The sequence below is a fragment of the Grampus griseus genome, assembly GCF_964374135.1.
Source record: "Grampus griseus genome assembly, chromosome: 20".
NCBI classification, from domain to species: Eukaryota; Metazoa; Chordata; class Mammalia; order Artiodactyla; family Delphinidae; genus Grampus; species Grampus griseus.
The window spans coordinates 39,010,100-39,113,269 of NC_139014.1; the positions used below are offsets into that span (position 1 = coordinate 39,010,100).

At 59.3% G+C, this 103,170-nt stretch overlaps 3 protein-coding genes and 1 long non-coding RNA gene across 7 annotated transcripts; 2 read left to right on the forward strand and 2 right to left on the reverse strand.

Annotated features, from left to right (window-relative positions):
- Positions 1 to 4,672: 4,672 nt before the first annotated feature.
- SLC5A10 (solute carrier family 5 member 10) lies at positions 4,673 to 59,588 on the forward strand (the record flags this gene model as incomplete). 4 transcript variants are annotated; one of them, XM_082679320.1, is made up of 15 exons in its annotated part: positions 4,673 to 4,786; positions 5,731 to 5,802; positions 6,064 to 6,168; positions 6,499 to 6,558; positions 7,261 to 7,365; positions 13,149 to 13,254; positions 13,551 to 13,631; positions 15,054 to 15,259; positions 20,521 to 20,656; positions 52,446 to 52,604; positions 54,737 to 54,887; positions 58,491 to 58,659; positions 58,767 to 58,982; positions 59,172 to 59,229; positions 59,346 to 59,588. In XM_082679320.1, 15 exons carry the CDS (start codon positions 4,673 to 4,675, stop codon positions 59,450 to 59,452), a joined length of 1,845 nt encoding a protein of 614 aa, XP_082535446.1. In that variant the 3' UTR covers positions 59,453 to 59,588. The 4 variants fall into 4 exon arrangements, with proteins under 4 accessions (XP_082535446.1, XP_082535447.1, XP_082535449.1 ...); XM_082679321.1 differs by having other exon boundaries at positions 52,497 to 52,604; XM_082679323.1 differs by lacking the exon at positions 52,446 to 52,604.
- FAM83G (family with sequence similarity 83 member G) lies at positions 15,398 to 44,426 on the reverse strand (the record flags this gene model as incomplete). Its single annotated transcript, XM_082679319.1, has 5 exons — positions 15,398 to 15,790; positions 21,116 to 22,358; positions 23,019 to 23,143; positions 29,985 to 30,152; positions 43,905 to 44,426. 5 exons carry the CDS (start codon positions 44,424 to 44,426, stop codon positions 15,398 to 15,400), a joined length of 2,451 nt encoding a protein of 816 aa, XP_082535445.1.
- A 1,172-nt stretch (positions 59,589 to 60,760) lies between the features above and the next one.
- Positions 60,761 to 79,815, reverse strand: GRAP (GRB2 related adaptor protein). The gene is made up of 5 exons (XM_082679533.1): positions 79,674 to 79,815; positions 73,406 to 73,503; positions 69,129 to 69,251; positions 62,958 to 63,126; positions 60,761 to 60,998 (listed from the first exon to the last, which is right to left on the reverse strand). The coding sequence occupies exons 1-5, from the start codon at positions 79,749 to 79,751 to the stop codon at positions 60,813 to 60,815; spliced, it is 654 nt and encodes a 217-aa protein (XP_082535659.1). The 5' UTR covers positions 79,752 to 79,815; the 3' UTR covers positions 60,761 to 60,812.
- A 9,421-nt stretch (positions 79,816 to 89,236) lies between these two features.
- Positions 89,237 to 99,450, forward strand: LOC309837633. Its single transcript, XR_014298278.1, has 5 exons — positions 89,237 to 89,324; positions 91,052 to 91,150; positions 92,479 to 92,595; positions 96,625 to 96,927; positions 98,525 to 99,450. It is a non-coding gene; the product is annotated as an uncharacterized lncRNA (long non-coding RNA).
- The last annotated feature ends 3,720 nt before the right edge of the window (positions 99,451 to 103,170 follow it).

Here is a 103,170-nt window from a genome sequence, read left to right on the forward strand (position 1 = left end):
AATATAGCTTAAAATCAGGAAGTGTGATGCCTCCGGCTTTGTTCTTCTTTCTCAGGATTTGGCTATTTGGGGTCTTTTGTGTTTCCATGTAAATTTTAGGATTGTTTTTTTCTACTTCTCTAAAAGACACTATTGGAATCTTGATAGGAATTGCATTGACTCTGTAGATGGCTTTTAGCAGTATTGACATTTTAACAATATTAATTCTTCCAATCTGTGAACACAAGATACCTTTCCATTTATTTGCATCTTCTTCAATTTCATCAGTGTCTTACTGTTTTTAGAGTAGAGATCTTTCATCTCCTTGGTTAAGTTTATCCCCAAGTATTTTATTGGTTTTGAAGCTATTGTAAATGGGATCATTTTCCTTATTTCCTTTTCAGGTAATTTGTTGTTAGTGTCTAGTAATGCTACTGACTTTTGCATGTTAATTTTGTATTCTGCAACTTTACTGAATTTGTTGACTAGATTTAACAGGTTTTTTTTGTTTGTTTTTGTTTTGTTTTGTTTTGGTGGAGTCTTCAGGATTTTTTATACATATAATGTCATCTTCAGATAGAGACAGTTTTACTTCTTCCTTTCCAATTCTGAGGCCTGTTGTTTCTGTTTCTTGTCTGACTGCCCTGGCAAGGACTTCCAGTGCTGTGTTGGATAGGAGTGGGGAGAGGGAACACTCTAGTCTCGTTCCTGATCTTGGAGGAAAAGTTTTCAGCCTTTCACCACTGAGTATGATGTTAGCTGTGGGCTTTTCATACATGGCCTTTATTATGTTGAGGAACTTCCTTCTATACCTAATTTGTTAAGAGTTTTTATCATGAATGGATATTGAATTTTGTCAAATGCTTATTCTGCCTCTATTGAGGGATCATATGATTTTTTTTCATTCTTTCTATTAATGTGATTTATGACATTGATTTCCATATGTTGAACTATCCTTGCATCCCAGTATAAATCTCACCTAATCATGGTGAATGATCCTTTTAATGTGCTGCTGAGTTTGGTTTGCTAGTATTTTATTGAGAGTTTTTGCATCTGAATTCATCAGGGATATTGGTTCTTTACTTGTAGTGTCCTTTTCTGGCTTTGGCATCAGGGTAATGCTAGCCTTGTCATATGATCTTGAGAGTGTTCAAGCTCCTCTTTGATGTTTTTGGGAAGATTTTGAGAAGGATTGGCATTAATTCTCTAATGTTTGGCAGAATTCACCAGCGAAGCCATCTGGTCCTGGGCTTTTCTTCATTTGGAAATTTATGATTACTGACTCAATCTCATTACCAGTAATTGGTCTGTTCAGACTTTCTATCTCTTCCTGATTCAATCTTGGTAGTTCGTATGTTTCTAAGAATTTTTCCATTTATTGTAGGTTGTTCAGTTGGTTGGCATATAGTTGTTCATAGTAGCCTCTTGTCATCCTTTGTATTCCTGTTGTATCGGTTGTAATGTCTCCTTTTTCATTTAAAATTTTGTTGATATGTGTCCTCTCTTTTTTCCTGGGTTAATCTAACTAAAGTTTCGTCAATTTTTAAATTTTTTTAAAGAACCAGCTCTTAGTTTGGTTAATCTTTTTATTGTTTTCCTGTTCTCTATTTCATTTATTTCTACTCTAGTCTTTGTTATTCCCTTCCTTCTGCTAACTTTGGGCTCCATTTGTTTTTCTCCTAGTTCCTTGAGTCATAGTGTTAGGTTATTTGGGGGGGATCTTTCTTGCTTCTTAATTGAGGCATTTATTGCTATATAATTCCCTCTTGGAACTGCTTTTGCTGCAATCTATAGATTTTGGTATGTTGTGTTTCTATTTTTATCCATCTCAAGAAACTTTTTTATTTCCCCTATAATTTCTTCTTTGATCCATTGGTTGTTCAGGAGGGTGTTGCTTAATTTGCATGTATTTGTGAATTTTCCAGTTTTCTTCTTGTTATTGGTTTCTAGTTTCACACCTCTGTGGTCAGAGAAGATACTTGGTATGATTTCATTCTTCTTGAATTTGCTATGACCTCTTTTGTGGCCCAACATATAGTCTATTCTAGAAAATGTTCCATATGCACTTGAGAATATGTATTCTGCTGTCATTAGATAGAATGTTCTGCATATGTCTGTTAGGTCTATTGGTTTGTAGTGTTGTTCAAATCACCGTATCCTTATGCTTCTCTGTCTGGATGATCTATGCATTGTTAGAGTGAGGCATTAGAGTCCCCTACTGTTCTTGTATTGCTGTTTATTTGAAGAAAATCTTAATAGGTGCAGGGTCCTACCTTGGTTCAGTACATCTCTGCAGGAGGCCAAGACCTCTAAAGCCTTTTAAATTCCAGAAGCCTATTTATTTTATCCTCAAGGTAAAATGCACATAACATAAAATTCACCACTTAAACTATTTTAAAGTATACAGTCCAGTGGCCCCTAGAGAGCTTCAGGATGGGGCTGGACACCAGAAAGACCAAGGCATGATGAGAGGATTGAAACTTTCAGTCTTGAGCTAATTATTAGTGTCAGTGATCTAATCCATCATGCCTAGGTGATAACACCTCCATAAAAACCCCACACGATGAAGGGAACACACTGTCCCAGGTTGGTGAACACACTGGTGCTAGGACTCTTCTGGACTTCACTCAATGGACCTCTTCATCTGAATCCTGTAGAAATATCCTTTATAATAATCATAAGTAATCGAGTGTTTCCCTGAGTTCTGTGAGCCATCCTAGCAAATTATCAAACCTGAAGAAGGGGTATGGGAGCTCCCAATTTACAGACGCTCAGCAGAAGTACGGGAGACCCAGGACTTACACCTGGCATCTGAAGTGGGAGCAGTTTTGCCGGACTGAGCCCTTAGCCTGTGGGGTCTGCGCTAACTCGCAGATAATGTCAGAATTGAGTTGAGTCACAGGACACCCAGTTGGTGTCCAGAGGGATGGAGAATTGGTCGGAGTGGAGAAAACCCACACACATTTGGTGTCAGAAGTGGTGTTTGTAAACAGGACATAAAGGCTTCCTTCATTTCCTCCACTGCCGCCCTCTCGCTGTCCCCATCTATCAGCTCTTCTTGGCCTCCTTTACCCAGGCCTTTTGATCAGAAGGTGGAGTGGGTGGCAGTGTTGTCTCTAAGGGGTTTATTTCCTTCCGAGACCCAGGCTGCGGAGCGGGGACCAAATACTGTTCTTTCAGCTACTGCATCTTTAGGAGACCAGTTTCATAAATCTGGACGTTATCCCGTTGTGCCCTCTGACCAGTACAAAGTGATCTTTTTCTTTTTTTTTCTTTTTTTTTTTTTTTTAAGCGGTACGCAGGCCTCTCACTGTTGTGGCCTCTCCCGTTGTGGAGCACAGGCTCAGCGGCCATGGCTCACGGGCCCAGCCGCTCCGCGGCATGTGGGATCCTCCCAGACCGGGGCACAAACCCGTGTCCCCTGCATCGGCAGGCGGACTCTCAACCATTGTGCCACCAGGGAAGCCCCAAAGTGATCTTTTGATTCACGATACATTTCTAGCAATGGCTTGGGAAGTAAAACCACCTGAGAGGCTAGTTTGTTGAAGGTGAGGGTAGTTGGGGAGGGGCGGTCTGAGCCTGCCTGACTTTACGGTAAGCAGTGACTTACTTTTTCTTCCCCGTCTAGTCCCGCATGTGAGGGGATTAATCTTTAAACCCTCTGCCTCGGTTACCGAGTAACAGGCACAGTTGGTTTTGCAGGCCAGTGTGTTCCCAGTGGCAGCCGTTCACTCATTAACACTTCTGGAGGGGTTGCGTGTCCTGGTTAAACTCCAAATGTCACACACGGAGACCCACCCGGCTGTACACACTGATTTAATTAGTGAGCAATCTGAGCAGGAAGGACCCAGTGGGACCAGAGACATCATTGCCACCAACAGGGAGCATCTGGGGTCAGATGTGGAGCTGAAGCCCAGCTCTGGCCCTCAAGTGGTCGTGCAGGGACAGGTGGCCAGCCTCCTGCCTTCGTCCCTTGACTGTGACCCGTACCACCTACTCTGAGCGCAAAAGGGGACAGTGTGCAGAAGAGCTAAGCAGGGTGGCTCTCAGCCCCTGGCAGACGCTTGCTGGATACTAGGACCCAGTATCTGTGGTCCTGGGAGACCCTGGGGACCCAAGGGGATGGTCAGGATGGGACGGTTTGGCCTGATCACTGGTCTAGAAAAGGGAGCAGGAAATTTGGTGACAGGCCTTTATTGTCCAGCGAAGGGTGTTCTAGGACCAGGACTGCCGTGGCTGGAAGTGAACCATGTGACGCAAGTCTCTATCCCAGGACCCTCTCGGTCCACTCACGGCCTGCTGGGTGCAGAAGGATGTGGCTGCCATCATGGTAGTGTCCCCAGAAGTGGGGCATCTGTCCCCAACCCTCCGTGCTTCTTATCCGAATTACATACAGGTTCAGCCACCCATTCAGTAACGACCCCTTTCTGGGATGATTCTGGTTGCCTCTGGATCCACTAGGCTCCCTTTACTTTTCCCGAGCCTCCCCCGAGCGCTCCCCACTCCCTCGATCCCCACTGGGGGTGGAGGAGATGTAGCTGCACTTTGAAGCAGCTTCCCTGCACGCGGCCACACCGTGGGCAGGAGGTGGCACCGTCGGCTCGGTTTAATCATCAATTTATTTCCTGCCGGGAAGCCCTTTCTGCCCTGGCCTGGCCTCAGTCCCTCCCGCTCGAGCTGGCCCTGCTGCAGGATGGCTGCAGACAACTCTACCAGCGGCCCCCACGCCCCCGGGCCGCAGCTGAGCGTGGTCGACATCACCATCATAACCGTGTATTTTGCCCTGAACGTGGCCGTGGGCATATGGGTGAGAGGACGGTGGTGGTACCAGCTGGGGTGGGCAGTGGGGTGCGGGAACCGGCCGGCACGTCCCTAGGCGTTGCATCCTCTCCCTGGAGGCCTGGTGCCCGCGGGGTCCTCCTCCCAGCCCCGGGGGAGATTTGTCGGAGCCTTGACCGAGCCCCTTTCCCTCTCTGGCAGCAGCTTCTCAGTCTCTAAAGTGAGGAATAGGAAGTCTCTCTAAGGGCAGGCCGAGTGCGAGGCTTGGGGCCTTCTATGCGGCTGACATGCTGGGGGCCCGGGCACAGCACGCCGTCTTCCTGGCCTCGCCTCCGATGTCAGATGGACTCACTGGGCGAACATCGCCCTGAACGATAGAATCACAGGGGTTCTCGGCTGCACCAAACCAGCTGGGCCAGAATCCAGAGGCGGGGAGGGGCGCGCAGGACCTGGGGGTCTCTGTTTTGACAACTCCGTGTCCACCAGCCTAGCCTAGTTCATAAGCCAGTTTCTCCCGCCTTTGATAGGAGAGAAGCGATTTTGGTCATCACAGGCAGCAGCGGGGCCCCTTCTATGCAGGCACTGTGCACATCACCCTAACTCTCCCACAGCCCCGGGCCAAAGGCCAGCCCCGTTTACAGGTGAACCCCGGGGCTTCAGGGGACAGGGACTTGCGCAGTGAACCCCAGGACCCTGCACGGAGGGGAGGGCCTCCTCCTGTCTACTCCTAACGCCATCAGCTGATGAGCACTGGGGCCGTTTCCACCCTTTGGCGTTGTGAATAACAACGCTGTGAACATTCGAGTACAGGTTTTGCTCGAGCACCTGTTTCCAGTTCTCTGTATCCTGGGAGTGGATTTGCTGGGTCCCGGGATAATCTGTGTGTCTAAGTCTTTGGGGAGCCAGCGGACTGTTTCCGCAGCAGCGGCACGAGCCACGCGAGGGCTCCAGTTTCCACTTCTGTCCTTGCAGTCCTCGTGCCGGGCCAGCAGGAACACAGTGAGCGGCTACTTCCTGGCGGGCCGGGACATGACGTGGGGGCCGGTGAGTACACCCTGTCTCCTCCCGCCCCTCCTTCCAGTGGGGCCGCATCTGATCTCTAGGTCAGCCCTCATCTGCATCCCTGCGGTCACTGTGTGTCCTCCTCACCCAACGTCACCCCCCAGGCCAGCCCAAGCAGGCAGTGATGGGGCAGGCTGAGACTGACAGGGGGTCCCCAAGCTGGGGTGCTGGAAAACGTGGCAAGGGTGGGGCTCGGAGTCGGGGTGGGCCTCTTGCTAGATCCTTTTGCTCTCTCTCCTCCAGATGGGAGCCTCCCTCTTTGCCAGCAGCGAGGGCTCGGGCCTCTTCATCGGACTGGCGGGTTCGGGTGCAGCTGGAGGCCTGGCGGTGGCAGGCTTCGAGTGGCATGTGAGCTCCTGGAAGGCGGGCCCAGGCTGTGTGGGGCCGTGGGAGGAAGCACAGCAACCTTGAGAGATGCTGGATGGGGCTGCATCAGAGCCTACCCCTCTGTGGCCAGAGGGGCAGCTCCCAGCAACCGGCGTGGCCAGCGTCCAGGCAGGCGGCGCTCCTGGGGAAGCTGGGTCTTCAGAATGCTGAAGAGCCGCGGGAAGCAGTGAGCCTTTGCCTGGCCGTCTGTTTATAGGGCTGCGGGGGCGGGGCCGCCCCAGGTTCTCCTGGCAACTCAGGCCTCCAGACCCCTGGTGTCTGCTGTCCTTACTCTGCCTCTGTCCCCCTCAGGCCACGTACGCGCTGCTGGCCCTGGCGTGGGTGTTCGTGCCCATCTACATCTCTTCGGAGGTGAGTCTGCTCCTGGGGCCTCAGGACAGCCCCGCCTGCGTCCGGGTCTTGGTTGGAGTGGGTGGTGGTGATGGGCAGGACCCCTGGCTTCACTCACAAGGTGAGTGAACCCACAACTCTCAGTTCTGGGTTTGTTGTTAGTCCAACTAACATTCCCATCAGCCCACGAAGACAGGTCCCCTCGGACCTCAGCCCATGGGCCTCGTCTGTTGGTTTCTGCTGTACCTGCGTGTTGCATCTGGGGGATGATGCATCTACCCGAGCACACAGGCTGCACACCTGGGCTGTGCACTGGGCTACACACCTGGGTGAGACACCTGGGCTGCACACCTGGGTGGCACACCCAGGGGACACTGTCCTTGACTCCACCACTCCTTCAGCCCCAGCTGGGCTGTCACTAAGTCCAGGGGATCCCCTTTCCTGGTTGTCTCAGTCGGGCACAGCCGGCTTCCCCAACCAGCCGAAGCTCACTGGATTTGTCACCACAGCCTCCAAACTCATCCCTGTGCCCCCAGGCACAGTCCCCCGAATCCATTCCTCCTGTCTCAGCCTGCCACACCCAGGCCTGAGCCCCTCAGGATGTGATCAGAGCGCTTAGCCTGGAATTCCAGGCCTGGCGTTGGGAGTGTGAGAAGCTCCCGGTCCTGAACATGGGCTGTGGTCTCGCAGCACGCTTAACCCCTGCCCCCGTGCCCCCACCAGATTGTCACCATGCCTGAATACATCCAGAAGCGCTATGGAGGCCAACGGATACGCATGTACCTGTCTGTCCTGTCGCTGCTGCTGTCTGTCTTCACCAAGATATCGGTGAGCTGCCCCACCCCCAGTTTCTGGCTGGAACACCCTGCTCTGGGGTCCTCGAAGGGACCTGACATCCCTTGATCTGTCTCTGCCTTGTCTAACAGCTGGGGAAACTGAGGCCTAGAGAGTCACACTGACTTGCCTAGGGTCACACAGCTGGCCCAGCACCCTGGGGCTGGGCTCAGCAGCCGGCGAATTTGGGGTCAGAACGCAGGCCCCGTGACTCCTGCTTTGCCCAGGTTCTGGATGCGGGGTGTCAGGGGTTACGGTTAAGGGCCGGCACCGGGTGAGCCGGGACCGCCCACTAGGGGGCGCCCAGAGCCCGAGGTCTCTGGCCCGTGATGCCGTTTGGTTGTCAGTCCTCCGCTAGGCTGACCCCGCGGCGCCCCCTTTCCCTTGGGGGCCTGGCCTGGCCCCGCTGGAGGGCCAGCGTGGGGCGCGTCGTGTCCACACCCTGCGTTTCACAGGTAGGGAGACGGAGGCCGGGAGGGCGGGGAGCTGGTCCCCGGCGCGCGAGAACTCCGCGGCAGCACCAGGCCTCGGGTTCTCCCTCCCGAGTCCTCGGTGCCTGCCGGTCCCCTGAGGCCGTCCAGCCGCTCCAGCTCCGGCCCCTGCGAGGGCTCAGAGGTGGTCGGCCGGGCCTGGGCGGCCTGCTTCTGGCCGAGCGAGCCCGCGCAGCCCCGAGCCTGCTTCCTCCCGCGTGAGGCCTGGCGCTTCTGAGGGCGTGGCCGGGGCTTCCTCCTCCGCGGCCCCTGCGGCCCCGGGAGCCTCGGCCGGCCGGGCCTTCACCGGAGCTGCACGTCTGCACGTCTCCTTCTGGGTGGGTTTCGGGGTGTTTAGAGAGCAGGCGCCGCCTTCTTCCCTGGACAGATCCTAAGAGTTCTCCCCTGGGGCTTCCCTCTACCGACCAGGACGGCGCCGCTGCTCTCCAGGCCCAGTTCCCACGCGGGCTCCTCCCCTCCCGCCCCCCCCACCCCGTGCCGGCCGCCTCCCTGGCAGCAGGGCCTCAGTACAGGGGGACGCAGGTGTGTCACGGTGGGCGGGGGGGACAGTGCGGACCCAGAAGAGGGGTTGGCGGTGCCTGCTGGGGTTGCGTTGGTTGGGGTCTAGTGGAGAAGGGGGTACGCACGGCATGGGGGGTGCAAACGCCAAGGAGAGAGGTGCACGGCGTAGGGCGCGTCTGGGGTGGTCCCGTCCGGAGGCCCAGACTGCAGGGTTCAGGCGCCTCGGGAGCAGAGGAGGAGCTGGGAGGGAGGTGACCGGGAGCGGTGGCAGCTGAGGCAGACCTGAGGGCCGCAGCTGGCTCTTGGGTGGCAGTTCCCGCCCTGGCCCAGGGGGCTCCGTCGGAGATGAGTGAGGAGTGCCCCAGGGGCCCTGGAGGCTTTGAGCAGAGGTGACACGGTCAGGTCTGTGTTAGTGCCACCGGCACCCCCAGAGGATGGACTGGAGGGGACAGGGGCGAGAGGCGGGGGGCGGGGGGCAGTCTGGTGAGGCCAACCCCTGGTCGAAGGGGTTTCGTCTCCGCCCACCCCCCTGTTCGTCCTACTGGTGGCTCTGAGGCAGAGCTCACACGTCACACTCATAGCTTGGGCAGGACGTCCAGAATGTCGGGGTTGGGGGGCAAAGTGGGGGATCCTTCGAGGCCACCTCGTGTGCAGCCCTGTTTACAGACAAGACGATTGAGGCCTAGGGAGTGGCCACCACTTGCTGAATCAGGCAGGGACAACCGTTAGAGCCCAGTGGGCCCGAGCGCTGCCGTGTGGCGCTGAAGGAGCCAGGCGTGGTACTTCAGACTCCACTTTGTGATGGGATGACTCAGTTTGCCCACCTATAAAATGGGGAGCCTCAAGGCTGGGGCTGCCTGGATGAAGCGGACAGGGAAGCAGGAGGAATGCGGATTGCCGGGCTGGGTCTGGGAGGGACTGGGGCCCCCCAGCTAATGTTTGGGGCTGAAGCTGTTTGCAGTGTGTGTGCCCAGCCGGCCCCCAGAGGCCCTGACCTCACTGGGTGGAGCCCCAAGAACGCCCAGGACCCTCACCAGCTGCAGCCTGTCCAGAGACCACAGGGCCCGCCTGCCGCCAGCCCCCATGTGGGGACAGTGGTGTGCAGAGAGAGCAAGCCATGGGTGGCAGGGGGCCTCACACGGGCTTGGGGGGAACCGAGCTCCATCACCGTGTGCTCTGGGAAATAGAGAAACCCGGCCTGACACCCCAGGCCACTCAGGGTAAAGGCCAACCGTGGCCAGCAAGACCCTCACCTCTCCTGCTTCTCCCGACGCAGACATCACTCCAGCTACACTGAGCACACCCGAAGCATGACCCTGCCACAGGGCCTTTGCACCTGCTGTGTCCTCTGGCTGGAACCTCTTCTCCTGGATATCCATGTGGCTCACGCCCCTGCCTCTCAGGTCTTTCACAGCTCACCGTCTCAGCGAGGCCCTCGGCTGCCCCGCAGGTGCAGACCTGCGCCCCCTGTCTTTCACACACGTGCTACCTTCTTACGCTGAATGATTTCATTAGAATGGCCACAGTCTGCCTCCCCCATTTTTTCTCTGTTCATTGGTGTATCCCCAGTGGTACTAGGTGCCCGGCACACCTCATGGGACTGAATGGAATCATCTATGTCAGGCTCGGCTGGGTTTTCCGTGAGGGGCCAGATAGAAAGTATGCTCAGTTTTGCATGCCACTTACACACCACTGAAATTTGCTGTTGGCGTTTGAAAGACACACCAGTGCGCCTGATGGGATCAAGCCTGTGGGCTATAGTGTACCAGCCCCTGGTCTATGCAAACGTGCCTGTTTATTGAGCACCTACTGTGTGCCAGGCCCTGGGTGGGCACCCATGATGAACCCATTTCTCGTTCTCAAGGACTTTTCCTTCCAGGCAGATGAGATAAGTCAGCAGAGCAGTGCATCCACACTGAGTGGTACAAGGGTGATCAGTGCAGCAAATGCAGGGCTGAAATCTGGACGGAAGAGAAGGAGCAAGCGACAGGTTTGCTCTGCAGACAGTGGTCCAGCTGCTGAGGGAAGCCGATGGGGCTGGGGAGAGGGTGCGTGCAGGGCCTCTGGGCCGGGAGGTGGGTTTCATTCTGCGCGAGTGGAGATGCAGAGACCTCGGCGCTCCCTCTGAACAAGCCGAGTGCAGGAGGGACCAGCGAGGGGATTCCAAAGGGATGGGGCCCAGGGTGGGGAAAGTGGAGGCAGGCAGGAGTACTTTGGGAATCAACAGCCATGGCCGGTGGGTTGGGTGCAGGGAGTGTGGCAAAGGTGAGACGTGTCCAGAACACTGAAGGGACAGTGATGGCCTCTGTGGAGATGGGCGAGGTTGGGGGTTGGGGACACAGGCTGATTTGGGGTAAACTCGTGGTAAGTGTCAGTGCAGGGACCTGCCCAGCTTCTCTGCTATCCACAAAGGGAGGGGGCAGTAGGGTCTCATGCAGGAAGGTGGCCAGGACAGGGCCCAGCCAGGGGGCACGTGCCTGTGGGGCACTCGGGGTGCTGAGAAGCTGTGACGAGCCAGCGGAGCAGCCCTAGCCTGCAGGTCAGCTCAGCCCAGCTCCCTCCCATGTCCGGGGCTCATGGCCCCTGCAAGCCCGTGGGATGGTGCAGGAACGGGGGGTCAACCCTCTCAGGGGCCCCGAGGGTCAGCCCTAAAGCCCGCAGCCCTGCTCACAACTGTGCAGCTTTGGGCCAGTTGCTTCGTGCCTCTGCGCCCGTGCCCCGCTCTATGGAGTGGAGCGGCTCCCTCAGGGGTCCCGCCTGCGCCTCCGCGGCCTGCCCTGCGCAGGGCCTGCAGAGGCCAGCAGGGCCAGAGGGGGCCGAGCACAAGTGCCTGTGTTTCTCCACATCTGCACCCACACTTTACCCAGAGGCTCAGGAGGTAAGGCGACGTGCTCACCAGGGACGCAGACCCAGGTCCGAGCGGGGCTCTTAGCTTCTAGCAGGCTGCAGCTCAGCTGGGGCCCCAGGAGAGGGAGCTCCGTCGGCAGAAGGAGAGGTCAGAGCCGGCCGGGGGCCGTCTGAGGCTCCTCGCGGGGTCTCCTTTAGAGCCAGCAGGCAACCGCACATTTGCTGGCCTCCAGCGGCAGCTGCGTAGCGTCCCCAGGGGGTCGGCGGCTAAAGTCCCACCTCCACACCTGTGCCTGTGCTGTTCCCGCTGCCCACGCATCACTCTTCAGATCTGCTGCCCTGGAAAGAAGTCCCTGAGCAGTAGAGCAGTCGGGGAGCAGGGCGTCGGGGCGGGCTGAGTCCTGAGCGATGAGATGCAGAGATGGGAGGTCCCAAGGCAGAGGGACTTGGGCGGGCCAAGGCCTGGAGGCAGCAAAGTGCCTGGCGTGGAATGTCGGCGTGACCAGACTTACCTGGGCTTAAAGGGATGCGTGGCCAGAGCCTGGAGGCTGGGCGCACAGGCCAGGGCTGTCCTCTGAGGCAGATGGGGTCCAGAGCAGTGGCTGGAGGACAGCTAGGTGGGAGGAGGGGCTGCTACTTTCTAGAGCCCCCCTGCTCCGTCGCCAGTCCCCTCCATCTCTGATACCTGCCAGGTGGGAGGAGGGACTGCTACTTTCTAGAGCCCCCCTGCTCCGTCGCCGGTCCCCTCCATCTCTGATACCTGCCAGAGCCTCGCCTTGGGGAGGTCGCTTGCCCTCCATGGGCCTCCGTTTGTCCCTGGTCTGACGGGGCAGGGGGCTTGGAGAGTCCTTCCTGCTCTGATATCCAGCAGCTCTGGGCTTCTTAGCTTGGGCTGGAGGTGGACACACACACTCGCGGCCGGGGGCTGGGGGGGCCAGAGTGAGGGGCCGCCGACTCCCGAGAACACCTTGTCTGAGTGCCCACGCTGGCAGGTGAGGGGAGGGGAGGAGCCTGGGGGAAGCAGGGGTTCCACAAGCCTGACTCCGAGCGGGGCTGGTCAGCTCCTAGCTCGGCCGGTGCCCCAGGCCTCGGGCAGACTGTCCCCCACTCGGCAAGCTCAGCTAACCCGCGGGCTTGCCCAGCTCTCTGAGGAGGCTCTTGGCCCCAAAGGCTGTATTTTGGGTTATCTCCCTGCCATTAAGCAAGCCCAGAATGGCAGTTTCGGAAACTTGCGGCGGGGAGGGACCCTGGCCCAGCCCTAGGTCCCGCAGGATCGGGTCCTCCCTCCTTCCCTGGGCACCCACTGCGCAGTGGGGAGGGGCGGGCAGTTGTGGTCCGTAAGGCCCATTCCAGCGCTGAGGCTAGAAGACTCGCCCCAGGGCTTCAACTCTTGCCTCTGTGCTGCCCCAGGGCCTGGGATGGCAGGACTGTGTCCAGTTCAGCCCTAGGAAGCAGCCTCGGCCTGAGCCGTGGTCCTGGCTTCAGTGTCAACCCCATGGTGGGTCAATAAGCGAGACGGCCCCTCTGTTCCCCCAGCCCACCCCTGGCACACATCTGGTTTCTTCTTGGGGTGCCCTGCTTAACAGGGAGCAGAGAACAGGGACCCAGACAGACGTGGGTCTGGAGATGGAGGCTCACTCGTCTTCTTGGACCCCCCACCTCCAGGAAGCCCTCCCGGACTCCCTTTTCCATCCCCAGGCAGGGGCCAGACTGAACAGCAACACCGCTCCCTGGTGGGCAGAGGCCACTCAGGACTTTATTAACATCAGCAACGTCCCCTGCACACTGCTTGTCCACAGCCAGGACTTCCTCCCCTTCAGAACAGTCCCTGGAAGGTGGGGGGGGGGGGTCTCCCCTTCTTCCTCTACGTCGGGTGTGTGGCGCTCCGGGTCCTGCGGTTACCTCGGGCCCCTGCACACACCCCTTTCCCGTCCCCAGATTGACCTGTACGCGGGGGCCCTCTTCGTGCACATCTGCCTGGGCTGGAACTTCTACCTGTCCACCATCCTCATGCTCGCCGTCACGGCCCTGTACACCATCGCAGGTACGGCGCCTGCGGGTGGCAGGTGTGGCCTGTGGACATGCCCGGGAACCCAAGCGGTTGGTGGGGGGCAGGGGGCCACCCCCTCCCACAGCCTGGGACTGGGCCAGTTCGTGTCAGGCACCTGGGCTTCTGCAGCTGGCTCTGCTGGCCTGGCTGCTGCGTCCACAGCTCACCCACCCGTAGAAGGGCAGGGGACGTCGATGTGGAACAGCTGTCCCTCCCGGAGCTCTGCTCACCTCCCTGTCCCTCCCCCGTCGAGGCCAGGGCCCCTCCAGCTCTCTCGTCTCCACCTACAGGGGGCCTGGCCGCTGTGATCTACACAGACACCCTGCAAACGCTCATCATGGTGGTGGGAGCCGTGATCCTGACGGTCAAAGGTGAGAGGCCATGGGGACTGTCAGAGCAGCGAGCCCTTTGGGGTCTGGGTGCCGCCCTGTCAGGGCCCCGGTGTCCTCACTGGGGGTGGGTGGCCTCATGAGGTCAAGCCAAGGTCAAGCCACGAGGCAGTCAGCCCCCCACCGGCCTCCCCTGGGTGACGGAGGCCTGCTCCCCTCCCACCCCTGCTGCCCAGCGGCACTTCTGTCACCCGCTCCGGGCCGGCTGGCATCTGGCTGTGGACCTGACTCAGGAGGCAGGGCTGTCCGCACCCACGCGGGCTCGGGGCTCAGTGGGAGCAGGGCTGCGGGTGGGTGTGCAGACACACTTGGGAGACCACAGACCTGCCTGGACATCTGCCCCCATTGCTTCAAAGCATGTCCAAGATCTCAAGAAGCCAGCGGGACAAAGGCAAGGTGGAGAGAAGGGGGGTTTGGATCTCCTGGTCTGGGAACAGGGAGGAAGCTCGGGGTGGGGGCTGCCCCAGAGGTAGTGAGATCCCCATCCCGGGAAGTATGCAAGCAGAGCCAGGAGGATCCCACGGAGAGCAAACGGTCTCTTCCAGACTCAGACTCTAGGACCCTGTGGCTGGGCAGTTTCCAACCCGTGTCTGGTGTTCGTCCGTTCGCTCTGAGCACTCCCCCTGGCCTGGCCTGGGCTACAGGTGGCACTGGTGCCGGGAGCCCAGAGTCCGGGCAGCGGGCCGCCTGCTGGGGAAGGCGGGGGAGTGGGGCCTGTGGCTGCCCAGCCTCCTCACAGACCAGGGGCCTGTGTACCCGGAGCCCACTGCGGGAGAGGCACCCAAGCAGCCAGGTCTGGTCTGGATGGGGGCGGGGGAGTGACCACAGACAAAGCAAAAGCCACAGGTGGGCCCAGACCCCGAGGCAGACAGGAGCAGTGAGGGGGTGAACGTGGTTGGCTCGCGCCGGCCGCCTGGCGGTGTAGCCTTGGTGGTGCCCCTGCCCCTCTGGGGACTCTGTGTCCCTTCTCAGTGCCACATCCCCCAGCCATACTCAGCTCTGCCGAAGTCATGTCCTTTGGAAGCCCCTGGGTCAGGACGTTAGCCCTTCAGATTCCTCAGGAAGGTCCTCGAATGCCAAGAAAAGACACGTTTGCTTCCTTGGGTCGACAGCCTGGCAGAGAGCTCCTCACCTGAGGCTGGTGGGCGTCCAGAGGCCGGCGGGACACTGGGGTGCCCTCGTGTGGAATGCTCATTTAATATTATCATTTTAAATACAAATAAAATAGTCCTTTGAATTCACCTTTTTTAAAACCCTCTACGTCCATACCTTTCCAGACCCTGGAAAAGGTGAAGTGGGAAAAGTTGAGTTTGATGCAAGAAGTTACTCGTGAGCTGAGGGCAGTGGGGCTGGGAGTCACGGCCGCCAGCCACCAACCGTGCCTGTCCCGCCCACCCCCTCCAGCTTTTGAGCAGATCGGTGGGTATGATCAGCTGGCGCCAGCCTACGCCCGGGCCGTCCCATCCAGGATCATCTCCAACACCACCTGCCACGTGCCGCGGGCAGACGCCATGCACATGTTCCGAGACCCCTCAACGGGGGACCTCCCGTGGACCGGGATGACCTTCGGCCTGACCGTCATGGCCACCTGGTACTGGTGCACCGACCAGGTGAGGTCACCGCCCTCCCTCCCTTCCTTTCTTCCAGGGTGCCTCTGGAGGTCAGGGCGGCCAGGGAACACCTGCGCGGTGAGCCCGGGCTGGGGTGGAAGCCGTGGATGGCGTGGCTTCAGGCCCGGGCACGAGGTGTTAGGGGTCCTTGCAGTCCCGGGGGGCCTGGGCCTGCCGTTTAGAGTCGGATGAAGCCCACTGGCCACCCATCCTGGCCTTCAGGTGCTTCAACTGGGACAGTTTGGAGTACGGGATTCCGAAGGGGCTGGAATGCTCCTCGGCGGCCCTGACGTCGGCCTGGGGGCTGGCGTTTCGGGCCAGTCTTGGGGTCCCAGGACCCGGCAGCTCACAGGGCTCCGGGCCACCCTTGGCCTGCCAGTGCTGGGGAGCTGCCACAGCCGGGCCCGCTTTCCTGCCAGAGCTCTGGGCGCCATTGGCGGCGGGGCGGTACTGCGGGGGTCCCAGGGTCCTCGACGGCTGCGGGAAGGCATCTTTATCCCTAGGGACTCGGTAGTGGTGGAACCGCTGGCCCTGGGAGAGAGAGAGCAGAGTGAGTGAGACCCAGGGGCTGGGGCAGCTCTGCCCCTTCCTGAGGGGCCCTTGCCAGGCAGGCTGCAGCCGGCACACCTGGGTTTGCTTCCTGGCCTTGCCACTCACCAACGGGTGGTCCTAGACAAGTATCTTCCAGTCCTCCGTGCCTCGGTTTCCCCACGTGTCCCAGGGGAACGGTCCGCCTGCGAGGTCGCACTAAGGCCAGCGCCTACTCTTCCCCATGCCCCGCCCCCCTCCTCCACATTCTCCGTAAGAGGGACGGACGGGGATGCCAGAGACAGTGCCTCCCCCTGCGCCCGCGTGTGTGGTGAGTGTGGCGGCTAGGTCTTCCTCCGGAGTCTGACTCTAGGCCTTCCCAAGTTGGGCACGTACCAGGTGGCACCAGGCGGCCCTGCTCCCTCTCTGGGCAGAAGCAGACGATGCCCCCACCCTGCCTGCCTCGAGGGCCACGGGTAGCTCCAGGTGGCACTTGGGCGGGAAGGGGCCTCGTGAGCACCAGAGCCTCAGCGGGCACGGGCCTGATGACCGTCCTCGCCTCTGGACCCGTGGCCTCGAGGGCCCCACCCAGGAGCGAGGCAGCCAGCCCAAGAGTCGACCCAGCCAGTCACTGTGGGGTGAAGGGGGGCAGCTTCCCTGCGAGGCAGGCCTGGCGGCCCCATCCACAGGCCAGAACGCTGAGGCCCAGGGTGGAGTGCCTGCCCGGCGAGGAGCGCTCTGCAGCTCCCGAGCACAGGTGTTTTGTGTGCTCGCTGGGAGACCCTGCCTGGGCTGTGACGGCGGGAGGCAATCTATGTTGGGAGGGTCCAGGAACCCTGGGAGGCTGGGCCTCAGTTTTCCCATCTGTGACATGGTGCCGGAGAGTCCCTTGTAGGCTGCGCCCACCACAGGTGTCTGCCTAGCACCCCTGGGGGGCCTGGGGGCCGCCGGCCTGGGTGAGCGAGGGGCTGGTTGAAAGGCCGGCGGTGGAGGGCATGCGGGGAAGTGTCTAGACTGCCCTGTGGGCCAGCCGGGGCCCCTCTGCCCCAGGGCACCTCTCACTCCCTCCCCACCCAGCATGGCCTGGCATGGCATTGGCGTCTCTGGGTGGGGCAGCATTCAGGAGATTCTCCCATGAAGGCCAGGTGAGTGGCCTGGAGGTCAGGGCTGGACTGGGCTTGCCTCCTGGATAAGAAGGTCACACAAGGAGGCAGCTGACCCCAAGGTGGTCCAGAGTGCCTTCCCCCCCCGCATCGTCCTGCTCAGGCTGGGTCTGCCTGGGCGACTGCTGGGCCTTGGACCAGAACCCCCGCCTGCGTGGTACCGACCTCCTGGGCCCTGGGGGCTTGGCAGGACTCTCCTCAGCCCCCGGGACACCCACGGTGTGGCCAGCGGCAAGCGGCAGCTCTGTGTGCCGGGGCCACGGGCGCTTTTCGTTTTCTTTAGGCTTCTCAGTGTCTCCCAGCTCAGCCACAGTGCGTAGGCGACATCAGAGCCCAGCAAACCCAATAAACAGGAGGCAGAGGCCCGGTGGGCAGAGAGCTGCCACACCCCTCCCCGACCTCAGCCGCTCAGTCAGCACCCCCAGGAGGCGCACAGACCCGAGGGGCCTTGGGGCCTGCCCGTTCCCGTGGTGCCGGCGCTCCTCGCGTCACCTGCCGCTGCTGCAGTTTCAGACGGGCTGTCTTTCAGGCAGCAGCTGGGTCAGTCCTCGTGGCGGCCACCACTTTTCAGGCTCCCGCGCAGGTCAGGTGCAGTGTCAAGTGCATGGGCCCCGTTGCCTCGTTTCTCCCGGTGTTCCCGTGGGCTCTCTTGTCCCCATCTCACAGCCAAGGGGTCCAAATGCTCCTGGGCGGCACAGGGCCGTGGCTGACCCTGAGGTGGCCCTGATGAACGCCTAAACTTGGTGACTCGCAGCCGGCCACCCGGGCACGGGCTTGGCCGTCCACACGCGGCCTCATCCAGGATTTGCAGCAACCCTGCAGGTCGGGGGTCATGTCACATCTTGCAGGCGAGGACAGAGCGGTTCGGGGAGGTCCAGTGGCCGGGCCGGGAGAGGGAGCTGGCCTCCGGCAGGGCCTGTGCAGAGAGGCACTGGGAGGGTGCTGCCGGGGAGGCCCCGGCCTTGCCTGCTGGGGCACCGAGCCTCAGCTTCTCCAGCTGTACAATGGGGCGACCACGGCTGTCCCGCCCACCTCCCGGGGCTGGCCGCCAAGAGCACGGAGCAAAATAAGGGAAGACACGCAGGGATTTAGGGAAACTCTTCTCTCCCGCGGGGAGCGCGGCCCTGGGCTCTTGTAATCACAGGACATCACAGGGGAAGGGTCTCCAGAGAAGCTGTCTAGACGGGGAGACTGAGGCCCCAAGCGAGGAAAGGACTTACGGCACGTCACAGGAGCTGGCGGAGAGGCAGGACTGGAATCAGCTTGCCCTGCAGACCCCACGCCGCCAGCCCGGGCACCCTGTCATTTTTTTTTTTTTTTTTTTTTTTTTAATTAAGAAAAGCAAAGGCAGTTTATTTTGAGCTACAGCAAACGGGAGGCAGCTTCCGTCCCTCACATTTGGCAGAGGCTGAAAGGCAGGCAGATGAGCCAGAGAGTTCTGCAGAGGTCCTGATGGGAGGCCCTGATGGGAGGCCGCGGCCCGGGGACACGGGAGGTGGGGCGACCCTGTGATTGGTGCGGGTAGGAAGCGAGCAGGGGACAAAAGTTAGAGATGCTGTCAGTTACTGATTAGGTCCTGGCCACCTGGGGCTAACTGTTAGAGCAGTCATCGTGCAGCCTCCTCAGCGGTTACTGGAGATAACCGTCGGCCTTCCTGCGTGGCTCTGAGAGCTGTTTATTGTACGTAACGGGGTGGCTTCCCGGGCAGGTCAGAGTTCTTTTTTTTTTTTTTTTCCCCTGGGCTGCATCACGGGGCTTGTGGGATCTTAGTTCCCCGACCAGGGATTGAACCCACGCCCTCGGCAGGGAAAGCACAGAGTCCTAACCACTGGACTGCCAGGGAAGTCCCAGAGTTCTATTTTTAGACGCGGTCCAGCCAACATCCAAGTGCTATTCAGCCTCTGTGGGACTGCGCTCCACAGTAAGTGCGAGTGAGCACACCTCCAAGGGCATGCCTTCGCTTCTGGACCTTGAGGTGAATATGACAAACTGCTCAGAAGCCTAAATCTTGAGGGATAATCACCTCTGATCCAGAGCTCCATTACAGGAGTACGATTTTCATCTCATTTTCTCTGAGACACTTAGATGGGCCTCTGAAGAAACACACGACAGTTTCTCTTAAGGACCCTAAACACAAATGAGCACTAAGGGGCCTCTGAGATGGACACACGCAATTTTGGGCCTTTACAAAAACCACTTTTGTGAAAGTGGAGGGAGTTCGAGTACAGTGGTGGAAACAGGTTCCTCCTAAAACAAAGGCTGTTTCCACTCCTACGCCTGACATGATGAGTCTGCATTTGTTCCGTTGGATGTTAACTGTTCCCTAGGCGTCAGACATTAGATCGAGCATGGCCCACTAGGTCCACGACTATTAAGTACTGACTATCTTCAGCCAGGTAAGACCTTGGGAAAAGATGGAAAAGACCACATAGAGAAAGCATCTGGGGTCCTCTGATGGAGAACAGGCTACAAGCCACTATTTCCCAGAATGCCCTGGAGCCCCTTTGCTTTGATGTAAACCCAGGTTATTTTCTCCCGTTGATGAAAAGGTGCTGGAGGATGAGCCGGGGAGGGTGGAGTCTCCCAATGGACACCAAGGAATATTCTAGTGGATTCAGTGGGCTGCACCCTGAGAGCTTTGAAAATGACCCCATCCCTGCCTGATCTACCAGAGAAAAATCTGTTTTAGAGCTTGCCCTGCCCTGGCACCCTGTAATTAATGCTTCACCAAGAGCTGTGTCTAGAGGGAGATGCTAGGAGCTACCTGTCAAACCTGCGTGTTTGGAAAATAACTTAAAATCACAAAGAATTCCTACTTCTGGATTGCAGGAGGTGATTTAAACTGCAGAACACCGAAGGAAAAATACTTGTATTTCAAAGTTATAGACTGCACAACTCTGTGAACATACTAAAAACCATGGAGGTGTACACTTTATGTGGCTGAACTGTGTGTGAATCACGTCTCAGTAAAGCTGTTCTTTTTTTGGTGTCAGAACTGGGAGGGATCTCAGATGCCATCAGTTCCAACTACCCCCCTCCCATTCTGCAGATCTGGAAGCAGAGGCCCAGGCAGGAGCTGCCTGAGGCTACATGAAGAGTTGCCCTCATGCTGCAGCTTCTAGCTCCTTCCATTACTGAAACGCAAGCTTCCCCAAACCCAGGTCCTAAAGCCCCAGACCTCTGCCAGGGACACGACACAGTTGGAACCAGCGTCTGCTCTTGGCACGTGCATGAGCCTGCCAGCCTCTCGTGAGGGTGCAGGAGGTGGGGGGGTGTCCCTGATAACCTACCCACCCAGGGTCTTCTCCCGCCCTGACAACTGCCAGGGTGACGGGCTGCTCAGGACCAACACCTTCCCTCCTCGACAGCTAGGGAGACTGAGTCCCCGGAGAGAACCTTGGCCCCAGGTGCTCAGACAACTGGCAGGGATGCTGTTGGGTGTTAGGGTGGGCGCGGTTGTCTCAGGCTGGTCTCGGGCTAGTGGGACAGCACCTAACTCACACACTCCCTGAGGCCCACGGGCGAGAAATCCCGAGGAGGCTGGGGCTCACTGCCTCCCCCTGCCCCCAGGTCATCGTGCAGCGCTCACTGTCCGCCAGGGACCTGAACCACGCCAAGGGGGGCTCCATCCTGGCCAGCTACCTCAAGATGCTGCCCATGGGCCTGATCATCATGCCGGGCATGATCAGCCGTGTGCTGTTCCCAGGTAGGACGGGCCCTGGGGGCTGGGCTGGCTGCAGGGTGCAGAGGTCACCAGGAGGAGAGGTCAAGGACAGAGCCAAGGTGTTTCCCGGCCTGGGGGAGCGGGGAGGGGAGTGGTCCCCAGGGCCACAGTCAAAGGGATCGACATGGAGATGGCTTGACATAAGGTCCGGGCAAAGACTACCTACTGCTGTGTGATCTCAGGGTGTGAAGGAACATCTCTGTGCCGCCGCCATCTCCTCATCCACAAACTAGGGAGCAGACCACCCACATAACACCACACCCCTGAAACCTCTGGGTGTGTTGTGTGTTTCCTTTCGGATCCTGGTAGCTGGCTCAGGTTGCCTTTATGGGATGCTGGGTAATGACCTGGGGAGGCGGCTGCCCAGCAGACGGCACCTTTGGGTGCTCACGCGTGGGGGAGGGACTCCCAGGACCCCGGTGCGCAGGGGCCCCGACCCACCTGTGCCTCCTTGTCTGCCAGGTGTGGGGCCTGCATCCTCAGAGCGCCTGCCTCTTCTCTCTCCTGACCCTGGGCCCACGAGGAGCCACCCAGGGGTCCACCAAAGGTCCCACGGGTCATGTGGGGAGTGCTCAGATGTTGGCGGGGGGGCTGGGCTGACCCGTTGGCCACCTGCTCTGAGTGGCAGCTCCGGAGGGCGGCCGAGCGCTCCATCACCTCAGAACACTCATCTGACACAGATGAGGAGACCACCGAGGGCCGCTCGGGGCCAGGGCCACGGCCAGAGCTGCCTGAGAGGCTGTCCTGGTCACTGAGGGTCACGTAGTCGTCGTCGTCTTCCTCCTCCTCTCCCTCCAGCCCATTGGGGACCACCGGCCCCCCGCCGTCGGGGTCATCCTGGGTCATAGACAGCTGGTACTGAAGCGGGGCATGGCCTGGGCCTGCCGTCCTGGGGAGCCCGTGGTCCGTCCGGTTGTGGGCTGCCTGCCCCTCTGGGGTTGCCAGGGCCCAGCCAACACCGCCGCCCTCCTGGGCAAGCAGGTCTGCCACCGGGACTGTGCGGGGCTTGGCCACAGGAGGCCGTGGCTCGGTGTCCCCCTGGGGGCGGCTGTTCTCGGCTGGGACCGCGTCCTGGGGGGATCTGGGCTGGGGGGCGGGGCTGGAGTCCTGGCTCTGCCTCCACAGCTGGGTCCTGGCCTGGGATGTGTCCTGGATCTTGATGCGGTTCATCTGGCTGGGCTGGGGGTTCCAGATGTTGGGGTCGATGATGTTGATGTAGCCTAGGATGTCGCTGCCGGGTTCCGGGTCCGGCTCCACCCACGTGGGCAGGTATTCAAACATGTTGGCCCGTTCCAGGTTGAGCAGCCCCGGGTGGATGGGCAGGGGCGGCTCGGGGTGGTCTCCCGGCAGCTCGGCTAGGGCCGTGCCCCGCACCCCCAGGGTCCTGGAGGCCTCCCGCTGCTCGGAGGACAACTTGGCGATCTCGTCAGCACTCTTGGCCTTGACCAGCGCGTACTTGGGGTTGACAAGCTTCTTGGCCATGGTGCCCGAGGGCACCTGCGGGACCACAGAGTGCAGCACGACGGGCTCGGGCTCGGGCTCCTTCTCCATGGGGATGTCCTTGAGGCTGACGCCGTGTGATGTGAGGTACAGCTCCTGGAACTGCCGGTCGAATATCTCCACCACCTGGCCCGACAGCACGGAGATCACGTTCCTGTCCGTCCTTGCAGCCGACCACGTGAAGCTGCAACAAAGGGCGGCAGCCTGGTCAGGCGCAAGGCCCAGGGCCCGGGAAGAGGGAGCAGCCCCCAGCCCCCCACCCCCATGCACGCACAGGCCAGCGTCCATCAGACTGTGGCCACAGAAGGGATTAAAGAGAAGCGAGCAGGGGCAGAGAACGGGGCCCGACGGGGCCCGAGCCCCAGCGTCAGGCCCGGTGTGGGACCTCAGGCAGCGCCTGTGTGGCAAGCTCCTTGCGGGTGTGCAGCCTGGACAGTGACTTGTGCCCACCCCGTGTGGCCGTGGATGGCCCCTGCCTTGCTGCCCCCTGCGTGGCAGGGCTGGCAGAGCTAGACCGCACCGTCCTCATCCTGGCCCCTCCCTGAGAGCAGCTCTCCAAGTGACCGCCCTGTGGGCCTGGGAGGACGCAGCCGGCCTGGCCCACAGCCCACCTCTGGCTGCTGACACCTCGAGGCAGGAACAACAGTCTCACGGCTAAAAGCGTCGCTCTGCCTGCTTCCGAGACGGGTGGGCAGCGTGCAGGCATGCCCAGCCCCACTCACACCTCAGCAGTCTGGGGACCAGTGAACTGGAATAACCGGGGTGTCACAAGGCAGGATTAAGGGCAGAAACCAGCTGGGAACTGGAGCCGCCCCTCCCCTGGCCCCCAGAAAGCCAGAGTCACCTGTAGGAGCCGCAGATGGCCCGGTCTCCATCCACGAACATGAACTTCTGGGCCAGGGCACCCTTGAACTTGGTGGCCGACCGCGTGAAGAATTCGGTCCCTCCGCTGCTCCGCACCCTGAGATTCTGTGTTGGGAGACAGGGGGCAGAGTTACACGACCCAGCACTGACCACCCTGCCCGGGCTCAGGGAGGGATTCGGGGGATCGCCGACGGGCCTGGGGAAAGGGGCGGTGCGTGTGGGGACGCGCCGATGTGGGTAGGGGTGGGAGGAGGGCAGGGGCTGGAGATGAAGGGCTGCAGGATGGTCTCGGTGTGGCCTGAAGGGGTCCACAGGGCAGCCCAGCCGGACAGGCCCCGTGTGCGGGCCAGCCTGGAGAATGCTGCTGCAGGGTCCCGAGCAGGAGGGGGATGCAGACACATCAGGAAGGTCCCCCTGATGGCTGGGGGGCTGTGCAGCTCGGGAAGGGGAGGGGCTGCCCTGAGGGAATCTAGGTCTTGCACTTGGGCAGATCAGTGGCCTTGCCAGGACGGGTGACCAGCCGGGCCTCGCCCCCGGTCTCCCCCGCACCACTGTCTCTCTGTCCCCCTAAGCCCTGCGCACTGTGGGCAGGGATGCCGGCAAACTCCCCTACTTCCCCGTGGGCCAGACCCCTGCCTGGGACCCAGGGGCAGCTCAGGGAATGGCCACATCCCTCCTCCCTGTGCTGGCGCCGTCGGCTCAGGAGCAGGCTAGAAAGGCCCTGAGAAACCACGGCAGGGGAGCCGAGAGCCGGGGTGGGGGGGGTCTCCCAGGCGTCATACGCACACCCAGCATGGCCCGTGTCAAGGCTGGGCCCCTCCTGCCTTTCTCTGGGCATCAGGGCTCTCCCTCTGCGCAAGCCTGTGGGTGTGTGTGGGCCAGGGGCTGGCTCCCCTTTCATCAGGAGAGCTGCTCGTTCCAAGGGAGGGGCAGGTGGGAAAAGCCTGTGGTGGAGGGACCCCAGGATGGGCGGGGCAAGCCTGGCTGACCCCCAAGAGTCAAGGGGACGGCTGAGGGCACCCCAACGTAGACCTCAGGGCAGGAAGCAGACTTGGGCTCGGGGGTGCAAGCATCGCCCAGGCAGTGTGTTAGAAACGCAGGCTCGCAGCTGCCCCAGGTTCGACTCGGGGGGACTGGGGTCAGGAATTCCGTTTTTAACATAAGCCCCAGTGATCTGACGCATGCCCAGGACAGAAACCCCTTGTAGGCCCCGGTGACGGGAGCCTCAGTCCCTTCAGAGGGGTCTGTGCCTGCGGGGGGTGCTGGTCTGTTACATCTTCTGCGACATCCCCTAACCCTGACCCTCACCCACTCACCGGCCCCAGCTTATTAACTCGTTCACTGACCCCTGCCGAGGTCCCCAGCGCAGACACAGACATGACTGTGACACAGATCCCTCGTTGGAGGAGAGGGGGAAGCAGATAAGTAACGACCCCAGCTGTGGGGCGCCTCCCGGGAAGGCTGGCGTCTGGGCTGACGTGTGACAGACAAGGAAGAGCGGGCCGGGTGGGAAGAGGACGCAGCACCCCAGACCCAGGACTACAAAGGCCTGATTCAGACATGGGAGGATTTGGGGGGAGGGGGGCGGGCAAAGGAGCCAGCAGAGCGGGCCCAGACAGATGCCGAGGAAAGACCCTACGGCCGCTGAGGGGCCTGGTGGGGCCCGGGGGCAGTAGGGAGCCACAGAGGGCTTAGAGCAGGGAGTGAGGGGTCAGAGCCGTCCAGTCCCGGCGTCCAGCGGGGAATGTGCATGAAACACACAGGGAGCAGAGGAAGAGGACAGGAGGGGCTTCTGCACCTGAGGGATGTGAGTCTGGGCAGGGGCAGAGGGGAGAAAAGAGAGAACTGGAGGCCATCTCCGCTCCAGCCCACAGCCCTCGGTGCTCCTGCGCCCGTCCCGCCTGTGACAGGTCCCGGACCTTTCCGCCGGGGCAGCCTCAGGGCAGTACCCACAGAGGGTGAGGGGCAGGTCCCATGGATGCCCGCCTGGCCGTGGGGCCCGGCCCAGAAGGCAGATGCGCCTCTGCTCCCAGGCTGGCTCCCCTGCCCGCCCTTCCCCCGGCTGCCTGTCTGCACACAGCCTGCACAGCAGGAAGCTGGCTGCGGCCCAGGACAATTAGTGTCTGTGACTGTACTGAACGCGCAGCACGCTTGGGGGCCGGAAGCCTGAGCAGAGATCCTGGGAGGCCTTCCCCTGTCACCTGTGCCCAACGGCAGCCCAGCTCTGCAGCTTCTGTTTATTCCTGGGCGACACCGCCCCGTGGGGCCTGGCCCAGATGAGGTAACGTCTCAGGAGCCAGGGCTCGGGCGAGCAGAGTTGGAGGATCCCACAAAGCCGCATTGTCTCTGAGCCTGGAACGCCCCTAGCAGAGCACGTGGCAGGCAGGGGGAGGACGAGTGGGGTGCCCTGGGCGAGTCCCCAGACCCTCTGGAGCCTCATTTCCTCACATGTGAGGGCCACAGTGATCGCCCCTGAGGGGACGTCCGGGGAGGATGGCAGAGCTGCATCTGCCCCAAGCGTGTACAGGGCAGGCCGTGCTGGGCACGAGGGCGGGGTTAGCCTCAGCACCACACCCCACACCTCTACGGGGCCTCCTGTGCTCACACGGGGCTGGTGGGAGCCGGGGGGACAAGCCCAGGCTCCTACTGGAGCAGGTGGGTCGCTCTCGAGCTCTGGTCAAACAAGGCTCCAGTCCTGGCGCAAACGAACGCAACCTGGCCTCCTCACGCCTCGGGGTTCTCGTCTGTGAAATGGGCCTGCCCACCCCCGGCTTCAGGGCTGCTGTGAAGACTCAGTGCATCAGGGGAGGGGCCGGGAAGGGGCCCAGCACTCAGTGGCTGCTCCCCAAACTAGAGGGGACGAGGGGGCTGTGCCATGCAGTGGGACGGGAGTGTGATCCCTGCCTCTCGGGGGGCTGGTGGGGGACCAGTGAGGGACCGACACTGAGGACAGGAGAACATCTGGAATGGTGTGGACTCAGGCCCAGGGAGGCCAGGCTTGTCGGCCGTATGCAATGGCCAGGCGGCTCGGGGAGAGGAGTGACCTGCCCCAGGGCCTCCCAGTGGACAGGGTCCGGCCCCTTGGGACTGAGGACAACCCGCAGCTGCACCCTGGCGGCCCTTTCACCCTCCAGGGGTCTGCTCGCACCTTCTGGGCCGGAGGGGGAGTGGGGAGGCCCAGAGACCATCCTGAGCAGGCCTGAGCGGTGACAGCAAGATCAGGCCAGGTCAGGGACAGAGAGCCATGTCTCCGTGTGCCAGCCAACCTCTGCTCTCTTCTAAAGGGCCTGTTTCACTCTCTGACCAATACTCACCCTGGCCTCCCCCGGGCTGTTGTGAAGCTGAGATGGGAAGCAGCCTTGGGGGCAGGGGGTGGGGCAGGGCAGGGCTTGGGGGCTCCTGGCTCTCCCCCTGGGCCAGGCCGCTTGGCTCTGTGACGTTCTGGGCCAGGTGGTTCTCTGTTAGCGGCTGTCCTGTGCATTGTAGGCCGTCGAACAGCATCCCTGGCCGCCACCCACCAGATGCCACGGCCATTAAAAACACCTCTGGACGTTGCCAAACGTTGAGAGGCAGTGCCCTGAGTCCATTCCAGAGCCAGGCCAGGCTCAGAGAAGGCAGGTCGGGAGAGGAGGAGGCCCGGGCACCAGATCGGAGCCAGTGCTGGCCTGTCTAGCGTGAGCCGGAACCCTCACCCAGCGCCTTCCCGTGACCACACTGCCTGGGGATTCTTTGTTCATCAGAAATGGGTCCAGCCTTCGCCCAAGTGGCTGCTGGTTTTTCCAGTTCAGCTACACAAAGCAGACTAGCTTTTCGGATCAGCCAGGCATCTCACAGCTCCGGTCCCGTGCTAGGCTGTGAGCCTCGAGGCCTGCCTCCCACCGGCCCTGGGCATCACCCCCAGGTGTGGCCTGCCCCGGGCCCTGCGATGAGAGGGTTGGGTCGTCTTCTCAAGGCCCGTTCCCACGTGTAGTATGGGCACTCGTTCCCATGTTCCCTGCCTGGGGGAGTCGGGGCCCAGCTGAGCCGGCGGGTGGGGACGCTCGGGACAGCTGGGAACCTCGCGTCAGGGAGGTTCTGTCCTCCCGCCTCACCTGGAAACTGGGAGGGGACCCAAGCGATACTGCAGCTGTTTCCAGAATGTGTTGTGTGAGCTCAGGGGTTCAGGCTGGGGGGCTGCCCGGAGGGGGAGACTGGGGGGGGTCCCCAGCCAGACCACTGCTCAGAGAGGGAAGGGAAGCCCCCTGGCACTCAGACCAGAGCTGGGGGTTCACGGGAGGGGCCGCAGCTGCCCCACCCGCAGATAGGAAGGGAGTTCGTGACCGAGTGCCCTGCCCCCACGTAGCCTCCTTGACTCTTCACGGCAGCCCTGCCGAATAAATGACGATATTCCCATTTTTCAGACAAGAAGGCTGAGGCCCAGAACCTCAGTGTCTCTGCCTAAGGTTACAGTGCAGGGGCAGAGCTGGGGCCGAGGCCTGGCTCCTAGCGCCCAGCACCCCCTTGGTCACAAGTATGACCCCACCAGGCACAACCTACACCCTGGGCCCACATGACCTGAAGGCAGGTCGCTGCAGAGCTGGGCAGGGGCAGCGGACGCCGAGGGTGGGGCCAGGGATTACCAGCAAAGGAAGTGCTCCCGAGACAGGTCTGGGCCCAGCCTGCCTGCAGGCAGGGAGGCAGGCTCTAGACAAGGTGACACTTGGCCAGGACTGGGCCCACAGGAGCCTCTGGCCACCTGCCCAGGCTGGGAGTGGGCGGGCTCGGAGGCGAGAATGAGGTGGCCAGGGTCACACATTCCTTCCCATGAAGACGCCTGGCCGTCCCACAGCATCCGGCTCCTGGGCACGTCACCCTGCGGACCTGCCACCTTCCCCAGAGCAGGGAGGTGGCGAGAAGGGCAGGCTGGGCCAGAGACCCCCTCCGTGCCCCGAGCTGTGGCCTCATCTCAAGCCCTCCGCCCTCCGCCCTCCGCCCAGGGCCGGCGTTTATAACTCCTGCTACTGCTGCAACCGTGTGCCTCTCCTTAGCTCAGAGCACTTTTACAGCCACTGTCTCCTCTGCTTTCATCCTCAAACAACCTGGTGAGGCGTCCTTGTGGTCACAAAGCCCTGGAGGCTCAGAGAGGTAGGCCCGGCGTCGGGGTTGGCAGCCAGGAAGCCTGTGCGGGCAGCACCAGGGCGGCCCCGCTGTTAGATGCGGCCTCAGCCAGGGCACTGGGCACCAAGGGTGTGTGGCCGCGCCTGTGCCAGCTTCCCATCACTGGCCTTTAGGTTCAGCCCCGACTTGGTGGAATGCCTCAGGGCAAGGCACAGGCTCCCTCAGGCCTCGGTTTTCCTGGTCTGGAAACCTGGTCTGGATGGCCTGCCCCCCTTGCCCCCCTTCCCGGGAGCTCCAGACCCTCCCAGGAGCCTGGCATCTAGGGTTTCCCCACTAAGAAGAGGCTTCTGGGGCGGCCACGCAGGGTTTGGATCCCCGCTCAGCACAGACAAGCCCCCTCCCTGCCTCTTTGTCCACATGCGGGGGGATGCCTGAGGGCAGAGGGACGCGAGGTGTGCAGGGTCCCCACTGGGCGTGGGGCAGGGGCTCAGGGGGAGTGGGCCCGTCAGCCTCTTCCTGAGCACGGCAGAGGGCTGGAGGGAGAGCCCTGAGTTTCTGTGATCTGCTGCCCGCACGGCTGAGGCCCCTGCAGTCACCTTTGAAAAGACGCCTCTTCCACACTCCGGGCCTCCCGGCCTAAGCCGTCTCCCCCGGGAGCTGGCTCTCGGTGCTAGTTACACGGCAGGCAGGGCAGCACAGCGGGTGAGCACAGGGCTGGGGTCAACCCACCAGAGAGGCCACATAAACATGTCCCAACAGCCAGAGACTCGCAGCCCAGAGAGCTCACACCCACTGGAAGGGTCTCAGCTGGGCTGGGCATCACTTGACAACGCCGACAACTGACAGGCCCGGGAGCCCAGCCCCTTGTTAATCAACCAGCCTGGCGTTGCCCCGAGGAATTCTGACCTGTGCTCAGCCCGAGGGCTCGGTGCTGGCCCCCACCCCCCTTATCCTTCGCTTACTAACGTTAAGTGACACCTCTGATCTGTAAAGTGGGACAGCTGCCTCCTCCTACCGGCTGCCGTGAGGGTACCTAAGTTAACCATGTCACGTGCCTGGGACGGGAGCTGTGGAAGTATTAGCTGTCGTTACGCATACTGATCTGTGCTCCGGGGCGCGAGCTGCACACAGTAGGTAGCAAGCAATGGCTGGGCGGAAGGAGGGCTCCCTCCACTCCCAAGCAAGGCACCAGATGCCAGGGTGTCTGAGCAGAAGAGCCCAGTCACACGGGTCATCAGCCCCTCTGTTGGACCAGTGAGATCCCGGAGTCCAGAGAGGGGAGGTGACGTGCTCTAGGACACACAGCAAAGCAATGCTGAGAACCCAGGCCCGACCTGACAACTCCACCTCTGTCCCCAGTGTCCCTCCCTGGAAGGCCTTTTCTAGTCTGCTCACTCCTCAAGTCCATTTCAACTCTGCAGCCACCAAAGAAGCCCTCCCTGAACTCAGCCCAAGGGAGCTTCCTCTGTTGGAGCCGGATCCTAAAGCCCGTGCATGGACATTTTACAGAAACAGATTTTGGTTTAAAACCAAGAAAGGACTTCCTGGGAGTTGGAGCTGTCCAGCTGGGGCCTGCTGCCAGAGCCAGGGGGGTGAGCACCCTGTCACTGGAGGTGAGCAAAGACAGAACCACTGCGGCACGGGCTGCTCGGAAACACCTGTGAGGGAGCACCTCACGTGGGCTTCAGCACCTGGTCACAGGCAGTGTCCTGTCCCCTGATACTGAAGCAGAGGCCGCGTGACCACTCGGTGGGCGGCTCTAGGACACTGAACTCTAGGTTCCCGGATCCGGACCGACAAGGCAGTGCTCCAAGTGTTTGTGAACCGACTGAACGAGGAGCCGGCTCACCTTGAGGTGCCCCAGGTGCATGCGGGCCCGCTCACACATGTGCAGGAAGTACTTGACGTTACTCTCGTCCACGATGATGTACACGGCCACCTTCCTCTTGAAGCTGGCATCCAGCAGATCCTTGAAGATGTCCACATCGGTGAACATGTCCATGACCACAGCGATCACCTGTGAGCAGGAAGGGAGACCGGGGCCGTCAGGGCACGCGGCCGGGGAGACAGGTGCCTCGCCAGGACGCCTGGCCCTCCCGCGCCCACCACCCTCTTGGTGCCCACCCTGGCCCTGCTCCCTGCAGCCTCGGGACTGGGAAGCGCCGGCTCTCCTGGCCCTGAAGCTGCAGGCGTAGGATCGACGCTCAGGGTACGAGATGCCCAGTGGGTGGCGCAGGCTGCACTCTCCGGGGGCAGGGAATGGAGAGGGGCACGGTTCGCGGGCTGCTGTTTCCGTAACACAAGACCACAGAAAACAAAACCCAGGCGAGGAATGTGTAGGGGAAGCTGCAGCAGGAGCGCGGGAGGAGTGGGAAGGGTGCGCGTCCTGAGATTTGAGCGCCTGCCCCCACCCCCAGCCCCCGGGCGGCCCTCGCCTCTGCCGGAGCTCAGGGCTTGTCCAGGCGCCCTGTTTCTATTCCTGGGTTGCATTCCCGAGCCGGGCAGGCCGCACCATGCCCTCCGCCCGCTACCCCAGATGCTGAGATGGAGCAGATGTGTCCAGGGCAGGGAGGAAGGTAGAAGCTGGGGCCGCCCACCGAGGTCACCCTGGGTCCCTGGACAGGCTCCCTCGCTGCCACCTCTCCTTCTGGTTTGGACACACCCCAGACCACTACATGTGCTCTTCTTGTCATCTGACCACACCTGGGCCACAACGGCTGCCCTCAGCCTGTGGATTGGCTCAGGGTGGGGCCCCAGAGATCAGAGTACATCTACCCCAGCCCAGCCCAGCCACTGCCCAGCATGGGTGGTGATATGCCCAGGCCTGGCAGGCAAGGGCCCTGACCTGAGCCAAGGCACGAGGAGGGAAGGGGCACACGTAGCCCAAGGCCAGGGGGCGTGGTAGCCAGCGGGCTCAGTGGCCGGCAGGCCCTGGCCCTCAGTCTCGCTTCTCCCCTCCCCTCCCCGTCCCACTGGGCAGCAAAGGGGAACACAGCAGACCAGGGCCCAATGCTGCTGACCCGAACAGACGTCCAGCCCTCCCACCCGCCAGAGCCGGCGCCAGGGCCCCATCCTGGGTCTGAGAACCCCCTAGAGGAGCCCTACCCAGAGAGGCAGGTAGGGGTCATGCGCTGGGCCACAAAGCAAGCTGGGGACAGTCAGGCTAGAACCCACCCAGGCCCGCCAGGGGGCCAGGGTTACCCCCACCCCTGCTAGGAGTGTGACCTGGCGGGTGGCCTGGGGCTTGCCAGGGACGTGCCTACACACTCCCGTGAGCTCACCCAGCTGGCCCCTGCAGGCCCCTCTGGGCTCCCCCTGGCCCCCGGGCCCCTGCTGACGCTCGTCACACACCTGGCACCAAAGCCGGTACTTCTGGGGGCTCCTCCCTGCCCTGCCCTCCACGGACGGGGTCTCTGTGTGACCCTGAGCGACACCTAGCTTTTCCAGGCCCAACTTTCTCACGTGGGACCAGCCAGGACTCCCCGGTGCTGAGGCCCAGGGTCTTCTCTGACCCCTGGGGAAAAACAGCTCGCTGTCTGAGTCTCTGAGGGATGTTTCAGGCAGGGCAGGGGGAGCAGGTATAGTCTGTGCAGGGCCTGCAGTGGCACAGGGACCGCAGGGAGGTGGACGGCAGCACCGGCGGCGGGGGGCGGTATGCTTTCTGACCCCAAATCGGCCGGGTCTTGAGAGGAAGTGAGCTCCATGTCCCAGGACGTGTGCAAAGGCCAGAGCTTGCTTGAGGGGGTGGACGAGAGGACAGATGAGACACGGTATCAGAGCTGGTGGGCTCACAACGCCCTTGGGCTCCACCGGTCGAGGGTGACGGGACCCCGAGGTGGGGGAGGGGTGACAGCAGGGACTCTCTTGTCTGGACCTCACAGGCCTACAGCCACTCCAGCCCTCCCGCAGGCCACAGCCTCACGTGCCAGCCTGGAGATGGCTCGGCCGACACAATTCTCCTGGGAGCAGGCCCGGTTCCAGGCTCTGCCCACCGTGGCAGACGGGGACTTGCCCTGGGCCCGGGCTGGGGGACGTGCCCCAGCGAGACCCGCCCCATGTGAGCCTTCCCTGCAGCGCCCAGGCAGGCAGGGTGCCCAGCCCAGGCCGCCTGCAGTCGGGCTGGGACTGCCGGGGCCTGCCCCCCACAGTGGAGCCCCACAGGGTCGCAGGCATTGGGCTCGGTGCTGAGGGTCAAAGGAGGGCTTGTACAGGTGCCAGCTGAGCTGGGGCAGGAGGGGGCTTGGTGCTCCCAGGGGGGCCCCCGCGGCTTGTCCACGGGGGCCACAGGGTCTCTCAGAGGCCTCGAGCCCTGCGTGCCCGTCCCCAGGGCCAGAGACTCCAGACTAGAACCCAGGCCCTGCGCCCTGCCCACAGAGCTTCCGCCTGACAACCGCTACCGCGTCCAGTCCAGACTAGAACCCAGGGCCCTGCGCCCGGCCCGCAGAGCCTTGCGCCTGACAACCGCTACCGCGTCCAGTCCAGACTAGAACCCAGGGCCCTGCGCCCGGCCCGCAGAGCCTTGCGCCTGACAACCGCTACCGCGTCCAGTCCAGACTAGAACCCAGGCCCTGCGCCCTGCCCACAGAGCTTTGCGCCTGACAACCGCTACCGCGTCCAGTCCCAGGGCCCTGCGCCCGGCCCACAGAGCCTTGCGCCTGACAACCGCTACCGCGTCCAGTCCCAGGGCCCTGCGCCCTGCCCACAGAGCCTTGCGCCTGACAACCGCTACTGCGTCGAGTCCTAAAAACGCCGCGAGGCACCGGTTATTACTCCCATTTTACAGACGAGGAAACTGAGGCACGGAGGGATTCACTCCCTTGCCTAATTACCTGTTTGGGTGGCCCGGCTCACCCGTGGCTCCGCAAGGTCCTCAAAGACAGTGCCCCACCCTGGCCCGGCACGCGGCCCGGCCTAAGGCGGCCTCGGGAGTGCTTGTCAACTCAGAATGTGCCAGATGGCTGGGCCTGGGGGAAGCCACAGCCCCTCCTAGACCCTCACTTTCCCCATCTGCCAAATGGGGTGTCCGCCTGGCCCACTCCTGTGTTCTGTCCAGCTCACACATCCGCGGCTTGAGCACAGACACTAGTCCCGCCCGGAGGACAACGCCAGCCCACACGTATCCCGCGGAGGCCCCGGGCAAGGCCAGGGCCAAGACTGCGGGAAAGACGGCAGGGAGGCTGGCATCTGGGGATGTCCCCACTCCACGTGGGTCAGGAGACCGCAGCAGGCACGAGGCGGGCAGCCCGAGGCTCGCCCGTGTGAGCGCCCGGACCATGTGCCCGCTTCCCAGGGGCGGGACGGCAGGCAGGTGTGTGTCCCGAACTCCAGGCCCGGCGTCGCGGCACCAGCCCCCCAGCCCGGTTCCCAAGGGAAGGAGGGAGTCCAGTGGTCCCTGTGCGTGCCTGACGTGAAAGCCCTCTCAGAGGTGCAGCCACAGAACCAGGAGGGGCCACACAGCCACGACAACCCTCCTGGTTCTAACCGCACAGAGCAGCAGGGTGGTGGGGCTGTGGGAGGGCGGCCGTGCCGGGAGGGGCCGACAGCGCGGGGCCGGGTGGCGCCAGAGCAGAGGGGCCCAGGCAGGGACTGGCATCGGCACTGGGCTCTACGTGCCTCAGACCCGAGGCCCTCCCCGTGTGTCTCTTGGGGGCGTGCTCAAAACGTGACCCTCCAGCGGCGCCCACGCCTCCCTTTCCCTTCCCCACCCCCCCACCAACAGCTCCGCGGCCTCTCCACCCTGCCTCCCGCGTGGGTCCCGAACCCCCGCCTCGCTCTGTGCAGCCGGGGCTGCTCTGCGGCCTCCTTGCGTCCTCCCACCGATCCTCCCACTGACGGTTCCAGAATCCCCCAAATCTCCTTGGGATGGTGGACACCCCACCCCGTGAGAGACGCAGACGCTGGCCAGAGGGGGGAGGGGCCGGCCCCAGGTGACGGACTCATGGTGATGCCCCGCCACGAGCACCTCCATCGCCCAGGTGCTTCCTGGGGGCTCCAGCGCACGGGGCAGCAACCCCCCACCTGTGGCTGCTGCCCCAGCAGACACAGCCTGAAGCCCTGTAACCCCCGCTGCTGGTGCTGGTGGAGGGGTCAGGGCGCCCCCATCCTCCCCGGGGCCCAGGCAAGGACGGAGCTGGAGCTCCGGGGTCCAGGCTGGGGTCTAGCTTTGGGTGAGCTGCATCCTCTCTGGGTCTCAGTTTCCTCATCTGTGAAATGGGGAGGAAGGTGGATGTGATACCCAAGGCTGTCCCTGCCAAGGAAGCCCTGAGTCCGTGTGTCCTGCCCGGGTGCCCCGCACAGCCTGTCTGGGCCGGCTGGAGCACCTGGCTGTGTCTAGGGGTCTGGGAGAGGCAGTTCTGACCACCACGCCCCACCTCCCTCTGCACCACCAACCCGGGGCTCCCGCCTCGCCAGGCTGACACTCAGCCTGAGGCTCCCGGCGCCCCTACAGCCGCCTTAGAGGCACCGCTCCCCCATGACCACAGAATCCGTCTTGGAGCAGAGACATGCTCACAGGACTAGTGGGTAGAGCAGGGCTGGAGGACGAGGCGCAGGGGTGAGGTGGCCAGGGGTCTGCACGCAGCTGGAAGACCACTGGCCACGGGCCCAGCATCTGCAGCAGCATCTCTCCCCGGTGGCTCTGACCCCACAGGGGCTCTGACCCTACGGGCCCTCCCTACACACCCCACACCCCGCCGCAGCCGCACACACAGTCCTCCTGGCCGGGCGCCTCCCTCTCCTCCTCCAAGCCAGTAACTCCTTCCCGTCCTCCAAGCCCTGACTCAAATGCTGCCATGAGCAAGTGCCACGTCTGTGTTTCTGGAGAAACGGCAGCGACCCACCGAGTGGCACGCCGCCTCCCTGAGGCCCGGACCCTGAGACCCAGGTCGGCGCGGGCAGTTTCCCTCTGTACCTGTCCTGCCTGCCCCACCCTCCAAGGCCATGGAGATGCCTGCAGGAGGCCCAGAGGGAGCCGCAGACACACTGCACAGCAGGCAAGTCCCTGGCACTCACTGGGCCACTTTCACCACCTGGAAAAGCAGGAAGTGGGTCCGCATCTCTGGGTCTGTCTGACCCTAAGGCTCAGATGGACGCAGGACGGTGGCACCATGGGCTCCAGACTGTCCTCCTGGGAAGCCGCTCGGGCCCGGGAGCCGCGCTCAGCAGACGGCAGCGGTGGCTCTCCTGCCTCCTCACTGACCCACGGTGCCCTCGGGGTGGACAGGCCGGGGGTCATGACCTCAGCGTCTCCTGCTTCCCTCTGTGCCAGCTGGAGGGCAGTGACGCACATGAACACATAGGGCGTGCTGCACACTGTCCTCAGGTGGGGACAGTGCCTTCAAGACCTGGGATTCCACTTCCAGCCACGACGGAATAACGGAGCCTACACTTACCCACCTGCCGTAGCAATAAACACCAGGCAGAGCCTATGAAGCCACGGCCGACAGGCAGCACAGCAAGTGCAACGACCCCCGGCAGAAGGGAGACGAGCGAGGTCAGCTGTAGGACCGCCCCAGTCACCTCCAGGCCACGGCCGAGTCCAGTGGGCTCCCTGAGTTGAGGAGACGAAGTCTGCTCAGAGCCTGGCAGCCAGAATTTTCAGGACAGAGGAGAGGAAAGGGCTGCACAGAGCGAAGGCCAGAGACCTGCAGGGAGCTGCCTCTTGAGGCTTCAGCTGGAGACCGAGGAGCACACGAACAGGAAGAAGCCACCGAGGCTGGGACAGGCCCGCTGGAAGGGAGCAGCTGGAACAACGGCCGGTGCTCACACAGGACCAGGAGTCATTTACGTCCCCACAGCCAGAGCGCAGGCCCCTCTGACACGCAGGGCACACAGGAGGATTCTCAGAAGGATACGACCTACCTGGTGGGCAAACAGCCCTGGACCAGGGGCCAGTGAGCTTTTTCTATAAAGACCATATAGCAAATGTCTCAGGCTTTGCAGGCCACGTGTCTCTGACACACCTCTCAACTCTGAAAACAGCCACAGACAGCTAATAAACAAATGTATACATCTCCGTTCCATTATTTACAAAAGCAGGCATAGGCCATTTGGTCTATAGGCCATTTGGTCTATAGTTTGCCAACACCTTCCCTGGACCAAATATGCTTTGGTCCCACCTAATAAAGCTTAACAGGGCTTCCCCGGTGGCACAGTGGTTGAGAGTCCGCCTGCCAATGCAGGGGACACGGGTTCGTGACCCGGTCCGGGAAGATCCCACATGCCGTGGAGTGGCTGGGCCCGTGAGCCATGGCCACTGAGCCTGTGCATCCGGAGCCTGTGCTCCGCAACGGGAGAGGCCACAACAGTGAGAGGCCCGCGTACCACACACACACACAAAAAAGCTTAACAGCAAGCCTCAAAAGTGTTACATTGTTGCCAAGAACCGCATCCCAGAACAAAGCTCCAAAACGTTTAAAGGAAGAAACAAAACTCCCACAACATAAAATTTTCATCACGTCGGGTATCCAATCAAAAATTACCAGACACACAAAGAAACAGAAAAACAATGATCCACATGAGGAAAAAAGTCTACCAAAGTGGACCCAGAATGGATACAGATGTTAGAACTGGCAGACAAAGATGGGTAAACAGTTACAACTGTATTCTGTATGTTCAAAAAGTTACTTAGAGACATGGAAGGTTTTTTAAAACAAACACCAAATTGAAACTCAAGAAGTGAAACAATTCAGCATTTAAGATGACAAATACATTGGATGGGATTAATAGCAGATTAGACACTACAGAAGAAAAGATTAATGAACCTGAAGACCTATCAGTAGAACACAGAGAAAAAAAGACTGAACAACTGAGACCAGAGCATCAGTGAACCTGGGTCAACTTCACAGGTCTAGAGTATGTGTAACTGGAGTCTCAGAAGGTCCCGAGGCAGAGGGTGGGGGAGAGGGGACAGAAAAGCATTTGAAACAAATGACCATAACATTTCCACATTTGATGGAAACTATTCATCCCCAAGCCCAGGACGTTCGATGAATTCCAAGCAGAGGAGACGTGAAGAAACAGACCACGGCACATCATAATCACATCACTTAAAATCAGTGGCAAAGAGAAAATCTTAAAAGCAGCCAGAAGGGGAAAGATCATCGAATACTGAGGACCAAAGATAAGCAGATGTCTGAGTCAACACAAGCCAGAGGACACCGGAGCAACTAAACGGAGAAACAACCCAGAATTCCCTACCCAGTCCCAGAATTCCCTACCCAGTCCCAGAATTCCCTACCCAGCGAAAACAGCTTTCAAAACCAAAGACGGAAATAAGGACTTCCTCAGGGACACGAATGCTGAGAGAATTTACACAGGCCGACCTGCACAGACAGAGGGGCTGAGGCCCCAGGGGCTGCACGTGCCCCCAGGGTGCAGCGAGGCTCAGGCTGCCCCTCGCCCACTGGGGTGTGCAGCGGAGACGGGGAGAGCACCCCTCCTGCCCCCAGCCCCCTCCTCCAGCAGCAGGGCTGGGCAGACCTGGCTGCTGTGCCTCAGTTTCCCACACTGAGACATGGCCCCACTCCCCACCCCACCCTGGTGCTCGCAGGACCTGAACGGCCTGGGGAGGAGGCCTCCTGGGTAGATGGGGAGGGAGTCTGTGTACGTGGTAACAATGCCGACCCAAGCCAGGACCAGCTTGCTAACGCTGGTACAGCTGTCCCTTCTCCCGGGGCGGGGGCAGTCACCGTCCCAGAGCCACACAGTCCGCTGGTGGCAGAGGCTTCCTGTTCCTGGGCTCCTCTCTTGGAGGGGGTTCTAGCTGTGACTCCACCCACCACCTCCCAGAGGCCATCCTGGTTCCTGAAACTAAGCCCTGGCCATTAGCACTGCCCGGAGAATCAGTGCCCGGGGCTCTGCCCCACCTTACGGGCGGGTGGGGTCTGTGGCAAAGCACCTCCCTTCTCCTCAGTCGGGGGAGTTAGATGGGAAGACCTGTAGTCCCACCCCTCTGATGGTTATCAGCTCTGGCACCTTCCCTCTGCACTAAGACAGGAGCCTCATTGAGGCCAGTTAAAGGAGCTGCAGCGGCAAGGGGTCAAGAAGCGCAAGCGCGTCCCACCCAGCCCAGGGGCGAGTCTCTGGCCTTCCCCAGACACGTCAGCCTCCTCACCACAGCTCAGGAATGCTGCGGAGACCAGAGGCTGCGGAGCATGGGGTCAGCTGACCAGGGCTGTGCCCGGCGGAGGAGCCCAGAGGAGAAGCCCCTCCCGCTCCCTGCCAGCCCCCGGGGGCCTCGGAGTCCTCCAAGCTTCCGGGGCGCAGGATCCAGCCCAGCCCACAGTCTCAGAGGATGGCGCGAGCCAAGGATTTTCAAACTGGAAAATCGTAGCCACAAATTCGAAGATGTTTAAAAGCTCAGCTTCTCCAGGATCCAAGAGCAGCGGATGCTGTGGGGTCGCGGAGCACCCTACAGCCCCAGGGACCGGCCTGGAGAGGACTTGCCTGAGGTCACAGAGCCAGCCCGGCAGGGCAGAGGCTCCTGGGTGCTCTCCGCTGCGTTCTCCTGAGCCCCTGCTTGAACCCTCCAGGATGGGGGGCTCACCACTTCTCCAGCCAGACCACTCCCAGAGGGGCCATGGATGGGGACAGAGGGAAGAGAACTGAATCCGTGTCAGACACCACGCTTTTTTTCCATGTCAGTCTCGCCGCAACTTTGGGGCAGGTGTTGGCATCACGTGGCACTGAGGAGGACAGGACGGAAGGTCAGAGAGGCGGAGTGGCTAACTTGGGCAACGTGGCCGGGGTCCTGTGATACGAGAAAGACTGTCTTCCCACCACCGCCCCACGTGGCAATTAATCTGGGAAGGGCGTGAGCCTGGGGATCACCGGGGCCTCAAGAAGAAGGCTGGTGCGGCCCACCGGCTGGGCCTGCCTGGACGTGGGGCGTGGTCCCAATAGGGCGCAGTCCTGCCCCCGCGCTGAGCATTCTCGTGACTGTTACTGCCTTAATTAAGACAAGTGCCCGATCCCCATTTTACAAATGAAGAATGTGAGGCCCAAGGTCATGCGGCTAGGGGCCGGGTGAACCAGGGGCCTCTGAGAGGACTGCCCGCCTCTGCTGGTCCAGGGGGAGGACCCTCGGCTGCAGGGCGAGCCTGCCGGACCAAGGAGACCAGGAGCTCAGTCTAGACCTGCCACCCAAGACTCTGGTGTGACCTTCAGCAGGCCCTGGCGCACTTTGAACCTTGGTATCATCATCTGTGATGTGAGTGTGACGACAGGCCCTGCCTCCCGGGGTCTTGGGAGGGAGGGCAGTGCCGGCCGGGGTGGGGCTACCACCCCAGGAGCCTGGCGTGCACCCAGCCCAGAGGTGCCAGCCCTCCTTGCTGGCAGAGCCGCTTCTGACTCCCCAGACTCAATTAAGACGCAAACACCGCTGGTAGGAAGCCTTTGGAGAGGACGGGAGGCCGACCCCTGGGATTATGTTATCAGATGGTTCGCCACCTGGCAGGTGGGGCCCCCGGCTGGGAAGTGCTCCCCAGACCCACTGCATGAGGCTGCGCGGGCGCTGCCCCTCTAGGCTCCAGTGTGTCCCAGGGAACAGTCCACTGGGCCGCCCCTGGGGCCTCTCAGGGCGTCGAGGCTGTGCTGGTACCGCCTGCTTGGGGACAGCAAGAGCCCCCCTCCTGGTCCCAGGGGCCTTGGCCCCCCATGACCCTGTGCTCACCAGGCCTTGGTGTGGTCAGACTTCTGCCCCTGCCGGAGCCCAGAGTCTAGGAGCCTCGTGAAAATGCTTTTACTGCCCTGAGTCAAGCTGGGGGCCCGCAGCAAGGCTCCACGGCTCCCAAGAGGGGCAGGGCTCAGAAAGAACATCCAAGACGCTGCTTCTCCAGAGAAACGGGCTCATTGACCTCAGAGCTGGGCTCTGGGCCAGCTCCTCCAGGGATCGGCTCGGCGACAAGTTACCTGCCCTCTGTGAGCCCCTCTAAGCCTCAGTTTCCTCATCTGCACGGAAGGGACGCTACCTGACACCATGGAGCTGGGAGGATCCAGGCAGGTAAAGTACCTGCTCAGCACCTGATGTACAGCTGGGATTTCATAAGTGCCTCATTAAGTGCTTTTCTTCTCCTGGGGCCAAGCCGTGAGCCAGGACTGCAGTGTGGGAAGGCAGGGGCCTGACAGGAGAGACGTGGGGTCACGCGGGCATTGTGGAGCCTGCTTCCAGTCCCTTCCTGCTGTGTGGCCCTGGGCAAGAAACTTAATGCCCCTGGCCTGGCAGGCACGAGCTCCGGGTTCTGGTCCAGCCTCCACCACTCACTCTCCTTCGTGCTCCCCCAGGTTCCTCACGTGCGCACGATCCACCCCTGCCCCTGGGGTCCCTGGTGAAGGGGTCCTGGAGGGGGTGGAGCGGTGCCTAGCATCTCCTGGATGAACAGCTTGCTAGAGCATCTACCCCCTTTTTTGGCCGAGGCAGGCCCTCCCCAGTCCCAGCCCAACCCAGTCCAGCCTCACCCCTCTCTTGCAGAGGCTGCAGCAGCCTAGGCGTGATGCTACAGGCCCGGCCTCTGGTATGCAGCTGGAACCCCACGGCAGGTTTTTCCCTGGATAAATCACTGGCTCCCGGGGGCTGGGGGAGGGGCAAGCAGATGACCTTCCATCTCTGGGGCCTGCTCAGGGCCACCCAGCCGGTGGAGTCAGACCCTGGGCCCACTGGTCTTCGTCCCAGAGGAGTCCAAGAAGGACAGGGCAGCAGGGTGTCAGAGCTGAAGGGATCCTTAAGAGGCGTCAATGCCTATACCCATTTTACAGATGGGATGACTGGGGCTCGTGCCAGGTCACACAGCGGTGGAGGCAGAGCAGGGACCTGACCCCAGCACCCCTGGCTCCTGGCACTGTGGCCCATTAGTTCCAGTCTAATCTCCTGGGAAATGGGGGGACTCAGCGTTAGCCTTGATGGGAACACAGCCGCTCCCGGCGGGGACGGGCTGAATGTATGCTGTGTCACTTCCCTGCCCCAGGGTCGGCCCGCTGTGCTGACGACAGGCCAGGCTGAGGAGGCAGTGGGCTGGGCCGCCCTGACTCAGCACCACCAGTTCCAGCCCAGGCGCCCTGGTGGGCAGGGGGCCAGCATCTTGTCCAGGCAGCTGGACAGCGGGATCCCCCATCCCAGTGGGGGAGAGAGGCCACTGTCCCTGCATTGGTACTGGGGGTGAGAGGAGGATGCGGGGGCGAGGGGAAAAGAGGTGATTCACGGGGAGAGATAAGGTAGGGAGAGCTCCTGGCAGACAGGCGGGCAGCCCAGGCAAAACACCCTGTCAGCATCCATCAGCGTCACAGCCCGGCCCCTGGGAGCCTGGGAAGCAGCAGAGCAGGGGAGGTGGGAGGGTTGCAGGTAGCTTGGATGAGCTGCCCCTCCCTGCCCTGCCTCTCACTGCATCCTGCCAAGGCCAGGGCAGGACAGGCAGGGGACCTGTCCTGGAGTCTGAGGACAACACAGGTCTGGTCCCTCCCTACTCCTCCACCCAAGAGCTAACCAGGTGACCTTGGCAGGGGTTAACCAGTGCGGCCTCAGTTACTACATCTTAAAAATGGAACAGATGGCGCTACACGAGATTATATAGTGCCCGGCACTCAATAAACAGCACCTCTGGTTATCAGGGCAGCCCGTACACACACACCCACCCCACACTGGCCATGGGCCCCAGGGTGGACATGGCAGGGAAGATGCAGGCTGGAAAGCAGGGGACAGATGTGAACAAATCCCCGTCCTCCGCCCTTGGTGTCCCCGTCTGAGAGGAGGCACTTGGCCTCTGAGGCCCCTCCTGTTGGGCCTGTGGCTCCCTGCTGTCTGAGCGTGGGGGCAGGGGTGGCATCAGTGAGCCTCCCTCTAGGAGCGATGAAAGCAGGGGGCAATGCCCACCCGTCCCACCTGTTGGGGGCTGCAGGACAGCACCAACTGGGACCACACAGACCGGGGTTCAGACCTGGGATGGACTTCCTCCTGGCTGTCACCTTACACAGGTGATGCCGATAATCTTGGGGGGCTTTTGTGGGGAGCATATTAAGTTACGGGGGGGGCATGGGACTGCATGGGGTGGCTGGGTCTCAGCTCCGGCCATAGAGACGAGAGACGTAGGGAGGAGGCCCCGGTGCCCAGCATGGCCCCAGGCTCCCCTATCTGGCCCCATCACTGGGCCAGGCCGTCTGTCTTTCTGTCTGGGGGAGATTAGACTCTCCAGCTGTTCCTGTGCCGTCTGGGATCTGGGATCTGCCTCTGTCCTACTCCTGGTGGGGAGCAGGGCCATGGGGGGCGGGGAGGAGCCGGGGCACCGCAGGTCAAGTCCCCACCCAGGGCCTCAACTTGTCCAGTTTTAAAAAGGGAGAGGAGGCTGGGTAATGGGATCCCAACAGGCCCTCCCGGGGGACTGGGTCCCATGACCTCCAGCCAGGCGCCCACGTCAGCAGCGCCCTCCTACCCCACAGCAGGAGTGGTGTGGGTTATTCAGCCTGAAAACGGTGAAGGCCCCTCCCCCCCCATCTCTTTCTCACTCAGTCACCGGACTCCATCCTCACAGCTTTCATCCTCGCCACCTCCATTTCACAGACCAGAAACCCAAAGCCCCAGAGCTGCCTGGGACCAGGCCAAGGGCCAGGCTCCCCAGCACAGGCTCTCCGACCCGGCCAGGCCCTTCGGGGGACAGGGACTCCACCCTTCTGGAAACTTAAGCCATGGCCGCCTTGGCAGCTCCTACCCACTTCTGTTCTCTGTGCCCAAGAGCTCCCCTGGCCCCTGTCTGTCCTCCAGGACGGTCCCCAAAGCCACCGTTTGGGTCTCGAGCAGACCCAGAAGACTGAAAGTGTTAAACTCTGCTAGAAATACCTCGTCCCACAAGCCAAGGCCAGGACAGAACGGCTGAGCACTCGCTGCTCTCTCCTGAGCCCAGACCCGGCCTCAGAAGCGTCCTCAGCACAGCTCACGAGGCAGGCCTTATCAGTCATCTCAGAACGTGCTCTGAAACCACGGAAGCGTGAAGAAGCACCGGCTCACCAGCCGAGGCCTGGGTGGCTGCCAGGGGCGAGACCCCTTCTCAGAACGCGTGTCAGTGTGCTGGCACACTGCACAGCTCGGCAGGGGTCGCTCCCGGGGAGGTCCGGACAACGCTTGAGGTTCCTCCAGTCCAGGCAAACGACCCTCATCTGGACTCGCTCCGCTCCCACCCCTGAGGTCCGCACCATCGCCATCCCTCACATCCCAGCCTGGAAAGGTTCTGCCATTGCAAAGCTCACCGAGAGGCTCAGGGAGGGTCACCCAGCGTGGCCAGGAAGCAGGCACGCTTGAACTTGGATCTCCAAGCCAGCCCCAGACGGACTCAGGCTACCTCTTAGTCTCCATGCCTACCTCCCGCCCCAGCCTCTCTCCGCCACCCCACAAAAGCATCGCCAGAAATCTCCCGGCATGTAGGCGCGTGGGCCTGGGAGCCTCCTGCTTCTCAGGTGTGAATCAGAGCCATCCCGAGGGGCAGTGAGAGAAAGCCGCGTGATCTTCCCTGCCCCACCCCATCGCAGCACCTTCGTCTGGGGAACCTGCTCGCCAGGTCTGGGGAAGTCAGCAACAGCCCCCAACAATGCACAAAGGCCCTTTGAGCTGGGGCGGCCGCTGTCACCTTTCAGAGGACCCAGGGGCCCTACCCCTCTGCAAAGAAACCAAGGAGCCCCGTGAAGGCAGGAGGGGAGGCAGCCAACAGACCAGGCTGGGCTCTGAGTGAGAGTGTGCTCGGCGCCGGCGAGGCTGCCGCGTCCTCTCCGGGGACTCGCACTGGCTCACCTTCTGGGCCTGGCTGACCATCTTGCGCACCACCTCCTTGATGTGGGCCTGCCCGTCGATGGGGGGCTGCATGTAGACGCTGGCCCGGGTCACACCCCGGTAGGCGATGGTGTCCGGCCAGCCCAGGTCCAGCTTTGGGATGGAGCGGTCAGACTTCTGGGGCCAGTACTCCAGCGAGGGCAGCGTCTCGGCCTCGATGCGGGCCCCCTCCTCCCCGCCGCCCTCTTCGCCGTCACCGAGCTCGCCGTCCTCGGGCCCCCGGGGCTGGCCGCTGGCCCGGGGGTCCTCGGAGCCGGGGTCATACACCTCAATGGTCTCCACGATGCGCCTGAGCTCCAGCTCCGAGAGGAAGTCGCGGATGTTCTCCCGCTCCAGCACCTCATAGAAGGCGTCGGGGCCGCGGGCCACCAGGGCCTCCAGCGCCAGCCGCTGCCCCTCGCTATAGAAGAACTCGGGTTTGGCCTCGCTGGAGCGCCAGTTGACGTGGCTGTCGTCCAAGCACTGCACCTGGGAGAAGGCCATGGCGGAGCCTCTGCCGCGGGCTGGGCGCACGTTCAGCAGGTCTGGGGCCCGGTCGCCGGCCTGGCGCAGCGCGTCAGGGGCCTCTCGCCGCCGCCGCCGCCGCCGCCGCCGCCGCCGCCGCCGCTCCTCTGCCCCCGGGAGCCTGCGGGAGGGGCGGGCCGCAGGGTCGGGTCAGAGTGCAGGCGGGGCCGCGGAGGGGCGGCCGCGCGGAGGAGGGGCCGGCGGGGGGTGTGTGTGGGCGGCACGCCTCCCGCCCCGGGTGCCGGAACCTGCCGGGGACGGGGGCCGGCGTCCCAGAGGATTTCTGGAGCTGCCAGAGGTCCAGGGCGACCTCTGGGGGGGACTAGGCCAGGAAGGGGACTTCCCAGAAGTTTCCTAGAGGGGCAGGAGGTCGTCCGCTCTCCGACGACCTCTGGCCCTGCTCGGCGGCGCCCCGCATCCCGAGGGCTTCCGGAATGGGATGGGGTCTCGAAAGCCCCCGGGCCCGCGATCGGCAGCCCGAGGGGCCTGTGCGGAGGAGGCTCGGGGCAGCGCGCCGGCGGGCGGGTCGCCGGGGGGCCCGGGGTCGGGGGCGCGGCCCAGGTCTCGCTTACCGGGCGGCGCGGGCGGAGCGGGTGCACAGGCGGCCTGTGACTCAGTGCCGCCTCGCCCACCCCGCTGCCGCCACCTGCGGTGACGTGAGACCGGGGGCGGAGCCGGAAACCGATTCACCCCTACCCGCGACGGACACAGACGTTGGGCGGTGTGTGTCTGTCTCCTCCGCTGCCACCAGCCCCAGGTAGCCGAATTCTGAACAGCTCAGGGACCCAAGTCCAAGAGCTCCTGGAACATTGCAGCCCAGACAGGGGCAGTGTTCTTCCTGAGGACACACAGCAGTCAACGGCCTTAGCACACCCAGCCCCCAGCCTGTTGGTAACCCTGGTCCCACCCTGTGTCCAGTTTCCCAGGTGGGACGGAAGTCCATGCAGATGCTCAGCTGTCCAGTTGCGGAAGTAGGGTCGGGACCGGGCTGGGAGCCACCAAGGCAGAGGTGGGGCAGGTCTGACCCGACCTCAGGAGCCTGCAAAGAGCCTGGTGTGGATAGAGCAGGTACCCAGTTCTAGGTCCCAGCCCCGCTCCCTTCTGGGAGCTCCGCCCACCCAGGACTGGTCCCGCATGATGAACCCGGGGGCAGGGAGGGCCTCAGAGGGCGGCTGTGGGCTGGGGTCAGGTCCAGCCCTCTGCCCTGCGTCCTGGGGCTTGGGACCCCGGTTCTGGGGGCGTATGGGGACCACATCTGAAAGCAGGCTGCCAGGGTGGGGACAGCAAAGCCCACGAAACCTGGCCTGACAACGGCCCACATCCCGCTGCATGCCGCGGGCAGCCAGCCAGGCACCTGGCCCAGTCCTGCCACCACCATCACCTCGCCTGCCCTGCAAGGAGCTGCTTCGTGCTCACCTGGGATTGGGGCCCCGAGGACACTGCTCTTGCTGCCGAGGGCCAGCTGTTGATGTCACTGGGCCTGGGCCCATGAACCCCCCTCCCCCAGGACCCTCACCACCACCCATCTGCCTGTCAGCCTCTTCCCTGGGTCTGCTGCCTCGAGCAGTGATGCGGTGTCCCAGCCCCAGCATGCCTGTCGTCCCCATCGCTGACCCCTCTAGTCCTGCACTCCACCCTGGCCCGGGGGCTTCACAATGTGTCTGAACATAGTGCCCCCAGCCCCTCCCAGGTACATGCACACACGCCTGCATCCCCCCGCCCCTGCACATGGTTAGAAGGGGGAGGAAGGTGGTCCCAGGGCCAAGCACTGCCCTGGGAGTCCTGAAGCCTGACTTACAGCCTCTGCCACTGGGGATCTAGACAAGACCTTCTCTGGCCTCAGCTTCTCCTTTTTTTCTTCCCCTGCACGGAGGCCCTGGGGCTCATGAAGGGAGTCCTGGCTCTCAGGGCTGAAGGGCCTGCAGCCCTCCAGCTGCCTGCCCAAAATTATAGATTCACAGGAAGCTGTTAAAAAAAACCAACAGAGAGCTTGCATGCACCCTTCACCCAGTTTCCCCCAATGGTGTCATCTTGCATAACCATAGCGTAGTAATACCACAGCCAGAAATCTCGTTCAGATTTCCCCAGTTTACGTGTGCTTGTTTCTGTGCGTGTGTGTAGATGTGTGCAACCTTATCACATGTGTACGTTTATGTAACCACTATCACAATCAAGACGCAGAGCTGTCCCTCTACAGCCAAACCCACACCTCCATCCCTAACCCTGGGCGCCACCGATCTGTTCTCTGGTGATTCATCCAGGTTGGTGTGTATGGCTGTGTTCCTTTCTGTTGCTGCCTGGTACTCCATGGTATTCTAGTCTCTGTTTCTACAAGTTTGGCATTTTTAGCTTCCACATATAAGGGATATCATACAGTATTTATCTTTCTCTGACTTATTTCACTTAGCATAACACCCTCGAGGTCCATCCACGTTGTTGCAAATGGCGGGATGTCTTTCCTTCTCATGGCTGAATGATATTTTCTTATATATGTAAACGTCACAGTTTCTTTATCTGTGTATTATAAGTACTGAAGGACATTTCGATTGTTTCCATATCTTGGCTATAGTGAATAATGCTGCAGTGAACAGGAGTGCAGATATCTCTTTGAGGTGGTGATTTCATTTCCTTAAAATATGTAACCTAGATTGCTGGATCATATGGTAGTTCTATTTATAATTTTTTAAGGAACCTCCATGCTGTTTCCATAGTAGCTGCACCCATTTACACTCCCACCAACCATGTACAAGTGTTTCCTTTTCTGCACATCCTGGCCAACTCTTGTTATCTCTTGTCTTTTTGATAGTAGCCATTCTTGCAGGTGTGATGATTTCCCTGATGATTAGTGATGTTGTACAAGTATTTTTCATGTACCTGTTGGCCATTTGTACGTCTCCTTTGGAAAAAATGTCTGTTCAGTTCCTCTGCCCATCTTTAAATCAGATTTCTGGGGTCTGTTTGTGGGTTTTTGTTTTTCCTATTGAGTTGTATGAGTTCTTTACATATTCTGGATATTAACCTTTTATCAGACACACAATTCGCAAATATTTTCTCCCATTCTGTATGTTGCCTTTTCATTTTGTTGATTGTTTCGTTTGATGTGCAGAAACTTTTCAGTTTGATGAAGTCCCACTTGTTTTTTACTTGTTTGTTTTGGGGGTTTTTTGTTTGCTTTTGGCTTTCTTTGCATTTGCTTTTAGTGTCAAATCCAAAAGAATCATTGCCAAGACTGATGTCAAGGAGCTACCACCTATATTTTCTTCTAGGTGTTTCACAGTTCCTGGCCTTTTTTCAAATCTTTAAGCCATTTTGAGTTGATTTCTGCATGTGGTGTGAGATAGGGGTCCAGTTTCATTCTTTTGCCTGTGGCTGTCCAGTTTTCCCAACACCCATTTGTTGCAGAGACTGTCCTTTCCGCATTGTATATTCTTGGCTCCTTTGTCGTAAACCAGTTGACCATATATGTGAGGGGTTTATTTCTGTTCTGTTCCATTGATCTGTGTGTCTGTTTTTGTGCCAATACCACACTATTTTGATTACTATAGCTTTGTGATTTGGTTTGAAATCAGGGAGTATGATGCCTCCAGCTTTGTTTTTCTTTCTTAAGGTCCCGGATCTTTTATGGCTACTCAGGATCTCTTATGGCTCCATACAAATATTTTAGGATGGTTTTTGCTACCTCTGTGAAAAATACCATTGGGGTTTTTTTGGTTTTTTTGTTTTTTTGCGGTACGCGGGCCTCTCACTGCTGTGGCCTCTCCCATTGCGGAGCACAGGCTCCGGACGCGCAGGCTCAGCGGCCATGGCTCACGGGCCCAGCCACTCTGTGGCATGCGGGATCCTCCCGGACCGCGGCACGAACCCGTTTTCCCCTGCATCGGCAGGCGGACTCTCAACCACTGCGCCACCAGGGAAGCCCTCATTGGTATTTTGATAGCGATTGCACTGAATCTGTAGGTCACTTTGGACGTTTTAACAATATTAATTCTGCTAATCCATGAGCATGGAATACCTTTCCATTTTTTTGTGTCTTCTTCAATTTCTTTCAGCATCTTACAGTTTTCAGCGTACAAACCTTTCACCTCCTTGGGTTAAGTTTTTTCCTAGGTATTTTATTCTTTTTTATGCTACTGTAAATGGGCTTGTTTTCGTAATTCCTTTTTCTGATAGTTCATGGTTAGTGTACAGAAACACAGCCGGTTTTATGTATGGATCTTGTTTGCTGCGACTTTACTGAATTTGTTTCTGCAGCTTTTCTTTTCATCCTTCCCACAGGTGTTTTATGCAGAGCAAAAGCTTTAGTTGTTGTTTTTTTAAATAAGTATGTATTTATATTTTGGCTGTGCTGGGTCTTAGTTGCGGCACATGGGATCTTTTAGTTTAAGCATGCAGACTTCTCAGTTGCAGCATGTGAACTCTTAGTTGCGGCATGCATGGGGGATCTAGGTCCCCGACCAGGGATTGAACCTGGGCTCCCTGCCTTGGGGGTGTGGAGTCTTACCCACTGGACCACCAGGGAAGTCCCAAAGCTTTAGTTTTGATGAGCTCTATTTTATCAAGTTCCCATTTAAGGGATTACGCTTTTGACGTTAAGTCTAAAAACTCTTCACCTTGCCCTAGGTTCTGAAGATATCCTCCTACTTTTTTCCTAGAAGTCTGATAGTTTTACATTTAAATCTGTGATCTATTTTGAGTTAATTTTTTTGTGTAAGGTATGAAATTTAGATTGAAGTTGACTTGTTGGCCTATGGATGTCCCCAGAAGGGTTTTACAGCGAAAGATATAGCCCCAGAGAATAAATACCCAGGATCACATCGTAAGGGATTGGGAGAACTGGACTCAGAGCCAGGTCTGTGTGCTCCCTCCTGTGATATCAGCATCTGAACTGGCTCCCAGGGATAAGCCAGGCTTGCTTGGGAGTGGGGAGCACCTTGATTACCCCTCGGGGTGGTGTGTCCAATGACCAGCTTGGAAGAGGGTCATTTAGTCAGTCAACAAACACAGGTAGAACCTGCCACCCATTGGCTTGTGCTGTGCGCTGTTGGAGTCCGGGCTTCTCCATGGGGCTCATGGTCACAGTCTATCAAGAGGCAGGAAGGACACAAGTCACAGAGTTATTGGTGCCGTGGAGGGTGTTTCCTCAAAGCCTGTAGAGCCCAGACATCCGCAACGAGCTGGGAGGAATCAGTATGAGCTCCCTGGGTTTGAGAAGGGTGTTCCAGGGAGAGGGTACAGAGGCCCAGAGTTGAGGGTGAAATTTTGGCAGTGGTCCAGGTGGCCAAGTGGGCAGAGGCTGTAGTGCACAGTTAGAGTCCCCTGATCCCTCCTGCAGGGGATGGAGGCCACAGGAGGCTGTGAGCAGGGAGGATAGTGGGCAGAGTCACGGTTTTAGGGGAGGTGGGTTAGAGGGGGGAGGTGGTGCAGCTCCCCTGGTCCCCAAGCCCAGTGGCTGGACTTGGCATTGGCCGCAGGGAGGGAGGACGTGGGGGGCAAGGAGAGAGGCAGCCCTCAGGCTTCTGGCGTGGGCCCCGGCTGGGTAGGGGTGCTGATGTCAAGGTGGAGCCCAGCGGGGAGCTCCCAGGCCCATGGAATCCGGTACTCAGGCAAGGCCAGGCCCCTGGCCTGGGGCTGCTCACTCCTGAGTTGGCACAAATGGGGGACTTTGTGTAGGTGGCAGCACCTCTGCTGCTGTCACAAAGGAGAGGTGGTTCTTACTTGCTGCTTAGGCAGGCAAGCCCGAGGCGCCCGGAGGCAAGGCCCCGTCCTGGCAGCCTGGAATGGGCTGAAACCGGCCGAATAAACCAGGCAGAATCTCCTGACTTGGCCTTTCTGAGCCATCATGTGGCCGTGACGCATCACCCGTCCCTCCCAGGAGGGCTGGGTCCTCCCGGTGCCAGAGCCAGCCAGTCCAAGCCCAGAACCTGTCACGAGGGACCTGTCACCTGCCCCCACCTGAACCCCAGTGGCTCCAGAGTCCCACCGTGGGACCCCAGGCTCTGTCCCGGGTCTGACTACGTGTCCTAGGAAAGCTATGCCCTTTCTGCTCCTGAGTTCTCTCATATGCATAGCTGTGGGTGGGAGGTGGTAGGGTAGGGCAGCTGGATCAAACAGTGCCTGAACTCCTCCATAGCTCTTTGTGGGGTCCTTTCTCCCTTTCCTCCTCTCCTTCTGTGCCTTTCCCCTTGTTCCCAACCATTCACTTGTTTACTCTTTCATTCATTTACAACTGTTCACAGAGCATCTCCTTTGGGCCCAGCCCTGGACAGGGAGATACCTGGGAGAGGAGATGATTCAAAGCCAGTGTCCACCCTTGCGGAGCTCCCAGTCTGGTGGAGGGCGTAAAATATGCAAACAAACAATTGTGATTCAACCCTGGGCTTTAAGAGCCCTTGGGAGGAAGCTACTCTGCCTTAGTGGGTGGGGACGAGCTGTGGAAGGCTTCGGAGAGCAAGCCCTTCGCAGCAGGCCATGAAGAGGGAGGTGAGCGAGGGTAGGGACAGAGCAGCAGGAGGAGACTGCGTCTGCAAAGGCACAGAGGCATCAGCATGCTGGGCGTGTGTGAAGAGCTGCAAGCAGGTCGGGGTGGCCAGTGCGCGGTGCTGGGATGACAGGACCTGGGACCAGTTGTCCAGGGCCTCGAATGTCATGGCGGGGAGGGGGTTCCTGAGAAGTAAGTGATGTGAGCAAAGCGGTGACTTTGGAAGGATGGAGAGGATGGAAGGGAGGCCGTGAGGAGCTGGTGCCCACCTTGTGGCAGGAGGGAGGACAGTGGGACACACTGAGCCGGAGGTGCCAGGGGTGGGGGCCTGGCGGGGCAGATGCCCTGGAAGCCTGGCGCTCGGGGACGCGGGTCATGGGGGAGGGGATGATGCCGCTCCAGCCCCTCTGGCCCTGGGGAGGGGGCCTGAGACCCTCGACGGTGGGTTGGGCATCTAAGGAGCGGCGTTAACCCAGGAGTGCCCGGTCCGCGCAGGGGCTCCAAGTCACGGAAGCATCAATGCCCACGCGTGGGAACGTTACCCCCCAAACAGGCCCCTGTGGCCGCGCGGCTGAGCGGCGGCCGCTGTTTCTGAACCTTCCCTGTAATCGCATCTCTGTGTCTCCGTGTTTGCTTGCTCTGCGCATTCCTCTGCGCGCCCTGCTGAGAACCCAGGGGGCAGGGGCCAAAGGTGTTTAAGGAGTGCTTCCCAGAGGAACAACAGCACGTGGGTCGACCCTGTCTGTTACTTCCGCCCGCTCTCGGGGGCCAGGCCCCCCTCCGGCAGGCCCTGAACAGGGTCAGGCTCCAGCGGCTGGTGGGGAGTCTGGGATTTCGGATCCAGGCCAGGTCTGGGCCATCCACTCAATCCTTGTTCACTCAGAGGGCGAGCAGTGGGCGCTGCCCCCGCCACGGGGGAGGGTCTGCAGCAGAACCACCTCCCGTGCCGACAGCCCCAGTTGTCCAGGGGAGGTGAAGTGCTGAAAACGAGCGATGGGGGGGAGGGGGTCATGGGGGAGGGGGGTTATTTCAGATGGAGGCAATGACTTCTGAGCCGCCCCTGGGAAGCCCTGAGAGAGCAGCACCCAGCACAAAGGCTCGGGTGGGAGGAGGCTGGGGTGCAGGGAGAGGGGCAGGGTGGGAGACCGGCCCGAGGAGCTGGGAGTCTGGAGGGTCTTGTGCGGAGCTCTGGGCTCCCTTCTTGTTTGAGGGGGTCAGCCCGGGTGGGGGGCCTCCACCTGCCCCTCTGGAGGTGGGGGGAAGGAGACCGGACGCCTCACCTGGGCGGGGCTGCCCTGCAGGGGAGCCGGCCTGGTGTGGGCCAGGGAGCTGGGGTCATGGGATGGGCAGCAGGCCGGAGGAGAGGGTGTCAAGGGCCAGAGGAGTCTCTGAGGCCGGCCCCCACCTCGTCACCCAGGCTGGGAAACTGAGGCCCAGGGCCGAGCAGCCGCTGGTGGCAGATGGTGACAGAGCGGGTGCGGCCAGGCTCCTGTCCTCAGCCCGGGGCTCGCCCACCCCAGGGAGGGCGGGCGAGGGGCGGGCGGGGGACACTAGGCATCCCTCTCGCGCAGATGACGTGGGCTGTGTGGTGCCCTCTGAGTGCCTGCGGGCCTGCGGGGCCGAGATCGGCTGCTCCAACATCGCCTACCCCAAGCTGGTCATGGAGCTGATGCCCACAGGTGAGGCTCCAGCTGGGTCCGGGGAGGAGCCCTGGGGGCGATGGAGCCCACTCTGGATCCAGCGTGACTCTGTGTGACATCCAGGTGGGATGAGCATAGCGTGAGGAAAGTAGCAATAATAAAAGACGCACAGGGCACCCACCGCGCGCCAGGTGCCACGCCCGGGGCCTCACATGCGGCTAACTCACGTCCTCTTCTCAGGAGCCCTGGGCGCTGTGATCTTCATTCCCACTTTAATTTCTTCTTTTTGTCACACTGCACGGCATGTGGCGTCTTAGCTCCCCGGCCAAGGTTCAGACCCGCGCGTGCCTCCTGCAGTGGAAGCGTGGAGTTTTAACCACTGGACCACCGGGGAAGTCCCTCATCATCCCCACTTTAGAGATGGGGACACTGAGACCCAGGGTGCCCTGGCCAAGGTCACGTGGCAAGTGAGCTGCAAAGCTGGGTTCTGAACTCAGGCGGTCTGCCCCTAAGGCTCATCCTCTTAGCCAGTGCTGGCCCGTCCCTCCAGAAAGGCTGCCACTGTCTCCTCTTTCAGGCCTGCTGGGTGTTAGGCCCTTTCACAAACTGCTGCTTTTTTTTTTTTTTTTTTTGTGGTACGCGGGCCTCTCAACTGTTGTGGCCTCTCCCGTTGCAGAGCACAGGCTCCAACAGGCAGGCTCAGCGGCCGTGGCTCACGGGCCCAGCTGCTCCGCGGCACGTGGGATCTTCCCGGACCGGGGCACAAACCCGTGTCCCCTGCATCGGCAGGTGGACTCTCAACCACTGCGCCACCAGGGAAGCCCACAAACTGCTTCTTATGTAAGGTTATGAGGCAGAGTTCTTAGCTGCGTTTTACAGATGGGGAAACTGAGGCACAGAGAGAGGAAAGTGACTTGTCCCGGGCCACCCCTCAGCATGGTTGCTGGGATTAAACGCAGCCGCACAGGGAAACTGACCGGCACGGGGCTTGGCCGCACTGTGGCTTCCCACCCCGATGCCTCGTCTGCCCCTTCTGTTCTGGGGGCTCGCTGACACCCAGCCGTGTGAGCCATAACCCCTCTCCAGGCGTTGAGCTCCCTGTGAGAAATGGGAGGAGAATAAGCCCCAAGTTAATCCACCTCCCTGAGCAAGGGAAGGAGGTTGGAGACATGTCTGCAGGAAAACCATGATTTAACTCACTTTCCTCTGGGCCCCATCTCAGTCAGCCTAAGTGAACAGAGAGGGCCATGGGATGCCTGGAAGTCACACAGCAGGTCAGACGCAGAACCAGGGCCAGGCAAGCAATGGCACCTGCAAGTCTGAGCCCTCAGGGGAGGTGGCTTATCCTGGGGTGGGGGAAAGGGGTGCGGAGGACAGAGAATCTGCAGAGGTGGAGGAGGTGCTTAGACACTTGAAGAAAAAGCACAGGAAGCCTTGGAGACAGACTCGAACTGAAGCCCAGAGAGGGGAGGCGACCAGCCTGAAGCCACACATCACTGAGTCCTCTGCACACTCAGCCCCTCTCAAGCCCACGACCCCCGTCAGGCTTTGCACAGCAGGGCCTCTCCCACCTCGGTGGGGGCCCCTTATTCGTTTTCAGCCCATGACTGAGGCGGCTTTTGTCTCCTCTTTGGGCAACCACATCTCCTCTCTCACAGAGCCAACAAGACAGTGTGGCCACACACAGGAAGTAGCAGGAAACCCCAGGCCCTGGGTCCCTGGGCCCTGCCCAGGGCGGGGCCTCCAGGCTGAGGGTCCCGTCCAGGCTGTCCTCACTCCCCCGCCCCACCCCTAAGTTCTGCCGCTGGCCTGCTGTGCATCCCTGGGCAACTCTCTTCCCCTCTCTGAGTTTCCACCTCCTCACCGTCCAATGAAGTCTGGGTGTGAAAGTGCTCTGTCAGCTGGAAGCTCTGTAGAAGCGAGAGGCTGAGAACAGATCCCCGTTGCCAGCAGCCCGCAGGCTCAGGCAGCAGACGCGGGAGCCCCGCCGTTGTCCCCAGCCTCCCACGTCAGGGTCTCTCTCCCACCACCTCCAACCCCCCCACCTCCTCCCTCCTGGGCCTCTACTTGCAGGGACTTGGAGGGGCGTCAGACGGCGGGGCCTGGGCAGGAGGGCTCCCGGGGGCGGGGGCGCGGCCCGGGCAGGGTCACAGCGGCCCCTGTCCCCCCAGGCCTGCGGGGGCTGATGATCGCTGTGATGATGGCCGCTCTCATGTCATCGCTGACCTCCATCTTCAATAGCAGCAGCACGCTCTTCACCATGGACATCTGGAAGTGGCTGCGGCCCCGCGCCAGGGAGCGGGAGCTGCTGCTGGTGGGACGGTATGGGGGAGGGGCTGAGAGGAGGGATTCCCTGGCCACACCACCAACCCATGAGGCCCCAGCAGAGTTGGGCTTTGAGGGATGAGTAGGAGTTTGCCAGTTGGAGAAAGGATGACACCAGGAAGGAGAGGAGAGAAGAGACCAGAACATTCTACCCCTCCCACCTTCCACATCGCTCTCCTGGCCACCCCTTCACGGCCACAACCCCCATCTTGGAGGCATCTCTTACCCCAAGCGGAATCTCTGAGGGAATCTGCCAGGGAGAGCCCCCTTCCCTAACCACGCAGAGATCTGCCTTCCCCAGGTCTGAGCCCCTAGCCCCCATGACCGTTCCCAGCTGCCCCAGAGAGGGCCAGAGCCAGCACTCAGGTGTAGCCACACCCACACCATAGCGGTCCCTCTGGCGCCTGTGCCCCTGGCCCCACTGAGCTTCTGCCCACTTCCTCCGAGCCCCACTTGTCCCCTCCTTATTACCTTGATGACTCACCTGATCTTTCTAGACTCTGCTCAAGTGCCCCTCCTCCAGGCAGCCCTCCCTGATACCTGAGACCAAGGAATGAGCCCTCTCCCCTCAAAGCCTCCCACAGGAACTATAGCCTCGCTCCCATAGCACATGTAGGCCTTGTCGGTCCCACTGGTGTCCCGATACCCCTCCACATGGGGGGAGGGGGGTTGTGCCTGGCACAGCCCTCCATCCCCAAGCTTGGCCGAGTATCCGGGAGTCCTTTAGGGGTGAAACTCAGTGATGGATGAAGAGGAGTCGATGCCCTCTCAGGAGTCCCACCCTGCCTGTCTCCCTCCAAGCCATGCAGCCCCCACTGTGCCGGTCGAGGGGGACCCGGCCCTCTGGTGCTGGGCTTGGCAGCAGTGCCCCCTCCAGCCGGGAGCCTGTGGCGCCCATCCTCAGGGTGGGGTCTCCTGGAGCTCCAGGCAGTCAGCCCGTGATGCAAAGCTGCCGGCCTCTGTCGGGACACGCCGGCTGGGAGGTGTGAGCTCAGGTGCAGCTCAGACCTCGTCCAGAACAGGGAGCCTCTCCCTCGGCTCCCCGGCGGCTTCTGTGTCAGCACCTGGACCACCCCTCCCAGCCCCTGCTGGACCAGCTCCTCCCTGAGCCCCTCCAGCCCCGGCTTCCCGGGAACTGGGGCCCGGACGTCCTCCTGCCGCCCAGGGTGTGCCTCGGCCCCCTGGCCTGGACACTGGTAGCCTCAGTCCCCCCTTGGCGGCTCCACGTCCCCTGCCTGCTACTTCCCAGCCTCCCGCTCCCACCTGAAGCCAGAGTCCAGAGCCGGTCTTCCCTCTATGCCAGCTCAGCCCCCCACAGGGCACCCTTGACCCTCCTTCTCACCCATCCACCCAGGTAAGCCCGCCCCGGGCCCTGCCAGCCTGCCTGTGGGCACCCGGCTGTGTGATGTGGGCTGGGCTGCTCACCTTCTCTGGGACCCAGTTATCTCAGCTGCCAGGTCGGTGGGGTGGAAAGGGCCCAGTGCTGGATGTGCGGCCAGGGCTTAGCCCTGCCACGCCTCCGTCTTGAAGCACCAGGGCAGCCCCCAGCGCCTCCAGCCTGCTCCCTGCCCAACAGCGCTGTTCAGGCTGTGTTTCCAGCCGTGTGGGCTCTGGATCCTTGGAGCTCAGTCCAAGGAGAGATGGGACTCCCAGAGCGCAGGGCAGCAGAGGGCACCCTGAGCCTGGGATGCGGCCATCACGGGGATGCTGGGGAACCCCCACCCAGGTCTCCTCAGGTTTGGGGGGCCAGAGGAGCTGTCATAAGCCTGGGGCCGTGACCACCTCATGCCTGGGGCCCTGATCTTTGCCAGCCCCCAGCCCCACTCCCCGGTCCTCCCCTGCAGCCCCTTCTGTCCACCCTTCTCTGTTATTCAATCCACTACTGCTGGCCCTCCCTGGGACCCTGCATCAAACTGGGCAACATAGGGGACCCAGAGAGGTCTCAGAACCCCCCCAGCCCTTGAGGGGCTCCCCTGCGACCATGGCTGCGGCCCAGGGGCAATGGAGGGGGCCAGTCGTCCTGACGGCAGAGTGGGGGGGGCAGGGTGTCAGGAAGACTTCCTGGAGGAGGAGCGTCTTGAGCTGGGCCTCGGTGGACAAGGGGGTTTTGCTGGGGAAGGAGTTGAGAAGGGCATTCCAGGCAGAAGGAACAGCCTCTGGGTTTGGGGTCCCTCTGACAGCCTGGTGGTGGCTGAGTCATCAGACCAAACCCAAGAGGGCAGTAAGAGGGCCAGGGCCCCAGTCTAGGCCGGGCTGGAGAGGACCAGCCCCACAAGAGATGCTGAGTCTGGTGTTGGACGCGGGGCCTGTTGGAGGAGGGCAGGGTGGAGCCTGCCGGTGCCTCTGAAGCGGGCAGCGCTGGCTGCCTGCCAGGCGGAGGGTTAATTAGCCCTAATCAAGGGGTGCCTCCTTCCTCCACCCTCTCCTTCTGGCGTGGAAGGGAAGGGAAGGACAGGAGGCAGGAGGGCCCGCCCCAGCCGCACACACGGCCTCTGTCATTCCTATTGTGCTGTCCGGGGTTCCAGGGGGTCTCACGCATCACCCACCTCTGAGGGTAAGGGGCGTCCAGCTGACCCAGGACACAGCCGAGGGGCTCTCAGCCAGGGAGAGGCATACGGACACCTCGCCCCAGCTCTGTCCCCTTAGCCAGGTTCCACACCCCTTCAAAGCTGCAGGGTCGCCTCCTCCTGGAAGCCTTCCTGGTTGGATGCTTCCTCTGGGCTCCTTCAGCACAGCCCTTAGCACAGGAGAACAGCCTCATCTGTTTTCTTTGCTCCACTCTGGGTGCTGGGCAGGGACCAGGCCTGCTCGGCACCAAGTCTGGGTCCCTAAGCCACGCCCTGCTCTCCGGTGGGCTCCTCGTGAATGCCTCGTGGAGGAACGAGTGAAGGGTGTCCCTGCTGCGGGGGCGGGGGGGGGCACGCCCAGCGGGAGGCAGGCAGGAGCTGAGAGGAGGATTCCACGCAGGGTGGGCCGGGGAAGGGGCTTCGCAGCTGAGACCTCTGGGCTCCAAACCTTGCACTCCGGCTGGAGGTCGCCCAGTAGTGGATGTGAGTCCACAGCCTAGGGCTGTAGGGGGTGGGGGGGTGCCAACCAGAGGCCACGGCTCCTTCAAAGGCCCACCAGGGTTAGAGGAACGCTGGGAGATCAGTCTGGCCTGAATGTGAGGGCAGGGGGTCATTCGTGCAGTCAAGGATGTGCATTGAGCACCTACTGTGTGCCGGGAGATGCAGCAGTGAACTAGCAGGATGAGGCTGCTGCCGCCGCGAGTGGGAGATGGACAGCAAGCACAGAGAGGTTGGGACGGTGCCTTGAAGGTGGGCAGGAGAACCGGGGGGCCACGGGGGCCACTGTGAGACCCCAGGGACGAGCGTGAGAACACAGGCTGAGTCAGGGGCGGTTCCTGCCAGCAGCAGGGAGCCATGGAAGGGTCTGGAGGGGGCAAGATCGGCCAGGTCCCTGGAGGAGTGGACAGGGGCCAGGGAGGAGGCTGGAGCTGAGCAGCGGGGGACAGATGGAGAGCAAGCCTTAGGGACCGGTGGGAGGCGAGGCAGGGCTGAGGAGAGGTCTCGAGGGACGGCCTGCCGCTGCCGCCCGCAGGCTGGCCACTGTGGTGCTCATCGGCGTGAGTGTGGCCTGGATCCCGGTCCTGCAGGGCTCCAACAGTGGGCAGCTCTTCATGTACATGCAGTCGGTGACCAGCTCCCTGGCCCCCCCGGCGACCGCGGTCTTCGTCTTGGGCATCTTCTGGCGGCGGGCCAACGAGCAGGTGGGGTGGGGCTGGGCGCACATCTCCCCCTGCCGCCTGTGTGCCTGGGTCGGGGGGAAGCCTGGCCTTCCTCCCGAGGCCCCAGCTGCCCTGCCTCCTCCCCCCAGGGGGCCTTCTGGGGCCTGATGGCGGGGCTGGCGGTGGGTGCCACCAGGCTGGTGCTGGAGTTCCTGCACCCGGCCCCGCCCTGCGGCCGCCCCGAGGACCGGCCTGCCGTCCTGCACAGCATCCACTACCTGCACTTCGCCGTGGCGCTCTTCGTGCTCAGCGGGGCCGTGGTGGTGGCTGGGAGCCTGCTGACGCCAGCCCCCCAGGGCATCCAGGTGAGCCTGGCCTGACCCCTGACCCTCTCCGTCTCAGGAATTTTCTAGCTCTTGACCCGTAACCCCATCCGGCCCTGGTTCCTGGCCCTTTTTGAACTTGGCTGCCCTCTCGCCATCACTGACCCCGGATCCCGTCTGGGCCCACCCCTGTCCCGCCACCCTCGCCCTCACCCTCACCCTTCCCTGCAGATCGAGAACCTTACCTGGTGGACCCTGGCTCAGGACCTGCCCTCGGGAGCCAAAACAGGTGTGTGTGTGACCCTAAGGCGCTCCCTCTCACTCCCACCCACGGCGGGGCTGGAGGCAAGGGCCCCGGGTGGGAGCCTGTGGCCCTCATCTGTCCCCGCCTCCCACCCCCTCCAGGTGACCCCCGAGCATCCCAGAAACATGCTTTCTGGGCCCGCGTCTGTGGCTTCAGCGCCATCCTCCTCGTGTGTGTCAACGTCTTCTTCTATGCCTACTTCGCCTGACACCGTCCCCGGACGCCCCCCTTCCCCACCAAGGACACGGAGGCCCAGAGGAGGGTGGCGCCCCTCGTGGCCACAGGGCAGGTCAGTGCCCAGGGGCTGGCTGAGCCCGCAAAGCAGGAGCTCTGAAAAATTAGGAAGGAACTGGGAAAAAAGAACGTGTGGTGCTTCAAAAACAGTGGTCGTAATTGGAAAGAAGACGAGATTTCTGATGAGCATTCCTCCACTCTTCCACTGTTTTTATTTTGAGTTCACGGGCCCAGGTCGTGAGCAGCGAATCTGCCAGAGCTCAGGGCTCCAGGGTCTCGGGCCAGCGCTGGGCAGAGGGAGCCCCTCTCCGCCCCTCCCTGGGCTCCGGCCCCATCCCACCTGCTGCCCTCTCCCTGCTCACCGCCCCTCCACCACCGGCCTGGCATTCAGAGCCCTTTCCGAGCTCCCTCGGTCTGCCTGCACCCCGAGGGCCCCAGGCTCCCCTGCTTGGGACCGCGCTGATGGCCCCTTCCCCGTGGACACCCTGCCCTTCCTCAAGCCGGGGCTCCACCGAGGCTGCCCGCCCCGTTCTGGGTGCCGCTGGCCCTCAGAGCCCAGCTCTGGCCACAACTCCCCACCTGGGCTGTAGTCCCCCACGCTTCCCGAGGCCCCGGTCTGGGTAGAACCTGGGCCTGCACAAGTAAGAGCAGGTGCAGCTATGTCTCCCAGGTGGCCACGTCCAGGGCCGGCCCCTCAGAGCTTGTCCGTCCCGCGGGGCCAGCGGAGGAGTAGCAGCCTCCGTTTCTTTCACCCTTGCCCACCCTTCCTCAGGGCTCTAGCCCCCCGCCGAAGTGTCTGTGGTGGGCAGGGGCGTTGGATCCCAGGTGGAGCCCAAAGTCTCCGAGTCTGTCCAGCAAGTCCAGGCACAGGTGTGCGGGGCCCTGGCCGCCTCCCCAGTAGCCGGCCTGTGGGGCTTTTGGATGGACGGGATGGCAGGCCCAGCGGGTGCTCACCCACCCAGCCCGTGGTTCCTTGGCTTGAGCCCCCAGCGGGTGGAACCCAGGAGTCCTCAGCCCTCCCTGGAGGTGGTGCCATTGGTGTTTGGAGTGGGCGGGCCCTGCCGGCCACCCTGTGACATCACACAGCTGATGGCCAATGGGAAGAGGCCGGCGGAGGCCCCGGAGCTCCCCTAGCCCAGGGGCCCTGAATGAGGCGGTCTTTCCGGGGCGCTGGGCCCGTCCCAGTTGACATGAAGCACAGGAGGCCGGCCGGACTGTCAGGAGGCCTATGTTGCAGTCCAAGGCCCTGGGCTGGGAGTGCCCGTGTCCTCTCTCTGGGCCTCAGTGCCTGGTGGATGGCCGGTCCACTGGCTCTGCCCCTGGGCCCACTTGGGTCACAGGTGCACCGGCTGGACATAGCTCCGCGGGAAGAAGCCGATGCGCCCGCAGAGACGGCCTCGCCACCAGCAGGGGTCAAGGCGCTCCAGGACCTCAATGATGTCACCACGGCGGAAGCTGAGCTGGGAGGGGTCCTGGGCTGAGAAGTCAAACTGGGCCTGGGCAAAGCAGGCCCGGGGCGGCTGCAAGGAGAGGAAGCCGTCAGTGGGGCCCCTCAGGAGCCCCCGCTGGGCTGTCCCCACGGAGGCCCCAAGATAAGCGATTTCCCACAGGTGGAGAGGGGTCTTTCGGGCAGAACTGGGGTCGAACTCAGCTCTGTATCCAGGTCCAGACGATGGCCACCCTGCCCGTGGGCCTCCCGCTGCCCACCCCCTGCATGTCTGCGGCACAGACCCTGTGTCTACGCAGGGCACAGCCAGTGTCCTGGCGGCCCAGTAGGGACCACAGGGCCAGTGGTCAAAGGACCTGAGTCCTGGGCCTCAGCGTGGGACTTCGGTTAGGACCCTGCCCGTCTCGGGGTCTCTCTCCACGCTCTGCAGCAGCCGTGATAACTTTTGACCCCAGGCCCTAGAACCACAGGAACAGGCCTTATAAACTATAAAGTGCTGTGTAGCTACGAGCAGTTCACTGCTGTTGCCCGTGGCCAGGCTTCGAGGGCAAGGATGTCACTTTACACTGCTTTCCTCTCTCAGGCCTGGTTCCAGTCCCATCTATGCCCCAAGGTGACCTTGGGTGAGTCCCTGCCCTCTGGGGGCCTTGCTTCCCTGCCCCCCCTTCAGATGGCAGCTAGACGAGGGCCCCCTGCTGGCATCACCATGAGGATCACAGCCAGTGCCCCGGCCCGGCCTGCCCACCAGGCTCTCTGCCCCAAGCCTGCGGAATCTTATCCGGCACAGGCCATAGCGTCACAGACAGGCTAATTAGCGGTTCTCTGCCCAGGAAGGAAGAGGGGGCGTGGGTCCCAGGGGACTGAGCCAGCTCTGGAGTCGCCCTGCAGGGCCGGTGACCCCAGGGCCAGGCCAGAGCAAGGTGGTGGGTGTTGGGGAGCCCTCCGGCGGCCCCCAGCTCCATCCTGGCCCCCTCACACTTGCCAAGGGCAGAGCTGGCCCAGGCAGCGACGGGAGGGGATGGAGGTCTGAGAGGCAGGCCCAGCGGGGACTGGAGCGAAGAGTCCCTGAGACTGAGCTTAGAGCTGGCCCGGCCCCCAGGGGCAGGCTGGGCAGAGCAGGCCGAGTGCGCTGATGGGACGGAGGGTGAGTGGCAGGGGCAGGGGTTCCTCCTGAGACACTGTTTACTCCCCGACATATCAGATCCCAGGGTTCACCCTACCGGACCGAGAGGAAACTGAGGCCCAGGTGAGGGATGAACTGGCCCTAAGGTCACACGTGGCGAGGCGGTGGAGTCTAGGAACAGGCAGGACCAGAGCCGCGACCCGGCAGCCCCTCCCCAGGCCTTGGCCACGGCCGTGCCCACCGTCCTCTGCAGAGTTCGAGTTCACTGGGCTGTCCAGGGTCCCGAGCTCCAGCCCCAGGCCTTGCCGACACCCCCTCCCAAGTAAAAGTGCACGTCGGGGCTAGTAAGCCCACTGGCTGGTGTCATCATCCTAATGAGCGTGACAGCTGGTCCCTGGGGCCCCTGGACGAAAGAGCTGGCTGGCAAATGGCTGTTATTATGAGGACTGGGGCGGCCGGACCCCGCTGCACCCGGCAGGACCTTGCCCACGAGCGCTCACACTGCCCCGCGCCCCACAGAGCAGAAGCCAGCAGGACCCCACCCGGCAGGTGGCCTTGGGTGATCACATCACTCCCTGAACCTCAGTGTCCTACCTGTAGGTGGGGCCAGGAGGCTCCCAGGAGGCTCAGCTGGTGTCAGTACCTTCACTCAGTCAACAGACAACCACTGAGCACCGACTGGGTGCCACGCACTGCTCCTGGCTGAGAGCCAGCAGGCTCAGTTTACCCGGGGAGTTTCCACCTGCCCCTTCCCTGCCTTCCCCGCCTCCCCTTTCCCAGCCCTGCTTGTCTCCCTGCAGTGCCCGGGCGGAATCTTAGAAGCAGGGCTGGACCCACCTCCTGCCACGTGGGAAGGGGGGTCGGGGCCCTGCGGAGAGGCCCCCTCGCCCGCCCGCCGCACTCGCCCACCTTGGCCAGGGGCTCCTCGTCCCGCAGGAAGACCTGCCGCTTCTTGGCGATGGTTCTGGTCCGGTAGAAGGCGACCAGCTCATTCAGAGAGTTGAACTTCTCCTCCCACAGGTAGTACTTCCCCGAGGCCTCACGCAGCACCTTGAAATGCTGCACCTGGTCCCCGTAGCTAGGGGAGAGGACACAGACCGCCTCAGAGGGGCCCACGGCGGCTGGGGCCCGCCCCCCGTCCCTGCCCCCCGCAACCAGGCCTTTTTCTCTCCAGGTGAGGCTTGGAGTCAGGAGGAGAGGAGCGGGGGGAGGGGGTCCCAGGCCCCATTGACCGGCTCCGTGAAAGACACGGTGAGTCCCCACCGGGGAGTGGAGTGTGGAGTAAAGGATGTGGGCCTTGGACCAGGCCACTTTCTTGCTATGTGACCTAAAGCAAATCACTTAACTTCTCTGAACCTCGGTTTCCTCATAATACCTTCCTTCTGGGGAAGTGCTCGTGTACTGGCAACATTAAATGGTTCTCTGAGAGAGGTGGTCAGCCAGCATCTCTTCTCTCCAACGTCCCCCAGCCTCAACACTCCTCTCCCTCCCCCACCTTGTCCCCTCCCAGCCCTTACTGTCCCTTGAGGGGTGAGTCCTAAGACCATCCTGCCACCGGTGTGAGAGGAGCTCAGGCCTGTGGGATGCTTCCTGTCCTTCCCTGCCCCACATTCTCTCCCCACCTCAAGAACCTTCTATGGCTCCCCATTGCCCTCAGGGCAAAATCTTAACACCTCAGTCTCAAGTTCTGCCTCTGATGACACGTCCAGCCTCGTTTCCTTCAAATACTCTCTGATGCCTCCTCTCCCAGCCTTTGCCCAGCCTTGCACCCCACCACCACCAAGTGCCTTCCAGCCCAACAGAGGGGATAGCCTGTGTCTCCCAGACTGGCCAGCAGGGCAGAGGGACCTGCCTGGAACACGCAGCACGTTCTAGGCCAGGACGGGCTGTGCAGGCTTGGGGCAGCCTGAGTTCCTGCAGGCCCACAGTCCAAGTGTTTCTAGGGCGTGGACAGGAGTATGGTGTCCATCCCCCCAGTTGCCCATCCCTGCCTGTGGCTTACTCCCTCCACCTATCAGCCCTGGGGCTGGTGTGCTGCCTTGTTAAAGGTTAAGATGCAAGATTTAAGATAGAGATTTATTCCAGGTAAATACCTTCTGTTCTGTGTGTGTGTCTGGGGTGGGAGGAGCGGGGAATCCTCCCACCCTGCCCAAGTCAAGGATCCAAACCACACAGAACCTCTCTCTCCACTTTCAAGCATGCCTCCAGGCTTGAAAAATACACTATTTCTTCCAAACTTGAATCAAACTCCTACTCATGCTTCAAGGCCCGCATAAAATGGCCCAACCTCTGCAAGCTGCCTCAGGTGCCCTCAGTCAGAGTCCGGGGACTCCTTGGCTTCCTCGGCCCCTTGTACAGCCTGCCTGTAACCCGCTGCTCACAGACACCCAGAGGCAGGGAGGCAGGAGGCGGCCCAACTCTAGCCCAGTCTGGAGAGGCTGGGCTCAGGGGCGAAGCAGCATGGCCCGAGGGGTCAGTGCTCATGGGCTGCACTGTTCCTGGACCCTCCCTTCCCGACTCTGAGCTGCGGTCCCAGCCCCTCTAACACGTGTCCACTCTCAGGGCAGCAAGCTCTCTGCACAGAACTGAGGCCAGAGAAGGCCTGAGACTCTGTGACCAGACACAGCCATCACCCCCGGCCCGAGACAAAGCTGCTCGTGTGCCGTCAGCAAGCATTGTTCCCAGATGGCTAAGCCGCCACTGTGTCGGCTGTGGGATGCGCGTGTCCACGTCCCGGGATGGGAGGAGGATGGCCAGGCAGGCAGGTGCCTCCCGCCCCATCTGGCCTGCTGCAGCCTCGGCCCTGGGGGCCGCCCCCGAGCCTGGGACTCCCTAGTGCCCTGTTCCGGCGGGCTCAGGGTTCTTCCGGTCCCTGGACCGTATTCTGGGAGGCAGAAGGCCCTGACTCCGTGCCGGCCCCGAGAAGGAGCCCGGGGTGCGGGCGGCCCCCGTCCTCTGGGTAAGAGGCGGACGAGAGTGTGGGAGGTTTGAAAAGATCTCAGCCCCAAATGAGCACAACCCTGAACACTTTGGTGTTTGAAGTTTATCTTCAAAAGCTTATCTTACCCAGAAGGTCACCCAGAACGGAGCATTCCCTGATCACACCCAGGTCAGGGGGCGAGACCTGGGAAGGGGGCAAGGGACCCAGGAGTTCTAGAACCTTGCAACCTGACAATCGGCAGGTTCTCAAACCTGGGGTGCTCTTGTGGTCCAGCCCCCCAGCCTGTGCGTGGCTCGTGGTGGGAGAGCGGGGCCCAGCTGGGCTGCCGCATCTGTGAGCGGGGGTGGCCGTCCTGCTGCGCCAGCCCCTGGCCTGACCAGTGACCCGCCTCCATGTGACAGGCCCGAGGACCCAGCACTTGGGCAGTCTCTCCCTCTCCCGGCTAGCCTGTCTCCCGCCTCCCCAGGCCCGAGTCTGAGTCCAGATGGCCCCTGAGCAAGGAGGATGGCCCTGCGGGGTGAACCCTCCTGAGCTGGAGGGAAGGGCAGACCCGGGTCATGGGGCGGTGGGCTGGCCCGGGCGCGGCCAGAAGAGGGGGCACCTGGAGCTGGTGCACCACAGTGGGCAGAGCCTGGGGTGTGTGCATGTGTCTCTCCCTGCTCTGTGGGAGGGACCGGACGTGTACATCCCTGTCTGAGCCGCCATGGGTGTGTTTGTCTCTATCTGTGACCCCCATGCCCACCTACCCAGGGGGCTGAGGGCTGGGCCTGGCCCCTGGGCTGTCGGAAGACCCCAAGGATGAACTCAGGCCTGATGCTAGCAGCCACCGGTCCTGCCCAGCAGGTTCTTCCGGCTTGGTGGCGGCAGCAGCAGAGGTGAGAGTGGCAGCGGCAGCCCAGGGAGGATAAACAAGGCTGGGGTAAGGTCAGGAGCCCCAGCACCGCACCCCCACCCCCAATCAGGGCCTGTGGATCCCCGGGGTGGAGGCCAGGGTGCTAACTGCCCGCTAGGTGATCTCCGTTAGGCGTGGCCCTTCTCTAGACTCAGTTTTCCCGTCTGTGAAAAGGGAGGGGGTGGATTCCCTCTCCAGCAGCCAACGTGAGATGGAATCAAACTGACCTTGGGACTGCCGGTGGAGACAGACTCCCCCTGGGTCTTTAGGCCTCAGGGAAGAAGAGTGGAACGGTAGACCTGGTCTTTCAGGTCACAGAGGGTCGGTGGGCTCTAGCTCCACTGTTTTCTGGCTGTGTGACCTTGGGCAAGTTACTGCACGTCTCTGAGCTTTTGTTTCCTTACCTGCACACTGGGCTTCCAGGGTCACTTCCTCCCTGTCTTTGAGGGCATGAAATTGTGCCCCCCCCATTCTTTCCTGCTTCATTTTCCCAAGAGCCTTTATCATCTTCAAAGATTTTATATATTTTACTAATCATTTAGAAAATTATATATATGTACATATATGCATACATACATACATACATGTATAAAATCGTCTGTCACCCCAGTGGAACGTGAGTGCCTAAAGCACAGGGAGCTTCGTCCGATTTGCTGGTGGTTGAATCCCCAGCGCCAGGCACAGGGCCTGGCGCACAGTAGGGCCTCAGCGACCAGGGCAGCAGAGCAAACACATCATTGACTCCAGGGCACCCCTGGCCTGAAAAGAAGTAAAACATCTTACTTGGGAGCAAACCATCATTTCTGACACAGAAGCCCACGGCAGCCTGGATCAGAGTGTGGGGCAAAAGTAACACAGCCCAGGCAGTGCGCCCCTGCCCCGGCCCACTGGCCACCAGCTCAGACGTGCTCCCAGAGGTGCAGGGGGCAGCCCCCTGGAAACTCGTAAAGGGCAGCCAGCCGTGGCCACCATCACTCCGTGAGGCAGAACAAGGCCCGTGAACCCCACCTCCGACGGCTTTATGAGCGTGCAGGAGACGCCACGCCTACGCGGTCAGAGTCCCCAGGAGCGCAGCCAGCGAGGGCGGAAATGCTCTCACACGCGGATCTGCGTGACCGTCACCCAGAAGGGTGGCCATCGGGTCACTGGTCTTCATGATGTCCAGGGCTACTATCTCCACGTTGCAGATGAGGACGTTACAGCTGACGGGGACAGGATCTGCTGAGGTTACGCAGCAGGTCCAGGGCAAGGCCAGGGCGAGAAACGGGCTCCCCGCCCCCATGTGGCCACTGGCCCTTTGCTAAGAGCCCGGGACCCTGGGGCGTGGGCCAGGAGGCGCGGTGTGGCCCTGGGAGGGTCAACATGATGATGATTACATAGCTGGCATTTGGGGAGGACTCACCGTGTGCCAGCGTCACACTAAGCACCTTACATAGATGTTCATTTTACAGAGGAGGAAGCAGGCTGGGGTACCTTGCCCAGGGTTATACAGGAGAAGTACCAGAGCTGAGATTCTTGCTCAGAAGCCCCCCTCCTAGCTGCCCTGAGTCTGTTTCCTGCTCTGATCCCTGCCCAGTGGCCCTCCAAGGGCCCTGAAAGGCCCCTCGTAAGAGACGATGGACCAGAGTCGGGGCGGGACCCGGTCCTGGCCCCGGGGGACGAAACCGAGGCTGGAGGGCGCCACCTGGTGGTCCTGTGAGCACACCACAGCCCTGGGGCCCAAGGTTCCGGTTCTGAGCTGGGGGAGGGGCTTGGCCAGGATGCCTGGGGTGTGGCGGGGAGGGGGCATGTGCTGGGATTTCTCAGAGGGACACTCCCACACCCCTTCCCAAGGTAGCATTGGTGCTGGCTCCGCAGAACTGCCTGTCTCCCCTCCTGGTCAGACAAATGCTTTGCTGTCCAAGCCCACCTCTCTCTGCCCCACCTCTGGGTCTTTGCACATGCAGTTCCCTGGGCCTGGCATCCCCTCTCCCCTCTTTGTGCACCAAACTCCTACTCATGCTTCGGGGCCCAGCTCAGATGTCACCTCCTCCACCCTGTGGAGTGTTTGCTGCCACTGAACTTCCCTCAGTCGGGCGTCATGGAGACCCCGGGCCCCTGCTCCCTCGGGGACTCCTCCCCTGTCCTGCACACACACACCCCCAAAGGTTGAGCCATCTGGGCTGACCCTCTGCAGGGCCCTGTTGCCCTGGGGTTTCCCATCGGGACCTGTCAGGCCCATCTCTCTGGCTGTGACCCCCCGTTGCTGGCTCTGCCCCACTCACCCCAGGCGCATTCCCACCCCAGGGTCTTTGCAATTTCTGTTCCCTCTGCCTGGAAGCCTCTCCTTCCGAATCCTCACTCCTGGGCCCCAGGCGGCCTCCACCGCCAGGTTCAGATCCCTGCCCACTGGCTCCTGCTATATTCATTTGTCTCCTTTTTTCATGTGTTCAGTCTGCCTCCCCCACTAAGACATAAACCTCAAAGGGCAGCAACTTTGTTTTTTTTCACTGTCATTTCCCAAGTCCCTAGAACAGCCTGGCACATGGCATGTAGCTCAGTGACAATTCCTTGAATTGCTGCACCTAGATCCTACTGTTCCAGGCGCTGGGAGTAGGAAGGACAGAGACCAGCTGGGGCCCTGACCCCTTTACCCCCGACCCTGGTTCCTGCCCCTTCCTTCCAGCCTGGATTCCTCCATTGCCCGATTGTGACCTTTGGGATTGGGTCCTGAGCTGCCCAGAGGCTGCCACCCTGCTTCCGTGCCAGCCACTACTCTAATGGCTCTAAATGACTCATATATTCTTTGCAAGAACCCATTTTACATGTGAGGAAACAGGCGCAGAGAAGTTAAGGGACTTGCCCAAAGTCACACAGTCAGGAAATGGCAGAGCCAGAATCTGAACCCCAGCAGCCTGGCCCCAGGGTCCATCCTGTCCACTATGTAGCACACAGGGGAACCCTGTCTGGAGCACATCCTGGACACCTGCCCCGGGTGCCCTGCTGCTCTCCCACCCCCAGCCCCACCACATCAATCTCCCCTGGTGACTTGCTGCTGTAGAACAACGGCCGAGCCTTCAGCCCGGCGCTCGAGGCCTCACAGCCAGCCCAAGCCGCGTGGAGCCCTCCTGCTCCGGGCCACACCCTGGGGTCTGCGTCATCCCCGACCCCCAGAGGGTCGCCTGCTTCCAGGCATTTGTCGTTCCCTCCACACCCTGCAGGCCTGTCCCTGGCCACCCTCCTCCACACACCCTGGGTCAGAACTCACTTCACAGAGACAGAGAACTCCCCTGGGGAGCTCTCACTCTCCCGGATCAGGAAGGCTCCCGGGTGGTTCCGCTTCATCAGAATTTCTTCTGCCAGCTGCCGGGAAATCCTGCCCGAGTACCACCTGCAGAGAGGGGGCAGGTGAGGGGGTGGGGGAGGCCAGGTTACCCTGCCCCTATGCCAGCCACCCAACACTGCCAGGTCCTCACAGCAGTCCCGAGACACAGGAAATACAACGGCACCCACTTTACCCAGGGAGGCCAAGGTCATGTGCTGTGAAAGGCAGGAGTTGGGCCCAGTCCCAGCATTCTGGCTCCTGAGCCCAAGCATTTCCCACCACACCAGGTAAACACACACCTTGGTGAACCCCAACCCAGCCAACCCCAGCTGGGCTTTTCCATTTCAGATTCTTAAAAGTAAAAAAATATTTTAAAAGATGACCCCCCCCAAAAAAAACATAGCAGCTTTGATCTGGTGAGGAAGGGTCTCTCCCTGTACCCGTTTCACAGATGCACAGCCTGAGGCCACCTGGACTTTTTCTCACAGGTTCAAGTCCCTTTACTTTCTGACCAAACAGAACTGGGTATACAGAAGGTGCCTTGTAAATGCCGAGGGTCTGGCAGGGCCTGGGGGTGAGAGGCCGGGATCCAGCTTCTCTTCCAGCCCTGCCCACTGTGCTCTTTGGGGCTCGCCCACCCTCGGAGGGTCCAGGTGGTCTCTGGCTGGCTTCTTGGCCCCCGGATTTGAGCCCAGTCCCTTACTGGGGCAACCGAGGCCCAGAGCAGGTGGAGTCTCCTGGTGGGACCTTGGTGCCCTGAGGGCCACCGGAGCCTCCCTTCCCTGCACAATTTCCCTTCCCTCCTTCAACTGAGCTTCCTGAGTCTGAGCGTGGCCCTGGGCGGATGTGAGGCAGAACTTTTCCTGTTGTATCAGGATGTTGACAGCGAGCCCTCCAGGCCCAGCACAGAGGCTCAGGTGCACACAGACCGGGTCCTGCCGGGAACCCCACCCGCCAGCCACGTGTGAGCCCTTGCAGTTCCCCCGAGGGCTTCTTACTAACGTGACTGGCCTGTGTGCGGGGCAGGTTGGGCCCCTGGATGTTCTCAGGTGATGACAGGGGGGCAGGAGGACAAACACGCAGCTCGGGTGCCGGCTCCCCGGTTCTGGCCACAGGGAGAGCCCGTTGCCCGGGGCCGCCAGTAGTGGCAGTGCCACCGGCTCCCTCTCTGCCCGCTTTCCAGTCTGAAATAAAGTCCTGGTCCTTACATGGTGTCTCAGAGCCCCCCACCCAGAAGTGAGGTTCTAGCCCATCGCTGGCCCCCAAAATGGGGGGACCCTGCGCCCATCTCTGGGCGGGTGGAGGGGAGGCAGTGGAGGTGGGGGCTGAAGGCGGGGCTCCAGGGAACCTCCAAGAGCTCGGCCTGGGTCTCTGGAGTCTGGGAGTCCCGGATGAGGCCTCCAAGCCGGAGGCTGAGCTCAGGGGGCCCCGGAAGGGCGTTCCTCCAGGGAGCCCCCAGCAGGCCCCAGGTGCAGGGCTGCCACAGGAGCAGGGGTCCAACAGGGCCCTGCGTGGGAGTTTCCAAAGAACCCACAGAACCCCACAGGAGGCATCAGCGTGTGGGCGGCTGTCACCCTCAAAGGATTTTGCAACCGCAGCCTCGAGGAGGCCCGCCCTGCCCCGACCAGGTCCTCGGTGGCCCGGGGACAGGGTGCCGGAAAAGCAGCACTCCCGACGCCCCAGAGCACAGCTGGCTCCGCGCGTGGACACCTCGCTTGGTCCCCACTTTAATGATGTGGAAATTGAGGCCCAGGGAAGGGCAGGGATCCCCAAAGTTGCTCCACAATTCTCTGGCCTCCGACTCTCCCCCAGCCCACCCCCTCCCCCAGCTGCTCTTACAGTTCCCCCATCCCCTCCCAGCGAGCACAGCCGGGGCCCACAGCACTGGCGGCAGATCTCACTCTGCCTCTTGCCAGCTGTGTGACCCCGGACAAGCCACTCAACCTCTCTGTGCCGCTACCTCCTTGCCCACTAGACCTTGACGAGAGCACCCAGCTCGCAGGGCCCTTGGGAGGAGGAGGGCGCTGCCGCCTGCAGGTGTTCACCGCTGCTGCTGTGAACTCCTCCCACGTGTCACCCATTAGCCTGTCTGCGGCCCTCCCAGCAAACTTCTACTCTACTTTCCAGGCCCAGCAGACCACACCCTCCTCCAGGAAGCCGTCCTCCAGGAAGCCGGCCTCCAGGAAGCCATCCTCCAGGAAGCCCTCCTCAACGCCCACCGGCCACGCGGCTGCGTCAGGTGCCTCGGTGACCCCTGCCCGTGAGGCTCACGGCCCCCCTCCGTGGGCTCCCTGGGCAGGCGGAGGTGATGGTGGAGCTCAGGGAAGGAGAGGCCTGGTGTAGACACGAGGCCCCCTGGGACCCCTGCCCTGCCCCCGCCCCACACCCTGGAGCCCAACGGGCTGAGTCAGGCACAGAGCTGGACTTTCCCCACTGCTATTTCGGGGCCAGGGCAGGGGATGAGGTTAGCTAAGGATGCATCTGGGCACGGCCTCAGGCAGGTGAGCATGCGGCCTGACCCCCATCCCTACTCTGTCCCAGACTCATGTGGCCAGAGCCAGCCCCAGGGAGCCCCGGGCCATCGGACACTGGAACCCTCCATGGCTCCCAGCTGCCCTGGTGGAGGCTTGCCTGAACCACCAGCATTGCCCCGACAGGCGTGGCCCTAAAATCTATCAGCTTTTCTTTCCTCCTGAGCAAACAGAAGCCTCTGCTTAGGCTTCTCAGCGGCCTCCTACCTCCCAACCTCCTGGCCATCACCGGGGCACAGCCTCCACCTGGAGGCTCCCGCTCCCCCCCGTGTCCTCCGCTGGCCTGGCCCTGGCCGGGTTCTTGCTGTCTCTCTCCCTTTATGACAGAAAGTCTTTAAGGCTGGAGGGCAGGCCCCTGCCCAAGGTCACACAGCCCAGAGGGACCCTGCGGGCCTGGAGCCGAGGCAGGGGACCTGGGTGGGTCGGGCCCTTGCCCAACACAGGAAGTCCGAGGTGGTGGCAGCTTTGGAAGTAACTCGAAGACAGGTAAAGAGGAAATGACCTCCAGGCCCCATCCTGGCCCTGCACCTCCCTCCCGTCCACCCCACAGCCACACACGGGCCCTGACCTGCCTTCACCTCTGCAGCAGTTCTACTCCCCACCCGGCTCAAATGCCTCCATGGCTCCCACCACCCTCCGCCGGGCGTTTGAGGCCCTCCTGCTGGTCCCACTGCCAGAGGTTCTTGTTGTTCCCGCTCCCAGGAATGCCCTTCTCTTTTTCTCATTAGCTAACTCCTACACACATGCTTCAAAATCTCACTTGTTGCCACCTCTTCTGAGAAGCCCTCCCTGGTTAATTATCTCGATGCTGACCGCCTTCCCTTGTCATAGTTTCTTTATGTCCTGTCTCTCCCACAGGACACAACTGCTCTGACCCCAGCATCTCATCACGTGTCCCCAGCATCTCATCACGTGTCCCCAGCATCGCCCAGGTGAGTCCCCTCGGGCAGTGGCCGATGTTGGGCGAATGACCGAGCGAGCGACTGTGACTTGGGGCTACTTCAGCCACCGCTCTGTGAATATCCATTTGGTTTCTCCCAGATTCTTGGCCACTTAGGCCTGTTCTGGGGCTGAGAACAGGGCTTTCAGCACTGGAAGCCTGACGGGGGCTTCCCTGGGACAGCCGGTCCCCAGCCCAAGGATACCTGGGCTCCTCGTGACTCCCTCTCCGCCGTGTCCCAGACTCTGCTCAGCCCATGTCAGCTCCCCTGCCCACAGGTCTGCCGCCTTCCTGCCCCTCCACGGCCCCTCACTCCCCACCCCGGCACAGGGCTGAGTCGGCCTCTTAGAGGAGCCTTGGCCCTCCTTGTGTTGCAGGTAGGGAAACTGAGGAACAGAGAGAACAGGGGTCTGCCTGAGGCCACACAGCAGCCAGGGGCCCCACTGGCTGAGCGCCCAGGGTCCTGTCCTATCCAGGGCCCCTACCGGGATGCGCTCCGGCATCCCAGGTCCTAGTGTCGTGGCCTGGGCTGGCCCCGACTGCCACCACTTGGGACAAGTCCTAACATCTCTGTCCTCCACCTCTGCTTGGGGAAGAGACGGGGGTCCCCAGACAGAGGGCGGGAGGCCCGGCTGCGGACTTGCAGGCAGCTCAGCTCAGCCTGGGCCAGGCTGGGTGTGGACGTTTGGCTTCAGGGCCGGGGGTGAGGGGGTCCCTGCGGACATACGGGGGTGGGGCCTGCCACTCACGGGTGGGGCTTGACGTGGATGTAGTTCTTGGGGACGAACCCCTCTGCACCCCGGAGCTCGGCCTTGTACCAGTTCTGGTCGTCTTCCATGTTCAAAATCTGCGGGCGGGAGAGACACGGTCACCTGGTCACCTGTGAGGGACAGCTGTCCCCTGCTGAAGGCCCACACCAGCCCTGGGGCCCAGTTCCCAGGGGAGAGCGAGGTCGCAGGGTGACTCCACGGTCCGGGGGTCACAGAGGAGAATTTGGTCGGTGGCTTGAGCTTACGGGGGGAGCTGGAGCGTGACTCTCAGGTCGTGCCACCCAGACCCCCGGGTGCTGGGGGACAGATCCGGGGCCCCTCAGTCCCTGAGCTGTGGCCCTGAGCATGGGGGGCCCACAGCAGTTGATACGAGGCACAGAGCCGGGGGTCGGGGGTAGGTCTGCGGAGGTCCCGCCGAGCGGTGGTCACGGGGGTCATTTGCATCTACAAGCTTCACGTCTGAGCTCAGGGCTGATGGTCAGACGGGGGCTTCAGACACCGGGGAGCGAACGAGAGGCCTCTGCGCTGCGGCGGGGCCGAGGCCTGGCTGCTCGGGTCGCAGACACCCCCTCGCCTCGCAGGTGGGCCGAGGGGAACCGAAACCTGAGCGGGGTGGGGGGGCCGCTACGGGCGGGCGAGTGGGACGCTTGGGCTCCCTCCCCACTCCTTGGGCAGGCTCGCCATGTGTCACCCCTTCTCACACCAGCCCCCGAGGCCGCCTACTTCACAGAGGAGGACACAGGCCCAGACGGGAGGGGAGCAGGGCCACACGGCAGGGGTCTTAGGACCGGGCCCCCCCTGCCCCGGTCTTTACCCTGTGCCTCCTCCCACATTGTCTCTGGACCCCAACCCGGGGGTCATCTCTCCCCTAAGTCCCAGAACAGGTCCCCACGTCAGGTCAACCCCAGTGGGGATATTGGTTGAGACAAAAAGTCAGACGCAGATCCGCAGCCCAAGCAGGGAGCACCGTGGGAGCAAAGGCTGGGACAGCAACTCAGGTGGTTTGGTTTTACCCAGAGGAGCTGAGATTTGCCCCCTGGGCCCAGGCCTGGCCCCTCCCTTGTCTGTCTGCCAGGTCCCTTGAGCCCCTCCTTCCTGCCCCCCCCCCCCCCCCCGCAGTCTGGGCCAGACCCGCGTCCCCAGGGAAAGCCGGAAGCAGGTGGCTGACTCAGGATAACTTTTGCTGAAAACTAAACAAAACAAAAAACTCCCCCAACTTAATGAGAAAATTAGGGCCTGCGGGTCACAGACTCAGTGAAGATTCTTGGGGGCCTCGGGCTCTAGACCACTCTGCCTGCCGCTGACTCTCTCCACAGCCCTGGCATCAGTTTCCACATCTGTAAAATGGGCACATCTACGGCCTACATGGCACATGGCAGTGTTTTGTGACCTGCAAAATCCTGTGTGGACATGTGGATGTGACGTATCTAATCTATCCCAGTTTTGTGTTGGTTTTGTGTTCCTGTCACCTCCACTCCAGGGAAAGACCCAGAAATGTTCTGATTGGTTGTATTAGCTGAATTCTTGTTGTTGACATTGTTCAAAGCCCCCAGACCCTCTGAGACATGGGAATTCCCGACCTTCCCTAGTGAAGCTCACACCTCGGCCTGCCCCTGCTTTGCCCCTGCAGTGCCCTTCTCCAGGGTGCTGTCTTGTGCCACCGTCCCCTGGCCAGTGCGGCCACGGAGCACCTCCTGCGTGCCAGGCTCTGTGCCCAGCCCAGTGATATAGCAGGAAGCAGGAGGTCACATTTTAGTGGGCAGAGGCAGACAAGAAACAGGAAGGACACAAGTAAACAAGGTAATTTAATGTTCTGCTCTGTGGTCTGAAAATATACGTCAGGATGACATAGAAGGAAGATGCCTGGTTGGGGGCAGGGGGACTGTCAACAGGGGACAGATGGGGGTGGGCAAGAAAGGCCTCTCTGAGGAGGTGGCACATGAGCTGAGGCCCAAATTACAGGAAGGAATGAGACATGAGAAGATGTGGGAAACCGTGTCCAAGGCAGGGGGAACAGCCAGTGCCAAGGCCCTAAGGTGGGAGCAAGCTCTGTCCTGGAACGGAAAGGAGGCCCGTGTCTGCGGGTGGGAGGGCAGTGCTGTGAGTTGAATGGGGAGGGTGAGAGCTTGAAGGTCTTGTGCTCCGGGACAGGGGGGGACAAGGGGTCTGTGAAGAGCAGGCCCAGGTGAGCGGTGAACGGGGCCTGGACTGGGGCTGCTGAGACGTGGTCAGATCCGGGGTAGGTTTTGGCAGAGCGGCTGACAGGCGAGATACACAAGACAGAGAGGAAGCAGCTGAGACAACCCCAGGCTCTGGGCCTGAGCGCGGGCAGGCGGTCGTGACCGTCAGCTGCTGTGCAACAGGTGCGAGAGGAGGTGGGGAAGCTCAGGGTGGCTGGGTCGGGCCTGAGGTGCACCGGCCACCACCGGGGAAATGCCAAGAGGCCGTGGGCTCCCCGAGTCTGGGTCCTGGGGGCCAGGCTGTGCGTGAAGGGGTGGAGGTGAAGCCACCACCCACATCTCTCCTCCAGTGGGGAGCAGCGGGGTCCTGTGCACCCAGAAACGCCTGCCTGTCGGCGAGGGGGGCTTTGTTCCAGGGAAGTGACATTTGGGGCCCCTTGTCCAGAGTGGGTCCACGTGCCACCGGGCTTTCGTCTAAGAGCAGAGTTCAGACTGGAAGAGTAGCATCGTTGCCGGCTCCCAGAGGCTGGGATCTGCGTGTCCGCCGGTCACTGCTGGGCTGGGACAGGCCTGGCCCACAGCCAGCGCGCAGGAAACATGCTCACGAAGGGACAGGTCGTGGAGCTCAGCCACCAGCCCCACCCGCTGTCCCCGGCCCGGGGGAGGGCGAGGGGACACAGGGTGACATAGCAGCCACGTTTTTATGGTTACAGAAATGAGACCCTGGACTAGCGTGGGATGGGTGAGGCACTTTGGGTACAAACTTTAAGAGAGCTCCAAAAAAGTCAGGAATCAAGATAAAGAATATTTTAAAGGAATATGTTAAAAAATCAAAATTTCTGAATATGGTCATTAGTTAATAATAATGTATCCATATTGCTCCATTAATGTAACAAATGTACCAGGTTAATAATATAAAATGTTACCAAGGGTGTGCGAGTGAGTGTGTGTGGGCGGTGGGAAGGGGCGGCAGGGTGTCAGATTGGAATTCGTCTGTACCATCTTCTCGATTTTTCTGTACGTTTCAAACTGTTTTAAAAAGTCTATTTAGGGACTTCCCTGGTGGCTCAGTGGTTAAGAATACGCCTACCAATGCAGGGGACACGGGTTTGAGCCCTGGTCCGGGAAGATCCCACATGCCGTAGAACAACTAAGCCCGTGCACCACAACTACTGAGCCTGCGCTGTAGAGCCCGCGAGCCACAACTACTGAGCCCACGTGCCACAACTACTGAAGCCCGCGCATCTACAGCCCGTCCTCCGCAACAAGAGAAGCCACCGCAATGAGAAGCCCGCGCACTGCAATGAAGAGTAGCCCCCGCTCGCCGCAACTAGAGAAAGCCTGCGTGCAGCAACGAAGACCCAATGGAACCAAAAATTAATTAATTAATTTTTAAAAATAGTCTATTTAAAATTTAGTGCAAAAAACTCCATGAAACTCTTAAATCAGGGACTTCCCGCGGGGTCCAGTGGTTAGGACTCCAAGCTTCCACTGCAGAGGGCATGGGTTCAATACCTGGCCGGGGAACTGAGATCCTGCATGCCGTGCAGCATGGCCAAACATTTTTAATATTTTTCTAAATTAAAAGAAAAATCTTAAATCAAGACACGCTTTGACCCGGCACCTGTACAGCTGTGAGAGGAAGGACCCTAACTCCACGTCTGGGCCTGGAAGGATCACTTGCTCATCTCTGTCCTGTGAGGAGAGGCAGACGTGTGAACAAGGAAGCGTGATCTGCTCACACATGCCTCCCAGGAGTGACCGCCAGCTCCTCAAGACATTCTTTCTGGTGTTTTTTTCTAGGCGCAAAGCCAACGCATGAATGTCAGTTTCCCATCCCTAAAACTAATATCTATCGGTTATTATTGATTATCTCTGTGCACGTTCCTTTGCATTCTGCTTTTTTGCCACTTAACGTTGCTTCTCGAGCATTTTTACGTCGTTAAACGCCCCCCTCCCCAAAGAGCATTCTTAGAGGGTGTGTGATATTTTGTGCCACCCCTGGGCAGGTAGCTAGGGTGAGTCCACACTGCAAACTCACCCACTCCCCACAGCCCCACCTGCTGCATTCTCTCCATCCACTCTCCTCCCCCAGCTCTTTGCATGGCTGGGTCCTTCCACTCTCAGCTCAGGTGTCATCTCTTTTGAGAGACTGCCCTGACCACCACCCCTGCCCCCGCCATCTAAAGCTGTCCCTCTGCCCCTCCCTCCCACCCACCCTCTCCATTCCATCTCCCCAGGTGATTTCTTCCACCCATTTGTCACCTCCTGACAGCACGCACCCTCTGGAAGGTCCGCTCCGGGAGGGCAGGGACTGGGCTTCGTCCACTGCTGTGTCCTCAGCACTTAGGACAATGTCTGATGCTGAGCAGGTGCTTGAGGCCTTGACAAGGGTTTGTTGAATGAAGGAAGGAAAAAGCAGCCCCTCTGGTGGCCTGTCATTCCTTGAAAGGTCCCCTCCTGGGTCTCCACGGACACTAGGAGCAGATCCCATTGGGGTCTTAGCCAGGGTCTCGGCTAACATCTCCTTCCTCCCTTCCTTCATTCCTTCGACACCCCCGTGTCTTGCTGAGGGCCTGCCCTGTGCCAGGCACTGTTGTATGTCCCTGCCCTCAGGAGTCTCGGTTAGAAGCAAACACAGCAGGAGTCAGCCAACGCTCTATCAAAGCTCAGTGGGAAACGTGGCCCATCTTGGGTGGGCAGGGGTGAGCACAGGCATCGAGGAGGGAACGGGGGTGTCACTGTCTTTACAACACTTGCCTTGGGGGACCCCACGGATCTACTCCCTCCACCCTGGTTCATCCCTCTGAACCTCAGGTAGAACCCACCGGTCATCCCATTCCAAGCTCCCCACCGTTCCACGGCCTCTCAACCCCGAAGTCTGGAACTAGAGACTCCAAGCTGCTGTCGGATCGGCAAACGGGGCCTCGGAAACAGACCTGGATCTCAAGAGTCTCGTGCCCTAGCCGGTGGTGCCGGTGTCAAGCCTGCCCCATCCCCAGCTGGCTACACGTCCCCAGGTCCCCCCACCAGCCACTCAGGGGGGCCCAGGGCTGGCATCCCAGCACAGAGAAAGGGGGACACCCTCAAAAAGATGCGGTTCTTCTAGGAACCGTCCACCTCCTGACCTAGCCCAGCTGTTCAGTGTCACGGGGTTCCGATGCAGGTGCCAGGGTCAAAGGACAGGGGTTCACCTCTGACCCCACACCAGGCAAGCTGTGGCGCCTGCCTGTGCCTCATTTAATCACCTGTGAAATGGGGCCTCAGCAGCTTAGATGCGCACCGCTGAGCTCGGGCCCGGGGCTCTGTCCCTTCCTGGGCCCTGGCTCAGACTGGAAGCCTCACGCCCACCGTGCCGGTGCAGAGACCGAGGCCCAGGGCGGGGCAGGGGCTTCCTGAGCGTGACTCGGTGGCAGCTTCAGCGCCCGACCTGTGGCACGGCCCCTCCCAAGTCAGGGCCCTGAGCTCTGCTTCCAGACGCAGCCTTGAAAGCAGGGACATTTCCTGAGAGACAGAGCCCGGGAGCCCATCTGCCTGGGTCGCCCTGGAAGGCGTGTGTTCCTCCAGAGGCCACACAAGGGACCTGAGCCGTGTTGAGGCTTATCTTCCCCTTTCTCCCTTGCAGGGAAGCTCGTCTGGACCCCTAATCATAGTTGTTTTAGCCCCGATAGGTTAGTGTGTGTACGTCATTCCCAAGACCCTCTCTCTGTCCCTCTGCATCCGTCTCTGCCTCTTCCTCTCTCTCTCTGTCCCCAGCTGTTTTTTCAAATTCTTTCCTGGAAAACGGTGTTGACTCAACCCCTGCCAGGCTCTAGGCTGATGTCTCCTTGAACCCTCACAACGGCCCCCAAAGGAGGGATCACTAACTATCTCCCCGTTTCTCAGATGGGGAAACTGAGGCTCAGAGGGTGGAGGTGGATTGTCCGGAGTCACAGACTTGATAACTGGAGAAGCCGGGCCCGTCTTCCTCCAGAGACTGGACTCTGTTTGAGGGGCTGTCCGGGCCCTGGTTTTAAGCACCCCTCCATCCCATGCGAGGCCAGCTGAGCCGGCTCTGGCCACCCTACCTTGAGTGTGTCCCCCTTGTTGAAGGCCAGCTCATCGCTCTCTGTGGCCTGGAAGCTGTACAGAGCCACGGACTCCATGCCGCCGTCCCCGAGCCCCGGCAGCCGGGCTCTGAGCAGGGCCAGTAGCTTCCTGCTTCCTCTGCAGTCGAGGACCGTCTTCCTTTGTTTTGAGAGCGTGTTTGTGCTTTTGAAGCTGAGACCGAGACTTCCCCTGACAGGAGAAACAGGAAGCAGAGATGTCCCAGAACAGGGCGTGTGAGCCGCAGGCCCACCTCAGACCCCAGGGAGTCCCCGGGCAGCCCTGGGAGTGGGTCCTCCTCCTGCACCCACATTACAGATGATAAAAACTGAGGACCCTGAGCAGAAACGCTGCAAAGCCATCCCCAGCTCAGACACTGTGTCTTGCGGTCCCAGCCACGCCCCCTCATTTGCCGATGTCCCCTCCACCATTTCTAAGCTCTGATGCCTCCTGTGACTTCCCACTGCCTGCTGCATCGACCCCACGCTCCTTGCCTGACAACCAGGGCCCTTCCAAGCCGCTACCCCCACCCCCAGTTCTCCAGACTCATCCTTTGTTACTCCCCTACTGTCTGAACAAACACGGGCTCCAGCCACGGCCGAGGGACACCCCACATGTCCATTTCGTCCTCCAGCCTTTCCACATGCGAGGCCCTCTGCCTGGTGCTCTCTTCCCCTTTCACTTCCCAGGAGACTCCTATTCATCCATCAAAGCCCAGTTCAGAAGATGCCTCTTCTGATTTAAACACCGGGCACCTTCAGCGGGATGGCAATCCTAAGGTCAACAAGGACGGAAAATAATCTTGACCTTTGCTAAGGTTTGCTATGGGCAGTGGAATCAGTGTGGCAATTCTGGGACAGGTGTGTGAGTATCGTGGGAAACACCATAAACGACTAAATACAGCAAAGCTGTTTGGAACCAGGGTTCTCTCCAGGGAAGGAGGGAGACCTGTACCTGGAAGAGGAAGGCGAGGAAGAGCCCTGTGTTGTTGGACGGGAATTGGATGAATCAGCGTGAAGTCAGACTGGGTTTTTTCTGTAAAAAAAAAAGAGTTTTTCTTCTTCATTTATATCAATAGGGTTACATCATGCTTTCAGATTTTAGTCAATGGATTATGCTCTATTACTATTATTATTTAATCTTGATGCTTACATTGTCCCAGATTTGGCCAGTCGGACCCCCCTTCGAGATGTCCCCTTGTCCTTTTGACACATCCCCACCATTCTCTGAGCTCTTCCCATCTCTCTGACGGTAGGTTCATGCTCTTCCAGGACTTCTGCCCCAGCGCTGGAACCAGGCATCTCTGAGGGGTGGAAGATGGTATTTTTAGTGGAGGACGGTGTTTAGAACCCAGGATTCAGCTGGTGTTGGGTGTGCTCATCAGTACGGAGGTGTCACTGTTTCCAGACCCTCTCCGCAGACAGAGGCAGGAAAAAAATAAATAAAATAAAATTTTATATATATATATATATGTACATATTCATTATATATATATATACACAAATTCATTTTATATATATATCACAAATTCATTATATATATATATACACCCAAATTTATTATATATATACACACAAGTTCATTATATATGTATAAACTCATTATATATATATGTGTTTGTATTTTTAGAAATATATTTCCTGTATACTCGGCCATAAACAGGAACGAAATTGGGTCATTTGTAGAGACATGGATGGACCTAGAGACTGTCATACAGAGTGAAGTCAGTCAGAAAGAGGAAAACAAATATCATATATTAACGCATATATGTGGAATCTGAAAAAGTTGGTACAGATGATCTTATCTACAAAGCAGAAATAGAGACACAGACGTAGAGAACAAACGTATGGATACCAAGGGGGAAAGGGATGGGTGTGATGAACTGGGAGTTGGGATGGATGTATATATACTATTGATGTTATGTATAAAATAGATAACTAATGAGAACCTCCTGTATAGCAAAGGAAACTCTACTCAATGCTCTAAATGAGAAGGAAATCCAAAAAAGAGGGGCTATATGTATACGTGTAGCTGACTCACTTTGCTGTACGGTAGAAAGTAACACAATATTGTAAAGCAACTATACTCCAATTAAAAATAATACTAATAAATATATCTCCTATCTCCTAGCGGACAGAGTGAGTCCATATTTCTGTGTCTATCTCTATGTGTATCTATATAGCTATGGATAATAGTAGATTAGATCAGTAGATTAAAAACCATGAACTCCATCAGATAGGAATCGGTGAGTGCAGGTGAGGGGTATGTGGATGTCATGCCGTTCTCACAGCTTTTCTTAGGGTTTGAAAGTTTTCCATGTACAAAGTTGGTATGATAGATGTGACCCTACAGAGATCTCAAAATTAAAGGTTTAGTTAAAACAAACAAAAAGAAAGTTGAGGGAAAATAAGAGGAAGACTGCAGAAGCCGTCACCTTCCTGGAGCCCCCCGAAAGGCCGGGGGCGGGGGCGGTAGCAGCCCAGGCTCAGCCCAGGGCCCGTCCTCGCCTCTCCCCCAGCACCCCCTGCTCCGTCAGCCCAGACCCCAAGACGACAGGATGTTAGCAGGTGCTTCTTTCCGGCTCCGTTTCAGCTGAGGTTTCAAAGCCTCAGAATGGTGCAGTGAGATTGCGGGTGAATCCACCCCACCCCAAGTCTGAGGTGCCTGGAGGCAAGAGCGGGGAGGGCTCCCCTTCTGAAGCTGAGTGTGTGTCCTCTGGGGCCTGAGGGCCTGGGGACTGGCTTATTTTCTGTTTTCCAAAGTACTTATTCTGTGCCGAGTCAGGTACAAGAAGGTGAGTAGGTCTCCCTAGGTCTCCGGCTAGTAGGCGGCAGCGCCGGAAGCCCCGTGCAACGTGGCCCAGAGCCGCTGCAGGGCGTCAGGAGAGCCGCGGGGCCAGGGTGGGCGGGAAGCAGCACATCTTGCTAGGAGGGCACGTGCGCCCAACCCCCAACACCACCCAGGACCCTGCAAGTGGGGCTTGACTGGGAGGACCCCTGGTGGGACCCGACTGAGGGTGGATGCTGGGGCCTGGAATGAGGGGGGGGGTGGGCAGAGCTGGCAGGGCATCGAGCCCCATCACGGGCTGCAGCTGGCTCTCCATGGGAGGCCCGTCAAAAGCCGCCCCCAGGAGGAGAAGTCATTGTCAGCCACTGGCCATGCCAGGCCATGGTGGAACCGGCCACATAAGCCTATCTCAGTCCTTAGGCCCAAAGGCCTGCAGGGCCGGCCCCCTGAGCCTGCGAGCGTTCCCGCAGATGACAAAGGCGCTTCGCAGACGCGATTACACTGAGGATCCCGAGACGGGGAGGTGGGCCTGGGATACCCAGGTGGGCCCGAAATGTGATCTCCAGTGTCCCGTGAGAGGCAGGCAGAAGCAGCAGGTTCCGTGGCCGAAGCAGGATGCCCGGCTGCTGGCTGGGAGACGCCCGACGGGCCGAGGGCTGCGAGGAGTGCAGCTCAGGAGGCTGAAAAGGCAGGGAAGGGTCTCTGCCCGGGGGGCTCCAGGAGGAGCCAGCCCTGCCCACGCCTTCTCCTGGGCCCAGGGGTGCGGGGCCGGGCTTCTGGCCTCCAGAAACGTGGAGAATGATCTCATGTTGGGAAGCCACTGGAGCTCGTGGTGACCCGTCACAGCAGCCGCAGCAAACACTCCCCCCTCCTTCGCGCTGGTCCCGGGTGAGTCAGAAATGGAAGCCTGAGACCAGGCCATGAGCACAGAGAGCAGGAATTGACCGCCCCCTCCCATCGCAGGCCCAGAGCTGGGGGGGGCGGCTCGGGGGACCGCGGTGCAGTGAAGTTGGGGCTCAGTAGTTATGAGACTGGACCAGACCCTCGGATGCTCTAGGGAGGCTCGGTGGGAGCTTTTGTTATCAGACACTGACTGAAACACCCGAGGCACCTCCCTGGGCTCCATCCTGTTGGGGGGAGGGGTGGCTACCAGGAGAACGGAGAGAAAACCCGTTCATTGGAGAACTGCTGCTAAGCCTTTTCCCGCACCCAGCTCCAGCTTGGACTTGTGCGTGCACCCGTGCCAGGACCTCTGCCTGCAGAGACCAACGCTGACAGCACAAGCTCCAGAGGTCCACCAACTTGCTCCCCATGAAACTGGTGAAAAGTAGGAAAACAACAAAAAACATATTCAAAGTTTCTGGAAATGGCCCACAGGGTAAACAGAAATGAAGAAACATCTGTTCAAGAACAGGTAACGAAAATTTGATAAGAAAGGTGAGAGTCTGTGATATTTGAACCAAAACCACTGCCTCCCTTCAGTCTCCTCTCAGCTCTGTGAGCTAACTCTCTGCTCCAGACTGTCCTGCCCAGAACTTAGAGCTCTTCCCCCCAGACCCAGAACGCAGGGCCCCTCCCCAGACCTAGAACACAGGGTCCCTCCCCCAGACCCACAACAAAGGGCCCCTCCCCAGACCTAGAACACAGGGCCCCTCCCCCAGACCCACAACAAAGGGCCCCTCCCCCAGACCCAGAACACAGGGCCCCTCCCCCCAGACCCAGAACACAGGGCCCCTCCCCCAGCTCCCAGTAGGCCTTTCTTCCTGGAAGGAGCAGGGTGTCAGCTTTTCTAAAGCTACTCTTGGCCGAGGCTAAGACTGGGTGGGGGGGCAGGTGCCCCTCTCGTGGAACAGGGCTCCACCCTGAGTGCAGTGCGCTGGGCCTCCTGGCACCCTGACCACCCTGGTGGTCCCTCATGGCTCCTCGGGCTGCTGCCCCCCCCTCCCCTCTGACCTCAGGTCCTGAAGCAGGGGTGTTACTCAGAGAGCAGCCTGCCATTGTGCCCTGGGTTCTGCCTGGGGATAGAAACCGGCCATAAAATGGATAGCTCCTACTCTCTTCCTGAAGGGACTGACCTCATTTGCAACAGAGAGCGAAGAAATTCAAGCCTAAAGGTCTCTCAAGGACAGTGTCGGTTCTGCGGGGAGGTAACGCATAGAGGGGAAGAGTCAAGGCACAGGTGAAACTGTAGACAGGCTAGTTTTCAGGAGGCAATTGGGGAATGATCCCAGTAGCAGGAGCCTGTCTGGAGTCAGAACAAATAATGGATCACCCACTATTCCTTCAAAAAAGCCAGAATTTGACGGGGTTCGTTGGTAGAGTGATTTATGACCCAGGGTGTTTGAAAGTTGCTAAGAGAATAGATCTTACAAGTCTTCATCACAAGAATAAAAAAAAAAAAAGTTTTTTAATTAAAGAGAGAACCCTCTTGTCAGCCCAGCAGCTCAGCCTGGCTAAACCAGAAATTCTGTTATCCAGTGGTCAGACCACACTTTCCCCAGGAGGTCTGAACCCCTTCTAAGTCTGTCCTTCCTGGGGTACCCTCCCTCAGCACTAGGGTATCATACAGGCTCCCCTTATATGACTCTTTGATCATAGTTAATAATTCATTCTCCAGACTTCTGTTTAAACTGTGGTGTCCAGTCTCCTGATTGGACCCTGACTGCTACTCTCAGCAGATCCTGCACCATGTGGACCTTCTTGAAAAAACTACTCAGTAATGAAATCTGACCAACCTATGAGGAATTGAAATAAAGAACTCAGAAACAGAAAAGCCATGAGAAAAGGACTGAAGGTGAGTACTGAATCTCTTGTAACACAGAACGAGAACAAAATGGGGAGATTCAGGGCTGCAGAACAGAACGTGAATATGTTATAAATGTTAACAGAGTGAAAGCAACAGAAGTTGCCAGGGTTCAGTGTAAAAAAAAAAAATCCAGTCACCTTATCTTTTGTTGCAGAGGGACACTCATATTTAAAATTTAAATATATGGTTAAAAAAAAAGCACTACAATGTGTTAATGACTTTCATAAACTCTATCTTAACCATACAGGGATTCTTTTAAAGGAACTCACTTTTTTTCTCTTTCCTTTCTCCTCTCCTCCCCTCCCTCCCCCTTCTCATTTTATTTTCATTTTGGAAGTCACATTTCTTATGGTTAAAAAAATTGATCGCAAATCCAGAATTTATTCAGTTTCACTGTTCTTCTTCATATTCTAAATTGCAATAAAATTAATTTTAAGGCTTTTATTTTTTAAGAGCAGCATAGGCTGATATCATAGGAGAAAATCTAAATGATTGTATGGTTCCAATTATATGACATTACAGAAAAGGTATCAGAAAAAGGCCAGTTGTTGACGGGTTCAAGGGAGGGAGGGATGAGTACATGGAACACAGGGGTTTTGGGGGCAGTGAAGCTAATCCACATGGTATTATAATGGTGAATACATGTCATTAGACATTTGTCAAAATCCACAGAAAGTACAACACAAAAAGTGAACCCTAATGTAAACTATGAACTTTATTTAATAATTACATATCAATATCGGCTCATCAATTGCAACAGATGCACCACGCTATAATGCAAAATTTTAATAGGAAAATGGGGGAGGGGAGTGTGAGGGGATATATGAGAATTCCTGTACTTTCTGTTAAATTTTTCTATAAACCTAAAACCGCCACCCCCAATCTATCAATTAATTTACAACTACACACACAGGACTTCCCTGGCGGTCCAGTGGTTACGACTGTGCGCTTCCACTGCCTGGGGCACGGGCTGGATCCCCGGTGGGGGAACTTCCACATACGGTGGTGCGCCCCCCCCCCCCAAAAAAAAAACATGGATCACGACCACCCCTGTCTTAATAGTCACATCTGTCCGTCTATTCGTTCATCCTGTAGAAGTGAGTGAAGCTGGGTAGGGAGAGTTCTATAACATACTCATGAAATATACAGTCCCACTTGTGATGATTTCCTACTGCTTATTTTCTTTGTACTTTCTAAATTGCTTGGATTTCTTTCTGTTGAGCGTGTATTACTTTTATAAAAACAAGTCATTAGTTAAAGTAAAGAAAAAATTTTAATGAACTAACGTGACATTTCTTGCACCCCTGAGTCTGTGGGCAAATATTCATATATTTATATTTGTATATGTGTGTTTGCAGTTTAAAAAATTTAAAAGACCACAAAACTTTATACCAATACCCTTATGCTTATTGATGAGAAATAGGATTACAGGTAGCTTTCTTTAAGTGCAGTTTCTTCTTTTTTTCTTTTTCTTTCTCTCTTTTCTTTTTTCTGCATTGTTTAATCACGTCGTTTCTCTGCTCCCACGCTCTCCGTAACACACACCAGCTAAATAAAAATTCCTTAAATTATTCCAGCTCATTAAATGGCCTCCCCCAGCTCTTGCGGGAGGTCCGCAGTTCCGATCTGAGATGAAGTTGGGGGGAAAACGGGTTCAGAAACTATATGTTATAGTCACGGTATTTAACCTTTACAGGAACCCGTTTTACCGGGGGAGGGATTAAAGAGCAGCCTGGGTAGTGGAGGATCCGGGGATCGAACCACGGTCTCCGGGCGCCGCAGCTTCTCTGCCCGCATCCCTCGGTCGGCGGCCGCGTCTGCCCTCCCGCGGCGTCTCTCGGAACTGCAGGCCGCCTTCCTGTCTGAGAAGTGAGGCGGGGTCTGGGGTCCCACGGGGGCCGAGCCACCGGGGCGGGGCCCGGCCAGGGCCGGCGGCCTTTCCCTCAAGTCGTTCGCGCAACTCTCGGACTTGCACCCCACCTCCCTGAATTAATACTACTTAATAAAACTGAAAACGGTTCCACGAACAGATGACTTTTTTTTTGAAGACGTCTTTTAAAATGTCAGTAAATGTATTGAAAGGGGGAACTTGCACATCGATACTCTTAAGTGGAAAATTGGTGTTGCTTTACACATAATAACAAGGAAACTACGATAAAACCAAGACAGTTATGAAATACTGCTGGATACTGTTTCTCACAAACAGTATGAGGTGAGGGAGCCACAGGAAGACCTGGGGGAGGAGCATTCCGGGCAAAGGGAAGAGCAGGTGCAAAAGCCCTGCGGTGGGAGTGTGCCGGGGGTTTGAGGAGCAGCGAGGAGGCTGCTGGGTGAGGGGTGGGGGATGAAGCCAGGAGGCGACAGGCAGGGGGATGGGAGCACATTCACCGAGAAGCTGACAAGGCTTAACCTGCAGTCCCTCAGCTGCCCAGGTGTCCAAGGCCCTGGCAGGGACCTTGCAATGAGCTCACGCAGTCACAGCTTTTGTAAAACGTGCAAGTGCCTTTCCAGGAGCTCCATTAAAAAAGGCAATTTAAACATTTTGCAAGAAACCCAGGTTGGAGATGTAATATGTTTCCTTTGATAATATTTCATGAATTTCCTGTATTTAATTCATTTTATCCTCTTAGGAAACGTTTCTACGGAAGTAGCATATGCTTACGGGAAAGGGCCCACGTCAGAAACGAGGGGCTCGAGGAGTGTCCACAGAGGCCCAGCTCCCTGCCCGCCTCCTGCTTCTGCCAGCATGTCCCCGGGGTGACCACCCTCCTCAGTGCTCACAATGCAGATTCTGCTTTCCGAAGAGCCTGTACCAGACAAGCAAGCTATCTTCATCACAACTGGTTAAGACCACTCTCTGCCACTCTGACTCCCCCTTCCTCCCAGGTTCCCTCGTTTTGTATTTGTAAGGTTGTATTATTTTTCATAGAGAAGGCCTCCTATATTACAGAAGTTTCAGGCCCCACAAAACCTGGCCCTGCTCTGAGGGTGGTTCACAGACCACAGTAAGACTCCAAGCGAGCTGGGAGCTCAGACAGGGTCCTGAGAGGCGGAGGGATGAGGTCCGACTTAGGGGTGAGGATCAGACTGGGGACACAGGTGGAGGACAGGAGGCAGGTGAGGAGGGCACTGCATAGTCCAGGTGACCGGCATTGGGGGCGGGGAGGGGGCCAGGGTCAGGTTCCAGGTACCCTCTGCTGGTAGCCAATGGGATTCGCTGGTGGACCCAACGCAGGGAATGAGAGAGAGAGAGTTCTTGCCCTGAGCGATGGGCAGGACAGAGGTCTTAGAGATGGAGCAGCTGGTGGGTGGAAAGACGGGGAGCTTGTTTCCAGATGCGGGGGTGTTGGATGCATGAGCCTGGAGTCCAGGGTAGAGGCCAGGTCCGAGGATGATATTTTAGGAAATGTCAGGGCATAGCTGGTGCTTAGAGACTCTGGACTGAGGTCACCCCGGGGAGTTAGGGTAGACAGAGAAAAGGCCCAGGGTGCGCCAGGGGCGCCCCGACATGAACAGACCAGCAAGGGGAGGAGGAACCAGCCGAGGAGCCCGGAGAACTGCAGGCAGTGAGGGACGCGTGTGCTACAGACTGCCGTCCACGACAGCCCGAGGCGGGGACACCACTGTCCTCCCCTCCCTCTGAGGCCGCCCCCGGCATGCCCCATCCGAAGCACCTCCTCGGCCACGCTCTGTCCCCCTCCTTTCTTTATAGCGCACCCTATGCGGCTTGACTGTCGTTAGGCCCTGTCTGCGTCCTGAGGCGGTGACTTTGCGCATCCTCGGATCTGCCGAATCCCAGGGCCCAGCTCAGCACCGGCACCCCGAGGTGCCGAGGCTGCGTCCCCGGCGGGCGGAGGGCACTGCGATCTGAGAGTCGCCGCCAGAGGGCGCCCGGAGCTGGAGGGCTGACCCCGCGGGAGAGGGCCCGAGCGTCCGCACCGGGGGGGGCGGGGAGATCCGGCCGGAGCGGGCTTCCCGGAACAGGAAGACCTTTACCAGCCTGAGGAGGGAAGCAGGATGAGGGCAGGCTTCCCAGGAGGTGACTTTTTAACTGTCCTGCAAAATGAGTGGGTGGCGGGCTGGAGCAGGGCCGGGGGTGCCGGTGGAGCCGGTGGAGGGGCGGGAAGGCCCGGGAGGCCCCCCCAGACTGGGGAAGCGCGCAAATGGCGGAGCGTGGCGATCTGGGCGGACGGCAGGAGTGGCCCCCGGAGCTGATGCGTGCTCAGGCCCCAAGGGGTGGAGGCACGGGGGTAGGCGCAGCGCTTAGCCTTTCCGGTGCTCGTGGACATGGGGACATGGGTGCTCCCACGGGGGCGTCCCCCTGCTGGCACCCCCCAGGCCCCAGCTCCCCCTCCCGGGGAAGGTCTGGACAATGGGGTCCACCTCCTGCCAGGGAGCGTCCCCAGGGCCTACACAGCGCCCTCTCCCCTGCTCCGCATGGAGGGGTGATGAGGGCAGAACCGTTGCTCAGTCACAGCCCGAGGTCAGAGCCTGGAGTCCGTGCAGGTCAGAGGTCAAGGGGCTGCCTGCACGGCTGGAAGGTCTGTGGTCACTGGGGGAGAAGCTGAGGTGACCTCATCCTGAGAGCCTGGAGAGATGGGGGAGGGGTGGCAGGGGGCCCGGCAGGGGGGCGCCTACAGTACCGGTACCGGTACCGGGCCTGCCTCACCGAGGCTGCCTCTCCCCAGGCCTGAGTCTGATCCCCTTAGAACGGGGTGTCGGGGGGTGGCCTGAAGCCCCTTCCAGGTCCTGGGTCCAAGGCCAGCAGGAAGGATTGGCTCCTTGGGTGACCCTCCCACTTTCTGCTGCAAGAGCTTCCAGGGACAGTGTTGTCAATGATAATAATAATAATAAGCTTTTTTTTTTGATGTTTCTATATTCCAGGAACTTTCCTAAGTGATGAATATATTTATTAGATAAGTTATCCCCCAACAATGCCATGACTGAAGAGCAATTTTTGGTCCCCTTCTACAGATGAAAAAACTGAGACTCTGAGAGGGAAGTGACTTGTCCAAAGCCACGCAGCTGGGATGGAGCAGTCTGGCTCCAGAGCCTCTGGGTTCCTAAGGTCACTTGAGTGACCCAGCCCCATACCACGGATAAAGAGACCCTGAACCTCGCCTGCTCTGAGCACAGAGACAAATGTGGCCCCGGATGTCTCCCCCCAGGCAGAGTGACCTGGAGGGCCCCCTTCAGCCTGGGCACTGCTCATCTGGATGTGGGCGGTCAGCCCTGGGTCAGGGGATGGTGCCCAGCTGCCTGGGTGCTGGCACTGGAAGGGCAGCTGTGGGTTAAAATCCTAACTGTACCACTCTCTGCTGTGTGATTCCAGGCAAGTCACCTAGCTGCTCTGTGCCTCAGTTTCCCCTTCTGTAGAATGGAGATGATCATAGCACCTCCTTTAGAAGATTGCTGTGAGGATTAGATAAAACAGTACACGTAAAGCACCTGACTGCTGGTTTTCCATGGGCTCCCATTGGGTGCCCCTGACTCTCCTGGTTCTGGAAACTCTCACCTCACATTCAGCAGGGTGTGCAATAAACCTGGTCTCCCAGACGCAGAGACATCATAAACCAATGTTTCTGAATTCTCCCACTGGTCCTCTGGGTTTGGTATTATTTATCAGACCCCCTCTATGAAGGAAGAAACAGAGGCACTTGCTCTGCAGCCAGAAAAAGGAATGAAGAGGGTGGCTGTGTGTAGATAGGAAGTGATCTCTCTCTCTTTTTTTTTTTTTTTTTTTTGGCCCTGATGCTTGGCATGTAGGATCTTAGTTCCCCGACCAGGGATCAAACCTGTGCCCCCTGCAGTGGAAGCACAGGGTCTTAACCACTGGACCACCAGGGAAGTCCCAGGAAGTGATCTGTAAGTGATATTGTTAGATATTGTAAATTGGGGGGAAACCAAGCACAGAACAATGTGGAGTATATGCTCATATTTGAGTGAAAAAGGGGTTGGGGGATGGGAAATACAGGTAGATTTGCCTGTATGTGTATAAAATATCTCTAAAGTTTTAAACAAGGTATTGATTATTTATCCCTAAGCAGAGGAACTGGGTGCCTGGGGTCTGTGGTGGAAAGGAAACTTCTTGCTGCACACCTACGAAATACCTAAAAGGATGTTTTTGTGTGTTATTTCCCTGAAATAAGGTCAGGGAGGGGAAAATGAATACATTAATTCAGGGGTGCAAATTCCAACACCAACAAGAGCTAGACAAGAAATATGAATACATGTGAGACATTAGGGAGTGGTGGAGACTGAGGTGAACAGTCGTATCCTACCTAAAGGGGCAGCCCTGCTCAACATCAGCAGATTGCTGCCCTGCAGAAGTGCAGGCAGACCCAGAGTTGTCAGAGCTTCCAGTTTCCAAAGAGAAATGGAAATGGGGTGGCCACTGGATGAGGAAGACGGTCAGGGCGACTAGGAGAGCACGGCCTAGGGAGTGGCCGAGCTAGGGGGAGATGGAGGGAAAGTGTGGCAGCCACATCAGCTGACTGACCTATCTGCCATCCCCAACACCCCCTCCCCTGCTGCCTTCCACTTAAGAGACTGGAGAGGAGAAATGACTCACCTTCCCAGTCTCCCTTGCAGTTAGGAGTGGTCATGTGACACAGTTCTGGCTGATTAGATCTAAGGAGTCGGTGGGGTGGGGGGGGTAGGGGTAGGTTCTGGAAAATTATTTCTCTTCATGATAAAAGGGACAAATGCTTTCAGTTCACCCTAAACTTAACCATTCCTCTTCCTTCCTGTCTTAAATGTGAATGCAGATGCAACACCAGGTGCACTAGCAGCTGTGTTGCAAACAAGAGGGAAAAGCCAAGAAATTGCAGAGTTATGAACCCTGACATCACTGGCCTGGTAAAGCAATGCCAGCCATAGCTGATCTCCAAGCTCATTGGGATGGGGGAAAATGCACTCCTATTTGTCTGAGCCACTCTGATCTGTTTTCTATTTTTTGTAGTCAAACACATGCTTAACTTTATAGAAGATGTGTATTTGATAGAACTCAGAAGACATGGGAGAAGGAGAGGCTAGGCAGGAGTCTGTGGAGGGTAAAGGTCAAGGGGAGAGGCTTTTTGTTTGGAGGTGGGGGAGGCCTGATCATGTTTCTGTGGTAATAACTGGCATTTACTGAAAACACACTATGTGCCCTGCACAGCGATTTACACAGATCAACTTATTTCTCACTGCAGTCCTCGGAGCCAGGCCCGGCTATATCTCCACCATAGGGGAAGGAACAGCGGCTCAGAGAAGCAAAGCAGCTTGTCCAGCCGTACGGCTACAGGAGATGAAACAGGATTTGAACTCAGGTAGAAGCTGTCCGGCCCAGGATGGACTCTGACTCCTCCACCTGCCCCTCTTGGGGCCTCAGTCTCCGTGTGAAATGGGGCGCGCCGGGAGCCTGCCATTCTGTGGTCCCGGTGGGGGCGGAGATGTACCAGCGCGAGGAGCTGGCCTCTGCTGGCCCAGCAGGCCAGGGCTCAGCCACGCAACCACGAACCTTTCCACCTCCGTGTCTGGTCCCTCCCCGCTGGGGGGATGAAGGGGCTGGGGCTGGCGCAGCCCTGACGGGGCGCGGGGCGGGGGCGGGGGCGGCGGTGCCGGTGCCTGGAGGGCGCAGCCTGGGCCTCTGGGCTTCAGTTTCCTCTTGTCTGTGACGGGCACCGAACAACACGCCCGCAACATGCCTGCGGCTGCTTGGAAGGCTCGCAGTGACCTAAGCCTGGCTGGCGTGGAGGAAGGGTGTGGACCTCCCCGGCCACCCCCCTCTTGGGGCCCCAGGTCGGCCCCAGGCATTTCCGGGCAGCCTCAGGAAATACCAGCACACACACACACACCCCCAACGCCCTCCGCGAGGCTGACGCCACCACCGACCTCCCCGCCCCTCCCCCACCGGCCGCGGGCCTTGCTCACTTCTCCACTCTGGGCAGTGCCTGGTCACCCGCGCCACCTCCTACACAGTCTGCGCCTCCTCCCTCCTCCCCCTCCAGCTCTCTCTTCGTCGCTTGGAGAAGGGGGGATGGGGGGCAGGCTGGGGTCCCGGTAACTGGGTGGCAACGCCTGACAGGCTAGGCAACTGTGATTTGGAAAAATTTCGGGGGGATTCTGAAAACCTAGAAAAGGAATCACGGAAGCAATCAGGGAAGGCTGCCTGGAGAAGGTGACATTTAAGTCTGATCCTGGGAGACCAAGCCATTGACCAAGGACAGGTGTTTCAGACAGTAATTCATTTATTTGATGAGCATTTATTGAGCACTTGCTGTATGCCAGTCCCTGTGCTAGGCCCTGAGGTCTGGCAGGAGGCAAGATAAGTTTGTGCTCTCATGGGCTTTGCAGTGGGGGAGTCAGAGGCTGCGAAGGGGTAAGCACTACCTCACAATCTGGGCTCAGAGCTACTGAGGGAGGGTAGGTGAGGGGAGGCGAAAGGCGCCGAGCTAGTCTGAGGAGGGTGGCCAGTGGGGGCTTACCCCCCCCCCCCCGCCCCTCAAGGACATTGCACGACTGACGAGGAAACAACAAGTGCAAAGGCTGAAAGTCAAGAGGATGCAGGAGGCTCAGCTGCCGGACAGTGGACTAGGTCAGGAGGCCGCTGAGGATCAGGGCAGGGAATTGACTGGCCCGAGGTCACAAGTGCTGGAACGCAGGGACGTGAGCTCAACCGCAGGAGTGTCCGTAACTTTTTAAAGCGGGCCTGCAGCTGCACAGCCTCCGGAACAGCAGCCAGCCTCCCTTGGTAAGGCTGCCGGGCCACCTGGGGCAGGTGCTGATGGAGGGGACAGCTAACTGCTGGGAGGAGACGCTCCCTGAGAGAGGCAGCAGCGGAAGTTGCCGTGGGATGGTGGAGGCTGTGGTGGCTGTGATGTGGTTTCTCTGCAGCCCCTGTGGTAACAGCCTGGGCGCTGTGCCTGCCCTCCTGTGGTTTCTGCGCCCACACACAGCCCTCGCTGGGGCACCCTCTGTTTCCTGGAGCTCGGACTGGGGCTGGGAGCTGAGCCGGGACCCCTTTCAGTCCCGGGAGACCTCCCACTCTATCTCCTGGGTGGCTACGGCCTCCTTTATAGAAGAGGAAACTTGGGTTCAGAGAGGGATGATGGCTGGTCCAGGACCACACAGCAAAGGGCTGTGTCAGGCACCCACAGCTGTGGGCTCCTCCCTTTCCCTGTCTCATTTCCCCATGCCCCTGAAGGTGATTCCTGGGGTCACATGCAAACGAACAGCTTCCATTTGAATCCTTGTTCTAGCTGGGCTTCTGGGGCGCCAAATGCAGACGTTTGGTCAGTGAGTCTTCAAACGTGATTGAACGTGAGCACAGTTCCCACGCACACAGGACAGGCTCTAAGTGCTATTTACAGCCCCCATTTGTGGAGGGAGTGGGTAAGGACACAGACTCTGGGTTCCAAGCCCCAGGCTGCCGCCTCTTAGCTGTGTCACTTTGCCTTCCTGTGCCTCAGTTTCCTCATTGGTGAAATGTGATCATGAGAGTGACTTCCAATTGGATCGGTGTGAAGGTTAAAGGAGCTAACAGGGAAGTGCTTAGGAGAGGGGCCTGCCGTGGTGGTGTCCATGTGGGTGTCACACCTACTGTGTGCAGTGATTCTGCCCAGAGAAGGTGGCCTCCCAGACCTGCTCCATCCTTGCAGTCGCCCTGCCAGACAGTGCTTCACACCTCACTTCACAGATGGGAGACTCACAGGGTGGGCTTGGAGGTCGCCCAGAGTCTCCCAGCTGGTGAGCGGTGGTGTCGGGACTGGAACCCAGGCCAGGCTGGCTCAGACAGCCCTGGAGTCCCCCCGTGGACAGGGCAGGCTGTGACTCAAGTCTGCAAGAACGTGGGCAGGTGTGTAGGGTAAGCGGGCTTCGGGGTTGGAGGTGAGGAGGGGGCCCCATTTTAGCGGTTGGGGAAGCCCGCTGGGGAGACGGACTGAGGGGATGGAGCGCGGGGCGTCCAGGCGTGTGGGGAAGGGCATTCCTGGCAAAGCGAACAGTGAACAGTGAGGGGAGAGTGGGGCGGGGGCAGGGTGGGCAAGGCCTTCTAGCCGCGGTGGGGCGGGGCTGTGGATTTGATTCTAAGTGTGCTGCAAAGTCCTTGGAGGGCTTGGGAGGGGTGACGCTATTCGGTCTCCCCAGCAGCCCTGCCAGCAAGGCACGGCAGCCCCGCCCCCGAATTGCGCTGAGGAAGCTGAGGCTCTGAGGGTCCCTGTGTGCTGCCATGGTCTGGGGCACAGAGCGGCGGCTGGACTCTGGCTCCCAAAACTGCTCTTTGTGTGGGGTGCCGGGTGCGGCTACAAGTGCCCCCCACCCCCTGACCACAGTCGGATACCCCTGGGCTTGCGGAGTGCCTTCCCCCAGGGACGGCCTGTCTTCCATCGTTTACTCTCAACAAACATACTCGGACATTATGCTCCGTCTGAGCATAATTATGCCAGAACTGTGCAGGGGGAGGAGACACAGGTAAGAAAGGCCAGTCCCAGCTCCCCCTCTCCAAGAAGCTGCTGGACCACAGGGTGCAGAACCTACACTGTCACCGTCCAGGAGGCAGGTGCCAGGATGCCTGTGGCATCCAGGAAGGCTCCCAGGGCAGGGTGACCACTGGATCCTAAAAGCCTATGGGCACTCAGCCAGGCTGACTTCTAGAAGGATCCCAAAAGGTGGAGAGGGGGCTCCAGGCAGAGGGAACAGCACACATGGATGCTCAGAGGCCAGCAAATGCAGGCCATCTGGGGAACCCCGGGTGATGGTTGGGGCTGCAGTGCAGGATCGGGGGAGCCGTGCCCACCGAGGAGCCTGGAGAGGGCAGCCCCTCCCGTCCCCTGGAGCTCAGTATCCTCGTCCACCCAGTGCAGAGCACAGGGAAGCAGAGAGATCAGCGATGGGGAGAGGCCTGGGAGGGCCCAGGCTGGTTGGCAGGTCCCAGCTGGCCACTTGTCCCTCCCGCCCTTGTCTGGGTGTGTGGGCGGCTCACAACCGGCGCTCAGATGAGGAGAACGAAGATGCAATTTTCTCATCTTTCCGTTCAGTACCTCTTAGGCACATTTGCAAAAATTGATAACAAAGTTGCTTTATGTACCCACCTTTTTTTTTTTCTTATAAGAAATTAAAGAAAAAAGTGGAAGGAAGGAAAGAAGGGAGGGAGGGAGGAAAGGAGGGGAGGAAGAAAATAAGGAAGAGAAAGAAGCAGAAGGAAGAAAAGGAGTGGGAGAATTTTTTTTTTTTTTTGCCTTTTTCTGGTCCAAGTGGCCCCTATATTTGCATTGTCTCACCCTTTGGAGTCACTGGCCTCCTGCCCTCTTTTTTGGGACCCCTCTGTCCTGGCCTTTTAACTGCTGTGTCTGTGTCAGCCTCTCCACAGCCTGGCAGCCCTGGCACAAGCCTGCTTCAGCCCCAGCCCCAGCTTCACTAGGAGGAGCTCAGAAAAGGACGGTTGCATGAATGAGCAGAGGTGAGCTGTGTTCCCAGGTCTCTGGACAGACTGGTAGATCCAGACATGCCACTCCATCAGCCCTGGCCCAGGACCCCTTCCTGAGCCAAGGCCAGCCCCTTGGCATTCTTCCAGCAATGCTGAGTCCTGAGCGGATGCGGACCCACTCTGCATGTGGCCCTGGACTGAATGCTTCCTCCATCATCTCAGGACCGTGAAGCAGGTATGACTGGGCACCACATTGCATTGAGTTGTCCTGTGTTCTTAGTCTCCTCAAGTCTGTCTTCTTAGTCTTTCTTGTGTTTCACACAGTGGCAGTTTTGAAAAGTACTGGCCGGGTATTTGTAGAATGTGTGCATGCATTTTTTTAAGGATTATTTTAAAAGATGTTTATTAAATAAAAAAAATAATAATGAAGAAAGAGAGAGGAACAAAGAGAAAAAGAGATGTGAAAAGAAAGAGAAAGGAAGGAAGGAAGGAGAGAAGGAAGAGAGGGTGAGAATAGGTGAAAGAAGAAAAAGGAATGAAAGACTTTGAGGTTTCTGTCAAAAGAAAACTTTGCTTGAGGCAACAGTGGAGATGTTCTTGAAGAAAGCTAGGATGACGCCAGCCTGACTCAACAGCTCTTTTTTCTGGGCTGGTCCGAACTGGTCTGAACAATTAAGAATTGTGTCTGTGAGGTGACAGAGAGGGCTCCTTGCAGCTCCAGCTTCTATGGTTCCTGGTGCCCACAATCTCAGAAGCAGAGAGGGCCGCTTTTCTGATGGTTTTAGCTAAAATCCTGGGGATGGCTCTTATTGGCTGGGCTTGGGTCACATGCCCAGCCCTGAACCAATGACTATGGCCATGGAGATGCGAATTCTCATTGGCCAGCCAGGGATACGCCTGCCCCTGACTGCTAATGGAGAAGGCTGCTCTCAGCAGCTGCAGAGTTAGCAGAAATACACGAGACCAGGCTCCTTCCAGCCATTCTCTCCTGACTCACCCCCTGCTGCTTTCTTCTGTGCATCCTGCGGTCCAGCTAAATCACACCACTGGTCCATGATTCCTGCCGCTTGGTCCTTTGCTCAGCCTTGCCCCTCCCAGTGTTGCTCTCCTTGCTCTCCTCATAACCAGTAATTAGCCACCCTTAAAGTCCCAGCTCAAATGCTGCTGGCTGGGCAGATGTCTCTGAGTTATAGCTTTGGGTGATTATGTTTCAACTCTTGATCCAAGTTGAAAGCTTTATGAAGGTGGAGGGCATCCAACTCATCCGGAAATTTTCTGAGGAAGGAAAAACAGCACCTTTCTGAGGCCAGAGAAGAGCTATGGCCTTTTCAGGGCACTCAGCCAGTCTCTAGCAGAAAGATATCAGGCGCATTTCCAAGTAAGGGGTGCTTTGTAGGAGATGCCAGTCCTTGACTCCCTTGGACTTGGGTGAAATCGCAGCCCTGCCGCTCCTCAGCTGGGCCAGCAGTTATTATTCCCCTCTCTGTGCCTCACTGTGCTCTTCTGTAAAATGGTGAGAACAAGAGTGCCTACCTATCTCACAGGGCAGTGGTGACTGTTTACTGAAATAATGCATGTAAGATGTTTCAGTCCGTGTAGATTCAAGAAAACAATTTAAAATGGTCTGTTGGGACTTCCCTGGTGGCACAGTGGTTAAGAACCCACCTGCCGATGCAGGGGACACGGGTTTGAGCCCCGGTCCGGGAAGATCCCACATGCCGCGGAACAGCTAAGCCTGTGTGCCACAACTACTGAGCCACAACTACTGTGCGCCACAACTACTGAGCCACAACTACTGTGCGCCACAACTACTGAACTACTGTGTTCTCTAGAGCCTGCGTGCCACAACTGCTGAAGCCCGCGCACCTAGACCCCGTGCTCTGCAACAAGAGAAGCCACCGCAATGAGAAACCTGTGCACCGCAACCAAGAGTAGCCTCTGCTCACCGCAACTAGAGAAAGCCCACGCGCAGCAACTAAGACCCAACGCAGCACGCGCCCCCCCCCCCAAAAAATGGCCTGTCTTGGACTTCCCTGGCCGTCCAGTGGTTAAGACTCTGTGCTTCCAATGCAGGGGGTGCAGTTTTGATCCCTGGTTGGGGAGCTAGGATCCCACATACTGTGGGGCGTGGCAAAAAAAAAAAAAAGCCTATCTTGTTTGCAGTGTTCATCACTATAGGGGAAAAAGCCTGAAAAGTAATGGCCAATAAAAACTACAAATGTTGGGTCATAGGTTGAAAACTATATATTAAGCTGATGCTGTGTTTTATTGTTACACTTCATGCCCTTGGGAGGAAATCTGAGGCAGTTCATAGAAACTTGTTTTTGAGGCATGATGAGAGGTTTGGAAGAAAGGTGTTATGCAAATCTCAACAGAATTATCAGTAAATACTGCAAATATAAAAGCCTGGAGGGACTTCCCTGGTGGTCCAGTGGTTAAAACTCCGCGCTTCCAATGCAGGGGGCGCAGGTTCGATTCCTGGTCGGGGAACTAAGATCCCACATGCCACGTGTGGCATAGCCAAAAAAAAAAAAAGCCTGGAGCTGTCAAAAAATTAAATGAAAACTCTTTGGAAATGGGGTTGATGACTGTTATTGTCAGGAATCTGGGTACCAAGTCAACTGGCTGAGGGCGAAAAGAGAATTCAGCTGAGTGGTGGTCGTGCTGTCCACCTCCCCAGTGTGTGTTCCCCTCCCATAACTGTCCCCCCAACTCCAGGGGGGAGCCCTGGTGGGCCTAAGCCAATCACCCTGATTCCTCATCGAACTCCCCACAGTTGGCTCAGGGATGGGCCCGTGATCCAAGTTCTTCCAATCAGAGCAAGGCTCAGGTATTAGTTTCCTGGTTTGCAGAGAGAGACAGTCTTATCCTGGCTACAGGTGTGAGGCATGGGTCTGCTACAGCCAATTTAGAGCCAATCAAGACACCAGCCCAGGAAAATCCTGACATGCTTGGGGGGTATATGTCAAAGAAATGGAGCCAGAACCTTGATCACCTGAAGCTCTAGCTCTGGAGAGTTTAGTTAAATGAGCCAATTAAAACCGATTATCATTTAAGCCAGTTTGAGCTGGGTTTTCTTTTGAAATAGTCGTAACTGATGTATTGGCTTATGTGCTAAAAAGTCCAGGGTTAAAACTTCAGGCATGGCTGGTTCCAGGTGTTCAAACAATGTCAGGAGAAATCTGTCTTTTCTCTCCTCCCTCATCCCTCTGTGTTGGCTTCATTCTCAGCCTGGCTCTCCCAGTGCGAAGCTGCCTGACGGGGATGGGGGCGATGGGGCGGGAGAACAACCTCCTCTTTTTCAATGGTTTCTGTGGAAGTCCAGGGCTTGAGTCTCACTGGCCCATCTTAAGTCATATGCCCATTGCTGAATCAATCACTATGACCAGGAGAGATGCACTGATTGGCTTGGCCTTGATAATGTACCTGGAGCTGGAGGGGAGAGGGGATCTCTCCCTTCAGTCTGCTCAAATTCCTCTCGTTTGGCTTTCGAATCAGGCCTGACTTTTCTAGCATTGCCACTTTTTAGCTGTGTGATTATGGGCAAATCGCTGAGTGGCTCTGAGCCTCAACTGTAAATTAAGGATAACGATGGTCTAAAACTCAGGGTTGTTACGAACAGGAAATGAAATAATCCATGCAGAGCGTTTGCACAGTGCTTGCTGCTTTGGTGGTATTATTATTATTGCTATTTCCTAGCTCCAGTACCTCTACTTCAGGAAGTCGGCCTTGATCGCTCCTTCTCTGCAAGAGAGAAGGAAGTTTCCTTTTCAGTTCTCACAGCCCTTTCTCTTATGATTTCCTATGTGACTTCAGCGTTTTAGTTTCAGTTTGTGTTCATGACTCCTCTGCTCTTTTAGACTTCCAGCGCCTGGAGGGACCAGGATAGCTTTATCTCTGTATCTTAATAAGAACCACTGCTAACACCCATCTACAGCTTCCAAAGCATTTCCTACTCTGCTTTTTCATTATGAACTTTAATGCAATCCCTCAAGGTGGGAGGGATTATTACTCTTCACAGATGGGGAACCTGAGGACTGGGGGGAGTGACAGGCCAAGGTCAGGCAACGAACTGGTGGACAGGAAGTTAGCTGTTGTGGGGCTCCCAGCATAGGCTCTTCCTGCTGGACAAGTGGTTTTGAATCTAGAGTTCAAACCTTGGTGGAAGATCCCTGAGACCCGCTGCATCTTCACTAGGAGAAGGTGCATGCTGTCTTCACAGCATGCCATCTCTCTCTGCCCATAGTGCCTCCCCCTTGAAGCCCTCCTTCCCCAACCCCAGAGACATCCCCATCTGCACAGCCATGTCTTTCCGCTTCTGAAACACACCACCCTGACCAGCCCCCATCACCGTGCCTCATCAGGCATCTGAAACCAATCTCCAAACCCTAGGAAGGGCAGATGAACGTGCCTGCTCCAGCCTGTGCCCTGGGACAGCTTTGGCCTTGGACAAAGCATATGGCTTATCCTGCATCCTCCTCTGCAAGACAACTTACATGCTGTGGATTCGGTAGAACCTGGGTTTGAATCCCAGCACTGCTGTGTCCTGCCTCTGTTTCCTCATCTGTAAAATGGGGATAGCGCTGCTGGCCTCAATGGCTCCTCATGGGGGGATGAATCGAGAGAGGGAAGTGCAAGAGGGCGATAGGCTTCAAAGGGGGTGCAGGAAGGAGAAATGTCTTTGAGGAATGCAGGAATGTCCCCTCTGACCTTGCACGCCTGAGATGGTCTTCCGGCCTCAGGAGGCCCTCCCCTACTCCCCAGCCTGGCTCGATACCCTGAATTGCTCTCCAGCTCACTTCCTGGGCTGTGGTTGGCTCATCATCTCTTTATCCGTATCCAGTTCTCTCGTTCCTAAACCCGCATCTTACGCAGACTTGCAAGCTGGGTGGGGAAGGGATTGGGCTCTGCCTGGGTGACCCAGCCCAGCATCTCTCCAAACCTCAGTTTCCTCCTGTAAAATGCAAACAGTAAGAAGACTCATCTTGGGTTGTGGGGAGGTTTGGGGCCAGGGCTGTTCCATGTGGCAGCATCGAGCCACCTGTGGCTATTCAAATTCATCAATTAAAGTTCAATAAGATCTTCAAAAAGCAGCTCCTCGGGTGCACTGGCCACGTTTCAAGTGCTTACACGTGGATGGCGCAGCTGGACAACACTTCCATCATCCCAGGAAGTTCTAGCGGCAGCGCTGGTTTGCACAGTCTATGGAAAGCACTCAGGCCTGCACCAGGCACCCACTACATGTTGGCATAAGTTCATCTGGAGCTGCAAACTCTTTGAGGGCAGGGGCCGTGATTTCAGGGAAAGTTCTGCTCTCCTGCAGACCCAGGAAGGTCTAGCAGAGAGCTGGGGCTCACAAGGAGGGTTGGACTGGTAGAGGGGCTTCTCCGGGATGGGGGTGGACCAAGTTCAAAATGGGGAGCTCAGGTTCCTGCCTCAAGGCAGGCACGTAGGGCTTAATTCACTGTCCTGGTGGAGAAGGAGCACCGAGCATTGGGATGGGGCAGCAGACTGCAGGAAGGGGATTCTAGCCTTTAGAACTACCAGCGTTGGACTTTTCAAAGGAATAATGGCCATGGATTTGCACATGTGTTAGTGTCTCTCTCTCGATCTCCCCTCTCCCCTCCCCTTTCCTCTCTCCTTCCCCCCATCTTCTCTCCCTGTTACTTGTTGCCAGAGAAGGGAAGTCTAGATCCCAGCTTGGAGAACAGAGGATGCCTTCCTGCATCTGGCTCCCTCACAGGAAGCAGGAACACGAGGCTTAGAGAAGTGCAGTGACTTGCCTTAGGTGTCTTTGTAAGTGAGGGCAGAGCGGGACTTCTGGAAACAGCCTCCCTGAAACAGGCCCTCCTTGGAACACAGGCCACAGGGATGGTGCTGTCTACCAACCTAGCAAGCCCTGATCTGTCCCCAGACCCTGCTGTGAGGGGGTCTCTGCTGACCCCACCCTGACTGGAGCAGGTTGGGCAGCTGTGAGGTCCTGGGCACCTCTCCAGCGTCTGCCCCTCCTCCAGCATGGTGCTCGGGACACAGGAGGTGTCTCGTGGGCACTGGTTGAACCAAAGGGAACAGGTGGATCCTGTGTGAGAGCCCAAGGCCCTGTGAAGGGGTGAGCCTGAATCAGGGGGTCTATAAGCCCCTCACGGGAGGATGGTGACCCTAGAGCCCCACCTTTTTAGTGCCACAACCCCTTTAGCAGTCTAGCAAAGCCTGTGCACCATCCTCAGAATAATTTTTGAGTGTGTTTTATTGAAGTAGAACACGTACGTTAAAGTGACACATTTAAAGTGTACATCAGTGAATTTTCACAAAGGGAACACACTTATCCCAGCACCCAGCGCCCCGGCAGCCCCCGCTCGTCCAGCTCCACCTCCTGGACCTGGTGATGTTTACAAGTGCACACTGCAAGGGGAAGCGTGTTTTAGCTCAGGCTGGGGGCTCTGTGCGTGTGTGGGGGGTGGAGAGGGTGTGTGGAGCT

Excerpts from the sequence above, each read along its gene's own strand:
- GRAP (XM_082679533.1), bottom strand. The coding sequence starts at position 79,751 with ATGGAGTCCGTGGCTCTGTACAGCTTCCAGGCCACAGAGAGCGATGAG. Across the intron at positions 73,504-79,673 it reads ACAAGGGGGACACACTCAAG|ATTTTGAACATGGAAGACGA; the intron begins GTAGGGTGGCCA and ends TCCCGCCCGCAG. Across the intron at positions 63,127-69,128 it reads GAGTTCTCTGTCTCTGTGAA|CTACGGGGACCAGGTGCAGC; the intron begins GTGAGTTCTGAC and ends CCTCTCCCCTAG.